Below are 144179 nucleotides of genomic sequence, written 5' to 3' on the forward strand. Positions count from 1 at the left end.
CAGAATACGGATGGCGACAGAATAAGGAAGTAGACGTGTTGCGCGGGAATCGTGCGGCGGGGCGCGCGGGGTGCCCCCCTGTCTATTCTATCGCTGCGTCTGCTTCACCCCCTTGAAAACGTAAAACTCCAGTATAAGAGCGCCTTAATATTTAGAATGTTTGGTTTTAATAGATTCTGGTTCCGGTTACGTTTTCGGTTCCGTTTCCGTTTTCCGTTCAGTTTCCGTTTTCGGTTCCGTTAAACTAAATTGTAAACATTTGTTTCCGTTTTCGGTTCCGATAAAACCACATCCGTTACATCCCTGGTCTAGACTATTTATTTTAATATACAACTAACTTGACGATTAAGTGACCGATATCAGAACAGCTGGCTAAATGTTAGGGCGGTTACCCTGCCCGAATTCCTTAATTTCATCTCACTCTGTTCGTACGACATGTTACGAGACGGCAATATCCTCGTGAGGTTTCTCGGGCAGTTTGTTCTCGATGGTGAGCGACTTGGTGCAGTCCTCGGTCTTGTAGATGCCGACCAGCCGGTTCGACACCTCGAACATGTTGTAGCGGAGGGAGATGATGATGAACTGCGCGTTTTTGGTGCGCTCCTGAGAAACAAACAAATCAGTTTTATAACATAAAAATTGGGGATAGGCTGTATCAGGGACACAGCCACAGACGTGAAACGTGGCGTGAAAAATTATTGCAAAGGCCGCTTATGACCTAGGGACTAGGAGGGTAGGTTTCTTTCTTTTATGATGTTTGTATAAACTTATACTGTGTCATTGCAGCTGTCAAATAAATGATTTATCTATCTATCTATGTAAGAGAGCGCTCTCTAAATGTTGGGCTTCGCCTGATCTTATAGTGTGAAGGGCACCGCAGGCGCCCGCTATGTAAGAGTGCGCATGTCGGGCTTTGCCCGTTCTTATAGCATTTGTCAGAGTGCGCAAACTAAGCTACAGTGTAAAAAGAGCCGCAAGCGCCATTCATTAAAGCACGCTTCGCGCGCTCGGAATGTCTTCGTCCGATCTATAGTGTGTAGGGCGCCCAGGCGTTGAAACAGGACTTGTTTGGAGGACGGCACATGCGGATACTATATCTGTCTGACTCGTAACATATTCGCTTGTCACATAAAACATGCATCGTGCTCGGCAATCTTACTATAGTGCAGCGCGAACACGAGCGCGAGCGAGGAGAGGGTCTTCTCGCCGCCGCGCCGGACAGGTGCGACATGTTGTATACCTGTCTCACTCGTCACTCACAGCACCCACCTTGATGTAGTTGGCCACGATGGAGACGTTCTTGAAGTCGAGCGCGGCGTCGATCTCGTCCATGACGTAGAGCGGCGTGGGCTTGTAGTAGTGCAGCGCGAACACGAGCGCGAGCGAGGAGAGGGTCTCCTCGCCGCCGGACAGGTTCGACATGTTGTATACCTGTCTCACTCGTCACACACAGCACCCACCTTGATGTAGTTGGCCACGATGGAGACGTTCTTGAAGTCGAGCGCGGCGTCGATCTCGTCCATGACGTAGAGCGGCGTGGGCTTGTAGTAGTGCAGCGCGAAAACGAGCGCGAGCGAGGAGAGGGTCTTCTCGCCGCCCGACAGGTTCGAGATGTTCTTCCACGACTTGTTCGGCGGCCGGACGCTGGGGATAATAAATAAATTAGTATAAAGTTTCTTCACTAAACATATTTTATAAAAAAAACTTTAGAGCGACACAATAGGGAATATTACGCCAAACTCTGCGTAGTGGCGTCACAAACTCAATCACATGGCCTACCGTGAAACACGACAATCGAAAGTTCGGTTTCTGCCTCTCTATCACTCTTGCTTATTCGATCGATAGAGAGGCAGGTAACGAAAGTTCGATTTTCGCGTTTCGCGGTAGGCCACCTGTAAACAAACCGCCTTGATGCATCAATGTCATAATGAAAACTGATAGAGATATGTGAAGAGCGACGTTATTAGGAGCGGATATTATAGAAGTTTGCCTTGCCAAAGAAATTAAGACACTTTTGTTACAGATAAACTATCAAAATAAATATATTACTTACCTGAAGGTAATTCCCTCGGTGAAGGGATCCAGGGTGTCCACCAGCTCCAACTCCGCGTCTCCGCCAAGAGTTATCATCTGGTACATTTCCTTCAGCTTCGCCGTTATCGTGTTGAAACCTAAAATAAAAGATTCTTATAAGTAGGTAATTTTTTTTTTCGGGGCAAAAGGACAGTATGGGAATTCCCTACAAAGAGTTTCTCTTGCCCCAGTGTTTCACTTACCCAACATTAAATAACTATGATATTCGTAACGTGCTAGTAAATTTGGTTTCATACCTTCTAGAAATTTCACCCTGTCTGTATAGGAAGTAGGATCTTCGAAATATACTATACCTGCTAGGAAGTCGTTGGTGCGTCTCTTCTTGAGCTGGTCGTATCCGTTGCGCACCTCGTTGCGCTGTGCCGTGATCTGGTCCAACTCGGCCGCGCGCTTTAGGTACAGTTCCTCTTTCGCTTTGTAATCCTGCGAATAAAAAGATTTTTGTAATAAGACAGTAATTATTCTTCAGATTGAGATAAAATATCTCCGATCGAATGTCAGGCAATACGTCTGGAGATTAGGTTTAGGCATCACCCAGCCGGCAACAGCATCTCGTCTGCGAGATAAGAGTAGCCGCCTTTTTCTACCTGTATTAATTAAAGAGGGACGGGTAACCTATTTCACGAGTGAGATACTGTCGCGCCACTCTTTTGCCGGGCTACTGAAGCTCATGTACTACCATATTATCTAGCCTATATCATTGTCAAACGACTCTCACCTGTATAGCCTGAAGATTAGGTTTAGCATCGCCCAGCCGGCCTTGCTGCGCAGTCAATCGTTCCCTAAGTTCGTCTACCGCCATTTGTTCTAATTCTTCAGCAGTATGTGTTGCTAGAGGGTCTGATGGTTCAATGCCGGGCACTCCTGTGATACACAGTTATTTGATGCTTATATGTGTCAAGGAATTCTCACATGTATTGCCTGGAGATTAGGTTTAGAATCTCTCAGCCGAACCTGCTGCGCTGTCAGCCGAAGCTCATCTACCGCCATTTCGTCTAGTTCTTCGACAGTATGTGTTGCTAGAGGTTCTGGTGGTTCGATGCCGGGCACTCCTATGATACACAGTTTATTTGCTGCTTACTATGTGTCAAGGAATTCTCACCTGTATTGCCTGGAGATTAGGTTTAGCGTCGCCCAGCCGGCCTTGCTGAGCAGTCAATCGTTCCCTAAGTTCGTCTACCGCCATTTGTTCTAATTCTTCAGCAGTATGTGTTGCTAGAGGGTCGGGTGGTTCGATGCCGGGCACTCCTATGATACACAGTTTATTTGCTGCTTACTATATATGTGTCAAGGAATTCTCACCTGTATTGCCTGGAGATTAGGTTTAGCGTCTCCCAGGCGCCCTTGCTGAGCCGTCAATCGTTCCCTAAGTTGGTCTACTGCCATTTCTTCTAGTTCTTCAGCAGTATGTGTTGCTAGGGGGTCCGGTGGCTCGATGCCGGGCACTCCTTCGATTCCTGGGTCTTCTAGCTTCAGGTTTCGTAACTGGAAATAAAATTAAAGTCAAAAAATCTCTCATTTCACGGGCAGTCCCGTACAGACGCATTTTATTTCCTGTATTGCGACTTTTTTTTCGGCATTTAAAGCAGGCGACTATTTTTCTGTGCATATTTTTGACCATTCACATAGAAAAGGAAACTCGTATACCTGCAAATATTCTGACAATTCGCGTTCGTACATTAATTAATTAAATGAAAAAACAATGACAATAGACATTCAAAATAACTATTAAAGTTATAAAGAGGCGTCTCCTGATTCGAAGGAGAGTAATCTACACTGGTAAACAATATCCTGAAATGCTCCAAAATAATAATGATCAATTACATATTTCAATTATTTTGGATTGACATCAAAGGATTAAATAATCAAATAAGTCAGCAGCAAAAGTAGCTACGCGGGCAAGACGCTTAAAATTATCTGGTCTCGTTATTCTTGGCCTTGATCTGCACTAGGTATGTATAGTCTGAATTTTCTCAAATGATTTTTACGAATAGCATTTGAAAAAATTCATACTATATCTTCTTCCGCGTTCCTTCGCCGATCAGTTTATAGATAGCACTTACGTCTCGCTCTAACTGCGGCATCTTCGCCCTGAAGTCAACGATGCTCTTCTCCATCTTGGTGACGTTGTTCTTAGCTTCTATCTGCTCGCTCTTGTACTTGTTCAGCTTGGCTTGTAGTCCTGCTATCTCTTTCTTCAGCTCTGAGAATGCATCCGTGCCGTCGGAGATTTGCTCGTCGAGCTAGAAAGAGATCGAAGATTTAATAAATTAAACAATACACAATCATCAACAAGTATGGACAAATGATGAATTAAAAACTACAATAAATGGTCTACAAATAAATGCCATGAATTAATGACTTTTCACCTCAGCAGCTCGAACAAGGGTACTTTGCTTCTTAAAAACAGTGAGCAAAATACGATTTTGCTCACTGAGTCATTTTGTCTCACTCAGTGAGCAAAATGCGAAATGTCATTCAAGTGACCTTTATAGTCAAATGTCATTTCAACATGCAGGGTCTAATACAAGTTCGATATACTTGGGTTCTATTATCTCTGTCCCTCTAGGTATGTTCTCACTGCTTAGGGTGAAAGATTTTGTGTACTACACGAGATCAAAGTTATTTACATCTCGTGCGCTTTTGAATCCCTTACTACGCTCAAGATTCTATCGCTCAAAATCTTTCGCTTGCACGGGACTCAAAAAAAGCACTCGAAGAAATATCAAACTTTGATCTCTTGTTATACAAATAACTAACTATTCTACACGAATACTAAACTTATACAGCCCATGTGTTCATACATTCTACGAGTCTCTTTCCGCAGTTCCGCACAGACTCTAGTCGTGAGTAATCGAGGAATACGCTTACTTTACGCTTATTGAGGAGCCATGGTGTAAGTTTCCAATCTAACAGGCATTCTTTTAAAGGTTTTAGGCCATATATAGTAAGCGAGTGATTTTTAGGGTTCCGTGCCCAAAGGGTAAAACGGGACCCTATTACTAAGGCTCTGCTGTCCGTCCGTCCGTCTGTCGCCAGGCTGTATCTCACGAACCGTGATAGCTAGACAGTTGAAATTTTCATAGATGATGTATTTCTGTTGCCGCTATATCAACGAATACTAAAAACAGAATAAAATAAAGATTTAAGTCGGGCTCCCATACAACAAACGTGATTTTTGACCGAAGTTAAGCAACGTCGGGCGGGGTCAGTACTTGGATGGGTGACCGTTTTTTTTTGCCTTTTTTTGCATTATGGTACGGAACCCTTTGTGCGCGAGTCCGACTCGCACTTGCTCGGTTTTTTGTATAAGACGAATGGCGTAAATGTGGGTTTGTAATTTTCATGTAAACACGTACCTCCTCAATAAACTTCTGCAGCTCTGCGCTGTCGAGAGTGAGCTGTTTCTTCTCGCTGTTCCACGTCTCCAGCTTGCGCTCGTTCTCTGTGAGGTCTGCTTCCATTTGCGCTATCTTGTCTTTGGACTTTTTGGCGTTTCTGAAAAATTCATTTCGTCGGGTGACGAGCAAAACTCACTAACACCATTGAAATTATTGGACAATAAACCGTGTTACAAGTGTAAGAAGAACCGTGTTACAAGTGCACTGTTACTTAAATTTTTTGATAGTACTTTTGCTTGTCACCCGACGATTTATTGATTGATTATGTTGGCGGGTTACTATTTCAATACTTTACTTTAATCGTCTCTTTCGTGGACACATGCTTATTTATTAATGTAGATTTTAATGACATGATATAAAGATGATATGGGAATATATTTTTGCTATTTTTAAGAAAATGTGTTGATGAAACCGCTTTCATAACCGCTTCTGACTGAACTAAAATAATGGCTGTTGTTTTGACAGTTCGAAAGACTACACTGGTGACTTGTCAGGCAACATCCCTGTGTTCATTTGAGATGTCACTATAAAGGAACTAACAACAAATGTTAAAGGAAAACCGACCTTTTGCTAGTGTTAATAGCGACCCTCAGCTTGGTGATCTCGCTGGACACCTTATCTATCTTTTTGGACAGGTCATCAACGCTCTTCTGCAACTCTTTGACTTTGCGACCAACCACGGCCGAGATACTTTCCTAGGTTATTGAATGCATTACAAGGAATTGTTAAAGGAAAACCGACCTTTTGCTAGTGTTAATAGCGACCCTCAGCTTGGTGATCTCGCTGGACACCTTATCTATCTTCTTGGAGAGGTCGTCGACGCTCTTCTGCAGTTCTTTCACCTTGCCGCCGGCCACGGCTGCGATTTGGGCGTCCACACCGTGAACTTCTTTCTCCACCTAGAATAGGGCTGGGGTTAGTGTACAGCCGAACAAACTGATTTCTGACCCACGATAGAAAGTTCTTACAGTTAATTAGTTGTTGTTGTTAAAATGTTGATCTGGGCGTGTTGTGCGATTCCCATAACATGATGAAATCCCTTGAAAACCCAAAAACCGGGCAAGTGCGAGTCGGACTCGCGCACGAAGGGTTCCGCACCATTACGCAAAAAACGGCAAAAAAAATCACGTTTGTTGTATGGGCGCCCCACTTAAATATTTATTATATTCTGTTTTTAGTATTTGTTGTTATAGCGGCAACAGAAATACATCATCTGTGCAAATTTCAACTGTCTAATTACCACGGTTCATGAGATACAGCCTGGTGAGAGACAAACGGACGGACAGACGGACAGCGGAGTTTCAGTAATAGGATCCCGCTTTTACCCTTTGCGTACGGAACCCTAAAAACTACTCCCATGTTGATTACTACAAGTGCAAAGCTGCTTTTTGGAGAATAGACAACTACACTCGGCGTCAAAAAAATCGCACCTCGCCAAAAATTCATTTCAAGCAAATATAGCTCTTATCTAATGCATTGTACCTTATCAATATTGGTATCATTTGAAAGCGCAATTAATGAACTTTAAGAAGATAAATCGTCATTGTCCGTAAAAACAACCATCGCCGAACATAAGCGTTTTGGTTAAAAAAGGGCCGAGATCCAATTTTAATCGGTCCGTTGTTGTGCAATCCGGGACCGGTATAAAATGGAGGGTAAAGGTTAGTTATGGTTTATTCGCTCTCCAGAGATCACTGAGGTTACTAATGAACCGTTACAGCAAGAAAAAACCCTTGGACATGGATACCAGGCCAGAAGGAGCAGCTCAAGAGGCGGCACTGCTGCAAACAAGACTATGGCAGTAAGAAGTTGCTGAAAGATTTAACATAAGCGGTTTCCGAGTGCGTAGAGTGTTGCTGGGGTTCCAGGTGACTGGTGGTTACATCAGGAGGCCTGGATCTGGAAGACAACGCTGCTCTTCCGCTAAAGACAACCGGTACATTGTATCGAACTCTTTGCAGAACCGTTTCTCCGAGGCTGTTGAGCTGCAGCAGCAGCTTCAAGCAGCTCCAAAAACAGCGATAAGCATCTCAACGATCGGAAGAAAGCCGGAAGAGAAGAGAATGTTGCCCCGTAGAGCTGCTACAGGTCCCCAATTAAAGCAATAGCATCGAATAGCCAGGAGGCAATTTTGCCGACTGCACGAAGATTGGACGTTTGAACAATAGAGGAATGTCCTCTTTTCCGATGAGACGAGGGTGTGCCTTTACACCAACGATAGGTGCAGGGGGGAGTATAGGAGGCAGGGAGATCAATTTAAGCAAGCCTGCACTGAAGAAACCGTCTGCTTAGGGGACGGATCTCGCATGTTCTGGGGCGGCATTTCGATCGACGAGTAAACTGATCTCCTGTGCATTTCCCGCACTGAAGGTGGTCACAGCCAGGGATCCCTGACTGCTCGGCGTTCCATAGCGGTGTTCTTGGAGGAGCATGTGATCCCATATGATGGTTTTGTTGGACCCAACTTCCAGTTTATGCATGACAACGCCCGCTGTCACACTGCGTTGGTTGTGTGAGACTAACTGTGGGAGGTTGGGATCACCGTAATTGAGTGGCCAGCAAGGAGCCCTGACCTGAACCCAATCAAACATCACTAGGATCAGCTAAACCGGCGGGTTCGGTCGTCTGATCCTGCTCCTGCCACTCTCGACAGGCTTCAAAACGCCATTATTGAGGAGTGGAACAACTTTCCTCAAAAACGCATCGTGGCACTCATGACAGTCATGACTGATCACATGAAAGCTATACTCGGATGGCAAGAGGAGGTAGCACTTGGTTTTGAGTTTAGTTTTAAGTTTGTTTTTTCTGAATCTGTTGATTTTGTACTGTTTTTATTCTTTGCAATTTTAACCTGAATACACGTCGATTCGTTTTTCCTGAAAATTTTCTTTTTGTATGGAGTAGATCGTCCATTTTACGACATTTTCCCATAGAGGGTTTCATAACCTTTCAAATAAGGCCCCATAGTCTTATCTTGCCTAATATAATATAAGGTTTAAAACCGCTTGAAAGAAAAATGTTAAGATGTGCGATTTTTTTGACGCTGAGTGTACTAAGTATACTGCATTTTCGAAACATTCAATTTACTTCCACAATGGCTAGCATAAAAGTGACTTTTCCTTTAATCGAAAAGTGACAGTGACAGTTTTTAGGGTCCCGTACGCAAAGGGTAAAAACGGGATCCTATTACTAAGAGTTCACTGTCCGTCTGTCTTTCTGATATTACGAAATGGTATACGGAACCCCTCGTGCGCAAGTCTGACTCGCACTTGCTCGGTTTTTTATGCTATGGTTGTGTCGTGACTATACTCTAAATTATTAATTAGATTCATATAAAGGTCTTACCTCGCCAGCGTCCCGTTTGGCCTTATCGAGTTTCTCCTTGGCCTCTTCGACGGCGGCCTCGAGCCGCGCCTTCTGGGCCTCGTCGACACGGGACGAGGCCGCTTTAGTCTCTTGTTGTCGTACTTGGTTCTGTTAAAATGTTACATGGTTACATTATAACAAAGACAAATAATCTTGCAAAACCACTAGAGCTTGCATGATTAAGGTGGTTCGCTTTCCATACAAAAAACAATTGCGTTATATTAAGTAATTTCACACTATTACTACATAAATATTTGCGTGCTACATAAGTATTTGGTATTGCATTGATAAAAAATAAAACGTATTTTGCGTGATTTTCGTATAAAACAAAGTTTTACTATCAATTTAGCGCAAATAAACATTCGGAAGTAGATAGATGCGCACATATTTATGTAGCAATCCTGTGTAGTTACTTAACATAACGCAATTGTTTTTTGTATGGAAAGCGAACCACCTTAAGAAACAAAATTTAACCCTACATTAATATTTGCCATCTGTACAGACTAGTAATTGGCTACTCTTAACAATAAGCTTCAATTGACTTGTTTCTTTCTGATTAATTATATTGAAACTGAGACCGGACTTGGCAGGCAAACTGAACAATTGATTTTTCACCTCAGCAGCTCGAACAAGGGTACTTTGCTTCTTAAAAACAGTGAGCAAAATGCGATTTTGCTCACTGAGTCATTTTGTCTCACTCAGTGAGCAAAATCGCATTTTGCTCACTTAGTGAGACAGTATGAGTGAGCAAAATCGCATTTTGCTCACTGAGTGAGACAAAATGTCATTCAAGTGACTTTTATAGTGAAATGTCATTTCAACATGCGGGGTCTAATGTCTAATACAAGTTCGATATACTTGGGTTCTATTATATCTGTCCCTCTAGGTATGTTCTCACTGCTTAGGGTGAAAAATTTTGTGTACTATAGGTGAACCAGGATCTATTGAGGGTGCGCCATGTTACGGAAATTTGTTGGCACTAATTTCTAGCAATGGCAACAATTTTAAGGCAACAATTTTAATAATAGACAACATCTACCCTCTATGATAGTTGTCAATATTGACAATGTAAACATTGCTTTGTCTAGTTTCGTGTGAATTATTATTAGACTGCAATAATCATGCCGAAAGTTTTAGATTTTACAGAGAAAAAAGTTGTAAATAGTGTATATAGTTATTTATTCAAAAAAAAACGTGCGGGAGAGAAATTTCTTCCATTAGAAAACATAACGAAATTAGCATCTGAATTGACGGGTAAGTTTCAAACTTATGGACAAATGTCACTATAGTCACGTCGTCACGATTTGGTTGATGTCTTGTAATAATTTGATTTGTGTATTAGGTGTATCGCATGCATCGGTATCACGGATTGCTAGCGAAGGGCGTAAGGGCGGAATTAAACGACCAAACCTAAAAAAAATAAAACAAAAAAGGAAAATAGATTTGGATGATATTGATTTACGTGTCATACGTCGTAAAATTCACGAATTTTATAGCGTAAAAAAAGATATACCAACAATAAAAAAATTGTGGACTGTTTTAAAAGAAGACATAAATTTCCCACGGGGTAGAGAATCATTAAGACTGTTATTGCACAAGATGGGGTACAAATTCAAAAAATGCCGAAGCCAGAGATATATTTTAATAGAAAGATTTGATATTGTTGCTTGGCGTGAAAAATACTTAACTGAAATTGCCAGCATTAGACGAAAAAACCGACCTATAGTATATTTAGATGAATCATTTATATATATACGTCTATAAATTATTGGGTCTGATTCTAGCAGCGAGTCTAGTCAGTCAGAGTCAGAATACGATTCAGATTTCTTAATGGCTGAAGAATATTTAGATCCCGATTTTGAGTATAATGTTGAGAACGAGTCAAATTCCTTGATGATTGAAGAATATTTAGATCCCGATTTCAACTATGCTGAATAGAACATATTTGGTACGTTAAATAATTTTATTTATAAAATTATCTATATAAATTCTTACTTATAACTCTTGCGTTACTTATTGACTTTACGCTATTCATTTTATCTAAATCGAGCCAGCCATTTAAGCATAAAAACCGAAGAAATATCCAAACATCAAACTTCGCACTTATTAAAATTGTCGGAATAAAACAAAAATCATCTGCCAATTTCCATTGTCCCCACTATACAAATTGTTGCTATATAAAATTCAAAACGAGCGCCCTCTTGACAATACTCCCAAAGTTCTGGTTTACCTATACACGAGATCAAAGTTATTTACATCTCGTGCGCTTTTGAATCCCTTACTACGCTCAAGATTCTAAATTAGATTCACTCGCTACGCTCGTGAATCTATTATAGAATCTTTCGCTTGCTCGGGACTCAAAACAAGCACTTGAAGAAATATCAAACTTTGATCTCTTGTTGTACAAATAACTATTGAAGCACTTGTAACATTTATTACTTTTTTGTTGTAATACCAGTCTAATAAAACATGGTCTTCTCTTCCCAGAGTGACACAAGCCTACGTCACAATAACATTGCCACTTTATATAGCGCTATCGCATATTATCATATAGCGCTGTCGCGTGATGACGTAGGCTTGTGTCAGTCACGTGACCACGAAAAGACGGGAAGAGAGTACAGTCGCCATCAGATATATCGGAGCGGTCAAGGCGCTCACAAATATCTGAACACGCCTCTATTGTCAGGGCGTTAGAGTGCGTGTTCAGATATTGTGAACACCTTGGCCGCTCCGATATATCTGATAGCGACTGTACCAGGCGGAGTATATCTGTGGCCCTAGTGAATAAGGGTACAAGTCTCGGACAGCGCAGTTGTAAAAGGACGTAGGTTCCAAGTAACACTTATGCCCTTTTACACCTAAGCTGCGCGAGACTTGTACCCCTTTTCACTAGGGCCACAGAATTATTATTATACCATGTTGTAATACATAATATCCAAAACGATTTATAAAAGGTATGAAAAGCGATACCTGTAAGAGGGGCACTTGCTCGGCAAGACTCTTCAGTTCGAAGTTAAGCTTGTTCAGTGTGGACTTCCCTTCGCGAGTGCCTCGCTGCAGCGATACCACGTTCTCCTCTATCACACTGTGCTCGCCTCGCAAAGCTGTTAGTCTGAAAATAACGAATATATTCAGGAACAGTTATTACAATTGTGTTGCTTAACATCAAACTCGGGTAAAGCCATTCGACCCTCTCAGCAAATATCTACCCTATTACCTTTTCTTAATACCAAAATCGCATAATCTGACAGATGGATTTACCCGAGTTTGAAGTTAACTGTAGCTTCCCAATACATATATGATAGTATTATTTATGTTGTTAAGAATCTAGACTCCTTCACTAAGAATTCTGATGTCCATAACTATAATACTAGAAATAAAAACAAGCTTGCTATCAGAAAGTTTCGTGTTCGTAAAGTACAGAAGTCATTCGTTGGGCAATGCATTCATTTTTATAACAAGTTACCTGAGGATGCTTTAAGATTACCCTTTCCAGCTCTTAAGAATTACTTAAAAAAGTCATTGATGTTGAAGGCTTATTACAGAGTCGAGGACTACTTGACAGACAAACATGCATGGTCCAAACCAGAAACTGTAATAACGACAAGTAGCAATTAAAAGCATTGTATTATGTGTGGAGTTAAAGGTGACTCAGCTCAGGTAAGAAAGCACATCAAATTGTATGAAAGCATCTCATAACAATCAGTCAGATTCATATAATATGTATTCTCATTTCTTTTATTGATTTTATTTTCTTTTCCTTTTGTAAGAATTTGATATGTTTTCTGAAAGAGCTACGTATTTGTATAAAGTTATGTACTCACTGAGTATAATTGCATGAATTCTATAGTAATTTAAATTGTATTTTTCTTAATTACTCGTAATGCATGTTAATTATAAGATGTAATAATGTTTTGAAAAGATGTGTCCCGCCGAGTTTGTTGCCGGTCCCATATTGGGATACCCTCCTCCAATTGAGGGGGGATTTAAATCTTCTCGGGGCAGAGGTGTACGGTTGGAGCCGGTAAAGGTTTATTTGACGTTCATAAGCGCATTGTAATATGCCTACTTGAATAAACTATTTTTTATCTTTATCTTTATCTAACAGTAAAATAAAAGCTGGTTTGCCGCGCGATATGGAAACGGGGCTTTAGCTGTGTCTCAGTCGGCGTTGGCAAACATGTAGAAAGACATTTATTTCCACCCTTTTGTGAATTTTTCCTATTACATCTTCCTTAACAAATATACAAGGCTATCGCCCAGAAGTTAATATCATTAATTCAATTTAAGAGCTGGGCTCTTGTCGGTGCAGCGTGATGAAGTTGTCTCCACTAGCGAAGGGCGAGTCGAGTTATCTGATTCGAATAATCCGAATCAACCTACAGATGAGTTGATTCGAATCAAGACTGTTGGCAATTCGAATCAACTCGGCCAACTAAACTAACTGGTAACTTGGTATCCGATCCGCTAATTCGGCAATTGAATCGCCAACTCTCCGAGCCGAGTCAACGCAATCACACTGCTACTAAGGCCATTAAAAATAAACCTTAATTCCGTACCCCGAAGGTTCTTTTTACAACTGCCGCTTGATTTGCCATCCCGAGTCGAGTTCACCGCTAGTATGGCCATTCAAAAATAAACCTTAATTCGGTGCCCTGAAAATTTTGTTTACAACAACTGCCGCTTGACTCGCCGTCTCAACTCAAGTTGGCGGCGCGCGGCCCGTGACCTTGTCGCGAACCACGCAAACCGTCGAGTCGAGTCAACTCGAATTTCAACTCGGATCAGTGGCCGAATCAATTCGAATGATTCGAATTGAAAAAAAGTGGACTCGTCACATCACTAGTCTCCACCTTGGTCGGTCCGAAGCCAGCCCTTTAGTGGTACGACACGGCCCCTACATGCCACATGCTACATGGAGAGAGAGGGCAGACCAAAGAAAAGTTATATGAGCCAAGTAAAGGAGAAGGAAGTATGTCTAATGAAATTTGGTTTCACTCCCATCTCTCCCGCCTCATGTATAGCGGCGGTCATGTCGGGCGGGGACAAATCATGGTATATAATATGTATAATTGTGTAGTACACCATATGTGTTTTTTTAACGTTAGCTAGGTATCTAAAGTATGTATGTATGTAAAAATGCGAAGCTATTTTTCTTTCTTTCAATTTGGTTTTCCATAACGCCCGATTATTTGCATGTTCCAGCCAGTTGTTGTAGAAAGTATCAAGCTATACAGTCGAAGAACATATAAAAGTAAAATTTTAACGACCAGTCTGGCCTAGTGACCCTGCCTGTGAAGCCGATGGTCCTGGGTTCGAATCCCAAGTAAGGGCATTTATTTGTGAGATGACACAGATATTTGTTCCTGACTCATGGTTGTTTTCTATGTATTTAAGTAGATATTTATATTATATATATATCGTTGTCTGAGTACCCACAACACAAGCCTTCTTGAGCTTACTATGGGACTTAGTCAATCTGTGTAAGAATGTCCTATATTATGTATGTATGTATGTAATATGTAAAATGCTTACCTCTCTTCAAGCGCAGCCAGCCGTTCCTCATTAGCCTTCAGAACCCTGGGGTCCTGTTCGTTTGTGTCCTGCTGGACCGAGCTGCCCATGCGACCTCGAGACATGGTTCGACCGCCTCCCGACATGGTACCTGTGTGGAGATCATTTTGAATATAAATGCCGGGCGGACTAAGGACCATCTACAATATCCAATGACAATACCTATCATAGTCGCTAGCAGGCTTTTGATATTTTATGGGTATAGGAACCGTGCGCGTCTGCCAACTTATGGCCTACATCGATAACATAAACTTAACATTTACATTTCGCGGCAATAAACAGGGATTTCCTTATTTCCCTTTTTATCGCACAAATATGGAAGAGCGATAGTGAAGAAGATAATAAAATTTCGTTTTTCGCTGTAGGCCCTCTAAGCTTGTGTTCTGTGCAGTGCTTTTACACGAAATTTCGTTTTTCGCTTAGAGGGCCAAGCTTGTGTTCTGTGCAGTGTTTTTACACGGTCCCTATAGGTTAGACCACTCACCGGATATCTCGATAACCTCGCCAGCCAGAGTGACGACACGGTGTCTTTGTCGGCCGTACGCGATGCGCCGCGCCTGGTCGAGACTGTCCGCTACGAGTGTGTCACGGAGCGCGAAGTAGAATGCTGGTAGCATGCGTTCGTCGCGTACTGTGATCAGGTCGAAGAGACGAGGTACGTTTTCTGGGCTGAAATAATAACACGGAAAAATTTAATTTATAAAGTCTATTTCAATAGAACTTGCTAACTATGTAAACAAACCGCCATATTGAAATTGTCTCTGTATGATCAATTTACTAGTGATGGGCAAGACTCCTACTTACTACTTTACTAATGTCAAACCATATCGAATAATAAAATACCAAAAGTAAAAAACAAGTAGTTACTTATTTTTAATTTGTTTAATCACGACCAGAAGACAAATTAGTACTTAAGAATGATTTATTGATGTATTTTATAACCGTGGCGATAGGTACAGAGCGTGGATTGGGTAGTGTGTAGCGGGTTTATATTACAAACTTTAGTCACAACACTACCCATCATAGACAATTGTAGAATTTAAAAGAAACAAAACCGCCATTCCATCAGGTCCTAATAACCTAACTTATGAAACCATTTTAAACTTTTAATTAAATATCCAAGATACAGTTATATATTTATGTATTTTACGGAACGGACCGTTTCAATAGTGCATATGTGTATGGTTTCAATGGTATTTGATGAGGTGGTGTGAAAATTCAAAGAGAAACAGTGATAAAACAAAGTTACGTTGTTTGTTTACATAGTTAGCAAGTTCTATTGAAATAGACTTTAGGTAAGGGTGGTATTCCACCACATTTCTTTCTTTCCAATTTCTTTGCACAATGAGCATTGCCTCTCACTCTCTCATTAAGCAAAATGTGAGACGCAAATACATATTGGACTAAGATATTGGACAGATGGAATACCATCCTAAGATACCAGTAAGTAAGTATTTGTATTGTTGTATACTTTAATGTATTCAAAGTAAAATCAATCATACAATTAATTATGCTCTATATACGTACATACAGGTTCAACTGAGTTCAATGACTATAATGTTATGGCCTTTTGCTTGTCGATATCATGTCGTCCGTATAAGGCCTTACACACCATATACGGACGCTAATGAAAAAGAAATCGGTGCAGTGTTGCAGCAAGTAAAAGTACTTACAATGTTTTCTTGGTCTGATAGTCGAGATGTTGTATTTTCTCGAGCGTGATGCAGGTGGCGCGGCCGATGTCATGACGGCGCAGGTGGTCAAGTGCAGCTTGAGCAGTCTTCACCGTGTCCACTACGATGTTGTCTAATGGACCGCAGCAAGTGGATATGGCTACGTCGTATTTTGGATCGATGCCTCCTAAGTCGCCCTGGGGAAGAACAATTTGTTACTCAAATGCTCTGGATTATCGCGGTACAGAAGAAAACAAACTGTTAATATTATATCTGAAACTCGAAGCGGCATTTGTAACTGGTTGATTATCCAATTTTTTTTTATTTCAAAGTCACAATTTTAATTGTATTATTTTGGCAGCTACACGCATGAGATTATAAAATCGCAAGCCGGATGCTGTATCTTAGCTTGCTTAGTATCTTGAACAATGAGTACTTCCTTATGGATACAAATTTAGAAGGATTTTACTAGATCAAAGGAACAAATTGTCTACATGCACAATTCTAAATTTAAGTAGGTACTTCTCGATTTAACAAATGTACTTACAAGCCTTCCAAAGATGCCAGGCATTTTGCCCTTTTTCTTCTCGTTCATAAGCGAGTCCAGCACTCTGCCGCGCGAGCGATTCGCGTTCAGCGCCGCTCGAGATTCTTCTAGCTGAGCTCTGAAATAGTTATTTGTTTTACAAGGGGGCAAAGTTGTTGTTTAACCGCTCGTGCTAATCTTGATACCCGAGCAAGCGAAAGATTCCAAAATTGAACCACGAGCGTAGCGAGTGGTTCGAATAATGGAATCTTGAGCGTTGAGAGGGTTTCAAAGCACGAGGGTTAAACAAAATTTGCCCCCAAATGAAACACAAAATTTTTCACCACACCAGCCCGAAGCAAATATTAAATGTGAAATATTAAACAAAATCAAACCAAATCAAATCCAAATGAATGTCATTAAATATTTATTATCCAAAATCATCATTTAAAAGTCAATTCTACCAGCAAACATAAGAAAACAACTCAAAATTTGCATTTGTTTACTTTGCCTCACATGTGAATAAAATGCAACTTTGCTATCAGTTTTTGAGGTGCAATGTAAGCCTTTCCGAGCTGGTGTGGTGAAAAATAATACACAGATGTAGTGCATAATAATTATGTTCCATCGTATTTTCACGGAAAAGTACTAACATGTCTTGCTATTTCAGTCAGTCTCGGTACAAAAAGTACTGACGTTGACTGGAGTAGCATGACAAATAGGAACGTTTCCGAGAAAATACGATGGAAAACAATTATGCACTAAGTACATCTATAGATATGAATAAATCCCCGAGTTAGGTGCATAATGCGTTAGTCATTTACCACCTTATTCATAAAACTTTACAGGCCTGATTTTGTTAAATTTTGTTTTATCCCTTTCTTACAAATACATAAGTCGAATTGACAGATTATTAGCTAATTAAGGTTTGTGGCGTGTTTATGATTAAAGGGGTTAGGGTTCCCCTAGATATGTCGACGCGGAATCGGCAAAATACGATAGGAAAAAGCTTTATGTCCGCGCAATAAGAGCGAAAAAGTCGTCGTTTGGCTCGGCTCGCGACGGCCGACGACGCCGGACGCGTCGACCGGTTTTTCGCTCTTATTGCGCGGACATAAAGCTTTTTCCTATCGGCTTTTGCCGAATGCGCGTCGATATATTTGGGGAGACCCTTAATCTTCAATGTTAACTTATAAAGTTTCTACTTTTTTACTTTAACCTTATCGGGTAGCGAACGTTTCTTTCACCACTAACGGAGCGGCAGCTGACGTTCACGTCGCTCTACGTACTTTACCTCAGAGTCCTTGCTTCTGTGAGCACAGTGGTTTCCTCCTGTTTCATGTTTCGTAGCTGCGACTGGAGGTCCGTGAGTTGCTTCTCATTGGTCGGTACCGTGGACGCGAGCTCTTCTTGCAAACTGCAATATAATTTTTTCTGGTAAGATAATTAGTTGTAGATGACGATTTCCAATTTTAATTTAATTTCTAACAAGTAGAAACGTCTGCGAACGATGAATTTAGGCTTGTTCTTGTTGGCTTCGTCGACGATCCGCTTTTGCTCGATCATCTTCGCTTGCAGCCTGTCTTTTGTTATTATGGTCACTACTTACCTTTTCTTCTCAGTCAAGTCCCTAGCCGCCTTTTCGTAGCTCTCTTTCATTCTCTCCAGCTTCTCCGTCTCTTTCGTCTCCGTGCTGAGGTAGATCTTGAGCTCGGATTCCCTCAGTTTGAAGTCCTTATTCGCTTCGTCTACAATCCGCTTTAGCTCGATCATTTTAGCTTGCAGCTTGTCTTTTGTTTCTTGGAGGCCTTGCGTCTTAGATCTAAATGGGAAATAGAATAAATTATAGAAAATATTTTAAACTACAGAAGTTAATCAGTGACGCTATTAGAGACATTTTTTCAGACTTTTACTTCCAAAAAGGGGTACAAACTCCGTTAATGTATAAACATTGGTTTACTTCAGAAACATCATATCATCGTATAAGACATCCAAGACCAACGCCATATTAAGAATAGTGGGCCAAAACGTTTTTACCAGCTACACTAAGAAGTCGGTTCCCTACTAATAACAATTTCAACTGACCATTGGTGGACCTTATGGCTTCGCAATAAGGTGGTATATCTTACCTGACGCTGGCCATGACCGTCTGCAGTTCCTCTTCGGCTTTCACCTTGTTCTCCCGATGTCTGGCCAGCAGACTCTCGCAATCTTCTATTTCCTTGGCGTTCTTTTCTGGCACCTAATAATCAGTTATTTTTATAGAAGGTGTCAGTAGCCAAAGGACAAACCTAGGCGTATATTTTCATAAGGGAATTTCGGAGTACCTAATGTAGAGTATAAATGTGCTGAATGCTGATAGACATTCACTCAAGTAGAACACCTAGCATTCGGCGTTCTTATGTTCGCGTGAATGCTCATTACAAGTGAACACTCAAGTCTGTCAGCACATTAATAACAATCGAAAGTTCGAAGCAGTATTTAAAAATGAAATGTAAGATTAATTATGATTTATTCGCATCGGGGGAGGGTTAGCCAAGGAGAAGTTTCCTAAATAGATCAAACAAAGAACCTCGCAGATGCACAGTAAGATGATGAAATCTTATATTGGGGAGATAAGACTGGAAGGAATGAACTGACAAGAGATTATCTCTTAAACTTGCTTTGTGGCAATATGTATGTAAGAGAAGCACTTTAGATATAAAGAAATTACAGGGTTCTATGTTTCACTTTTATCGAACTGAAATTTGAACATTGTCATAGCGACATTAAGTCGTATTTCAACTATCTTGAAAATGTAACATAGTACCATGTAATATTGGGTCATCGAAATGTCAACTACATATTATATTTATTCAATTATTTGGTCCAAACTCCAAAATCCATCATTACTCACCAGTTCCAGCTCAATCAGTTTCCCTTTCTCCTGTTCAATGAGTGTCTCGAGGTTTTTCTTCTTTTTGTTCCCTTGCGTGATGTCCGCCTGCGTGGTGACCGTTTTCTTCTTGCACACTGACAGCTTCTGACTGAACTCCTCCTTCTTCTTCGATAAGTCGTCGTATTTCCTGGTTAACACAGTGGAATTGTGATTCATGACGGTAAGCAACGGATTGAGTGTTTCATTATAAAATAACATGGTAGCATGGTAGCCCTACTCCTACTACCTCTTCTAGGTACTGTACCTAGAATAGTACAGCATCAAATAGATCCCACCAAAAACATTCTGTAAAAAACTAGCCAAGTCTCGATGGAGCTGCTTGTTTATCTCTAAAAAGTAATGAAATCTAGACAAAGTCGTGCCAAGTCTAAGGTTCCTTACTGCGATTTCTTTATTATTATAGTTAATGTTGTGTGACTTGGCCGTTGAAGGGTACACAAGGGTACAAAACCAGGTGCTCCATGACACCATTGCACCAATCTGCCATTGCACCAAAAGAAGTGTTTGTTTCAAGCTCGCCCATACATAGTTAAGTATTATTGAAATACGCAGCTTTATCAAGCCTACAATTGACTGGTTATTGAATCAACGTTTTCCAAGTGGCAATTTTCCATCGTCAATGGGTAGCGGTTCTGGCGACAGATTGGTGCAATGGTGTCATGGAGCACCTGGTTTTGTACCCTTGTGTACCCTTCAACGGCCAAGTCACACAACATTAACTATAATAATAAAGAAATCGCAGTAAGGAACCTTAGACTTGGCACGACTTTGTCTAGATTTCATTACTTTTTAGAGATAAACAAGCAGCTCCATCGAGACTTGGCTAGTTTTTTACAGAATGTTTTTGGTGGGATTTCACTTCTTTTTGTAGAAACCCCCTGGCACTGATTAAAATAACCGACTTGGTTTCACATTACATCTCAAAACTTTTTTGTAGTAAAAGCGTTGCGAGACTTGCACCTTTTTACATGTAATGTTTTTGATGGGATCTCATCTCTTTTTGTAGGCAGTCCTTCTTTTCGGGTACTCATACCCATACTATGTATACACATATCATAACTAAACATATCTTCATTCATACTCACATCGTACATCGTAGTGTACCTTTACTTTACTTTACCTACTATTTGTAGGAACTGCAACAGTAACTTTGTAATATCATATATTTATATGGGATTACAAACTTACTTATGCCGTTCTTAGATCTTTAAAACGTGACTGATATTGCAATATTTTTAGGTTTTCCCTTTATGTGGCCATTAAACCCTAACTCTGTACCAAATTTCAGCTCTCTGAGTTTATGGGAAGTACTAGTTCTATTCTGATGATCATGAGTGAGTTTCATAAATGCGAAACTTTGCTTTCGCTTAACTTCGGAACTAAATGACTTACAGACTTGAAATTTTGGATTTTAAGTATGTGATTATAGCTTACTGGATGACCAAAATTTCTGCGTTCTGGTCTTATCCAGAGGTTCTCAAATAGGGGCCTGAAAATGCGGCGAAATGGTTCCAGTAAAGGATGGTACGGCAGTGTTTGCTTCGCGCTCGACTTGGCGGGGGCACTGCCGTGCCCCCCGGTAGTGACGGCCAAAGTGGCCAAATATATCGGGACACGTCCTTATTTCTATGGTATCAAAGGTGTGTTACGATATATCTGATGCGGACTGTACATAAGTACATATTTATCTCTGTTATAGGTAGAATAAATAGAAGAGAAGAATAAAATAAGTGTAGTCTAAGAAAAAGTTACGCCTCGAGCTGGAGTACAGTCGCCATCAGATATATCGGAGCGGCCAAGGTGCTCACAAATATCTGAACACGCCCCTATTGTCAAGGCGTTAGAGCGCGGGTTCAGATATTGTGAACACCTTGGCCGCTCCGATATATCTGATGGCGACTGTACATGTCGCTGTACGGCCCCGTACATTATGAGATAGTTCTGGTTGTCAAAAGTTTAACGTTTGACAATTCGGTCATCGCCTGCCGGTAAAGTGATTTTAGACCCGAGTCTATATAGATAGATAATTAGGTCTAAAAATCACTCCACGAAATATTTATCGACTCCATAATTCTTAGCAGTCTTATTTGTGTACATGTGTGCATATGCCGATAAACAATAACTTACTTAGTCCCATTGCTGAGTACCGCGGTTTTTTCATTGAGATTTTCCTGAGCTGTGTTCACTTTTCCCTCTATCTCTGCCAACGCTGCCAATAACTCGTTCAGCAACTGCGTCTTTCCCTCGATGAGCTTATTCGTCTCGTGACTGTACACAAACAGTAAATTACAATATTTTATCAAGTCAAATGTATACATTTACATTTACAAAGCAATTTAACAATTACAAAGAGCATAATTATGATAGTGTCCTGATGAATCACGAGACCTACTCCGTTTCTTTCGTGTCACAGTGCTATGGTCAATCTAAAGTGGTTCTGGAGCAAAATATTCCAGGAATTCCAAGAGGAATTTGAAAAGATTAGGCTGTTTTAATGCCTCTCTCCTACGACTCACACATCATTTATTTTTACAGCAGTGCGTGTTGTCACGAAAACATTAATGAGTTTCAGTTAGGGCTTAAATATAGTACCCGAAGACTCAATTTGGTACTCGATTTGATTATTAAGAATATGTTAATTACTAAGTATTATTAGTTAGTTAAATGAACAATTGTATTTTGCAGTGCCCTGACAGGGTTTCATAGCTGTCCAATATCCAAATGTGACACCTAACGTACCTATGAAAGCAATAAATTATTACTGATTACTGATTCCTTTGATATAAATGTGTGTCATGTCACCTAGAGCTAAGATTTTTTTGACCTGAACCTGTACTCGGTTGCTCACTGAACTCAATTTTTACGAGCATTTGCTTGATAATTAGTGGATAAATGAAGTACAGCTCACATGTATTTCTGCAGCAGTGTGTTCCGAGTCCTCACAACGACGTTGGTGAGGTTCATCTGTTCCACGGCCTCCCTCATCGGCGCCTCCAACTGGGCCTTCTCTGCTTCGACCAGCCGTACACGGTTCAGTTTCTCTTTACGAAGCTCGCTGAACTCTTCCACTTTTACGAGTAGCTGTTCTAGCGGCACCTAAAGATAAGATGTGGCTGTAGATCTTAACTTCAAATGAAACGACTGGATAAGAATCAAAACAAGATAAGATCTGATCCATACAAATTACGATAACCTCAGGTCCCATATTTAGATAAGATTTGCATCGGATACTTGATGTAAAGGTGCCAAAAGAGCATTTATATAAACATGCCAAGTATGTGACAAACAATATTCAAGATGAAATCATATTATTATCTATTATATCATATTTAATTTATTCAAATAAAACAACTTACCTTATATCTAGAAGTCCCGATGATATCCTCCAAATATTCCAACATCCCTGATTCATGCTCAGTTTGAGCTTTAGGTTTCATCATCGCGATTTGTTCCACCTCTCCCTACAAAGAAAGATAAATACAAAATTTAAATTACATTCAGCTAGCAGCAAAAATTGCATACCTACTCTTATGTCAAAAGAATATTCAGGATCATATGAATCATTATAACTCTTCTGCAAAGCTACGTTCGCTCCTGTTTTACATAAAATATACGGACTCGGCAAGAGAACAAATAGGAGGATTAAATCAAGATCGCAGGGAACCGTCGAATTAGGGCAACGGAGGTCGCAGCAGAGGAATGCCCCTTGGCACTAACATGGTGGACCGACGATCTGGTCGAGATGCCGTAGAATGATGGCAGCGCACAACCAGATCAACCAGTCATTGAGAAGAGCCTAATGTCCAGCACCAGCAGTAATCGTATTGCGGCTTATGATGCGAGAAAAACATGGCCATAATATCAGAGCATTACCTGTAGAATAACGAACCGGTTGTGGTCGAGATCGATGCCGTGCGAGTTGAGCATCTTGCTCACCTCCTTGAACTGCATCTTCCTGCCGTTGAGCGTGTAGTATGACGAGTTGTTGGAGAACGCCGTGCGAGACACCACTATCTCGCTGTGGGTCCAACATGGCTATAATATATATTACCTGTAGAATAAGGTACCGGTTGTGGTCGAGGTCGATGCCGTGCGAGTTGAGCATCTTGCCCACCTCCTTGAACTGCACCTTTCTGCCGTTCAGCGTGTAGTACGACGAGTGGTTGGAGAAGGCCGTGCGAGACACCACTATCTCGCTGTTGGTCCAACATGGCCGTCATATATATTACCTGTAGAATAAGGAACCGGTTGTGGTCGAGGTCGATGCCGTGCGAGTTGAGCATCTTGCCCACCTCCTTGAACTGCACCTTCCTGCCGTTCAGCGTGTAGTACGACGAGTTGTTGGAGAACGCCGTGCGAGAAACCACTATCTCGCTGTTCGGGACCACGGTGAAATCCTCGCCTTCCTGTAGACAAATAGGAACAAATTTTAATGATTGCCAAAAAAAGTTGTGTTACAGTTATACCAGTTTGCCAGTTTAACCCTTAACGCGGTTAAGACACCGTATATTCCATCATACACTTTTGTAGCTCGCTGTAAAGAATTTTATAATTTCTCCACAGAACACTGTACGTGTTTGTGATTCTTACTTCAGATGGTAATTACTTACATTTCGTAAATGATTTGCTTACTTTAGCATATCATTTTATTACAGGAATTAAATTTCGTCACAGTTTAAATTCAGACACCAATATACGAGACATACCATTATTTTGGTATCCGACTCAATATGGACACGAAACATGTGTAGATCTCGAGAACACTCTTAGTTTTGTATGAGAAATCTTCTTGCTTGCGATTATTTTCCAGTCAATGGGGAAAATTCTCCAAAACACTTGCACTCTACTTGGGACACTGTTAATGCCCGATACGGGAAGGTTATGATTTAGCAGTTTAGTTGGGCGAGTTTGGTATCCAAATAAACAAAATAAAACTAATCTCAAGTTTTTCATTTTTATTGGAATCTTGGTAGATCTAACAGATACACGTAACGTTCAATTATTGACGCTGACCAATGCACGGCCCGTCATACAGAATGTACCAGTCCTCCACATTGGGATTCTTGCACCCGTAGTCGCACACACTGGTGTAGGTTTTCATGTCGTTGGCGCAGAAAGTGTGGGTGGGTATGCAGCTGCATAGGATGGGGTAGTCAGGGTCATTGACAACCGGCTCAGGCTCGGCCACCACTACAAACAGGGCCACTGGAAAGAATGATTATATATCATAAAGGAGAAAATGATGAAATACCTAAACCCCTTTAAAAAAATACAAGAGACATTTTGTCAACACCACAAGATGGGGGCGGTAGAAACTTGTAGCGGAAACTATTAAGATCTACTTTACAGTCTACGGAAATAGATTTGTCAAATTTTTTCATGGAGGTCTAATCCTAATTAAAGCATATTATTTGTTTAAATCTATGGTATAATAGTAGACCTTAAACAACGGTCTCTTTAGTAACAAAACCCTTTGATCTATAATAATTTAAAGACCACTGAAGGCCACGTGGTGGTCATCAGTTGCCAAGGTCTTGAAAAGACGGACAACTGAAGACCGACTGGATTTACGTTACAAGGACGGACGGATTCAAATAAAAACTAAAACCCGTGTTTTACCGTTAAAAAGAGAGAAATATTATCTAAGAATATTATACTTACTCAAAAGAAGTGCTAATATAGTGTTCATGTTAAGCTCAAGTACTGCGCAAGGCAATAGCATCTCATCAAATTTTATAGCAACTGGTGATTGATAATCTAAATTACATACGACTCTAACAAGAAATAATTGCACTTATAACATGAGGAAAATAAAAATGAATGAGGTATATTGTACTTACGATAAATTGTCGCTCTGACTCCTAATAAGGTATTGTTCGATTGTTAATTTAATTGATTACACGACGCAACCCGGAGATAATTCGGAGAGTCGGGTCTGAATTTACTGTGACAAAATTCCTAACAGGCATATAATTTAATTACTGTAACAAAATAATATTCTAAAGCAAACAAATTAAAATGCTAATTCAAGCTAAAAAGGGATTTTGCGACACAGTAATAATTGTGTTAGTAATTGCTCAGTAAGCGAAGCGTGCTATTTCACGCATGTGCATCGGGAGCTAAAGTCCATTGTAAGGCCTGTGCACACAGGCTTTGGTGTGCGTGACGTGCACGTGCGCGTGCGCTAAAATGTTGGAGCCACACACGCACACGTCACGCAAGCGATGTGCCGTCTCTCATAAGGATCTGTATACTACAACGCCGCACACGTACGGCCTCGTCACCCACACGCAGCCGGTGTGCACAGACCTTTACTTCCACGAGAGTTATAGATTTTTTTTTAATTATGTCACTAACTCATATGAACCAAGTAGGTTCTAAGTAAAATACTTGTTAAAAGTAAAGGTATCAAATGAGTTTTACTTTTGAAATACTAAAGTTTACTTATACTTTAACTGTTTTGTTAATGTTTAAAAATATTAAATTCCATTAAATTATATTATTTCAATTTTCAATTGTGGCTGAATGCCGGACGGGTCCGTGCCTTCTATGCCTTACCAGTCAAAAAATGACAATATGGCGGACGAATGCCAGAAATGTCACCATATTAAAAAAAATCGCTTAAAATTTAGTTTTTTCTTTGCAAGTGTGATGAAAACCATTGTTTAACTCCGGGGGTAAAAAACATTGCAAACTCTGGTGTATAATTCACTCCAGCCTGCGGCTGTTGTGGATCTATAGACCTCGTTAGCAAAATTTTACTTACCCCCTCGTTGCACATCGTGGTAAGTAACTATTGTCATACTTGGCACAATGTTGTTACTACCACATCGACTATGGGGATAGTAGACTTTACCATTCTATTTAGTTCGGTGGGTTTGAGTACTTAGAAAATAAAACATTGTTAGTTTCTATTGCAATCTTGGTAGATATTATACGAACATATCATAATATGTTACGGTACACATGGTATATTTACGACGATAGAATATTACAAGCTTTACCCAGATTGTAAATTCTAGAAATCGCGCGACGGACAAGGCATTATTTTTCATCAATGAAAACAAAAACAAAGGTAATATGCACAAATATGTAATTTCCATGTACACACTACCAAACAGCGTTGGCTTGGCATTAACCATTAATAGCGTGACACGGCCCGTCGTTCAGAATGTACCAGTCGTGGAAGTTGGGATGATAGCATTCGTACTGGCATATGCTGGTGTAGGTCTTCATGTCGTTGGCACAGAACGTGTAGTCAGGCATGCAGCCGCAGAAACCGTTGGGGTACTCAGCATCAACTGGCTCAGGCTCGGGCTCAGGCTCAGGCTCCGCCGCCACTACGCTTAGCAGGGCCACTGGAAAGGAATGATTATATGGAAAAAAGGAATTCCAATGTTGATATAGCTAAAAATACTAAAAGCTAAAAGCAAAAGACAGGGCACGTCGGTACCAACTCGTATGGGGGGCCAAGAACTATTTCGGGTCGATAAGTGAACGGAGTAAATAAGTGATCTGTGAAAAAGGAAACATTTTTTTATAAAGGTGTATACCTATACTCTGTATCTTTAGGTATTTGAATAAAAGTAAACAAACAATTTGTACATTTTCGGGTAGTTATAGCATTTGTTGGTTAACCAACCAAATACAAAACCGCCTGGATCTGAGACTGAACGACCTGATTTTAACCTACATTATTTTGATCATGATGTAATGTTTTCATTTACCCTCATGCCCTCAACTGGCTTAAGAAGCCATTTGAGGGTAGATTTTGTTTACTTTTATTTAAATACATAAAGATACAGATAAAAGCTGTATTTATTTAAATCTATGGTATAGCTATAGATAGACCTACATGAAAAACGTTTTGTTTAGTAACAAAATGCTTTTTAATCTTAAAAAATTAACTACTGAAGGCCACGTGGTGGCGATTAGCTGCCAAGGTCTTGGAAAGACGGACAAATAAAGCCCGATTAAATTTACCTCTTAAAAGAGAACGGACGGATTAATTAAAGAGATTTAAAAGATTACAAAATGTTCTCTAGTAATATTGTACTTACTCAGAAGAAGTGCTACTACAGTCTTCATGTTAAACTCAAGTACTGGCTAAATAGTGTAATCTGATTTTTATACTAACGGGTGTTGTCAAAATAAATTACCTACAAATCTTACAAGCAATTACTATTCAATACATTGTCGCAACAAATCGAAAAAGCTTTTTTTAATAGATTGCTAATTTAATGGATTAGGTACACGAAGCAACATGGTCGAAATTGTGACGGTGTAATTGAATCCTGTCACATTAGTTCCGACTAAACATCAGTAACATCACCCTCAATATGTACAGTCACGCTCCGTAATTGTTACGCCATTTAGGATTCTAGCTAGACATTCCATAGCGTAAGCATGGATCAACCAATTATTATCGGTATTAGTAAGTCCAAAGTTCAACAAGTTCTCAAAATTCTGGGCATCGTCTTAAAGCTATCAGCGGTTTAACACAGTGCACGGTGGAACCATTGGCGGATTTTCCCTAAGGCACAGTAGGCCCGGGCCTAGGGCGGCAAGATATTTAGGGGCGGCAAATTGTGACAAAAAATTCGCTGATGGTAACAAGAAATAACTCAAAATGTAGTCAATAATGGGTGCCTTGAAAGGGGCGGCTACAGGGCCTGGGGCCTAGGGCGGCAAAGACTGCAAATCCGCCACTGGGTGGAACATATTTATTGCACAAATCACAGGCTTTTTGTACATGGAGCACAGTAGCAATCTTCTGTTTTGCAACGTGAATAAACGTGGTTAATGGTTACACATTGTCTCTCCCTTTTTTAGGCTATGCTCCAAAGCGTGCGTTTTTTCACAAGCCATAACTCCCGCGGAAACAATATATGCCTTTACCCTTCAGTACACCTGCGTGAAATAAGATCTTTTTCCAGCAAGTGTATTTTACAGTCTTCACAAAAGTTCGGTGCATCAGTTGTTCGCTAAGCTCATGTACTGACGCAATTAAGAAGTTTCGTGTAGACATTTATTAACAAGAACACTTAGCATTTTAGCTTTCATAAACCCAAATACACATATGGAAACTCTGGACCGGAGTACTCCTAAATATTTTTTGGTATGTTTATAACCTTACACCTTACAGAATAAAATAAAATATACTAGAATCTGTTAAGTTTATATTATGCAATTTTATGCGATTATAATGCAATTTTAAACGGGTCATATACTACTATAGAAAACTTGATATGTCCAAATTATCAAAAGAGTAAAAAATAAACAACACTTTTGCCCAATCAGTAATCATTTAATGTATCATTTTTTCTATGTCCTCAGGAATTCCTGGTGGTTAGCCACGTGGTGTCAGCCTGCACGGCCCATCGTACATTATATACCAGTCATGGAAGTTGGGATTTTTGCATTTGTACTCGCAGACGCTGGTGTAGGTCCTGAAGTCGTTGGCGCAGAACGTGTGGTCCGGTATGCAGCCGCAAAGGGGGTCGAAGTGGTGGGGCAGCACAGGAGTCGCCCCCACTAGCCCTAGCAGAGCCACTGGAAAATAAGTCTTATGTTATGAGTAGTACGGATCATAAACATTAACAGTATATCCAGGCCACAACACGAATATAAAATTCAAATTTTGCAGAGGAAACGGAGATACTCGTAGAATTAAAATATTACGTTTGTGATAAATTGTGATGTTTAAAACCCTGCCATTGTAGCTTAAAGCAATGCGTAAAAAACCGTAATTATATGGAAAACAACTGTTTGCTTACTCAATAGAAGGGCTAGTATACACTTCATGGCTATTAGATGAAATACTGATACACAAACGACGCGCAAAAATATTATCCGTCTTTTATAACAATTTGCGTAACTAATCTGAATTACACACAATTTATTTCAATGTACAACATTACACATGCCCATAAAATATAAAGGCAAATCGTTCTTCAAACTCACGTAACCATGTTGACTATGTTTTTAATTTATTAATAGATTGTGCATGGAGCCATTTAGGATACAGTAATGGGAAACTGTCATATTAGTTCCGGTTATATTGATAGATTTCGTCCACTAGGATCACCATGTGGTTTGGCTTCTTTGCTTCTTTTTAGGGAAGTTTCTTTCGGCTTCACATCTCGCTTATAGTAAGGCTACCAGCCCAAACGACTTAATAAGTATGGTCTCATAGGACGGTTCTCGGCGTTCAGCACCCCACTCTGGTTGGTCTTCGGCCTCCTAGCCATTACTTAGAAAGTTTAATTTAAACACCGCCATTTTTTAAATAACGATTTCGTTTTTGAGCCACATGAGGAACACATGCAGGCAGTCAAATGTTATCGCGCAAGGACTATTATAAAATTTTCTACGAAAAGTAAATAAAGTTTGTACGACATAAAAACTAGATAAACTTTTTTATTCATGTTTTACGAAAATCTTAATACGGAATACTCCCGAGTATACCGAATGTTTAACATTTTTATTTCTGTCTTAACGACCTTCTATCAAGATCCGGCGCCGACTGATGGCACGGCAAGGGATCCTTTGGCATATTGCCGAGAAGTCCTCAGCCATACCGAGGTGTGCTTGGGAATGTCGAGCGAGGCATTCTACCTACAGGCGATCTTACGCTACGTCTTACGTAGGCGAACAACGCGCGAACGCGGCGCGGCGCGGCGCGGCGAAAGCGGCCGCCGCCGCGCCGCCTGACATTCGCGTGCAAATCGCGCCGCACCGCGTTCGCAACGAGATCGCTTACGTAGGACACTTCTATGGGCATCAAAGGATTGATTTCGCCGCGCCGCGTTCGCGCGTTGTTCGCCTACGTAAGACGTAGCGTTAGACATACTAAGAAAAATCCAGAAATGCTAAGAAAGCTCCGGCATGTCTTAGACACCTTGGTAAGCCTGAGAAGCCATAGAGGTGCCTCGGCTTTCCCAAGCCCACCTCGGCATGCTTGAGGCCGCCGGGCCTTAGGCCTTATGTGCGTCCAGGGTGTTCTGCCTTTTCGCAGAACTATTTTTGGCGGAATTTCATTTGCCAACCAACATTTCGCCGACGTTTCACTTTGACAACTAACGATTAGCAAATTTTTGTGTGACAACGTTTCAATTGGTAGAATTATTATAAAGCAGATTATTATAACGCCTCTAAACATTTGGGAGACTTATCATTTCTCAAATCTTTCACTTGGTCGAACAACTCTTGGACGAGTAACGTTTCGTTGAAGCTACAGTTCGCTTTTCATACATTAGGCAAGTTACAAATAGGAAAAAGATACATACCAAAAAATCAAAAATGGCCGAGTTGTTCGACTTTTTATAATGTATATTTTAATATTTGAAGCCAGTGGCAGCGAGCGAGCGAAGCGAGCGAGCAAGACCTTCCTGGGCAGAACCGACTTGGATATGGTTAGGTTAGAAGACTAAGGCGGGAGCTTTGCTCCCGCCTTAGTCTTCGAGGTTATTTTTTTTTTCAACAACCTAAAAAACGTAATTACATCACAGCAACTTTCGGGTCAAATATCCCAACTTTCGTGTCAAATATCTCGGCCATTTTTGATTTTAGAGTAAAGTTATTCCTACAAAAGGCCCCCCTTTGGCACAGTCTGACCAAATGAAACAAATGGTAGACAATAAACAACTAAGTGTATATTATGCCAACTAAAACATTCTACGACATGAAAGTTGGCATTTTGAAAATAGGCATTATAAAACACAGACCAAACGTTTAGTTGGTAACTGTGCGGTTGGCAAATAAAAAAAAACCATTTGATAAGTTGGGAAATGAAAATTCGGCGAAATGAAATTCCGCCAAACGTGAGTTGGGAAGTTATAATCGGCCATACCATTTTCGGCGATAAATAAGAGAACCGCGTCCAGATCTACCCAGCTGTCCAGAGCGAGCGTTCAGTGGTATGAGCCCCAGCGCGAGCGACCTATTGTACGCGGCGTATTGTATTGTTGTTGTTGTTGTTGTTGTATTGTATTGTATTGTGTATTGTTGTATCTGGACGCGCCTTAACACGTTCGCGGACGCTCAGTCACACCATTTGGACACACGAATGCTATATAGCATGTGCGTCACAGAAAGGGGGGCCCAATTGGAGACGTCACAGGATAATTTTTAACTTCGATAAAACTATGTAAAATGACAGTATGCAAACTTTGAATCTGGTGACTGGTAGAGGAAAAGTTGGTGAATAATATTATACTGTGGTAAAGCGGATTGATAAGTATTTCAATGCAGAAATTTAAAACGAATAACGGATGCTATAGCATGCGCGTCACCTGGCGGCGTAACACGGTCGCGTTTTTATCCCTTGTTACCATGCCTGTCACGTTCTAACAAGTATGTGAGTGCGAAAGGGACGCGCATAGTAATAGTAGATAAAAATGGAACCGTGCTGCGCCCGCAGGAGTAGTGCAAAAACGGATGCTATGCAATCCGCGTCCGCGAACGTGTTAAAGTTACATTCTGATTGCGAATGCATGAATTAATTGCAACGCAAAACACGAGGTATCACCGTCGTTTCCTTTATAAATTGGATTGCTGTCGTATCCACATTACTGTGGCTATTAAGACGTTCCATTTCGTCACTTATTTTATCGACGAAATTATCACTTATCAGCCACATCTCTCGTTTTCTGCAGCTACCTACATAATCCAGTAACTTGGTCGAATTTTGTAACCTGGCTCTTTTGCGTCAAATCCGGTAGTTCTGATTTTTTGCAGACTTGTTTATGATGTTGGCCCAATGAATAATCCAGTTTGTGACTTCGAGCGCCGAACGCAACTTTGTCAAAAATCGAATAAACCGCAAGTTTTTTTAGATTTGGGCGATTATAACCCTAAAGTACTAGTTTTTGGTGGTAACTTCCTAATAGGGCGTTTTTAAAGTAGACTAAATTTGCTACAATAAGACACTAGAATTGTCTCTGTACATCTAATATTTTCCGAGATAAAGCCTTTCAAAATTTTATAATTTTACATCAGTTCTTAGGAATAATATAAGGGTTAGGTAGGTAATTTATATGGAATTCATCACCGCCACGTTCTACAAAATATTTATTTTCCATAACAAAAATATTTTTTTCAAAATAGGCATTCATATATTGTTTTATGGAAAATAAATATTCGGCGCTCGAGGTCACAAACTTGGATTATTCATTGGGCCAACATCATAAACAAGTCTGCAAAAAATCAGAACTACCGGATTTGACGCAAACGCAAAATGTATAATTTTACTGTATTAACAGTAAATAGGATCAGAGTCGCGTTGTGTTAAATCGAATCGATTAAACAAAACCTGAACATATTACAGGCAATTATTAAAACAATAAATTGTGCTTAATAACTTTGTGTTATCTAATCTGCATAAATATCCCTACCTATAGGTAAATTTGACATGACATGGATCACGTGTATTGTCATAAGTTATAAGACGGCAGAACATTTTTTGTGTGCCACTTTGATAGTAGTCGAGCTGATCATGAAGATTGTAGTGGTGCTGTTAGGAATGTTGGGTAAGTTTATAAGAGAAAAGGGGACGATTGCTTCTCCATACAAACGGAGTACCCATTTTTGTATCTGGATATTAACATTTCACAGAGTATGACTAAGCAATTTGATGTATAAACATAAACATAATTTATTCAAAAAACACGTATTTCATGGTTACATTCATATAAAACAAAACTTAAAAATAGTGATAGTTTATATACATGTGCCTGAACTAGGATTCCCTGTGTTTCAGGCGTGAAATATGGCAAACATTGTTCAAGCAAATTCATTTTCACTTACAAAAAACACATTACATTATTGACCATAGCTTTAGCTATGCCTCTTCGTTTGACTTTTTCGTTTCTTTTTAAATGATTATTGTGAATTTTTCTTAACTAAATAATTCTTATAATATACTCAGACCGACTTTTCTACTAACAAAGCGGTTTTAGTAGAAGAAGGCGGCAAATTTAAAAATGCCTTCTCGAATAGTCGTCGAGTTGCGGAAAACGGAAAACATGGCCTGTGCTACAATACAATACATATTCACACTGATATTCTTGTTCCAGTGACCCTTCTAGGACTGGCGGTGGCCTTAGTCTATCCTCCTCCTGATCCTCTCTCTCTTTATCCCTCAGGGCACATGCTAGGACTGGCGCCACCGATCAGTCCTCCCCCAGGGCACCTTCTACAATCTAAACTATGCGGATGTCCACCAACAAAGGAATTTTGCTCCAGCTACGACCATAAGACTTATCACAGCATGTGCGAGTTTGAATGCGTACACGGACCTGGATTAACGGGCTGGACAGTTCTCAACTACGGGCCGTGCAAGTCACGCTAAAGGGGTTGAAAATGGGAAAGAACTAAAGGTGGCCACTGACGAACCTTCCAACAGTCCAAATAGCGTGGCTGCAATCCAACAGCTTCTTTTGGTAGCAGAAAGGCAAAATTTTAAATAAAATTCTTACAACAAGATGTCTTAATATTACTTATGCTCATTTGGAAGTTAAAAAAAAAGAAAACTCCTTAATCTTTTCGCACGATTGGAGTCGCAAATATGTGGTGAAAAAAGTTTTGTCTATAGGCAAAATGTTTTTTACTGTTCCTACATACTATTTGTGTTACCGTTACTAAGTAGCTACTAAAAGAGTTTAATACAATTAAAAAGTTAATATACTTATTTATTTTCTTTTATTGACACCATTTACCTGTATTTCAATAAAATTAACAATGGATATAGACTTCTCTGTCACTCTCCATTGTCTCCCTATGGAAGGCCACTTTTTATCGATGAATGACCCTATGACCCTAAAGAGATCTTCCCTGATTTCTCGATTAAAACTACAAAGAATTTTCCAAATAGCTCCAATTTTGAAAAGTTGCTTATATTAGTAACACTATATTAGTAACAATGTATTCCGTGGTTGGTTCGATTGTTATCAAATTGATGGGATTCTCAATAAATGGAGGAATCACAAATTAATTCATTTGGTATGCCTTTGATTATTGGGTTCTTGTAGTTCTCATATTTGATACATTGGATTCGATCTTTAACTCGGGGGGTGGACTTCTATGGAAAATAAAGTAGCCTATGTCCATTCGTACGGAACACGCTCCCTCCCTACATGTTGTTTTATAAGTAAAATCTACCTAAAACAATCAGTCAAACAAAAATACTGATACTTAGTCAAAATGTCTGTATTTATTTAGGTTAGGTTTAGGTCGCCAACCTCCGGGATGGAGAAGGCACTTAAAGAAGAAGGTTTAGGTTGCCAGTTCTGCAGATGCAGTTGCACACTTTAAGTACCTAGCCAATGTCGCTATTAGATATAATTAACTATGCAGTCAAAGTACTCATATATATCAGAACACGCCTCTGTCCAAAATGTTCAGATATTTTTAAGTATTTTGCCGGTACGTTCGACGAACTGTAGGTGCGTTAAATTAGCAAACCTACCTAAACACCCCTATCACAAAAAAACTGGATAAACTATTTAGTTTTTAAGAATGCACTTCAAAAGACATCAAGAAAATCTTAAAGTATTCCGAATGTTTTTCATTTTTACTATTGTCTTAACGACCTTCCATTAAGGTCCGGCGCCGACTATGGGCATCGCACGGCAAGGGGGTACTTCGGCATATTGCGGAGGCGTCCTCAAGCATGCCAATTTACAGAGGTGCCCAGAAAAACTTATAACGCCCGCCCCAGCATGTGTAAGACACCTTGGCAAGCCTGAGAACGCCTGAGGGATGCTTCGGCATTCCCAAACACGCCTGATGCCCGAGGACACCGGTCCTTATGGCCTCGATATTTCGGATTCTCTCACTATCACGGAGCGAAATAGATCTGCGTTCCCGCGATCGCAGGTATTATCTTATTAATTTTCATTTTATTAAGTTAAAATTTAAAAAACCGGCCAAGTACGAGTCGGACTCGCGCACGAAGGCTTCCGACGTAAAAAACGTTAATAAAATCACGTTGGTTGTATGGGAGCCCCTCTTAAATATTATATTCTGTTTTTAGTCCTATTTAGACCTAAATTCGTAACTGTTTTTATCGAGCGAAAGTCAAAAAATCAGGATTTCAATCGATAACATCCGTAGAGAGATGCCTCGCGATTGCTAATTAGTAATTACATTTTTGGAAATCGTATCGTGATCTAAAAAATTGCTACGTTTTTTCAAAAACTCCGCTCTCTGAACCTTAAAGGTGCATCCAGACTCCAGATCTACCGCTCTCCGCTGTCCAAAGCAATCATGCAATGGTATGACTCTGGTATGAGCCCCAGATCTGAACGGCCTTTATAGTTCGTTTTTTTTAGCATTAGAAAGAACTTGAAAGAAGGTAAGCGATCTTGACATGTCTTTTAATTGAAAAAATCAGTAACTATTACTTATGAAAGCAGAAGAATATAAATGATCGGATTAGATTCATAATTGTTACCTATTTGCCGTAACTTATTTCTAGAATGTGTTTTTTTGCGGGCCAAGCAAATCTAGTCACTAGAAAAAGGCGGCACATTTAAAAAATGTAGGCGCGAAGAGTTATCGTCCAAATAAAATTTGAATTTCGCGCCTTTTTCTCCTGACAATATTTGCTTGACCAGCTTTATATCACTTTGATTTTCCTTAATAAATTGCATTGCTGTAGTTACATTACTGTTGCTAAGAAAACGTTCCACTGTCACTTATTTTATAGAAATTATCAGCGACATCCCCCCGTTTCCTGCTGCTACGGTTCCTATGTACGATAAGTAGTTAGGGACAAGAGTTGTGTTAAATCGAATCGATTTAACGAAACCTGAACATATTATTGTAGGCAATTATTAAAACAATAAATTGTATTAATAATTTTATGTTATTTTTTTAATCTGCATAAATGTCCTTGTATGTGAATTATACTGGTCACGCGCATTGCTATAAAAAGGCAGAATATTTTTTGTGAGCCACTCTTGAGAGTTCTAGAGCTGATCATGAAAACCATAGTGCTGCTGTTAGGAGTGTTTGGTAAGTTTTTAAATAAAGTAACATTTTTTTATGCTTCCGTCTGATTTTATGGATTACACAGTATTTTTGTCGAAATTCTTCACTTAACGAAAGTTTGAAGTTTATTCCTTTCATTGAACTTTCTCGTGAGACATAATTTTTCAAGCGAGTGAAACCGTTGTCGTATAAACAGTTGCTATAATTGTCTGCATTTCTTATTGTTGATTGCTTAAAAAATTAAAATCATTCATATAGGTTGTACATGTACATACCAAAGCAAGTTCTAACTTTACAAAGAAGGTTTTGAAACACCTGTGTATTAGACTATGGGGATAGTACCTATTACCTGAACCACTACTAGAGTAGCTAGCCAAAATTTGTTGACAGATATTTCGTTGTTGTATCACCAATTGTCTATGATTAAAAAAAAAGCCAAAAGTCAGTTGTCAATTTATGTCATTCATTCAAATTGTTTGAGGTTTATAAGGGGTTTATTTTAAATAATATTAATAATTTCTATACTGAGTGAGGTTCAGGTTTAACTTATTTCCTTAGGTACCTTACTTGTGCACAGAATATTAAAAATATTGTCTAGTATCAAAACTATAATTCCTACTACACAAAGTGTGACCAGCCCAAGATTTTTCGAATTTCCCGCCAAAAATTGTGGTAATTTTTTAGTAGCCAGACTCTACCACCAGTTTTGACATTGACAGATATGCTCGCGTCTAAGTAACTTACATTCTATGCATCTCGCTCGTACTCGCATATTAGTGCAAGCGAGATGTATAGAGTGTATATTTTACGTAGACGCGAGCGTATTTTGTCAATGTCAAAACTGGTGATAGCCGTACTAATTGAAATTTTGCGAGTGTACCGAAACATTCTATGCCATTTTCACACGTCTAATACACAAAATCCAAACTCTTCTTCCTCGCGTTATCCCGGTATTTTGCCACGGCTCATTGGAGCCTAGGGTCCGCTTGACAACTAAACCCAAGAATTGACGTAGGCACTAGTTTTTACGGAAGTGACTGCCATCTGACCTTCCAACCCTTACTAGGCCTTATTGGGATTAGCCCGGTATCCTCTGGAAAAGCAACTGGTAAATATCAACTGATATTTTTCTATTTCGTACATAAGTTCCGAAAAGCTCATTGGTACGAGCCAGGGTTTGAACCTGCGACCTCCGGATTGAAAGTCACACGCTCTTACCGCTAGGTCACCAGCGCTTCACAAAATCCAAACATTTAAAAATAACCGGAAGAAAAAATCTTAGCTTATTCTAAAAGCTTTCCCCTCAATTTTTAGACGCAAAGCCCATCATGCTCGCTACATTGCCGCTCCGAATCACGCTGTACTTTGCAAGAAGTCATTTTCACACTGATATTTTTGTTCCAGTGGCCTTTTTGGGGATGGCGGCGGCCGGCGAGATTCCGCCAGTAGGGCATCACCTTCGAACATCTAAACTATGCGGATGTCAACCACAAAAGGAATTTTGCGCCGGCTTCGACCATAAGACTTATCACAGTATTTGCGAGTTCGAGTGCGTGAACCCTGGTGTTACAGGTTGGTCAGTACTCTATTACGGGCCGTGTAAGCCGTCATCCTTGCGTGGTTGAAATTGGCAAAGCACTAACTTAACGCAAGGGGTTTGGTAGTAAGAAGGCAAAATTATAAATAAAATTACAAATAATACTATTAACAACTTTTAACTACACTAAAGTACTACAGATAAGATTAATTAATAATAAGATGCCCTTGCGTACCAGAAGCAATTGTCAGAAATGTTTTGTCCAAATTTAGGTAAACTACGATAAGGAAAGATGTTAACTAATATTCCTATATAGTATGTGTTACCTTTACTACCAAGCTACCAAACGATTTTAATGCGATTAAAAAGTAAAAAAAAAATCTTTATATTTATTCCTTTCATTCTCACATTTCCTTTGCAATACATTTTATTTGCAATACATGCAACACTGGTTCGTTCGACGCAATGTAAGTACGTTGATCCGTCCCTAATAGTCGTATTTAAAAAACTGTCCTACCTAATCCGGGTAGGTTTCCATAATGTATGGAAAGCTGCAGATTTAGACATACATACAGGAATAAATTACATAATAAAGAACACAGATAATTTTTAAATAAAAACAAACCAAGCGTGGAATAGTTTATTTAATAATGTTTCGCTGAACCTTTTTACCGCCCTGTATAAATGTTGTAATTTGTGATTTTTGAGATAAGTACAGCAAGTTATCTCCTCGGATGAAGGACGGCTTAATCCTATGCTTATAAAAAGCCCATTTATTCCATAAACGAAAATTAAATTAACATATCAAGTTATAAAATGCTAATTGTACCTATGTTAAAGCTTCTTGCTAATTGTATGTTATTTTTAATATGTCTTTTTGTATAATAAAGAGTTTACGAGTACTACTACTACTAAAATGTAGTAGTCTGAGTTTAGAGTTTAATTTTGTACACTTAAACTAGTATTTATAACTAAGTATAAGTATATAATTAATTTGGTTAGGAGTACGAGTAAATGCCTCCTCAAGCTCTTGATGCCATCTTTTTCTCTCTTGTGCAGTATTGGGCCAGTCCTTATTAATTGAGTCATTCTATGTAATCAATGTATGGGAAAATGAAACAAATTAATATAGTTTTCAAACCTGTGTGACGTGATACATCTAGGTGTACTGTTTAAAATTCACCACTCTCCCCCCCCCTCCACCTGACGCTCGACCCCCCCCCCCACCTTGAAATGTGTCCCCGTTGGTAGTTTTTTGGCATTCTCACGAAAACTATAATAGATATCAAAAAAGTGTCAAGGACAGAATTAATCCTCATTAAATTTAGAACAAAAATGGTCTTATGTGTTTTATTATAAGTTGGACGGTATTCAAGCTATAAGTACTTGTATAACCTTAAAATAACAAAATAACCATACTAGTATGACGAAATGCAGAATATCTTCAAAACGGCTAGACCGATTTTAATAAAATATACCTAAAAAATCACCGCAGTGAAGCCAGCTATCAAACAAAAGAAACTACATCAAAATCGGTTCATCCGTTTCGGCGTTACGAAGTCACAGGTAAACACAGAAATACAAATTTTTTTCAACTGCACCCAATAATTTTATAAACCGATTAATTTTGATCAATTATTTTTATGGGATCATGTCCCTTGAAGTTTTAGCTTTACGAAAAGTTAAAAAACATGGAAAACGGCCCAGTATTTTTCAAATTATCGGCATTTTCCCGATTTGTGAGTGGTTTCGTGTTATCACGCGCACGAGTTGCCCTTGACCCCTATAAAACGGGGGGTAGGGGAGGGGTTGTTATCAGTCACTTATCAGAAGTTGACCGGTACACATATCCGCATATTTTCCCGTAAAGAAGACCTGTGAAAAATGGAAACCACTGAAGCTGAAGTCCGCCAAGTCGTCCAGCTCAGCTCCTGCAAGAGGGGCGTAGCCAACGTTCAGTAGCTGCCACGCTGAATTTAAGTCAATCTACAGTTTGCAGAGTTTACCAGAGGTTCCAACGGACTGGATCCTTTACTTCAAGACCAAGAAGCGGCCGCAAAAAGTGTACATCAGAGAGGGACGACCGCTTCATTGTCACAACATCTCTCCGAGATCGACACCTGACAAGCGTTGCCATCCAGCAGCGTCTGCGTGAGATACGAGGAGTGGCTGCCAGTGAGTGGACAATAAGAAGAAGACTTAAGAAAGCGAACTTGACACCCAGGAGGGTCGCGCCACGGCCCCCGCCAGGCACGAAAACCAGCTCTGTTCGCGCGTCGTAGGAAACGTCGTCCCAGAACATCACGGATCCACCGCCATAGGCGACCCTTTCGGAGAAGCAACATTGGGCGAACCGTTCTTCTGGCCTTCTGTAGACTCTTCCTCTTCGGTCACATCCATTCAAGCATATTCTGCACACGTCCGAGAAGAGAACTGGGGTCCATTGCTCAATGGTGCAGTCCATATGATTTTCTGCAAACTCTCTTCGGGCTGTACGGTGTCGCGCCAGCAATCTGGGCCCCGTTGCAGGCCTCCTGGGTGTCAAGTTCGCTTTCTTAAGTCTTCTTCTTATTGTCCACTCACTGGCAGCCACTCCTCGTATCTCACGCAGACGCTGCTGGATGGCAACGCTTGTCAGGTGTCGATCTCGGAGAGATGTTGTGACAATGAAGCGGTCGTCCCTCTCTGATGTACACTTTTTGCGGCCGCTTCTTGGTCTTGAAGTAAAGGATCCAGTCCGTTGGAACCTCTGGTAAACTCTGCAAACTGTAGATTGACTTAAATTCAGCGTGGCAGCTACTGAACGTTGGCTACGCCCCTCTTGCAGGAGCTGAGCTGGACGACTTGGCGGACTTCAGCTTCAGTGGTTTCCATTTTTCACAGGTCTTCTTTACGGGAAAATATGCGGATATGTGTACCGGTCAACTTCTGATAAGTGACTGATAACAACCCCTCCCCTACCCCCCGTTTTATAGGGGTCAAGGGCAACTCGTGCGCGTGATAACACGAAACCACTCACAAATCGGGAAAATGCCGATAATTTGAAAAATACTGGGCCGTTTTCCATGTTTTTTAACTTTTCGTAAAGCTAAAACTTCAAGGGACATGATCCCATAAAAATAATTGATCAAAATTAATCGGTTTACAAAATTATTGGGTGCAGTTGAAAAAAATTTGTATTTCTGTGTTTACCTGTGACTTCGTAACGCCGAAACGGATGAACCGATTTTGATGTAGTTTCTTTTGTTTGATAGCTGGCTTCACTGCGGTGATTTTTTAGGTATATTTTATTAAAATCGGTCTAGCCGTTTTGAAGATATTCTGCATTTCGTCATACTAGTATGGTTATTTTGTTATTTTAAGGTTATATAAGTACTTATAGCTTGAATACCGTCCAACTTATAATAAAACACATAAGACCATTTTTGTTCTAAATTTAATGAGGATTAATTCTGTCCTTGACACTTTTTTGATATCTATTATAGTTTTCGTGAGAATGCCAAAAAACTACCAACGGGGACACATTTCAAGGTGGGGGGGGGTCGAGCGTCAGGTGGAGGGGGGGGGAGAGTGGTGCATTTTAAACAGTACACCTAGACGTATCACGTCACACAGGTTTGAAAACTATATTAATTTGTTTGTCTGAAAACATATAATGACTGTATTATATCTATGAAGTATACTGAGTTAACCATTTACATTATTTGCATTGGTTTGAGAGTCGACATTCTCAGTTGTAGTCTCTACCTTCGAGCCGCAAGGCCCGTTGTACCTAACATACCCCTTATTGAAAGGGGTGGAGGGATTTTTGCACTTGTATTCGCAGATGCTGTGGTAAGTTCTGAAGTCGTTGTAACAAAACACGTAGTCCGATTTGCAGCCGCACGGTCCGATCTCCGGAGTCTCTGCAACACAATAATATAGCACGCCGTAACATATGACGAAACAGTTTTTTTTAACAGATGACGGCAGCGAACGCCCAATAATGGGTAATGAGTTGATGTATATTAACCATTTATGTGCCCCTTTGTTTGATAATTTAGATTTTATGACATTAGAGAATACACGATTAAGAGTTAGTGGAGAAAAACAAATTCCTAGTTATGATACTTCTTGAAAAATCGAAATGACAAACAATTTATGGTCATATTTATAGTCAATTTACACTAAATTCTATGAAAATATTTTCTATGATATCCAGGGAAGGAAATAGGAACTACGTTCCCTATCTCGCTACGTTCGCTATCCTCATAACATCATGTAAGTGTCGTATGTCGATAAAATAACATCAATTAAACACCCCAGCCGGGCTTCTCACTTGTTGTTGTTGTTCTTGTTGTAGTCGTTCTTGTTGTAGTCGTTGGCTCATAATAGCAAGGTCCGCGGTACAGTATAAACCAGTCCTGGTACTGGATGGTGGGATTTAGGCACTTGTACTCGCATATGCTGTGGTACGTGGTGTAGTCGTTGGCGCAAAATTCGAAGGTAGGTCTGCAGCCGCACGGGCGTGGGCTCGCTACCACTAGCCCAATCACAAACAGAAACACTGGAACACAATATTTATATTATACTACGTGTATAAGCAATGCAATAAGCGGTTAGTTAATAATTATCATAAGCATTTATTGACTCTCTCTCGGTCTCACTTTCGTATGTCCGGATGTTTTCCTCTGCAGCTCGCATTTCTCAACCAATCTTAGGGAAATTTAGTGTGCAGATTCGGTAGTTAGAACTTTTCTGTCGTTTCTATTTCCAGAAATATCATCATTGCATCGAGGTATTTTTATTTCTTAAGCTTATGAATACTTATCACGCGATCTATAGCTTACAGAGTCACTAATTTAATAAAGAAGTATAGATACAACGAACGTTTTACTTACTTAAACAAAGCACCGCTATAGTCTTCATGTTCATCTTGATGTGGCAAATTAAGATAATTTGTTCGTACACACAAGAAACAATAAAACAAAAAGGAAAATATATAAAGCTCTAATATTAGCAAAGTCTGTTACTTTAAGTTTTTGGCTCAAAATGTTAACATATTAAAATGGCTTTTAGTTAAACAATCTAAATTTGTATGTATATGGATAATTGAAAGTTTGTTCCTGAATTATACCAAAACGACTACACATTTGACATAAATACTGATTCTAACAACTGACAACTTCGTTTGCGTGATGTCAGCTTTTTAGTTAGTGGTTTCTTGCCACGTTGTTGGTTGAACTAGTGGCATTACTTTCCGCAAACGAAAGTAATGCCATTTAAATAAATAACGAGTTACCAAGTCTGTGCTAAATGATTTTTGATTACCTACTAATTATTTCGAATTTTATTTCGCAAATCGAATGAAATTAAAAACCAATCAATTGCATAGTGTATTAATTACCACCGACTTCACGAAAGTTCCGCCGATCAGCGAAAAGCGGTGGCTATTTCATGACGTGCTTGCTTCTTATTGGGTACAAAATGCATTACAAAATCATTCATAACAATAAATAGCTCGTTCGCCAGATCACTTTTTTTTAATACTGTCTTGTCTATTTACAGACATTATAATATTTGCTGGGGCCTCTCTTTAGGCTTACAGGGTCTGTGTTGAAACGTTCCCCTCTTTCACTTTACTCGCACACTAAAAATCTACGTAATACAGGGCGACTGGTAATTCGAAATACTCCTTCAAATGGGTTATTCTAGAGCTTTATTTGCAATTATTGAAGGCCATTAGGCCATTCAACTGGCTAAATTGATTCCTATTCAAAGGTAAACTTAAGTTTTTTTTTCGAAATAAATCCAACTTTCAGTCTAAAACTGCAAATTATGGATAAAGTAGGTACTAATTATCTTATCAGCTCGGGGCAGGAGTAACTACAAGTTGCTTTCGGCAAAATTCGGACATGTTAAGCGGTTTTAAAATGGACCAATCCTGGATCAGTGCGTTGAAGTGTTTGTGTGCGTCTACCTATAGATTGAGATAGATAAAAATTTTGACATAGATTTCAATTATGCTAATTCATAAAACATAATAAGTGTTCCGTAAACAAAGTTTTGTACGGAACACTAAAAATAATGTATAAATTTATTTATTATTTTTATGTCTTGTGCAATAAAGTATAAATAAATAAAAATATTTATATCAACCGTTAAATACCTACTTTATTTCACTTTCTTGAGAGTGTCCTAACCTAAATGCGGGGATTCTATAAAAAATCCACTGTTAAAACCATATGGGTATGTATATTGGTTTATATCAACCTCAGTTGTTGTCCTAAGAATCGTACGTGTTGTAGTCGACGATTCAGTTGTAGCCCTCGATTCAGTTGTAGTCCTCCGGTGAGTTGTAGTCTCCGACGTAGAAATGCAAGGCCGTTGTATCGGGGGGCACGGCAGTGCCCCCGCCAAGTCGAGCGCGAAGCAAGCACTGCCGTACCATCCTTTACTGGAACCATTTCGCCGCATTTTCAGGCCCCTATTTGAGAACCTCTGGATAAGACGCAGAAATTTTGGTCATCCAGTAAGCTATAATCACATACTTAAAATCCAAAATTTCAAGTCTGTAGGTCATTTAGTTCCGAAGTTAAGCGAAAGCAAAGTTTCGCATTTATGAAACTCACTCATGATCATCAGAATAGAACTAGTACTTCCCATAAACTCAGAGAGCTGAAATTTGGTACAGAGTTAGGGTTTAATGGCCACATAAAGGGAAAACCTAAAAATATTGCAATATCAGTCACGTTTTAAAGATCTAAGAACTGCATAAGTAAGTTTGTAATCCCATATAAATATATGATATTACAAAGTTACTGTTGCAGTTCTTACAAATAGTAGGTAAAGTAAAGGTACACTACGATGTACGATGTGAGTATGAATGAAGATATGTTTAGTTATGATATGTGTATACATAGTATGGGTATGAGTACCCGAAAAGAAGGACTGCCTACAAAAAGAGATGAGATCCCATCAAAAACATTACATGTAAAAAGGTGCAAGTCTCGCAACGCTTTCACTACAAAAAGAAGTGAAATCCCACCAAAAACATTCTGTAAAAAACTAGCCAAGTCTCGATGGAGCTGCTTGTTTATCTCTAAAAAGTAATGAAATCTAGACAAAGTCGTGCCAAGTCTAAGGTTCCTTATAGTAGAAGAGCCGGCCGCAAATTTTCTAACCGACTTGATACCACGATGAAATGCACAATGGTTTCCCATAAAAGTGATGCTAAGTCCGAATTCGATAGTCTGCCACGGCGGAACTTGCCGAAAGTACGAAAAAGAAGGCCACTTCCGGTGCGAAAAAAGGGGGCTGATTTAACCCATCTGATACCGAAATAATAGTTATGGCAGCAGTTAGAAATTTACATGTAGACACATAAAAGCGAAGTCTGCCAGTATTTTTTTTGCCGGAAGTGCTTGGCAGACGCTCTCAAAGGTGGCCAGCGGGACCCCTAATTTAACCCATCTGATACCACCATGAAACCAATTCCAGTCGGTAGGTATGAACCCTCGTCAGGAATATATAAGTCTGCCAAGGCTTTTCCTGCCGAAACACCTTGGCAGACGAGATTATGTAAGCAAGGTCGGCATCGGTTACCCTACACTAACCCATCTGATACCACCATGAAACCAATTCCAGTCGGTAGGTACGAACCCCCATTTTAGGAATATATAAGTCTGCCAAGGTTTTTCCTGCCGAAACACCTTGGCAGACGAGATTATAAACAAGATGACCATCGGTTACCGTACACTAACCCATCTGATACCGCCATGAAACCAATTCCAGTCGGTAGGTATGAACCCTCATTTCAGGAATATATAAGTCTGCCAAGGCTTTTCCTGCCGTAACACCATGGCAGACGAGATTATGTAAGCAAGGTCGGCATAGGTTACCCTACACTAACCCATCTGATACCACCATGAAACCAATTCCAGTTGGTAGGTATGAACCCCCATTTTAGAAATATATAAGTCTGCCAAGGTTTTTCCTGCCGAAACACCTTGGCAGACGAGATTATAAGCAAGATGACCATCGGTTACCGTACAGTAACCCATCTGATACCACCATGAAACCAATTCTAGTCGGTAGGTATGAACCCTCATTTCAGGAATTTATAAGTCTGCCAAGGCCTTTCCTGCCGAAACACCTTGACAGACGAGATTATGTAAGCAGCATCCACATACGAGGGATCCGTATTTTGGGATTATACAGATTACGGACATTATTAATAGCTGTAGGCTTATTTATTACTTTATGCTTATACATATTTGTATATTATTATGTTATTAATAAAATATATTTATAATTTATTAAACCTAAACTTAATACATTGGGAATTCATTACCTGCTTACGGCAGTAGTAGGGATAAGTGGGTCAGTTCTGGCTCACTGAGCCAGGCCAACAGTCCCTCCCCCTTTTTTCCCTTGTTGAGGCCCTGCAACCTTGCCTTGAAGGCTTGAACCCAAACTAATGTCATTGTAGCTCGAATCTAACCTAATTTATTTTTATTGCTTTTAGAATATTTCAATTATCTACTTTTGCAAAGTTAAATGTTGAAATCTCTATTTCGAAAAATGGAATTTTAATGTGACTTTAACACGTTCACTGCGTTACGGGGGCTTTAAGCCCCGTACGATGTCATCATTCAGTGCAAAGTTAAATTTATTTTAGAAGTTAAAGGGGGAGGGGAGGGTGCACACATTTTACCACTTTGGAAGTGTCTTTCGCGCAAACTATTCAGTTTAGAAATAAATGATATTAGAAACCTCAATATCATAAGCGATAAGACCGCCTGTTGTTACCTCTATTGTCTTTTTAGGGTTCCGTACCCAAAGGGTAAAACGGGACCCTATTACTAAGACTTCGCTGTCCGTCCGTCCGTCCGTCCGTCTGTCACCAGGCTGTATCTCACGAACCGAGATAGCTAGAGAGTTGAAATTTTCACAGATGATGTATTTCTGTTGCCGCTATAACAACAAATAGTAAAAACAGAATAAAATAAAGATTTAAATGGGGCTCCCATACAACAAACGTGATTTTTGACCAAAGTTAAGCAACGTCGGGAGGGGTCAGTACTTGGATGGGTGACCGTTTTTTTTTTTGCTTTTTTTTTGTTTTTTTTTTTGCATTATGGTACGGAATCCTTCGTGCGCAAGTCCGACTCGCACTTGCCCGGTTTTTTTATGTTATTGTCCATTTATTGTAAACTAAGTGTATGTGAGGCGTGCAATAAAAAGTATTGTATTGTATTGTATCATTTTTGAAGACCTATCCATAGATACCCCACACGTATGGGTTTAATGAAAAAGACATTTTAAGTTTCAGTTCTAAGTATGGGGGACCCCCAAAATTTATTGTTTTTTTTTTCTATTTTTGTGTTGAAATCTTAATGCGGTTCACAGAATACATCTACTTACCAAGTTTCAACAGTTCTTATAGTTTCGGAAAAAAGTGGCTGTGACATACGGACGGACAGACAGACAGACATGACAAATCTATAAGGGTTCCGTTTTTTGCCATTTGGCTACGGAACCCTAAAAAGGAGGTATTAATTCGGTTTTTTAATGTTTGATATCTCCGTCATTTTGGGATCGATTTTGAAAATTATTTTTTTAGTTGAGTTGTAACTTGTAAGTATATACATACAGATTGGTTCCGTCTTTGTCAAAACCCAGTTCTGATGGTGAGATTTATGAGGAATCGAGGGCACTCTTCAAATCTTGTAAGGGTGGTTCACGTTTGTATGGGAAAAATTCAAACTCTAGCTAGAAGAAGCGGCACCCCCTCATTTTGTTACACTTATTATGTTGACAAAATACGCCAAGCATCTTGCAATCTTAACTACAAGGGGGTGCTCAAACACATTGAAATTTTTCAAATTGTATGAAATCAAAAAAATAAATAAGTTACTATTTTTTTTATTTTTATGTAAGTAGTAGTTTTCACATTATTTGAAAGTGTGATTTAAAAGATATTATTTTGTAAGAAAATGTTTTTCTACTTCAAAACTTATACATCACATGTGCAAATAGTGTGAAACCAGATATTTTAAATAAAATTCTGAATCATAATTACTCTTTTTGTTGGGTTTCAAACAACATACAAAATTTCAACGTGGTTAAGCACCACCTTGTATACTGCCCTCCTAAGCCGAATAGCGGCATCTCAAAAACAAATGACGTTGAAAATTGAATTTTCAGATAAAGAATGTAAGGTATATGTTTGTATTAAATTTTTATTTGAGATGCCGCTACATGGCTTAGCAGGGCAGTATAGTAGTGTTGAGTCGCTCACTCGCGAGGCACCTCATTTGTACCACTCAACTCAAAAATGTCTTACTTCACTCCTCTATTCATTTTACTCATTTACTCGCGCGCATCACAAACACCTCTTGCCACACAAATCATTCACACACTTCAAATTTCAAAAAAACTCTTATCCTTTCAAATTCACTCGCGAACCTCTAAAACTCAACGCTCCTCACAACTTGCAAAAGAGTCCCTGGGTGGCACGAGGCGCTAGGTGCTCGCCTGCTCGCCGACATACAAAACTCAAAATGTCTCAAATGAAGAAAAGTTGCTTCTCTGTTGCACTTGTAAATTCCTACGTAAGTGTGACAGGGAGGCAACATGACGAACATGGATCGCGGTACGCACTCTGTATACCAGACAGGCATTTACGAAGCTTGCTTATAAACAGTAATCCTTTAGTGACTAAAATATTATTGAAATATAATACTGTAGCGTACACAATATATGATCATTTCAATAAGTTTCAAGTTTATTAAATAAAAAGTAAGTATAATTTGCATAGGTAAAATAAACATGTAGATGTAAATTATAACGATTTGAATTTGCAATACTGTCGTAAATAGCTATTAGGGTCATGCATGTGTTAGATTAGTCTTTACGTTTAGGTTGCTATTTTTACTTTTGTATATCATGTTTTACTTTGTGCTCACATATTATGTCAAATGAATTGCGTGGAATGTTTTATATCTAGTTATAAGTCTAGGATTCATGCTCCTTTCATACGTGCTTAATATTGTATCTATTTATAAGTCTAGGATTCGTGCTCCTTTCATACGTGCTTATAATTAACGAGATTGACAGAAATAAATAAACTCACTCTGCATATAATGCCCACTAGTTCAGAGATACAAATCGCCCGGCCATTCCTATATAAACCCGCGCCATTTGTAGCATATTCAGAGAACTCAGAGAGCTTAACTCTATCACTTGCCTGAACACTCTCCAGTAAATAAACTCAGATATATGTGTTTTTATTTCACACAACACATATTCCGGTAAATGGAGGTATAGCGGACTTCGAGACAGCACGACGGCCAGCGCGTTCCAGCGGCGAGTTTCTACGCTTCACCCAACGAACCCCTCATCACGAAAAGTTACAGTCTACACTCCACAGTTTGGTCCTTTTGAAGCCGGATGAAGATAGAAAAACGTACGCGCTGAGTTTCAAGCGACATAGCTTAACTCAGAATCAAGAAAGAAACACGTACGCGCTGAGTTTGAAGCGACATTGCTTAACTCAGACGGCAAGAAAGAAACAAGTACGCGCTGAGTTTTAAGCGACATTGCTTGACTCAGACGGCAAGACTGAATAAAGAACGCGCTGGGCCTAGAGGTTCGCTTCGGCTCAGACCCAACCCCAATACCTTTCCGTACCCATTTACCGGCTTGCCGGTCGGACCGTGCAGCGTGTAGGTCGTCCTCCGCTCACGTGTCCTGGCAACTTTCGTTGCATGTGTCACATGGTTGATACCCACACACTGCTTTCGAACGTTCTAGGCATAGCACTTTGCCATTGCGGGAGATTCAGTGCCACGAGGGATCCACGCTACGCTTAGGGCCTGACGTTACGCTCAGTAACGGTCAGTCATAGATATAGGCAGGTCAAGTTAGGGACCCCCGCGTGTGTTAAGTGAAGTGAAGTGGTTCCAGCCAGAAAGATGTCCGAAAAGGAAGCAAGGAGCCTACGACCACGCACCAAGGGCCCGCCTGCGCCCGCAGCCAACATGGACACCCCTACCCCCTCGTCCGGTAAGACTACGTCCGGCGAGACAAATACGTGGAGCAAGGGCACCAGTGGCAACCCGAATACTACCGGTGGAAACGAGTCGGTACACTCGGAAACGTTAGATGCCACGGTAGTAAATCGTAGTAGATTAGGTACGCTAGTGAATAAAGACATCGATGCGCCGCCATTGCCGTCGCGGGCGCCGTCTAATCGCGATTCGCATAGGAGTCGCAAATCGGTTAGGGAACGCGATAATAAATTGGCCGTGCTAATGGCCGAGCTCGAGGTTCGTAAAGCTCGTCTAGCCGTTGCTAAGACAGAGTCCGACACTGCAAATGTACGGCTGCAGATTGCGCAATTGAAGGCGCAGTCTGTCGGCAGCAGTGACGCGACCGTCGAAGCTACTAAGACAAAGTCCGACACTGCAAATTTACGGCTGCAGGTTGCGCAACTGAAGGCGCAGTCTGTCGGCAGCAGTGACGCGACCGTCGAAGAACGGACTAGAAGTTGGGTAGAACGACAAGCTAGGTTACAGCACGAGATCGCAAAGGAAAACGTTAAAATCCCGCCGCCGAAAGAGACCGCGCAAACGCAACCGCCGCCGCGTGCAGCCGTCGAACGTACTAGCAAACCAACCCCGCGCACTTTAGAGGTACCGCACGGTACCTACGCGCCAATGTACCATAAACCGCCGGAATTACCTGCATTCGGCGGAGATATCTCCGAATGGATATCATTTAGGGCAGAGTTCGAAGATACGTCGCCCATGTTTAGTGCCGTCAATAACGTCAGTCGGATTAGGCGCGCACTTAAGGGCGAAGCTCGGACGGCCGTAAAATCAATAATGTACACGGTTCAGGATCCGTACGAGATAATGGAAGCGTTGGAACGGCAGTTCGGCGACCCTGAGGAGATTGTTCTTACGGAAATTCATAACGTTAAACGCATGCCGCGTTTATCCGAAGACAATTCGAATATAACCTCATTCGCCGCGCATGTAGCGAATGCCGTCGCCACCATTAGATCCTTGCGTCAAGAGAAATACTTGCACGCGCCTGAGCTCGTGAATAAAATCGTGGATAAATTGAATCTGATAGTGCGCTATGAATGGGCCAAATACAGGCAGTCTAACGTAGAATCACCCGGGTTAGTTGCGATTTCAGAGTTTCTTAACGAAATTAGCACTGCGGCCAAGCGCATAAACCGACTTAAGCCGTCCAACCGATCACGGAATGCAGTGAACGCGGTTTCCTCTGCGCGCGAACCCGAAAGATCGAGCCAAGCTCTCTCTAGGTCTCGCGACCCCGCGTTCTACCGTGATACGTATGATAGTTCGCGAAATGAACGAAATGCGGTTTCCTCTGTGCGCGAGCCCAGTCGATCGAGCCGCGCTCTCGCTGGCCCCCGCGCCCCCGCGTCCCTTCGCGACTATAGTTCGGAATCGGAATCAGATTACCACGAGTCATACACACGTGATACGGGAAATAGATCGCGTTCTAATAAATCGACCGTAGCTCAAGTAAAGCACCGCGATGGCAATTTAAAGAAAAAGCCAGCGTCCACCGGAGCTAAGCCCAAGCGACAGATATCGTCTGTCTCTTTCTCGCGCGAAGCGTGCGCCATATGCAACAACGGCAAAGAACACGAAGTTAAGGAGTGTTCGAAATTTCTAGCCGCGACTGTATCTGAGCGCTGGGACTTGGCAAAGGGAGCTAAATTGTGCTTTAGGTGTCTAGGCGCGAATCACCGTAAATTTTTTGGATGTAAATATGTCGCGTGTGGCATGAATCAGTGCGAAGCCGGGCATAATAGGCTATTACACGGTTTAAGCGCGGCCGGGTCCGCGAACGGTAATAGTGCGCCGGCAGCACGCAAAGCAGTACTCAATGTTAAACTGCCGCAGACGTATCTCAAAATCATGCCAGTAGAGGTGTCGGGACCGTTAGGTACCGTCCAAACCCTCGCGCTACTCGATGAGGGCGCGGCAATGACGTTGATGTTACATGAAACTGCGGATAGAATCGCACCTCGTGTGCGCGGTGAAACATTAGAGATAGAAGGCATAGGCGGTGTAGTACGGGACCCAGATTCGTATGCGTTACGAGTCGCAATACGGGGTTTTTGTAGCCGACATATGGAATTGATGGAGACTTACACGGTTTGCGATATAGGTTTAGGAGCGCAGGGCGTACCGCGAGACTTGGTAGATAAATGCGATCATTTATCTAAAATCGCGGACGAATTAAGTTACCCCCCCGCAGTACCTACTATCGTGATAGGCCAAGATAACTGGCATCTCATCATTAGTCGGCAAATTATAGACGGTCCACCTAACCTCCCAGTCGCGAGTTTAACCAGGCTAGGATGGGTTTTGCATGGACCAGACCGTACGCGTCGCGCCGCGGTACAATTTGTTGGGCACGCAAGGCCAAGGTCATTAGGCGTTTCGCAAAAATTACCTCGGGCCGATCCCGACCAACGTGCGCTAGATTTGTTAGAAGCCACCTGCGAAAAGATACCGGGGGAGCAAAGGTATCGCTCGGGCTTACTTTGGCGGTCAGATGACGAGAAACTCCCCGATAACCGAGAGCAAGCATTGAAACGGCTGTACAGTCTAGAACGAAAGCTAGACCGCGATGCGAAACTTAAGGCCGAATATGCAAAGCATATGAACAACTTGCTCGACAAAGGTTACGCGGAGAAAATGGACTCGCGACCGCCCCCCGAGGCACCCCGGACGTGGTATCTAGCCCACTTCCCAACTTTCCACCCGCAACGCGGGAAAATGCGATTAGTTTGGGACGCGGCCGCCACAGCTTACGGACGTTCGCTCAATAGCGCGCTGTTGGCTGGCCCCGACCTGTTAGAATCACTTTTCGGCGTGTTAGTGCGTTTCCGCGAGGGTAAAATCGCGGTAATAGCGGACGTCAAAGAGATGTTTTTACAGATCGAAATAATTGAGCAAGACCGCGATACGTTACGTTTCGTTTGGCGGACAGGGATCGATTGGGACAGGCCTATATCCGTCTCCCTCGCACCCGCGTGGAGATCGTTCATTAATAACGTACGGTTAGTTCGCGCCACCGCTGGTAGTCTGGTTGCCGCCGAGGTTTTCAAAGCCGTATTGCTCGCTAAGAAAGCGTAAAGAAACTGCATGAAGGTGACGTAGTAACGAGGAACGTGGCCCAGAGGCGTAATCGCCCAGCTATATCCTGGCCTGGACGGCCATTGTTCGCACACGCGCAGGTGACGTCCGCCGCCCAGTTTCTAGACTCATCCCCATTTACTCCGCGCATGAAGACGGTGTTAACACACGTGGGGGAGACTGTCGTAAATAGCTATTAGGGTCATGCATGTGTTAGATTAGTCTTTACGTTTAGGTTGCTATTTTTACTTTTGTATATCATGTTTTACTTTGTGCTCACATATTATGTCAAATGAATTGCGTGGAATGTTTTATATCTAGTTATAAGTCTAGGATTCATGCTCCTTTCATACGTGCTTAATATTGTATCTATTTATAAGTCTAGGATTCGTGCTCCTTTCATACGTGCTTATAATTAACGAGATTGACAGAAATAAATAAACTCACTCTGCATATAATGCCCACTAGTTCAGAGATACAAATCGCCCGGCCATTCCTATATAAACCCGCGCCATTTGTAGCATATTCAGAGAACTCAGAGAGCTTAACTCTATCACTTGCCTGAACACTCTCCAGTAAATAAACTCAGATATATGTGTTTTTATTTCACACAACACATATTCCGGTAAATGGAGGTATAGCGGACTTCGAGACAGCACGACGGCCAGCGCGTTCCAGCGGCGAGTTTCTACGCTTCACCCAACGAACCCCTCATCACGAAAAGTTACAGTCTACACTCCACAAATACTTTTTATTAACATTATTTGTAAACGACTTCGGACTGACAAATTATGATTGTGACATATTTTTATTTATTTTGTTCGTTCGTACGTCGTTGTAGCTAATTTTAGTTCTCTAATACCTAATACCTAGTGATAATTCTTATAATTATACCAAAATAACAAAATATGGACATCGTTTTCGCCATTAAATTTACTCGCGGATCTTCCTTGGTGCCTTTTGCATGAAAAAATGAAATGTAAATGTAGCCGGCGGCGTCCGGAGCGAATGGTGCTTTGTTTAATATCATATTGATGATATTACTGTTAAATTATCTGAAGTGGTAAGTTAGTCATTTCTATATAATAATGACTTGTGAAAATATTGAATTTGTTCTCCTTAGTTTGTTAAAAATGTGGTAGTTTTATGGTTATGAAATATATCACTACATATTATGAAACAAAGTCCCCCGCGCGTTTTCACCTATCAATAGAGTGATTCTTCAGGAAGGTTTAGGTGTATGTATAATTTGTTAACCCGTGCGAAGCCGGAGCGGGTAGCTCTCGCTAGTGATTATTATACTTAAAACAAGTAGCAAGGAGGAGGACAAAACAATCTAACAATAAAAAAGAGCTAAATTAGAACAAGTTTCATAAAAGCAGCAAATTAAGTTACTATGTGGGATCTTTCTCCTATAAGTTCTATTCTTACCTTCTACCTCCAGAATTGCACTCCTTAATTATTATTATTTATTAATTTACAAAGGAAGTGATGAATACATAAATATGTATATTTATTAAATATTTTTGCACCGTTGGCCCGTTGGATTAATAGAATAGTCGACGCTAAAAATATGCTAGTACCTCACCTCATTTGAAGTAAGACATTGTAACACCTCATTTTAGAAAATGAGGTACTCATACAAACTCATTTAAAATTGATGTCCTACCCATCACTATTGTATAGTTCGTTTTTTTAGCATTAGAAAGAACTTGCAAGAAGGTAAGCGATCTTAGCATGTCTTTTAATTGAAAAACGCTTTTCAAAATTCAAAAACTATTACTTATGAAAGCAGACGAATATAAATGATCGTACTAGATTAATAATTGTTACATATTTGCCGTAACTTATTTTTAAAATGTGTTTTTCAATTAAAAGACACATCAAGATTGTTTACCTAATTTCTAATGCTAAAAAAAAACGAAGTATAGTTGAGATAAATTAAGAAACTTATACACCAAGTTTCTTAATTTATCTCAACTATAATCTCAATTTATCAACATAATAAGTGTAACAAAATAAGGGGGTGCCCCTTAGGAAAAAAAAATGTTTTTTGAACCACCCTAACATATAGTGATACTGGTGGATTTTAAACAAACCAAGCATTTACATTCAGAATTGTGACATTTGATGAAGTGAAACTGCTGATGATGATCAGAATGGAACTCTTCAACGACGCATAGCTCATGTTTGGGGATTTGTCCTCTTCGTTATGTTTGTTAAGCACGTTAGATTTTTAAGTCATATTTTCGTGAAGCTCAAGTTCTGATGATGGGATCCATAAGGAATCGAGGGAACTCTACAAATCTTAATGGCATTGTATAGTGACTCTTGTATTTTCATCAGGCAAACAAGGATTTACATTAAGAACAGTGGCATTTGATGAAGTGGTATTGCTGATGGTGATCAGAACGGAACTCCTCGACGACTTGTCTTTTTCTAATTGATTGTTAAGCAAGTTACCCCACTGGCAAAACAAGCAAGATTTTGAATTCGACTTCTACCTGAACCTGGACCCGGACGCGGACCCGGACTCGAGATCGCGAATTCGGACACGGACCCGTTTTCTATTTGGTTGGTGTAAATGGAGTTGGTGAATTTTTTGATTAATTCGGGCGAAAACTGGAAGGTTAGGTATCATAAAATGTTCATGAAGAGAAATTGTAAGAGATGGTATCATTACCAACAACTGTGGAAAATACTGTTTAGTTACTCTTTATTTAAAAATAGCAAAATCAAATTGCATGATTTCATTCGTTTTCTCCACTGTACACAGAATAAGTAATGATATTTATACTAGACAAAAAAATTCAAAATCGCTCTCCTTCTTGATGCGACTGGCAAATCATATTACTTTTTGGAAACCGGGTTTTTTAACCTAATTAGACCCCCGCTGAATCCGATCCGGTTGCTCGATCGAAATCTTGACCGGAAGTGAGATATTTGACATTAAAGGTCCGTTTTTTTCGTTTTTCGTAAATAACTCTTAAACGGTGGTGTATAGCAAAAAATGTTCTATTACATAAGTAATATGCATAAAATTGCCTACAAGAAAGATTCAGTACAATTTTTCGCTAGGATCAATATTAAAAGAGATTTTAACGCGGGAAATTTAATTATAATCACTTCTAAGGTCCCGTTTTTTAGGTTTTCGTAAATAACTCATAAACGGTGGCCAATATCAAAAAATGTTGTTAGACGTTAATAATCTACACAAAATTTTGAACAAAAAAGATTCAGTACACTTTTTGCAGGGATCAATATTTAAAAAGATAATAAAGAGGGAAAATTAATTATACTAAATTCTAAGGTTCCTTGTTTTTATTTTTTCGTTAATAATTTGAAAAGTAAAAAATCTTATACATAATAAACGTAAAATTTCCTACAAGAAACATGCAGTACACTTTTCGCTAGGATCAATATTTAAAAAGACAAAGCAGCGGGTAAGTTAATTATACTCAATTTTAAAGTCCCTTTTTAGTTTTTTGTAAATAACTCGTAAACGGTGTCCCATAGCGAAACAGGTTTTGAAAAATAAATTATCTACATAAAATTTCCTCCAAAAAACATCTAGAACACTTTTCTCTACGATCAATATTTCAAGCGATATTAAAGGAAGAAAGTTAATTACAATCAGTTCACAGGTCACTTTTTTTTAGTTTTTCGTAAATAACTCGTAAACGGTGGCCCGATGCAAAACAATATTCTACATAAATATTAAACATAAAATTGTCCACAAAAAAGGTTCTGTACACTTTTTCGCTACGATCAATATTTAAAGAGGTATTAAAGGGGGTAAGTTAATTATAATCAATTTCCAGGTTCCTATTTTTAGGTTTACGTCTATATAGGTAAAGAACTATTTTATTTTAATTTTATTTTCAAAATTTAGACCCAGTAGTTTCGGAGATAAAGGTATTTATGTATAAGATTTTTGTTTTGCTATGAGTCATACTTTTCAAATTATTAACGAAAAAACAAAAACAAGGAACCTTAGAATTTATTATAATTAACTTTCCCTCTTTATTATCTTTTTAAATATTGATCCCTGCGAAAAGTATACTGAATCTTTTTTGTTAAAGATTTTGTGTAGATTATTAACAACATTTTTTGATATTGGCCACCGTTTATGAGTTATTTACGAAAACCTAAAAAACGGGACCTTAGAAGTGATTATAATTAAATTTCCCGCGTTAAAATCTCTTTGAATATAGATCCTAGCGAAAAATTGTACTGAATCTTTCTTGTAGGCAATTTTATGCAGAATACTTATGTAATAGAACATTTTTTGCTATGTGCCACCGTTTAAGAGTTATTTACGAAAAACGAAAAAAAGGGACCTTTAATGTCAAATATCTCACTTCCGGTCAAGATTTCGATTGAGCAACCGGCAAATTCGGATTCAGCGGGGTCTAATTAGGTTAAAAAATCCGGTTGCCAAAAAGTTATATGCTTTGCCAGTCGAAATCGATTTTATGAAAAATATGACCAGTCTAATTACTATATATGTTCAGAATATTATTTGAATAAACTTAGGATAGGATACTTAGGATAGGAAATAAAATGTGTGTTTTTATATCTTTAAACCCAATTACTAAGTAGACTGCACATACATTAAAGTCACATTAAAATTCCATTTTGCGAAATAGAGATTTCAACCTTTAACTTTGCAAAAGTAGATAATTGAAATATTCTAAAAGCAATAAAAATAGTTTAGGTTAGATTCGAGCTACAATGACATTAGTTTGGGTTCAAGGCAAGGTTGCAGGGCCTCAACAAGGGAAAAAAGGGGGAGGGACTGTTGGCCTGGCTCAGTGAGCCAGAACTGACCCACTTATCCCTACTACTGCCGTAAGCAGGTAATGAATTCCCAATGTATTAAGTTTAGGTTTAATAAATTATAAATATATTTTATTAATAACATAATAATATACAAATATGTATAAGCATAAAGTAATAAATAAGCCTACAGCTATTAATAATGTCCGTAATCTGTATAATCCCAAAATACGGATCCCTCGTATGTGGATACTGCTTACATAATCTCGTCTGTCAAGGTGTTTCGGCAGGAAAGGCCTTGGCAGACTTATAAATTCCTGAAATGAGGGTTCATACCTACCGACTAGAATTGGTTTCATGGTGGTATCAGATGGGTTACTGTACGGTAACCTATGGTCATCTTGCTTATAATCTCGTCTGCCAAGGTGTTTCGGCAGGAAAAACCTTGGCAGACTTATATATTTCTAAAATGGGGGTTCATACCTACCAACTGGAATTGGTTTCATGGTGGTATCAGATGGGTTAGTGTAGGGTAACCGATGCCGACCTTGCTTACATAATCTCGTCTGCCAAGGTGTTACGGCAGGAAAAGCCTTGGCAGACTTATATATTCCTGAAATGAGGGTTCATACCTACCGACTGGAATTGGTTTCATGGCGGTATCAGATGGGTTAGTGTACGGTAACCGATGGTCATCTTGTTATAATCTCGTCTGCCAAGGTGTTTCGGCAGGAAAAACCTTGGCAGACTTATATATTCCTAAAATGGGGGTTCGTACCTACCGACTGGAATTGGTTTCATGGTGGTATCAGATGGGTTAGTGTAGGGTAACCGATGCCGACCTTGCTTACATAATCTCGTCTGCCAAGGTGTTTCGGCAGGAAAAGCCTTGGCAGACTTATATATTCCTGACATGAGGGTTCATACCTACCGACTGGAATTTGTTTCATGGTGGTATCAGATGGGTTAAATTAGGGGTCCCGCTGGCCACCTTTGAGAGCGTCTGCCAAGCACTTCCGGCAAAAAAAATACTGGCAGACTTCGCTTTTATGTGTCTACATGTAAATTTCTAACTGCTGCCATAACTATTATTTCGGTATCAGATGGGTTAAATCAGCCCCCTTTTTTCGCACCGGAAGTGGCCTTCTTTTTCGTACTTTCGGCAAGTTCCGCCGTGGCAGACTATCGAATTCGGACTTAGCATCACTTTTATGGGAAACCATTGTGCATTTCATCGTGGTATCAAGTCGGTTAGAAAATTTGCGGCCGGCTCTTCTACTATTACTGCGATTTCTTTATTATTATAGTTAATGTTGTGTGACTTGGCCGTTGAAGGGTACACAAGGGTACAAAACCAGGTGCTCCATGACACCATTGCACCAATCTGCCATTGCACCAAAAAGAAGGGTTTGTTTCAGGCTCGCCCATACATAAGTATTATTGAAATACGCAGCTTTATCAAGCCTACAATTGACTGGTTATTGAATCAACGTCTTCCAAGTGGCAATCTTCCATCGTCAATGGGTAGCGGTTCTGGCGACAGATTGGTGCAATGGTGTCATGGAGCACCTGGTTTTGTACCCTTGTGTACCCTTCAACGGCCAAGTCACACAACATTAACTATAATAATAAAGAAATCGCAGTAAGGAACCTTAGACTTGGCACGACTTTGTCTAGATTTCATTACTTTTTAGAGATAAACAAGCAGCTCCATCGAGACTTGGCTAGTTTTTTACAGAATGTTTTTGGTGGGATAGAATATACCAGTCATAGAACGGGGTGGAGGGATGTTGGCACTTGTACTCGCAGATGCTGTGGTACGTGGTGTAGTCGTTGGCACAATATTCGAACACCGGTTTGCAGCCGCACGGTCCGAGTGGGCTCGTCACCACTAGCCCTAACACAAACACCTAGAAAAACAGAGATTACTGCTGATAAATAGCACATACGGTGAAGGGTATGTACTTAAAGTAACAACGTGTATTAGAAATGGCGGAAGAAATGAAAATCGCGCAGGGCTTTACCTTTTATCTCAATGACCTACTTCGAAAATATACTTTTTTTTAATTGCTCGTCAGCTCCCTCGGCAAAATAACTAGCTTTATGCTAAAATTATACTGCTATGATACGCAGGGTAACGACATACAACTGAAAATGAATGAAATATAGACAGGTTTCAGTGATTTGGTTGCAAAAATAATCTAGTTTCCGAACTTTCCGTCTGACCTTTTTCATGGCATGGCATGGGTAATTGGGTAAACCCATGGTAAACGCTTGATTAACACGTGTAAGAGTTAAATTTTCACATAATTAACATTAGGAGTGCTTAACGCGGATCATTTACGTGCGCGTAAAAGACAAATTGTTTAAACACAATTCAACAATCCGACCTCTATTAAAAAAAGAAGTATGGATACAACAAACATTTTACTTACTGAAACAAAGCATCTCTACAGTCTTCATGTTCATCTCAAGCACTGGCACAGATGATAGAGAAAATATCGACGTTACGTAGCAACTAAGAATCTAACGAAATTAGAACCAAGTCTCCTTTTTTTTTAAATCGGTTAAAACGAAATAAGTACCTAAAATAAACAAAAATGCGGGTTGTTTTCTTTTATCCTACAATATTTTGATCCAAATTTAGTCCGAAAACAGAATTAGTGTGAGTTATGTCGTAAGTTGATATTTGTTATTTGACTTCACATAATATATACTGGGTCAAGCAAATCTTGTCAGTAGCAAACGGCGGCAAATTTGAAAAATCGCGGGTTAGCAACACTTGTGTTCGAATAATTCGAAAATCGCGTGTCATCTGTGTTTTATCTGTGGAATGTGGATCGCGAATGACAGCCATCATCTTTGTTTACATTCTGAATCGATTCTATTTCAAGAGATATTTCTGCTGTGTCACCATTAAATACCAATATATTAAATAAAATTGTGCTTAATCAAAGATAAGGTGCCTACAATGCTTACAGTTCCAACTGATAAATCTAATAAAATATTAAAATCCAATAGGACATCTATCTGCTGAAGCAATGATTTTATTCATTACATTCTTGTTTAACGGCATATTCCACTTCTAATGTTATTTTGAGATCTTCAAATTCACCACACACCGCTTTTAAATTGTCCGTCCATACCATTTAATAACAATTTCAAATATTTTCAATAGAGAATCCACGAGTGACAATTTGAATTGATGTACGTAACAGGGCGCGCTCAGCGGAAAAAAAAGTTTTGTTTCGATGTACATTGTACATTGCTGCTTTTCTTAGCGCAATATTACATTTCTACTGACAAGATTCGCTTGACGCACTATATTTGTATTTTTTTATTTAGGTACCTAAACTACCTAACCCGTAACTCGATCGTTAACGTTATGTTTGCGGTTAACTATGATTGGGTCTTACCCAATACCAATGGTTAGTTGTCACGTTGTTATAAAGAAAATGAAATCCCAAGAAACCTGCGCTAAATTAATACTGATTATAGTAGGCTATTAAATTAGGTATAACGCACTTACCTATGAAACACCTGCGTGCCTATTATGGATGGCTTTATCCACGTGACAAAATATCCGTCACTTTTTAACAGTGCGCGTTTGAAAGTGACGGATACCGTTTTCATCACGCTGTCACGTAGACAAGAAGGACCATCATTTCCTTACTGAGGCACTAGTTAGACCGCGGCGATAAGGTGTATTTGCTCTTGTTGGACAAATCACTCCGCTCGCACCTCGCACACAAAAAATAAAAACAAAACAAACCACTGAATAGTTTATTTAATTTTCTCATAATCATTAGAGTGACCTACGTTACTGTTTCGCAACAAAAATACGGGTAACTATTATCCACCATTCATATTAGCACTCTCAGTCATCTCCTCATACTTATATGGTTCAGTTGTAGTCTTACTCGTGCGTGTCGTTGTAGTAATACTCGCATGAGTTGTAGTCTCCGAGGTAGAAATGCAAGGCCCGTTGTACAGAATATACCAGTCATGGAACGGGGTGGAGGGATGTTTGCACTTGTACTCGCAGATGCTGTGGTACGTGGTGTAGTCGTTGGCGCAATATTCGAAGACCGGTTTGCAGCCGCACGGGCCACTTGGGGTCACTACCACTAACTCAAACAGAATCACTGGAACACAATATTATATTACTATGTCATATGTGTATATGCAATAACCGGTTAGGTTAGCATTTATTGAAGAGAGCAGGTATTGATGCAACGAAAGTTTTACTTACTGAAACAAAGCACCGCTATAGTCTTCATGTTCATCTAGAGTACTGGCATAGAAGATACACACAGCTGTCGCCGTTTTTGTGGCAAGTTGTGTTCGTGTGTATTCGTATACTCTGAAGTGCAATAAAACGCAAAAAAAAAAAACAATAAAACGAAATGGAAAATACGGAACGCTCTAGGCAGTCTCTATTAGGGCCCCCCCACATCTGGCGTCTTTCGAGCGTCGGCGTCTGTCGGCGTCGGTCCAGCGCTATGCAAAATGACGTCGCTGCGCAGTTGCGTCGACGCTGCGTCGACGTTGCGTCGACGTCGGCCATAGAATTGTAGACGCCGACGCTCGAAAGACCACAGATGTGGGGGGGCCCTTACTGTACAATATTTTTGGCTTAACCCTTCGTAACGTATTTCGAAGCACTGATCAGTGCGCATGAATTTAAATGCATTGTTCAATACCACTGATCAGTGCTTAGACATACGAAGGGTTAAAATATGTTGATCACAATTGCTGATATTAAACAAAGTCTATAATACTGAAATGTTTGGCCTTTAATACATACGAGTATATTTGGGTGAGTTTGACATACGGATTCTAACAACTGACAACTTTGTTTACGTGATGTCAACAATTTAGTTAGTGGCCTTACTTTCATGTGCTTTAAAAAAATGGAATTGAAACATCTGCGCTAAGTGATTGTTTATTACTAATTATGTAAGGCGTTTTCATTAAGTATACTTAATGCAAATCGAATGAATTCAAAGACCAATCAATTGCATAGTGTATTAATTAACACCGAATTTAGAAATGTTCTACCGCCCACGATCAGCGAGAAACGTTAGCTATTGCCCAAGAGACAGTCACTAACTCGTACTTGTGTCTCCCTGAGTATAAAAATCATTTTAAAACCAGTTATTGTAATAATAAAAAGATCTTGTTCGCTTAATAATTCCACTCACCAAAAATGCTACGGTATGCAAGATGACTGGCGGTAACTCGACAATTGAAGACCATATTCTAGAAACCCCATTTTCAGTAATTTCAGCCCTGTTAACTTTAATACAAAATAATTATTCCAATAGCCAATAAACGACTGATTACTTTAAACACCTGTTTTAAATTACTTTAGAAACAGGATTTGAAAAGTCTTTGTAATTATTTCAACAAATATTGGAATCAACTACAATACTTTAAAAAAAATCTTAGGTATAATTTGCGTATAAAACACAGAAATCAGTTGCTCAATTTCTAAGCTTTCCAAACAGTATTTGTCTATTATAACTGAATTATTGAAAATAATAATGCTATAAAGCAGACCGTTATTACCAGAATTGCAGGAAACTTTAACCGGTTTGTTTGTGTCACTTTTATGAGTTTTGTTTGTCTTCGATGTCCTGTTTTAGTGCGTTTTGTTTGCCTTATTCGATATCTTATCCTATCTTATAAGCTCGTGATAGGTGTCACGACAGGTTGCTCTCGGCAAAATTCGGAATTTCGGACACGTTGGGCGGTTTTCAAATAGACTAATCATGGTTAAATGAGCTAGTGTCTACAGTAAAAAGTTTCATAGATTGCTAATTTTAATAAAATTGCGCCAACTCCCATAACGCTGACCCATAAAATGTACAGACCTAATTTTACCGCCTATAATAAAATATCTGCTCAAGGAGTCAACTTACATTGCCGGAAGCTGTCCTAACACCCGAGTAGGCCACAAGCAAACGGCTTCCGAGGTAATGCATAGAGAACTAACATGGACATATAAACCGAACAACGAACAACTGTTCTTATAAAATAAAACAAATCAACCACTGAATAGTTTATTTATGTTTCGCAAAACCGCAAAAGAGTGATCCACGTTACTCTTTCGTGACAACTAAATAGGTACGGGTAACTCTAACTATCCATTTATATTATTAATCGCTGTCGCCCCGTGATATCCATTCAAATTATCACCCGCAGTGTTCTCTTCAAATGGCCCAGTTGTAGACGTTGTAGTCCTAAAACGCTTGCGCGTAGTCGTAGTACTCGCACGAGTTGTAGTAATATCCGACGTAGAAATGCAAGGCCCGTTGTACAGAATATACCAGTCATGGAACGGGGTGGAGGGATGTTTGCACTTGTACTCGCAGATGCTGTGGTACGTGGTGTAATCGTTGGCACAATATTCGAACACCGGTTTGCAGCCGCACGGCCCAAGTGGGCTCGCTACCACTAGATCTAACAGAATCACTGGAACACAAAATTATATTATTATGTATATAATTGTATATGCAATGTTACGTTAGGTTAGCAATTATTGAAGAGAGCAGGTATTGATGCAACGAAAGTTTTACCCACTGAAACAAAGCACCGCTATAATCTTCATGTTCATCTAGAGATTCTTGAGTACTGGCACAGAAGATACACACAGCTGTCGCCGTTTTTGTGGCAAGTTGTATTCGTGTGTATTCGTATACTCTGAAGTGCAATAACAAACACGCAATAACAATCAATAAAATGAAATGGAAAATACGAAACGCGCTAGGTAGTCTCTGCTACTGTACAATATTTTTGGCTTAAAATATGTTGCTCACAATTGCTGATATTAAACAAAGTTTATAATACTGAAATATTTTGCCCTTAATACAGCTACATGTAGGACTGTAGGTATTTGAGTGAGTTTGACATACGGATTCTAACAACTGACAACTTTGTTTACGTGATGTCAACAATTTAGTTAGTGGCCTTACTTTCATGTGCCTTAAAAATATGGAATTGAAACATCTGCGCTAAGTGATTGTTTATTACTAATTATGTAAGACGTTTTCATTAAGTATACTTAATGCAAATCGAATGAATTCAAAGACCAATCAATTGCATAGTGTATTAATTAACACCGAATTTAGAAATGTTCTACCGCCCACGATCAGCGAGAAACGTTAGCTATTGCCCAAGAGACAGTCACTAACTCGTACTTGTGTCTCCCTGAGTATAAAAAGCATTTTAAAACCAGTTATTGTAATAATAAAAAGATCTTGTTCGCTTAATAATTCCACTCACCAAAAATGCTACGGTATGCAAGATGACTGGCGGTAACTCGACAATTGAAGACCATATTCTAGAAACCCCATTTTCAGTAATTTCAGCCCTGTTAACTTTAATTAGTCTTCAAGTTATTTGAATTTATTTCCAAATAAATTTACCTCTCGGCTTAAAACTGATAAAATAATTGTGGAAGAAGTATTTATATTTGAATAGTACAAAATAATTATTCCAATAGCCAATAAACGACTGATTACTTTAAACACCTGTCTTAAATTAATACTTTAGAAACAGGATTTGAAAAGTCTTTGTAATTATTTCAACAAATATTGGAATCAACTACAATACTTAAAAAAAAATATTAGGTATAATTTGCGTATAAAACACAGAAATTAGTTGCTCAATTTCTAAGCTTTCCAAACAGTATTTGTCTATTATAACTGAATTATTGGAAATAATAATGCTTTATATAAAGCAGACCGTTATTACCGGAATTGCAGGAAACTTTAACCGGTTTGTTTGTGTCACTTTTTTGTGTTAGTGCGTTTTGTTTGCCTTCGATGTCCTATCCTATCTTATACCTAAGCTCGGGATAGGTGTCACGGCTAGAGATGCACCGGATATCCGGTTACTATCCGGTATCCGGCCTATCCGGCCATTATTTTACTATCCGCCCGTATACCGGATAGTGACCTTCTATCCGGCCGGATACCGGATAGTAACATTGCTTGATTTCGGAGTAAACAAATTGGATTTAAGAAACAGACACGGCCATAATCGTACTTGTTTATTATTTTAAAACAATTTAATCATTCCACTGACTTGCACGCGCACTCATTTCGAACCTAGAAACGAGTCCGCGCGAACGTTTACTAGGAAACAGGTCAAACCTGCAGAATGCACACCTGAAAAACCGAAATGTAGGTATAGTTCCGCCGGCCGAATATCCGGCGGCCGGATACAGCATATTCGGCCTGTGCCTAGGCCGGATATCCGGTATCCGGCCAAACAACTATCCGTTGCATCTCTAGTCACGACACGATAGATTGCTCTCGGCAAAATTCAGACACGTTGGGCGGTTTTGAAATAGTCCACTCATGTATAAATGAGCTTGTGTCTACAATGAAAAGTTTAAGTTTCATTTATTGTTAATTTTAATAAAATTGCGCTTACTCCCATAACGCTAACTCATAAAATCTAATGACGTAATATTATCGCCTATAATAAAATATCTGATTGCCGGAAGCTGTCCTAACCCCCGAGTAGGCCACAAGCAAACGGTTTCCGAGGATTATGCATTAGCATAAAGAACTAACATGGATGTATAAACCGAACAACTGTTCTTATAAAATAAAACAAATCAACCACTGAATAGTTTATTTATGTTTCGCAAAACCGTTAGAGTGATCCATGTTAATCTTTCGTGACAACAAAATACGGGTAACTATAACTATCCATTAATAGTATTACTCGCAGTTGCCCCGTGATATCCATTCAAATTATCACCCGCAGTGTTCTCTTCAAATGGCCCAGTTGTAGACGTTGTAGTCCTAAAACGCTTGCGCGTAGTCGTAGTACTCGCATGGGTTGTAGTCTCCGACGTAGAAATGCAAGGCCCGTTGTACAGAATATACCAGTCATAGAACGGGGTGGAGGGATGTTTGCACTTGTACTCGCAGATGCTGTGGTACGTGGTGTAGTCGTTGGCGCAATATTCGAACACCGGTTTGCAGCCGCACGGCCCACTTTGGCTCGCTACCTCTAGCCCTAACACGACCACTGAAATGCAACAATTACATTATGTATATGTACTAGCTTTTATTTAACCACCGTACCCCCCCCCCCCCCCCCCTCCGACCCGACCCCGTCTCCGTCGTTCGTGTATAGGTACTTCGTTTTTTTTAGCATTAGAAATTAGGTAAACAATCTTCATGTGTCTTTTAAATCAAAAACACATTTTAAAAATAAGTTACGGCAAATATGTAACAATTATGAATCTAATACGTTCATTTATATTCTTCCGCTTTCATCTATCTATATATATAAATGCAAGTGTCCTGACTGACTGATTCATCAACGCAGAGCCGAAACTACAAAAGACAGAAAGTTTAAATTTGCACACCAGATTACATTTACAAAGTGTACAAGAGATAAGAAGCGATTTTGAGAAATTCAACCCCTAAGGGGGTTAAAAAGGAGATGAAAGTTTGTATGGGGTTAAAGTTTTCTTTTAAGCTAGGAATTTGAAACTTCGTAAAAAGATATATTATTAAAATACACGAAAACTAATTTCAGCGTTTTTGAAAATTCATCCCCTAAGGTGGTGAAAAAGGGGTTGAAAGTTTGTATGGATATCAAAATTTTTTTCGAGTGCGGGACTTGAATCTTTGTATTTAGGGATATTATTAAAAGACAGGAAAAGTAATTTCAGCGTTTTGTAAAATTCATCCCCTAACAGGGTTAAAAAGGGGTTGAAAGTTTGAATCCATGACAAATGCTTTGAAACTTCTTAGAAAGGCATAATAGCCGATTACAAAAAAAGTAATTGCAACACTTTTGGAAATTTAACCCCTAAGGGGGTTAAAAAGGGGATGAAAGTTTGTCTTCGGGTGCAAATTTTATTTTAAACTAGGAACTTGAAACTTTGTAAAAAAGTATTAAATTGAAATACAAGAAAACTAATTTCAGCTTTTTAGAAAATTCATCCCCCAAGGTGGTGAAAAAGGGGTTGAAAGTTTGTATGGATATCAAAATTTTTTTCGAGTGCGTGACTTGAATCTTTGTATTTAGGGACCTTATTAGAAGACAGGAAAAGTAATTTCAGCGTTTTGTAAAATTCATCCCCTAACAGGGTTAAAAAGGGGTTGAATGCTTGAATCCATTACAAATGGTTTGAAACTTCTTAGAAAGGCCGATTACAAAAAAAAGTAATTGCAACGTTTTTGGAATTTCAACCCCTAAGGGGGTTAAAAAGGGGATGAAAGTTCTTCTTCGGGTGCAAATTTTATTTTAAGCTAGGAACTTGAAACCTTGTAAAAAGGTATTAAATTAAAATACATGAAAACGTATTTAAGCATTTTTGAAAATTCATCCCCCAAGGTGGTGAGAAAGGGTTGAAAGTTTGTATGGAGATCAGATATTTTGTGAGTGCGGAACTTGAATCTTTGTATAAGGGCATACCTATTATTAGAATATAAGAAAAGTAATTTCAGCAACCAACATCAAAATCCACTTGACTTAAGTAAAACTTCATAGTTACAACTTGCTAAAAAAGAAAAGTAATTTCAACATTGCTTGGATATGAAAATTATAGATACTAAAGATGTAAAATGTTGAAGATAAGATTCCACGCGGACGAAGTCGCGGGCAACAGCTATAAGTAATAGTTTTATATTTTTATAATGTGTTTTTCTGCGATCATATATAACCATGGATACCGCCTTTAGGAACATTACCGTTCAAATTCTCGGGCCAAATTAGCACACATACACAATTACGCCTACATTCAAATAAGACGACGCGTTTACAGAGCCTGTAATCAAAGCTGGTAAACGAAATAATAGTCATCTTTATTACACTAATGGTACATAGCTAAGTGTAGATGAAATGCATATAATGTCAATAACTACCAATCAGCGACATTAATCCGCTAATAACCTTCTTGCTGTACGTACTGGCCGCTGAGATTTTGCGGTTCATATTTGATTAGAATATGACTTGGACAGGGATAGGTTTATGCCATACATTGAAGAACCAGTCAAATAATTCACGTATAATAATTTAATGCAGATTAAAAGATAACTAGTTAAAATGTTGTTATGAAATGACAGACTAACTCAACATAAGTAAATATATCATTGTTGTATAAATGTATTCCGCTATAATAAGTATTTTGTATATTTTATTATCAATTTGTATGGCAGTGCGAAGTCACGTTCAGGTATAGTCTGTCCGTTTTTCTAAGATCAAGTACGCTATTGTAAATGTATGGTAAACTTGATCTTAGAATTCGGACTGGCTATACAGCCTGCAAAATTTGCATGGGTACACGAATCGGGTCAAAAATATTTGAATAGGCGGAGTCACAATAAATCCCCACTTTCAGTTCCATCAAGCAAGTTTGTCAGTAGAAAAAGGTGCAAAATTAAAATTTTGTATGGGACCTCACCTTACATTTTCTAAATTTGCCGCTCTTTTCTACTGACGGAAATGGCTTGAGAGAGAACCTACATATATGTGACGGTAGAGGGTGGATTCGAATGATCAACATTTTCAGATAATGTGTGTATTTGTTAAATTAATTCAGTGGAAGTGTATCTACATATAGGAGACCGGGTATGATTATCTCACGAGTTATATCTCATGAATAGAACATATATTCTAGATATCTTTTCAGGCATCCTTTTAATTTCATGTCTCTCTAATTGGACAGCTTTTTTCCATAGTTCTCTGCGAATAGCATCTTGTGGGAATCTGAATGGAAAGTAATGTAAAATGATAGTATCAAATTTGATTATTAATTTGAAATAATTAGGTAGTTTTTTTACAGCTCCATCTCATGAAATAAAAAAGGAAAATACAAATCTGTAAGAAAGAATTCATTACTACATTTATAATTATATAGAAAATACCTAAACCAAGCACAAGTTAATAAAATAGTCTACTTCATTTGGCATAACACCATCCCTATTATCGTCGCAATTTAAAAAGTCGTATGTTGTTATGAAAGTCGTATGCAGTTGTTACGTTTTAGCTTAGCACGGTAGTATTGAAAACAAATCGTCATGTTTATTCCAAATTTTACTGAAGTTATCTGTTTACTACAAGTGAAAAGTGATTCCACTATCCTTGGTATGAACTAAAATAACTTCTGCACCACTTCACGACACATGAAGACATTTTTAATTACAAAAAAACGTTGTTTTTATAAATCAATTTAGCCATCCGTCACTGACTGTCATCTCGGACGAACTGAAGTTGCGAATCGAATAGTTTGTAAGCACCGCCTACAATCAAATAGTTTACGTTGGGTCATAACTGAGCGGACAGAATACTTCCATGTATATCAGTTCGCTGGTGTTTTTCAATTAAAAGACATGTCAAGATCGCTTACCTTCTTGCAAGTTCTTTCTAATGCTAAAAACAAGACCGAAGTGATCCCATAAGTGTTCCGTAAACAAAGTTTTGTACGGAACACTAAAAACGAACTATAGTTCCATATTCTAAGAAATAAACATTTGCATTTGTAACCTGCAATTATATACATATGTTTGGGTCAAATCTTGCAAGCAAAAGTAGACCTACTTCCCATTTATTATTCGATTCAGCTGAAACTTTACATACATAATATACATACTCATGGATAAATTTAGAGGAAAGCAAAAAAAGTTTTAATTACTGGATTACAGCACCTAAAGTAATTTCAAAATCAGTACCTACTTGAACTTTTTTTTGCGTTCTTCTAGATTTGTCCGAAGCTGATGATGGGCACAGTAACTTTGTGATAAAACAACGCAATCTAATAGTAGTAGTAGTAATCACTTTAACGTCACAGGTTTACAAAAATAAATTACAGTAATGGAAGTACAAAGGCGAAATTATTCCTATAAGGGATAATTGTGATTGGATTTGTTAGAATTGTCTCGTTGAGCATTAGTTGTAAGCTGAAAGAAAAGTAAAGTCGGCGACAAAATCTTGCATAATTTTTTGACAAAATATGTAACTTATAATTAATTAATTAATTATACAATTTATTAGATTTATACTTTGTTTTTATTGTTCATTCGTAATTATTAATATATTGAAATTGTTAACTCAAGTCAAAAAACATTGAGCATCGGGTTAGAAATTGACTCTCGTCAGTAATTTTGTGTCATTAATCTGTACACAATGTAATATAAGAATAAAGTACTAGTTCAATGTTTTACTCACTTGAACACAATGCTATTATAACCTTCATGTTCACTTCGAATGCTGACACAAAATTAAGAAAAGTATTGCTGTTTTAATTGCCATTTATGTGACTAATGTGTACATACACTCAAGCACAATATTATTTATCACATATGAAAAGTACAGTCACCAGCAATAATATCTTGCACTACGAAATATCAATAAAAATAAATATCAGACACTGGTCTTATTTGTAGCGAAATAAGTGTGTGCCACATATTATTGAGCGTTTCGTTTACAATATATTATTATTGCTGATGACAGTGATGACAGTACAAAAAGGAGAACAAAATACATTTCAATTCAATTAAGTCCAAAAATAAAAAAGTCGACTAAAATATAACCATATCAATCTAAAAATGACCCTGCGACATAGTATCGAGAATATTGGTAGCATTTCCTAGATTGTTATTCAAATCCATTGAACCGCTTTTGCTATATCAAACGTAAAACATTTATTAAGCAAAAAGGACACCTGTACAGTCACCTGCAATAATATGTTACACAGCGAAGGCCGCAAAAATATCTGACACGAACTTATTTATAGAGCCGTAAGAGCGTGTCACATATTTTTGCGGCCGTCGAAGAGTAACATATTACTGCAGGTGACTGTACACATCAAAATGTTTAACAATAGTAGTTTATGTGACTGCTACATAATGAAAGGCATTAAAATACGAGTGTGGGTTTAAGAAACGAACGAAGTGAGTTTCTTAAAAGGATCACACGAGTGTTTTAATGCCTAATTATGTACAGTTACATACACTACTTTATCTACACACATATTATTACCTTCTATTATATATTCACTAACCTCATATTTCAACCGACATCCATCGTTGCTGTCTGACTTAACTCGCAGATTTGAGAGGTGGCGGCTCCTAAATATCTTTTTATCACTCGTTTTACACGATACTTTTGCTTAAAGTTTGTTTAAAAACAACTATCAAATCAATTTTATAACCTAAAACTAATTAAAAGATGAAACTGTAAGTCAAACGGCGGTAAATGAAAACTTTTTTTCACAAATGTCACGCATCCGTAGTTTTTTTTAATTCATAGACAAAAGAATGAAGTCCCTATTCTCATGCCACTCGAGATCAAATGTCGTACGGTTTATATTAAAAAAGTATACCGAATTGACGTTTCGTATCGATAATTGTTTTAATATCTATGGATACTAGAATAGACACCCACTTGAGTTTTGACAGCTGTTCCAAATTTAAAACTCATAACCTTACAAAAATCTGTAAAGTTATAACTTTAAAAGGCTTGCTACACGGTCGCCGACAAGCCTACTAACCGTCTGACCCTGGTCTGTCCTTGGTATGTGGGTCCGTCTGAGTTGGCTGGCTAGACGGTGGCAGACCACAGTGTGTTCAGAACTCGCGGACGGACAACACGTATTGCAAGCGCACAAAATGGCCCCTAACCTTGCGGATTGCATTTTGTTTTTCTTCCTTGACTTCTGGGGCGGCAAAACTTATTGGCGGGGCGCCAAATTTCATAATCTACTCATACTAGTGCAATGACAAAAAAATAAGTTTTTGGCAAAAATGTCATTTTTGGTACAAGCTTTTATCGCTGAATGTACTTTTCTTTCCACAGGCAACTAATTAAATACTCGTCGAGACAATTCTAAAAACCCCAAACACAATTAGGTCGCGTTGTTCTATCACAGGGTTCCTATGGCCACCTCCTGTCTCCATCATCAGATCAGCTATATGGTACCATAATAATGCATTGTCACCCGATTTATATATGTATGCAAATGTTCAGCTCCATCGGAAACTAGAAAGTAGGTCTAATTTAACTTGCAAGATTTGACCCGTACAAACATATTTACATACTTACATTAGGTATATTGCAAGTTAATAAAAAGCTTGTAAAAAAAGAAAAGGGTATATGAATGAAACGCTGGCTCAAAAAACGACATTTGTTGAGTCATTTCAACTTGATGAATTTGCTGGACTACGCTACGGGGCCATACATAACTTTCTGAGAATGAAGAGAAAAGTATTTGATGAATTTTTAGAAATGCTACTGAGTACCCATGGCATGGCTATAACCACACGAGCGCACACGGCGCGTCCTCCAAGCGAAATGGCCTAGTGCGGTCGGCGACGGGCGGCTACACGGTTCCGGACCCACCGCTCAGACCGCGGTCGCTGGCGCGCGCTCGCATGCCAAGGGCGTCCGGAGGTCAAACGAAATTTTGTTGGTAACAACTGTCTACACGGTCCGGGACAGACCAAGGCCACGCGGTTTGGGGGCTTGTCGGCGACCGTGTAGCAGGCCTTTAAAGTACAAATTTTACCTACTACCACAGATAAGAAAGTTCTCATAGTAAAATTGGTTGTGATAATGCTGGTCATTTCCTACGGTTTCTGAATGCATTTTAGAGCAGTAATGATATGTGCGTAGATAAACAATAATAATAATTCACCAAAAATTATAATTCATCAATTTTTATAGCATATTAAGGGTGTAAAAGACTATGAAGTGCTATTGATTGATTTTTAATTAAATTCGAAACGCGTTAAAAACAATGCGTATCGTCATTATGATACTAGTTAATTAATGCCATAATTTTGATGCCTTATTCCTATGTAAGAAACTGAGAAAGTAGTATAAAATGCCTTGACAATGTTACATTCCTACATTTTTCCATTAGCTCAATTCCCTAACCATTGGTACTCAAATCAGGTTGAATCGTTCAACTGATTTCGCTGGAGCGCATACTGAGTACCATGTACGATCATTCTCCTTCTTCAACCTAGCGTTTTACCGGCCTATATTGCGGCCTAAAGTTGATAATCTGATAGTAATCGTTTGTCCCTTTCCGACGTACTGGTATGATGGAAAGGGACAAACGATTATTTATCGGCTTGTCAACTTTAGTAAACGTTTATGGATAATGGGGACAGAGTATAAGTCAAAACAATTTGTTTGACGCTGTTATTGCGCCAGAAATAAGATCAGTGTCAGACATTTTAGCTGCTTTCGTATTATATTATTGCTAGTGACTGTACTTTTCATATGTGATAATGTGCTCGAGTGTACGTTAAGTACACATTAGTCACATAAATAGTAATTAAAACCGCGATAGTTTTCTTAATCTTGTGGAAACACTCGAAAGTGAACATGGAGACTATAATAGGACTTTGTTTCAGTAAGTTATAAGTTCGTTATATCAAATATCGGCGGCCGATCGTAAAATCCGCAAGATCACGAATTTCCTAGGCTTGGTTGTCTGGAAGAGATCGATTTTCAGCGATAGGACCGCCTGTTATATATCAGTAAATAAGAAGAAAAAACTATACCTAACTCATCCCTTTTTTGGGTGCTAGTTACTATATAGCGATAGCGTAAGAAAGACAAAAACGGTATGATTCTCTCTATTTTTGAAAGAGACAGTATCGGTAGGTACCCGTACCAGGAGTCACTGACAGTGTCAAAACTGACATATACGCTAACGTCTACGTAATTTACATTCTTTACACTAATATGCACTAATATTCGAGTACGAGCGAGATGTATAGATAGTAAGTTACGTTCTTGATAGCGTTTATGTCAGTTCAGTCTCGTGGTAGCGACACAGGTCTAACTATATGATTGTTATATTTCATTGATAATATGATTGTTATATTTCAGTGGTTCTGTTAGGGCTAGCGGCCGCGAACCGGGGGCCGTGCGGCTGCTTAAAGACCTTCGAATTTTGCGCAAACGACTACCAAACGTACCACAGCATCTGCGAGTTCCAATGCAAACATCCCTCCACCCAGTTCCAAGACTGGTTTATACTGTACAACGGCCCATGCATCCGAGAAACCGGAGAAAGCAAACGGCCATACACGGGTGAACACCGGGAGATACTGGAGACTGCTACAACTGTGCCGACTGATTATGATGATGATGATGGTGGTGATGGTGATGATACTGCTTGTTGTGAAGCCCATTTTGAGTCATAACGCTGGTAACAGCCTTCCGCCATCATGCTTACTTGTTGTGTCACATCTGTCATGAGTCCATAATAAAATTCATTACATATCTAATATCTGTTTGTATTAATTAATTACATTAAGATCAATGCCAGTGTGTCTACGGGATAGCCTTCACAGTAGGGCCTGTTCACATATTGATTAGTATGTAATTCTCCAATAATCAAAGTTCAATTCATTACACATATTTTTATATGTACCTATATGTCATAAAAAATAAAACAATTTCAAATGTAATAATTGTAATAAAAAGCTTTATTTCACTCCCTTTCATATACTAGCTAAGAAGAGTTTTTAAACCACAGAAACTAAAATGACAGATCCTAAAATGACAGATCAGTGAGACTTTTGAGTAAAACTGTCATTTAAATATTTGGGATATAAAAACTAATTTCAATTTTTTTTTACACTTCCGAAAGAGCCGTAAACCTGTCTCACAAGGATGACTGTATTGTACAGATAGCTTAGAGCATTTAATAACTGAAGTCGCCTTAAAAGAGCTTACCCCTCTGCCGAAAAACTTGCACAATTGTGCAAACTTTTGTATGGACTGACATAGCTATTTGTACGTCTCCAGATCATGTAGAAATAGCAATACATTTGACGTCCCTACCCCGCAAAAATCGGCAGACTGTTTCGTACAGAAAATTACAGCTATGACGACTCCACTTATTAAATGCTATATATAAGACAAATATCGTCGGGTGACAAGCAAAAGTCACTAAGTACTATCAAAAAATTAAAGTAACAATGCACGTTATTACACTTGTAACACGGTTTATTGTCCAATAATTTCAATGGTGTTAGTTAGTGACTTTTACTTGTCACCCGACGATATATTAAAATGGTCGCATTGTTGTTTTGGCCGTCCCGTTCTAGCACGGCCCGTCGTGCACTTTAATGGCGGTAGAATTGGCACAATGGAGCGCGCACTCGCTGAAGTACGTCACGGAGTCGCTCCCGCAGATCGGCCCGTTGAGGTCAGGGGGACAGTCGCACGGCTGCGGGGCGCAGCTCCCGTCGTGCACTTTAAAGGTAGTAGAATTGGCACAATGAAGTGCGCACTCGCTGAAATACGTCACGGAGTCGCTCCCGCAGATCGGCCCGTTGGGGTCAGGGGGACAGTCGCACGGCTGCGGGGCGCAGCTCCCGTCGTGCACTTTAAAGGTAGTAGAATTGGCACAATGAAGTGCGCACTCGCTGAAATACGTCACGGAGTCGCTCCCGCAGATCGGCCCGTTGGGGTCAGGGGGACAGTCGCACGGCTGCGGGGCGCAGCTCCCGTCGTGCACTTTAAAGGTGGTAGAATTGGCACAATGAAGTGCGCACTCGCTGAAATACGTCACGAAGTCGCTCCCGCAGATCGGCCCGTTGGGGTCAGGGGGACAGTCGCACGGCTGCGGGGCGCAGCTCCCGTCGTGCACTTTAAAGGTGGTAGGATTGGCACAATGAAGTGCGCACTCGCTGAAATACGTCACGGAGTCGCTCCCGCAGATCGGCCCGTTGGGGTCAGGGGGACAGTCGCACGGCTGCGGGGTGCAGCTCCCGTCGTGCACTTTAAAGGTAGTAGAATTGGCACAATGAAGTGCGCACTCGCTGAAATACGTCACGGAGTCGCTCCCGCAGATCGGCCCGTTGGGGTCAGGGGGACAGTCGCACGGCTGCGGGGCGCAGCTCCCGTCGTGCACTTTAAAGGTAGTAGAATTGGCACAATGAAGTGCGCACTTGCTGAAATACGTCACGAAGTCGCTCCCGCAGATCGGCCCGTTGGGGTCAGGGGGACAGTCGCACGGCTGCGGGGTGCAGCTCCCGTCGTGGACCTTGTACAGCGGCCTTTTTGGGGCATCAGGGGCCTCTAATCAGAGAGAAATTACATATTAAATAAAACGTGAACCTAACATTACCTAGCTGTATGTGTCAATTTAATAAACAAAAATGATCTGCGGCACGGTAGGCCCTCTGAGGGCCTACCGTGAACCACGTTTGACGTGTTGCCTCCCTGTCACACTTACGTACAAATTTACAAGTGTGACAGAGAGACAACATGTCGAAAGCGGTTCGCGGTAGGTCGTGACAGGGGTACAGTCAACAACAGAGCTATGAATGGAACAGGCAAAGTGCCAAAAATATGTATACACGACCTTAATGTACAGGCAATAAAGTACTGTATACATATTTTTGACACTTTGCCTGTATTCATAGCTCTGTTGTTGACTGTACAATCGCACGACGGGACGCAATCCCCGTCGTGGACATTGTACATCGGCACTTTCGAGTTGCCTCTAACCCTAAGGAAATAATAACCACCCTTTTCGCAATCGGCTAAATACGCCCGGCCAGAGGGACTACCGCGATCCACGTTCGACGTGTTGCCTCCCTGTCACACTTGCGTATTAATTCGCAAGTGCCACCGAAGCAACACGTCGAACGTGGTTCGCGGTAGGCCCTCTGATGATTGAAAGTGTTAGGGCGCGTGCGCGACCACGTGCTCATTTTTCCTTAGGATTGGCAAGTATTATACTCTACTACCTCCATAAAACGTAGTGAACCTAACTTAACATAACCTAGCTGTATGTGACATTAAACAAACAAGTAGAATGGTCAGGGCACAGTTGCACGGCTACGGGACGCAATCCCAGTCTACGATTATACATCGGCACTTTCAGATTAACTGTCTGCCTATCTCTAACCAAGGAGATAGGAATACGAGTAATCAGTAAATTTTTAGCAAATTGTTTCGTAACTTATGAGAAACTGGCTACATTTCGGGAATTCTATGATTTTGCGCAAGTAAGTAAAATTGTAAAAGCCTGTATTATATCTGGGTAGCAAAACTTAATCTTGGGTTTCGCATTTATATGCCCACCTTTAAACATATCCGTGTAGTAATCGACGCACTCCAACTCGCACAGGCACCTATACGTCTTATAATTGCTGCCGCAAACATGGTCCTTGCAGGTGGCGGGGTCGCAGCAGCCCTGCTCTATGAGCAACACGTCAGAAACGACGAAGGTCACTGGAAAACAGTGTTTTTATACTATAGAACGACCGCTCAAATGAGTCCTCACCTGCGCGGTACGGGGGCGACGGGGATGGACGGGGCGGCGGGGAAGGTGCGAGTGCCGTACGCCTGCCGCCCGCAAGTTCCCCGCCACCCTTAGTCGTCCCACCCCGTCGCCCTCGTACCGCGCAGGCGAGGACTCATTTAAGCGGTCGGTCTATACTAGATGCGGCCCGCCTAATAAAAGTCGCCGGAGTAAAATACCGTTGCGTATAAAATGAACACACAAGTACGACACCATGTTCATCATCACAGACCTTTGCGTCTATTGCAGGCGATTTATGCATTGCTGTTTAGACAACGGGTTTGGTGACTGTGGAGGCCGATGCGTGAGCGGCACGACCTCGCACGTTTTTGGCAGAGAAAGCTAATGCCACCTGAGGTTCAAGTCCCGGTTTGCTTTCTGCGACACCTTCTGCTATCTAAAGTATTAAACCAGGCTTGGTCGCATAGCCTTCTACCGTCCACAACACGCTTACACCACCATGACACCATGATACCATATATTATTATGAATATTGTATGGTGACACCATGTTACGCGTCAGATATATATGGTCGAAGTACGAGTTGCGCCCCATAAATAGTTGGTTACTTAGTTATAACTTTTCTTTGAATTAAAAATAGGTAAGTATCTAAAGAATCTAAACCACTAATAGGGGTATAGTACAGTCATTATAGATTTTGACCCGTGAATAATTAGTTCTTGGATTTTTTTTTCGTAGGTCCCTCGGGGGGGTCACTGGGAGTGTAAATTCAAAAAGTAGGCTGAATCAGGCTCCTGCGTATATTCGAAAAATGGTTTTTTTCCAAAAAAAACGGTTTTTCTTCAATAACTCGGCCATTTTTGATTTTACAGTAAAACCGTAAGGACAAAAATTGTAGGAAATTTGATTCTCTACAAGTTAGTCCAGTCATTATATCCAAAAAACCGACCCTTCCCGTGAATAATCAGTTCTTGGATTTTTTTTTTGTACGTCCGTCGGGGGAATCACTGGGAGTGTAAATTCAAAAAGTAGACTGAATCAGGGTCCTGTGTATATTCGAAAAACGGTTTTTCTTGAATAACCCGGTCATTTTTGATTTTACAGTAAAACCGTGAGGACAAATATTGTTCAGAATTTGATTCTCTACAACTTTGTTTCCCTTCATTTATGCCGTAAAGCGTGGATAATGATAATATTTTGAATTTGTCGCGTTTTTCAGGTTTAATTTCTAAAATATCGATTTTGGGGAAAAAAAGGTGGGAACCAAAATTGTTCGGAATTTGATTCTCTACAAGTTTAGTCCTCTTCATTTATGTCGTAAAGTTCAAAATAAACGAGATGTTGAAAATATTTTGAATTTGTCGCTTTATTCAAATTTTATTTCCAAACTATCGATCCTAGAAGAAAAATTGTGAGGACCAAACTTGTAGAGAATCAAATTTTCTAAAATTTTTGTTCTCACGGTTTTACTGTAAAATCAAAAATGACCGAGTTATTCAAGAAAAACCGTTTTTCGAATATACACAGGACCCTGATTCAGTCTACTTTTTGAATTTACACTCCCAGTGATTCCCCCGAGGGACGTACGAAAAAAAATCCAAGAACTGATTATTCACGGGAAGGGTCGGTTTTTTGGATATAATGACTAGACTTACTTGTAGAGAATCAAATTTCCTACAATTTTTGTCCTTACGGTTTTACTGTAAAATCAAAAATGGCCGAGTTATTGAAGAAAAACCGTTTTTTTGGAAAAAAAAACCATTTTTCGAATATACGCAGGAGCCTGATTCAGCGTACTTTTTGAATTTACACTCCCAGTACACCCCCCCGTAGACCTACGAAAAAAAAATCCAAGAACTAATTATTCACGGGTAGGGTCGGTTTTTTGGATATAATGACCGTACTAGTAGATGAATACTATGATAATAAAATAACGATATCGGATTAAGAAATAGGTACTAATAAAAGCCTCAAATTATAGTTCGCACATAACTCTGTAGGAGCGGGAAATTCATTAACATATTGTATTTTCGTACCTAATCAAGAAAAAGGTAGGTGTAAACAGATTATCAGCATAAATAAAATACTAAGGAAATAAAAGTTAATTTTCTTTTTATTTTGGATTATTATTTAATCGACGCACGGCCCCGGATACAATGCTACCAAATGTGGATTGTTGCAAGTGAGGACACATTCGCTCTCATACGTCTTCATATCGCTCGCACAGAGGGGGCCTTTAGGATCGGGTGCACATCCACAATTAGGGGTACACGGCCCGTCGTGCACCTTGCGCACGTGCGCGGCCGGATCGACAAAATAATTGTGGCAGTCCAGCTCACACATGCATTTGTATGTGTTTAAATCGCTGCCGCAAATCGGCGCGGTGCATTCGAGGGGGTTGCATTTACACACGCCTTTCTGGTCCACGCATCCGACAGCGAGGATTGTCACTGGAAAATCATTGGGCCGATATAGAACTCAGAGGAAAACCCATGTGGAAATGAAGTAAAAAGCGGGTATGGAAATTGGAAATTAACGTATAAACGTGAAAAAGTAGGGTAGAGCTATAACGACTAACTTAAGAGATAAAAAGTCAAATCAAGAAAGTGTTTCACAAATAAAATAGATTACAAATTAAATATACATACACACAAAAAACGCTAATATCATCTTGAGAGCTGGTGTAAGTGTGATATACAAGAGAAAATCAATTAGCAAGAGGTATTTTCAGTAATTATGTTAACAAGACGATAAAGGTGTATGCAAATGGTAGGTAAGTTTCAGTACTGTGAAGCAGGGATGTTGCGGATGCCGATTTATTGACATCCGCGGACGCGGATGCGGATGCGGATATTTAAAGCCTCACATCCGCGGATGCGGATGTCAAGACTTGGTACTTAAAAAACGTCAAATATTATATTTTTTAGCATTTTTTATTTAAAAAAACGAAACGTTTAGTATTTGAGCAAGAATAGGTGCGTTTTATTTAATAAACAGTAACTTGGCCGACTTTTCGGGACCTAGACGATTTCGTTATATATATGTAATGACGAAATTACCTAGCACTTACGCCGCTGGCGCCGCCGCTAATACGTTGCTGCTGTTACCGACTTGGTCGACATCCGCATCATGCGGATGCTCCGCATCGATTTTATGCGGATGCGGATGCAGATGCGGATGTTGAAAATAATGCGGATGTTCCGCGGATGCGGATGCGAATATTCGCAACATCCCTGCAGTGTGAAGGTCACAAATATTTCATAGGGTTATTGCCTAATTATGGCTTAAATATGCGGCTAACTATCACTTATCCACTTAAGAATAAGTATAAAATATCACTTAAATATACGACATAGGTGCACGTAAAATCTGTTCATGTATAACTTGTATAAGCCGATGACCTCATGTATATTGTATATTTTTATTATATTAAATGTTTTTTCGCACGAGTTACAACATAAAATTCGTTTGACCAAAACCGTGACATGCAACCAACTCACATCATCGAAATTATATGGCAGTTATGACGCTTATGACATCTACATACATATTTTGACATGACAGGACAACGCTATGATATTATGCTAAAGTAAGTACGCTAAGCAGGAAAAATTTCGTACATTGACATTGACCTGCCATTTCCGATCTCTATCGTATGCGTATTACGTGTCCCGCTCGCACAATGCCATTGACAGCCCGTATCTTAGGCGGCGAAGGGATAGGAATAGGCGGGTTAGTGTCCGATATTATTCGTGCTTAGCATCCTTATTTTAAGATAAAACTAAATCTAGCAAGAACCCAACCTATATTTTCATATCATATAACGGAACGAACTGTGTTCTAAACTTGACCTTGGCAACCGTCTTTTATTTATTTTTGAACAATTATATTAAATAACTACATATTTCATAATCTCCATGCCACATAAGAGAACAACACAATTAACACAAATGAAGTTGGCTTATATTAAATAGAACGTTGACAGGAACCAATCGCATTGGACTCGAGTATTCGGTAATAGATTGAATTCCTATGAATGTTAATTCTTATGAACTGTTAGTTTATAATTTATATAAGTATAAATAATGTTCCTACGATTGAGTATCAGACAGATCCATAAAAATAAATCCAATAAACAATTTCATATTTACATACAGAATTTAAAACTAAGTAGAAGACTTAGTTGACGTGTTTGTGTGTCAAGCATTAAAAAAAGATAAGTTTTCGTAAATAAAATATGTTGAAATACTTACTTACCCGACTTTTTAACTTGATAAAATGATAAATTAGGAACAAAGTCACGGGATACAGTTAGTCGGGTAGTATTTTTTGACATGTTATATTTTAACATAAACTAAATTAAGGCACCCATGGCATTCATTAGAAACGGTGATAAAACATATGACGACGGCGCCGACATATATAAATGATTGAAAACTGCTATTTCGTTTAATATGTAATACGCTTCCAAGATGAAGGCATTTGTATTTACATGTAAGTACCTGTTCTACTATATACGAGTATTCGTCCCTTACCCCCTAACCTGGATGTTATCCCCTTACCTCCAAACCCGGACGTTCGTCTCTTGTATACAATATATCTTACTCGTACAGTAATGGATAATAAAATAAAATTGTCGGCGAATTCAAGTTCACTAGCTTTAATTCAATTAAATACATTTTCATAGTCATTTTAGAGTTGTTCCTGGGATTCACTATCAACTTAATTCCAAGATAATATGAATTGTGCAAATACGAGTAACCTAGTGCTAGACTGCATAATAATATTGTAACCATTAAGAACACATGAAAATCTATGGTCAATACGAAACTCGTAGACGCTATAGATATTTGAGGGTCGTTCCCTTGATTGCCTGACCTATGCTCTATCGTATGTTTAATGTATGGGTCCAGAAGTCAACGCCTACCTCGCAAAATGGCTATGAATGTATTTTGGTGTTTTTTCATCCACCGTCGCTACTCACAACTCGTTCTATTTTCACAAGATCGCTAAATGAACCCAGATTTCAACAATATATAATGGTTTTTTTTATCGTGTTCTAGTACCCACAACACAAGCCTTATTGAGCTTACTGTGGGACTAGATCGATCTGTGTAAAATTGTCCTATATATTTTTCTTTTAATAAAATTTGTCAGTCTCACGTTAATATTTCATGGCTTCATTAAATCTGTTTCAGTATCGCTGCTCTTGCTGGCGTCCGTGGTATACCCACGGGCGACGCCATCACTCTACCGGCTACAGCCGGACGTGAGCCCGTTGCCACCGCAACCGGACGTTCGTCCGTTGCCGCCTTCGCCTGACGTGTACCCACTGCCCCCAAATCCCGATGTAAAACCACTGCCTCCTAATCCTGACGTGTATCCGTTGCCTCCTAATCCAGATGTATACCCATTGCCCCCTAACCCAGACGTTTTCCCTTTACCTCCAAATCCATACGTTATCCCCTTACCACCAAACCCGGACGTTCGTCCCTTGCCCCCTAACCCAGACGTTTTCCCCTTACCTCCAAACCCATACGTCATCCCCTTACCTCCAAACCCAGACGTTATCCCCTTACCACCAAACCCAGATGTCCGTCCCTTGCCCCCTAACCCAGACGTTTTCCCTTTACCTCCAAACCCATACGTCATACCCTTACCTCCAAACCCATACGTAATCCCCTTACCTCCAAACCCAGATGTACGTCCCTTGCCCCCTAACCCAGACGTTTTCCCCTTACCTCCAAACCCATACGTCATCCCCTTACCTCCAAACCCGGACGTACGTCCCTTGCCTCCAAACCCATACGTTATCCCCTTACCTCCAAACCCGGACGTTCGTCCCTTGCCTCCAAACCCATACGTCATCCCCTTACCTCCAAACCCGGACGTTCGTCCCTTGCCTCCAAACCCATACGTCATCCCCTTACCTCCAAACCCGGACGTTCGTCCCTTGCCTCCAAACCCATACGTTATCCCCTTACCTCCAAACCCGGACGTTCGTCCCTTGCCTCCAAACCCATACGTCATCCCCTTACCTCCAAACCCGGACGTTCGTCCCTTGCCTCCAAACCCATACGTCATCCCCTTACCTCCAAACCCGGACGTTCGTCCCTTGCCTCCAAACCCATACGTCATCCCCTTACCTCCAAACCCGGACGTTCGTCCCTTGCCTCCAAACCCATACGTCATCCCGTTACCTCCAAACCCGGACGTTCGTCCCTTGCCTCCAAACCCATACGTCATCCCCTTACCTCCAAACCCATACGTCATCCCCTTACCTCCTAACCCTGACGTTAAACCCTTACCTCCAAACCCATACGTCATCCCCTTACCTCCTAACCCTGACGTTAAACCCTTACCACCAAACCCAGACGTCTACCCACTGCCTCCAGTCCCTTATGTTCGCCCATTGCCTCCAAAACCTAATCCAACTCCAATTGTATACTAATTACATACCTACTGCCAAATTTAGACAATCACAGTATGGCGGTACCATTCCCAACTATTAGCATCAGATAGCATACCCTTATAGAGTAATATCTGCGCCCAGATACGCAGATTTTACATGAGTATACCATTGACTACAAATAGTTGTATTGTTACAATAGAATGTTTAGGTACTAAATACAAAGATCAATAAATTATTTTTCCTACTCGTCGACTATAATTCTTGAATTAAGATTTCTTATACCAAACTTCAATTGGGTATTTTTAATGTATGGGCTCCCAACTCAACTATAATATTCATTACGATACAGTTTAGTAAACTATAATGAAACTGACCAATCACAGCTCGCCGCGATCAAGAGGACGAAACAAAACCATAGCTTAAATTAATTATTTATTTTAGGTTGTATAGTAGAAACAATTGGTTCATAAGTCAGAAACGCGCATGTGACACCCTTAATATAGCAACATCCATAGACTACGAAAACCACTTAGTGTTGCATGTTAGTCTCCATAGGCTACGGTGGCCAAAATCGAGAAAACAACTGTCTAAAAATTAAATTTAGCGCGGAGCAAGTACCAGGGCCTCATGAGTTACGAGAAGGTGTCGTTAACCAACGCGCCGGGCGCGGTGGCCGGGGCGCGTAGGTAGTATGAATAAGGTATCCCGGCTGCTCGCGTACCATCTTAGCTGCATAGTGCATACTTTTGGTTTGCTTTGTTTGTATGATTCTACTAGTTTAAAGTATTATTTTTGTTGACTCGTAGAAAAAGTATTGTATACAATAGTGATATAATCAAGCTTTTCAATCTCGTACCTGACTTAGGCAACTCAGCAAGCTTCGTTGCCTAAACACGGTACTCGACTGAAAAGCTCTCTATTATATCACGATTGTATAAAATACTATATTAATACTGACTGACTGTTGTTTTAAATACCTATTATATAAGAGCAGGGACTAGTAAATATTCTAGAACCACTTCTATCCTCTGTATCTATTCGAAGAGGGGAAACAAATAACGCAACCATCGCTTTCGGTTGGAAACCGCCGGACGGAAGCCGTGGCCTCGGGCGCCCTGTACACTTGGCAGCGGTCCGTCACAAATAGCGGTCGGGTTGAGCTGGAGCGAGGCCAGAGCGGTCGCTGAAGATAGGAAGGCGGGGCGCGAGCTTGTGAAGGCCCTTTGTACCTCTGGGGTGTCATAGGACAACAACAACAACTTCTATCCTAAAAGTTAAGCTAAAATCTGTCACATACAATGTCAATGTCACATCTGTATTTTGACATGTGTTTTTGACATTAAAGATATTGAAATTGAAATACACTTTTATGATTTCTAACGTAAAATTAGACTTTCCAAGCTGCTGTCATACATATATGTATATGCAGTGCATAATCTTTTACCATAGTCTCGGAAACGTTAGTATTTATCATGCTTCTTCAGTCAATCTCGGTACTTTTGTACTGAGACTGACTGAGATCGCATGACACGTTCGTACGTGCAAAGTCCGTGAAAGTACGGTAGTAAAAGATAATGCACTACTTAAAGCATTTTAAGGGATACTTTTAATGGCTTCATCTAGCCTTAAGTTGTTAAACTTAAGGGCTCGAAATGCTTTATTTTTGCTTTTAATCTACTTAATTGTGAATATAACTGTAGTCACTCAAGTGAGAGTGGTAGTTTTCATACACGAATAAATATATATATTCTGCTAAAATAAAAGAGCAATATTTAATGCCATCTACAACATTAACGATTCTCGCAGCACTGTATAGGGGCTGTACCACAGAACAAATAATAGTACTAGGTACAGAAGACTCACTCTCTAACAAAACGCGTCTGTTACAATCAGGACCGATATGGCCGCTAGTTGGCGACAGCGCCACGCGCGGCTTATGGCTAGCCACCAAAATTGGTGTGGAACGGATGTACTTTTAGCTACCTGTAGCAAAGCGACGAAATCGCGGAGTGAGCCACGCCTGGCTGTACTTTGGAGAGTACTTTGCCCTGTAGCAATGGTTCTGAACAGTGGGCTCTATAGTTCGTTTTTTTAGCATTAGAAATGAGGTAAACAATCTTGATGTGGGTTTTTTTTTGAAAAACACGTTTCAAATATAAGTCACGGCAAGTATGTAACAATTATGAATCTAATACGATCATCTATATTCTTCAGCTTTCATAATAGTTACTGATTTTTAAAAGGCGTTTTTCAATTAAAAGATATGTCATGATCGCTTACCTTCTTTCTAATGCTAAGAAAAACGAACTATAGGTCTGCACTCCTAAAACACTCTAAGAGTAGGACAGACAAAACCATGCATGTAGAGAGTGAAAATGTTCGCAAAATAGTAAACTAGCTGCTTTTTTAGTAAAAATTTATGTACTTACTTAATTATTAATAATTAGAAATGTTAAGATTACTCCCATTTTTTATGACAGTACACTAACTCCACACCTTTAAGTTTTGTGTAATGACCAATGTTACTTCCTCTTTCGCTTAGATTAACCAAATGGGTAATAAGTTGATTTAATCTCATTAATGAGATTGTTTTTTTTTTCATTTCATTTCATTTAATCATTGCTTTGTGTGTACAAAAAGATCTTATGATTATTGTATATGTTTCAACACAACCCTGTAAGGGCACGGCAATAAAATTACAAACTAATCAACTACTTAACCTATTAACACTATTAAATATACAGTAGGTAATGACCGGCCGTAGATAAGGGTGGCAGAGAGGTCGACACGAATAAATATTAAACATTACCTCCGGAGTCTAGATATTCACTTACAGAGTAGAATGCTTTGTCTACGAGGAATGCCTTTAAACTTTTCAGGAATTTATTATCATTTAGTTCATTTTTTATGTAATTAGGTAGTTTATTATAAATTTTAATTGACATTGGGTAGGGACCGTTTTTATGAATGGCTAATTTAGACGTGGTTTGGATCAAATTATTTTTGAAACGGGATTCGAATCGTCGGGGTATATCTCCGAATTTAGAATAGAAATCAGGGTGCTCTTTTACAAATTTACACAATTCGAAAATATATATGCAAGGTACCGTCAGAATGCCAAGATTTCTAAAATGTGGCTTACTACTATCAGGTAGTGTAATATTTGCTAAAATGCGAATGCATTTCTTTTGCAATATTAGTACGTCGTCTGCGTTTGTACTGTTTCCCCATAAAATGATGGCATAGCGAAACCATGCCTGGGCAAAAGCATAGTAAGCTGTTAGGGCCGTTTGCAAGTCTGTGGTCATTTTTAATTGTCGCAAGGCGTAAATAAATTGGCTAAGTTTGGATTTAATTTTTTTCTATGTGGTCTTTCCAATTCAAGTGAGAGTCTATCGTTATACCGAGAAGTGGGAAGGAGGGCACGCATTCTATTTTGTTATGTTGGAATTCAAAATGGATGTCTAACTCTTGTTTTTGGTGGGGCCTGAATTGCATAATTTTTGTTTTTGAAAAATTAATTTCTAGATTGATCTTATTTGTAGATTGTAAAGATATGATGACATTTATTTTTAATAAAAAAAATATATATAAATCACAGGCACATGTGTATACAGCCTTATGGTTTTCACGCATTTTGTGCCATTAAGAAAATAATTGCACTCAGTTACCTTTAATAATGTGCTTATGGGCATTATACATGCCTGCAAAATGCAAATAATAGCGTTGTATTCTCAATATTAATTAACATATCAGTGAAAAAATAAGGATCATAGTCAAATGGCGTTCTAAAAGTGTTATTCATTTGTGTCGAAAGATGGCAGTAAATGCACTGAGTACATAATTTACTTAGACACTATTCCTCTAGTTTAAATTCTCTTTGGCCTCATCATGAGTCACTGACAGTGTCATAACTGACATATTCTCTAACATCTATACATCTCGCTCGCACTAATACACGAGTATGAGTGAGATGCATAGAAAGTAAGTTACACACATGCTAGTGAATATGGACATAATTTACGTACATTTTAAATCAGATCATTCGCTAAAATCTTATAAGCATCCATAATATTATGTTTTCTACCTTTGAGTTATGGAAATCAGGATCAAATATTCATGATAAACACACAAATAAATGACCTTAACCAAGATTTGAACTCATATAGTCATATATTTCCTACCAAAAAGATGTAACCATATCAATAGATTTTCTTCTTATTATTAGATACCAGTCCCTGTAAATTACTTGTTTCGTAATATTGACAAAGGACAATGTCTGATAAAATCATAAAACTTATAAATACATTGTGCGGCCCGCCTCAACTTCGTTAACTACTATAAATATGGCCCTGGTAGAGGTTGTGGTCGGCAACATTTTAGCAGCCAAAAGGTTGCTGACCGCTATGTTAATGTAATGATTACTTGTTTTCTGAGAAAGTCATGATGTCCTCCACTAAGCGGTGCCACTTTAGCATAAAAAAACATTAAGTTCTTCAAGCATCTCTTCATACTTAAAACTGAACTTGGTTGTCTGTGATGTCCATAACTATTATTTATTTTAAGTCTCTAGATTATAATTTTTGAAGTAAAAATATTCAAGATGCTGATAGTATTACAAATATATAGAACTTTTCTCCTTTTTTCGGGACCTACCGGCATAAATGCCAAATTAGCAAGGTCACGCCTAAAATCTCTAGAGAAAAATAACATAGCATCTGTACAGTCACCTGCAATAATATGTTACACAACAAAACAAGGCCACAAAAATATCTGACGTGATCTTATTTGTAGAGCCATAATAGTGTGTCACATATTTTAGTGGCCTTCAAATAGTAATATTATTGCAGGTGTCTGTACACTAATTCTAAACTCACCCCGTCAATGATCTGGCAGAAATGAACAGCAACGCTGGCGCTGGTGATGTTCGGATGTTTGCTGGACTTGTGGAGCAACACGGAGATCTTCTTGGACCGGATCTTGGTGGCTCGGTAGCCGAACACAAACAACATAGAGTCTATCACATTGCTTTTGCCACTGCCGTTGGGGCCTATGATTGCAGTGAAGCTCTGAAATAAAAAATTATAAATATAAATATATATTTAACTAAAATACAAATATTCATAGTCATAGCTTAAAAAAGTTAACCTAGTCAGCTTTGTTTGCAAAGCTGATGAACATGAGTTCAATTCCAGTAAGAATATTTTATTTCTGATTAAAACTAATTTTTGTTCTCATTTATATCATTTACAAAATGCTTACAACGCAAACCTTACCAAACTTACTATCAGAATTAGTTAATTTGTGTAAAAATAATATCGGCTAATCTTTACTTTATGGACCGTCGATTTGGAGGGTGTGTTGGGTATGGGGGGGTAGAGGGTGCAAAGGGCTACCCCCCAGTCCAACCCCCATGGCGCGGAACCCCATGGTTATGGAGATATCCAAGGTTAAAGTTTGTATGAAATTACTATGAAATAAAGGAGAAATGTCATAGCAGATGTCGATAGGTGCCGTTTTGTGTTAATTTATATTACTTTTTATACCACACCACCATCCTCAAGGTCACCAAAATCTCAAGGTCACGAAATTTTATGGTCTCCAAAATCTCAAGGTCACCAAAATCTTTGGTCACCAGAATCTCAAGGTCACCAAAATCTTTGGTCACCAGAATCTCAAGGTACCCAAAATGTCAAGGTCGCTTAAAACCGAATCAGAGCACCCCACTATCCACGTGGTCTTGTCTGTCCTACCCCTAGAGAGCAATTCCAAAAACGGAGGCGCGGAGGGAGGGCAGCCCTCGCCGAGTGTAGTGAGCGTGCTTTGTCACGCGAGGGCGGAAGGGCTGCTCTTCCGCAGCGCCGGAGCTAACCCAGATCCAACAGCTTCACCACCGTCCACAAGCGAGCTATGGTCTCGTCAGCTCGCGACCTCAGGGGCGACGAAGCGGGCCTTCGGGCGAAGCGCGCCCCCCCTCACCCCTCACCCCCTCCCCCTTCAAATTTTGCTGTAATCCCTTATTTCATAGCAATTCCATACAAACTTTAACCATGGATATCTCCATAACCATGGGGTTCCGCGCCATGGGGGTTGGACTATGGGGTAGCCCTCTCCCCCCCCTAACCCCTCCCCCCCCTCCCCACCCTAAAAATCGACGGTCCATAAAGTAAAGATTTACCCAAATTCCACAGTCAATTTTGAACTGTTATTGTTTAACTAAAGGTTCCAAATTCGATAACAAAACAACTGCTTCCGGGTCTGAGCAGGTTAAGCAATTGTCTTAGTAATAGTTACATACCTTATGAAAGGGTCCAAGGGTCTGCACACCAGCATAGCTCTTAAAGTTCTCATTAACAATATGCGTTATTATAAGTCTAGGTCCTGTGGCGTCAAATGTGCACGCCGGTTTGGGTGCTGGAGGTATATACACTCCACCCATGCGGATCCCGCCTTCTTCATCTTCAGAAACACGGTCTAAATCACCGTCTATAAGGAACTCTTGATCGGACGGATCAGTCCCACCGTTTGTAACCACATTCGTGTTTTCATCCACTTCATCAACTTCCATAGGCTCCGCGTTACCCTTTTTCTTTCGATTTGTCGTCATTGTGAGACAATTTTAGAAACACTGCTTAATCGAACCGGTTAAACGCGACGCGATACAATATTTTCAAACGTAATTGAAAATATTTTGAACCACGGCCGTTTACATTTACAATATCCAAGCGCGAATTTGGATTGGAAGTCACGTTTGACAGTAGATTGTCAAACTCAAAACTGAAAATAAATTCCGTTTCACCTGTTGTGTGATCTTTGTCAAAAGGATTGATGTAAAAGAAAAAATACTCCATACTCAACTTATAGTTTATTTTAATTGCCATTCAATTAAATATGATGTTTTAAACCAAAGTTAAAATACTAGTGACTAATTAACAATGGATATAAAATAGGGATGTACCGACTAGTCGCCGACTAGTCGGGAAAGCCGACTATCCGGCCACATTTGTAGTCGGCGATTAGTCGGCGACTAGTCGGCAAAAATGGCCGATTAGTCGGCACTTTATTAGTGAAAGAAAAACAGAAAAAAAGGAACCAACAGTCAATATTTACCATTTGTTTTATTTTACCAAAATACCTATTCAGGTGTGAAAACTTTTGTTCATATAATTGACCGTTTGATCGTTATCGTATGGTGGTGGGCTGGTGTTTTCCTCTATAGGTCGATCTCAACTAATTCTCGTGTAATTTCATGGCCAAGTTCCATACTTAAAGGATTATATTATAATTCAGTTTTTGTTTTTTTTTTATGGCGGAGCCATGGGGAACTATTAATGTTATTGCAAAATTTAGAGACTTATAAACAGGGCACGTTGCTCGTAAAGACGCTGACCACTGGCGACTACGTACGAGAAATAGAGCCTTGGAATACCTCCTACAAGTTGTACCTACTGACGGTCTGCTCAGGATCGCAAAATAAAAGAAACACAGAAATTGAACGAGGATTCTTGTGATAGGTCTTTGAACCTGTAGAGAACACCTTTTAGCCAAGCTAAAATATGAATAGCGCAACCAAAAGAGCAAAACTATTGTTTTTCATCTGAACTTAAGTATACGAAACTAATGATCTGGCCGACTAGCCGACTAGTCGGCCGACTAATCGGCCACTCGAGCGCCGATTAGTCGGCTAGTCGGCTAGTCGGCCAAATCAATAGTCGGTACATCACTAATATAAAATATTGGCAGCAAAATTCGGAGCTTCCAAGTCACACACTCTCGACATTCTAAAAGTTACTTGAAATATCTATGACATGTTAAAACTGTTATAAACGATGTTTTTTTAGTAAATTAAATAAATCGAATATTAAACAACTGTACCGCTATTCGGAACCTAATAATAATATTGAGAGTGGCAACACTGTTGTCGGTCGTATTGTCCTTTTCTAGCATACACGTCCCTCTCTCTCCCACACTCCCACCACACAGCAGTTTGCTTTTTGGCGGTTGTTGCAAAAACAAATTTCCAACTCATTGGCTTGCTGTTTTTCCATCTGGAAGGTCGTGAAGCTAAACTGCTGGTGAGTTTTTGAATTTGTACCCCAGTTTAGCTGACTATATTGAAAAACAGTTTCTAACGGCTTTTGCCGTTCGAAATAAATATTTAAATTTAGTGTCCGTTAAACTAGCGCGCATCCGTGGCTATGCTAATGAAAATACTAAAACACATAATGTTAGAAAACACATCGAGCTGGTAAAGCGTGCACTTGTCACCATTAGAATTGAATTAATATTATACCTACATTAAGTCTCTTCTGAGTCTATTACTTATTACTTTAAATCTTTGTGTGTCTATAATAACGGTTGAAATTAGGTATAACACTTAAATGGTGATGTGTGGAGGCATACCCTTCAGTTTTTCAAGTGATTTGTGTTTTCGAATACGAAAGGATCGGATAGTTAATACGTGTTACGTAGAACCTACGTCTTAAGGTAGAAGCTTATAGACGTGTAGGGTTTATCTGTCCAAGTATCTATCAGCAACTTGTCGGTTTATCCCGTTCCGGGTTAAATATAATATTGCAAAATGAATTTTTTGGTAATAAACTTGCTGATAAATAACGTGTACCCGCTTAGGAGTCGACGAAGCCCCGCTTCGCGGGGCTTCTATTTCCGCTCTGAGGGACACAAGGTAACGAACAAACCTACATCGCAAGCATTGCATTTATTTTTGTGGAAAGTGAGTACTTCGGTAGTACGTAAACTTAAGTCTGACTAGATAAAGAGAGAGATTAGCATGGCTCTGCGCAAGAATGACATGGAAATCCTTAAGTATTTCACTCCTTATCTACCAATTTATATCTCTCCAACTAGATCTTTGATTAAAAATAAAAATGGTTAAAATGTAGGTAGATAGGTATCTCTTTAAATAAATAACAGGTACTAACAGCTTAAAAGAACTATTGCATGTAGTTGCTATATGTGCTTGTATTATTTTGGATTTGAATAACTTGATTATTCATTCTATATGTAACTATAGGTACATACAAGACGGTCAATCTTTAAGCCTACCTACCTACCTACATAAATAGTACCTACACTTGTAAACGTTTTAAATAAAACCGAAGCCTGTGACTTGAAAGGGCATTAACGATATGGGAATGTTTAGATTGATTCATTGACGAAGACGCATGGTTTGCTTCATAATTTCAAATTATATTCGCTAACTGTAGAGTTAAAGTTTAGTTATGGCAAATCTCGTCACCGTGAATGACACTTTCTAAAAGTGCCTATTAAAGTAAATCCTTTCCCCTTGTCGAGCGAAGAACTCGCAACTAAGGGAATATTACCCATAAACTTCATTTGAATGATATTCTTAAGCTATGACTGTTACGGTTCCACCTGCGTAAGGTGTGCCTAAGAGAATCTTTTATTCAGTCACAAACTAACGTCAAGTTATTTGTGATGAAACCAATATGTTGTGTACCTATTTAAGCCTGCGCAAGGCTGCCATGTTTCCACCTGCGTAAGAGAATCTTTGATTCATTCACAAACTGATGTCAAGTTATTGATGATGATATTACAACCTATATAAGCCTGCGCAAGGCATGTCAGAAATTAAATGATATGGTCATAACACAGGCGAGCGAGTAGGCCACAATCATAAAAATATAACAAAGATGAATATGTAAATACCTCCTTTTGGACAAAGGACAAGTGAAAAGGGTTCTAACAAAATAATGTTCTGGGTAAAAATCAGTCGAAATAGGCTTCGTTATTCGAGGTTTCACTTTTGTTTACCAATCTATTTTAAGGGTCCCGGACACCCTATTGGCTAAACCCACAATTGGACTAATTAACATTTCTAAAATTATAATATAATAGGTATAAAATAATCTAAGATTCCAGGCCTATCTCGACTCATTTTTATTTTAAAGATGAAAAAATCTTTGCACCCTAATATAAAATTGTGGTCTGGAGACGCTAAGCCTCATAACGTGGGTGGCATGGATAATACTAAGAGATTTAGTCACCTAAATTCGACCATAAGCCCAGGCAGAATATTGATATTTAGAATAAGGTGTGGTCAATCCTCCAAGGTCCAGATAATCTGTGGACTCTAATTAAATCAGGTTCACTTAAGCTCACGACACAACATAGCTTACGGTTCAATTCTGAAATAAGCTATGTTTAATATCACTCATGGTGTGAAAATAAAATTACAGGAGCACAAACAGCCTGCTCAAGGTGTACAAAGGGTTCCGTTTAGCGGCCCTATGAATATCTAAAAACCTTTGAAGTCTATGCCTGCTATGACAGACTAGAAATTAATATAAATTATATTTGCCTCGAGAGCACTAGTCTTTCAGTTAACATTTTTACGAGTACCTACCTATGTAGGTACACGACATATGGCCCAGTTAAATTAAGGGTTTCACCTCGGAATGAGAGATAATAAGCTAGAAACTCGTATACACCTTCGTTATGATGTGTTAAAGGTCCTCTTAAAAGTCGACGCATAGATCGTGTGCGCGTCAGAAGTTATTCAAGGTCAAATGTCACAAAAATCGGTTTTTCGCGGATATCAAAATTTCTATGGCTCCAATGTTTTTTACATGTAGGTTAGAATTGTAGAGCATATAATTTGCGACAAATTAGGTATCAAACATTTTTTCATGCGATTAGCCGCTTTCAAGATATACGGCATAGAAGGCGCAGCGGCCCGCCAAACGCACTATGACGCAAGGTTAGCTGGTAAACTCTGTGAATAATAAATTTAAAGTTTCATAATCGTTAAAATAACACTTGTTGGTCATAAATAGATTTTGAAACAAAAGTTGCCCCTCCTGTGGACATTAGTTAACAGCTTGTGTGCATATTGTAATGATTTTATTACATAGTTTAATATAAAAAGGGTACCCCTTTCATCATCATCATCATCTCAGCCTATATACGTCCCACTGCTGGGCACAGGCCTCCTCTCGAGCGTGAGAGGGCTTGGGCTTTACACAGGTTTAATCAGAAAATTATGCTTTATAGCCTTTAGGTATTTCTACAGGAAAGAGGTAGATTTTAAGTAATGCGTGTGTCATACACGAAAGTGGTTCCACAAGCTTTTATTTAACTCCCGATGTTCGTATGTACCTAACTATGAAACTTGGCTACAAAATTCAACTCAAATCGATTAAGCTGATCTATTGATGTTGACCTTAGATGACCATAGGAACTCTGTGATAAAATGACTCTATCCCATTGAGTTTATTTGTTACAATCGTCTAGAAGAGTAGTCGAGCACCGTGAAACAAAGATCAAAATCCCTACCGTTTGAGGTTCAATTATTTTCATTTTCAACGTCATCTTTATCAATTTATCATCTATTGTCAAATCTGGGTCAAATGCACTTTCTTCATCGGGATCGCTTTGCAATGAAGCCGCATTAATACACAAGCCTGTTTGCCATTGCACTGGCCACAAGCTAAAGATCATTTCAACCTCGATTTTCTGCACCAACAGTGTGGACCACAGTCCTTTTTACAATTGCAAAATATGGTCACCCACCTGGAAGGTAAGGCTGCGCTGGCATCCAAAAAACTCGGTGTGCTCAATAAAGCGAGGCGATACTTTACTCCGGGGCAAAGACTGCTGCTTTATAAATCGCAAGTCAGTCCCCATATGGAGTACTGCTGTCACCTTTGGGCAGGAGCACCTGGATGCCAGCTTGGACCCTTCGACTCAGTCCAAAGGCGCGCTGTGCGAATCGTCGATGATCCCAAACTCACAAGCGGTATTGAACCTTTAAGTCTAAGGAGAGACTTTGCCTCCTTGTGTGTGTTCTACCGCTTGTACAATGGGTTGTGCTCTGAGGAACTATTTGACATGATGCCAACGGCCGCTTTCTATCACCGCACCGCTCGCCGTCGGCAGGGTGTCCATCCTCACACCCTAGAACCTAAATGGTCGCGTACTGTGCGATTTAAGAGGAATTTCCTCCCGCGGACGCTCCGGCTGTGGAATGAGCTCCCTCCCGAGGTTTTCCCGAGGGGGTTCTACAGTATGGGTTCTTCAAAAAAGGAGTGTACAGGTTTTTAAAAGGTCGGCAACGCGCATGTAACACCTCTGGAGTTGCAGGCGTTCATAGGCTACGGTGACTGCTTACCATCAGGCGGGCCGTATGCTTGTTTGCCACCGATGTGGTATAAAAAAAATGGTATTTAGTAGCTCATCTGGAGCTGGTGCTAATTTTGTTGTTATTGGCTCCATGAATTCGTTTTGAAGCATCCAATCCCATTCTTGGGGTTCTAAGTCATTCCCTAACCATGTTTGTACATGGTAATATGTACGGTTTATACGCTGATGGGCTGCTATAGTTATCGGTGGAAGATTTAACAGCTCTACAGGTTTATTAAGCTTTGAATATAAATGTTTGGTCGAAAAAAATATTTATTATATTTTATTCGAAAAATTTGGATCCGGAGCGTATGGGAATAATGTTGGATTTTCTCTGGAACTAAAAGGCAAACCAATATCTTCGCAGGTACTTACTACTTACAATAACAATTTGTCCTAATTTTATATTTTCTACAGGACAGACAACTTTTAAAATCTGGATATGATCAATAAAGGATAATTAAATAACTTTGTAGAAGGTATTATTCACCGATATTCACGATTGACCTCATCATAGTGAGTTTGGCCTGCCGCTGCTCCTTCTATGCCGTATATCTTGAAAGCGGCTAATCGCATGAAAAAATGTTTGATACCTAATTTGTCGCAAATTATATGCTCTACAATTCTTACCTACATGTAAAAAACATCGGAGCCATAGAAATTTTGATATCCGCGAAAAACCGATTTTTGTGACATTTGACCTTGAATAACTTCTGACGCGCACACGATCTATGCGTCGACTTTTAAGAGGACCTTTAACACGTCATAACGAAGGTGTATACGAGTTTCCAGCTTATTATCTCTCATTCCGAGGTTGACCCCCTTTTTAGGCTTAAGATGACTGGCCCAATAACCAAGGTTACCAAAGGTTACCTATTTAATTATTATATCCCTAACTGGCATGGTATAGGAAAATTGTCATGTGCTGCACAAGCATGTTGGAAATAAAAATAGACAAAACTGACCTAACGGGGCGTTTATGAAAGCTTTATTTTACACCCTTATGTCTGCCTTGTGAACCTTGAGGATTCGAATCACCTTGATCGTAAGTGCTCCTATGCACAGATTAAGTTTATTTTAAACTACCCATGCACTAATCTCAAGGGCACGTGCTTCTATGCACGGACCAAATATTGTTATCATTTAATTCACTTATAATTATTCGTCATAGTTTGATACTATACGTTTAACAAATGTACCCACCGGGAATGTAATGTACCCAGTCATAAGGTTTTTAATAAACAGTGACTTAATGGTTTGCACGAACGATTCTAGTATAACTTCTGGGCGGTCACGTCTAGGGCATGACCCTCTAGTTCTCAATTTATACAAAATTATAGCATTGCGATACTGTTTGTTTTGCACAATGTGAAACAGCAGCAAGCCTTGCGAAAAGGCGAAGCTATTTTGAAAGGCGAGTACTTTTCAAAAATACATTGTAATATATATAAATATGTTTTTGTCGTGGAACAAGTACACCCAAACAAATGCAGTCATTTATTATAATATGTTGGCAAAACTCTGCAAAAGAGTTATATAGTCTGTCTGTACAGTGTAACTTGAAGGCATCAATGCACATGAATCTCTTGAAACATGGTGGATCAATTAATTTACACCCCGTCTGTGTCTTGCTCCTATTACCAAATTCACAAGTTAAGGACCTCAACCTATATATAGGTACCCTTCTTGCTCGAGACCTGTAAAAAATGTACACAATAATTTCATGCAGTCAAGTGTCGGAAAACTAGGTCCACACACTTAGCGATATCGTGAATATATATCCAAGAACTCTGTATATTGCCTCCCAGGAGGCGGGATGTTATTAGACTAACCTATAGTAGGTAGTAGGCCAGAGATATAGTATACAAAAGTACACTGGCCCAAATTAAATAATATTATATTTCAGAATTATTTGGCGTCGAGACACTTGGTTCGTGGGGCAGAGGCGCACATATGCTCCTTAAGGAGCTTGGGAAAAGGTTGAGGGAGGCAACGGGTGACCCTCGCGCGGGCAGCTTTCTCGCACAGCGAATTGCCATCGCAATCCAGCGCGGGAACGCTGCCTGCGTGTTGGGCACCCTCCCGAGGGCACCAAATTTTGATAGATATTTTTAATTTTTAGTTTTAATTATTTTAATTGTAGTTAGTTTTAGTTTTATATTCCTATTTATATTTTATAATAAATTTGTAAGAAAGGGAAAAAAAAAAAAAAAAATCTTGCTATTATATTGAAATATAAACAAGTAACAATTATCCTTAGTTCATAAGGAGGATAAGTATACCTAAATATCTAATAGATTCGACAAAGTGTTGATTCTAGCATTGGATAAAATAGCTCCCTCTTAAAGGGCCTCTGCGCTGTTGGCTTTGGGGCCACAGGCGCCCGGCAAATGGTAGGGAACCCCCTATGGTTTCCCACAGCAAATAATGTAAAATCACGAAATAAGCACATAAATTTGTATTTCGGTTAAAAGCACCTATGCGATGAGCTAGGGTTTCGAATTAAGTATCTGAGAATAGAGAAAACTGAATATTCAGAATTAAGCAATGTCTATGAATAGTTTACAGAAATTAAGCCACTTTAGCGGTCAGAACCAATAAAGTTGTAAGGCTTATGTCTACCAGTAGGCACCAGATAAAGTAAACCACTAAGAAACTACTCTTACTACATATATACAAATTATTGAGTAAAATTAAGGTTATGATAGCTAAACATGAATTTAATTAGAATGACTGCAAATATTATTGATAAAGTTCTGTACCAATTCTACACAAGAACACCACAAAGCGTCATAACTAGTGCCACAGCGCAGTGAACACATGAGTGTTGTGGCTTAAGCTCTCATAGTAACCTTCACACTTTTAAGCAAGGTTTATTTATGTACACTGACTTGCGTTCTCGTTAGTAAAGCGTTTAAAAAGGTTAAATGCATTTTATAGCTATAACTATAACCTATAACCAAGTATATGGCTTACAGTCATTAAATAAATTTAGTGATTCCCTATGACATTTCAATAAGTACCTAATTTTATTAACTCTGTTTGTGGTGATTGTGATATAACGAATAATTAAAATATTCGTCTACTTAATCCCGAGGGATTCTGGAAATAAGAAAGGTCCTGTCCTTGTTATATTCCTGCAACTGCTTACTTTACTATTATAGATAATTATTATCAAATTTGATAATAATTGCGACTTATAAATAAAAACTACTCTAGTACTTTATTATTTTTATCTTTTCATACTTGAATTACATTACTCCTTATAACAGATGTGTATGCTCCTTGAAGAGTAGACTGACTTATCACATCTTCGTTTACCTAGTTTTCACATACATTTAAGTAATTAAGTATAGCACCCTTGTGGTGACTCACTTATTCTTTTTGAACATTTATAAGTACATTAAGTACGTATATAAAATGTTAAGTTAGTATCATAATATAATGGAATATCAAATTGTATGCTTTACTAAATACCTCTCTCCTCACAGGTGTTAAAATAAAGGGTGTACTGCATTATTAATTAAACACTCATAATATAATAATATTACATATACATAATAAGTACATGTATAATCACATTGGCTTGGCGTCTTCCCACCACCAGGCGATAACAAACACGTCTCAATATTATTATTAGGTTCCGAATAGCGGTACAGTTGTTTAATGACAGCGTTTTACACAAAAATAAAACGCTAATTAAATAACTTACCCTATTCGCAACCTAAAGTTTTAATCCTGCCTGGTGTAAATATGTATAATTTTGAGACAATGAGTTGGAAATTTGTTTTTGCAACAACCGCCAAAAAGCAAACTGCTGTGTGGTGGGAGTGTGGGAGAGAGAGGGACGTGTATGCTAGAAAAGGACAATACGACCGACAACAGTGTTGCCACTCTCAATATTATTATTAGGTTCCGAATAGGGTAAGTTATTTAATTAGCGTTTTATTTTTGTGTAAAACGCTGTCATTTTAAATCAGTATCAAAGAATATAATACTCACTCATCAGTATAATCAGATTGCTATACTTGGTCAAGCAGATCTTGTCAGTAGAAAAAGGCGGCAAATTTGAAAAATGTAGGCGCGAAGGGTTATCTTCTCATAGAAAATTTGAATTTCGCGCCTTTTTCTACTGACAAGATTTGCTTGACCGTCTATATTTCTTCTCTGACTGATTGACTGTTACAGATTCTTTGGATGATCTTTCCCGTTGGGAGAACAATCAATCGTGTAGACCAAGGGCTCAACGTTTTCTGTTCTCTTTCACGACGCAGCAACTAGTATCATTTCTCTCTCCTCGCTCTTTTAAAATGCCGTTTGTCAAAAAAGGACAACCATACTGTTGACAAGGTGGACTTCAAATCAAGTGTTGCCTTTCTTGATGCGCCCAGGCTGTGTATGTGTGCGTAAAAGCGTATATGTGTGCTCTTTTAGGGATGTGAAAAGTCGATTTTAATCATGTTATATATCGATAAACGCTACACAGCGGAACGAAATAGCGATTAATTGAAGCTTCAATATCTTCGTTAAACATAATTGAAATGCTAATGGATAATGAATATGTTATAATATAATAATATAATTCAATTATTGCGGAACACCTATTTTAGGAGGTATTTATGAATTTTAATTAAATATCTGAACTTTCCCTTGGTTCCCTGCTGGGGCGTGACTATAAAATTGTGATCTGATAACCACAATAAAGAATAAAAGCGTTTTTGGTCATTTTAGGTATCGTTAAGCCTTTGAAGTAAAATTAAAATTGCAAGAAATGTCGATAGTTTATCGATATGACTTTATCGACATGGCTACAGCAACGTGGGCCTCATTGTTAATCGTACACTAAACAAAAGTGGCAACAGTGACAGCTCGCTGAGACACCGTCTTTATAGATTATAAATCTATGGTGTAGACCATAGTGTAGACTCCTCTTAACCTAGCCTAGCTGTCAAAAATAGTAGAAATGGCGAACCGGACGGTAAAGGACGCGAAATCAATTCGCGGCACAAATCCACAATATTTAATAGAAAAAATCATCAGAGCACGTATATACGATTCCAAATATTGGAAAGAAGAATGTTTCGCTCTTACAGCAGAGTTGTTGGTGGACAAAGCGATGGAATTACGCTACGTCGGCGGCGTGCACGGGGGTTTTATTTACCCGACTCCTTTTCTATGTTTAGTGCTCAAAATGCTGCAAATTCAACCTGAGAAAGATATCGTGGTCGAGTTCATTAAGAACGAAGAGTTTAAATATGTGCGTGCATTGGGCGCTTTTTACATGCGCCTCACAGGAACGTCCGTGGACTGTTACAAGTATTTGGAGCCCTTATTCAACGATAACCGCAAATTGAGGCGTCAGAATCGCCAGGGACAGTTCGAAATAGTGCACGTAGACGAATTCATAGACGAGCTGCTTCGTGAAGAGCGTTTATGCGACGTGATACTGCCTAGGATACAGAAAAGGCATGTACTGGAGGAAAACAACGAGCTGGAGCCTAAAGTATCAGCCCTGGATGATGATTTGGACGAAGATATGCCCTCCGATGACGATAATGACCCAGAATCCAAAGAAAACAGAAGAGACAAGGACAGAAGGGACAGGGATAAGAGGAGAGAAAGGTTAGAATATATTTTTATTAATGTAACACTCATACCCTCTAGCCCAGTGTTTTACAAACTATTTCATTACGCGACCCCCTTAGTAGGAACGATATGTTTCGCTTTTGTATTGATTGAAGGCTGGAAGAGGCGACACGCAGTTAGAAAAACACCACTACTGCTCAGAGGTGTATTAATTCCATTATATTATTATTTATATCCAGTCATATTGAAATTCCATTTGTCTCAACAGGTTTTGTTTTGTGGGCAATTTTTTTTGAAAGAGTACTTTCTTGCCAATTTTATGCCATTACAAAAGTATTGTGATGATATGAAAATATTCATGTTCAAAAAATTCTACTAACCCATTCCTTTGAATGAAAATATTTGTTTTACAATGTAATGAAACATATCAGGCCATGTCTGGCCCGTAAGCCTGTCAATATGGGCTACATAAACTGCCAAATTAATACAATACATTTCGTACAAAGCGGCCTGCATAAAGGAAGCAGAGGACATGGACCATGGGTCACAAAATTTGGATATCTCTAGAATGAATCGATTACTTTCTTATTAAATAATCCTATGTCCCTTGTAATTAGGGTTGCCATACGTCTGGACATGTCCGGATTTTTGACCCGTTGTCGGGATTGGGGCCAGACTTGGCATGTGTTCGGATTTTTAGGAATGACCTTATAAAAATAAAATGCGCGCCCAGGGCGCTACGGGATCGGGCGAAGGGAAAGGGAAAAGTAGATCCGCGATACAGTACACCACAGAGAGCAGCGCGCCGCCGGGTGACGTTCAAGTTACGCCAAATCTCTGCTACAAGAAATGTCCGGATTTTTAGGGTGATGTCCGGATTTTTATCAGGACATTTAATTCTTCCATAAGGCAACCTTGTACTTGTAATACAAGGGTAGACTGAATGCACCTTGTGGAGTTACATGTGGCTCATAGGAGGTTTGATATACCTAACCCCCATTCGCACGACAGCTTTATCAACGCGCGTTAAAAAAGCTCTTGAATTTGGCCACACTCTAAATTCGATTTAATGACCAAGGCTTAAAGTCGAAAATCCAACAACGCTTAATAAAAAGCGCCACCGCTGTCATGTGAATACATAATACATGACTATCCATTTGTGTCATTCAAACGCTTTTTTAACGCGCGTAGAAAAAGCTGCCGTGCGAATGGGGGCTAAAGGCTCTGTCACACAGGCGCGTTTTGCTAGCGGCGCGTGAGCGGGGTGCGCCGCTTTTACATATAAAACGCTCACGCCCCTCCCGGAAAACGCGCCTGTGTGACGGAACCTTAAAACTAGTGAGTTTTCAATCAACCCCACAAAAACTTTGTAGTTTGACCCCAGTCCGAATAGGTACTTAGTTATTTATTTCATGAAAACTTTGGTTAGAATTGCCATGAATAACAATAATCATTATCATTACAGATCACGAGACCGTGATCGCCGTCCGAAAGACCGCAAACGGGAGCGCTCGCGCAGCAGAGAACGCGAACGGCGGCGAGAACGAGACCGCGAGAGGGAGAAGGAACGCGAGCGCGAGCGAGACCGCGACAGAGAACGCAGAGAGCGCGAACGTGAAAAAGAGAGGGACAGGGAGAAGGAAAGAGACAGGGAGAGGAGGGAGAGGCGTGAGGTTGAGAGAAGGGACAGAGACAGGGGCGGGAGGTATTAGTGTAAGAATAAAACTGTGTTAAGAACCATTCAGTAGTTTTTTTATTTCTATGAACCAATAATATTATCATTATCAATATACTATTTGTCTTTCCCATCCATCTCGGAACAATGGTGTTCATATTTATCTTATCATTATAATTACTAATATCGAAACTACTCAACTGTTACAAACCAGCAGCTTTAGCTCATAGCTGACTGTTTCTCTCTTCTTTCTAATTTGACAGGAAAAAGGAGTATTATTTTAAAGGTACTTAGATATCTAAATCTTTCTTTGACTGCATTGCATTTCAAGTTGAATGGAAATTTCTCTTTGCACAATAGTGTTCAACTTTACTGAAATATTTAAAACTATTTTCAGTCGAGTTTAGGCCAGAAGCTTGCTGAGTGACCTAAATAAGGTACGAGATTGATCAGCTCTCCACTTTTCTTATTTTTGACACTTCTTAACTACTGAATCTACTAGACATCATCTTTTAAAGCGACAGTTTCTTCCATGATTATCAGTATGGCTGGTTGGCATCCTGTTGGGATTTGTCAAATCCTGGCTTTTCCACAAGTCCTCGGAGTGATTTATACTTAATGCAGAGTGATCTATTTCTTTAAGCCCTGTAATGACTTTAAATAACTTCTTTGTGTGTCTTACGGGCACACCTGTGGTTTCAAAAAACTGAAAAAGAAGTTTATGGTTAATATTTTGTTTTTAGTATTTTTTAAGTAGGATTACATATGACACTCAACATTATATTCTTTTCTACATTTATGCTTGCTAGCAAACTAAATGTATTTAATACGTAATTGTGTACACAGCTGCAAAAGTGCATACCCACTATATGTAAGTAAGTAAAAGTTCTTTATTTGCATAGAATTAATTGTTCCATATTTTATGTGAATAAAGAACTTTTATCCACTACACGAATGGAGTTCATTCATAAAGTGGGGGATGCACTTTTGCAGCTTGCTTTACATTACTTTTTTGAGACAAAACTTGAGAATCCCAGGTATAAAATAAAAATAGGTTGCTTACTTCAACTTACCCTAGTAATAAAACAACAGTCTTTCATCAACTTCTTCAAAGCTACAGGATGTTCTGCCTTAACAGAGTGTGACCATCCTATATAATGGACTTCGTTTTTCCAAAACAATATGTTTTTAGACACCAGGTTTCCATGAATTAAATGTAATGTTTTGTACCACATTTCTATATCTTTCACAATAGTGTCGTACATCTGTTGAGACCGCTTCAAAGGTTGGGTAGCAAGAGTTTCGATTGATGGGGCAGTGACCCCATCGGTTCCAACCAGGCTCATAACAATAACATTCCGACTACAATGCTTCATTTCCGGTACTTTGCATTTCGCTTTATTTAGTATAAGTAAGTTTTCTCTTTCTCTCTGAACTTGCTGAAATATTCTCTCATTATTTGACGTATCTTCACTTAGTTTACATACTTTTACCACATTTTGTTCAGACCGCCAATTTCGGTAGCGCTTATTATACTCATTATTGATTGTAGCATACATTTTTGGGGTCCCATGTTGGATAATCCTTTTTTGATATATAGGCATATATAACAACTGATTTTCGCCCTTTATTTATTATATTTCCGAAGTTCCCTCTATAATAATTATTTGATGAAACAATGCTTTTCAGTATTTCAGCTGTAGGTTCATCAAACATGTGAATATTAAATGCTTCTTCCTCTTGTGGACTGCCAGAAGCATTTCGGACAGTAATGTTTTTATAACTAGGTTTTTTCTTATTGGATTTTTTCTTATCATGACTCAGTTTTGCGATTGTTGAATCATATTGATCCACATGATAGTCATATACATATGCATCTTCTATTAAATTTGTCATTAGTGTATCGTGTTTTATCTGCGATCCCTCTATATAGTCAGTAGATACAGCTACTTCAGAGCTTCTTTGTGTATCTGATGATATGCCAGTGTCAAGGCAAATTGGGTCTTGCTGTTCTACCCATACATAATCTTCTGGCTGCAAGCCGTCTGTAGAGGTTCCCGGCAACACGCAAAAATCACTTTCTAAATCCATTGCCTCTGATGACGATTTCTTCAACGACATGATTTTGTACGTAAACTTTGTTTATCTTATTTACAGTTATTTTCACTGTTTTACAAAAGGTTATAAGTGAAATTAATGTAAACCGCTAATAAATATGAATCCATCATTAATTCACTTTGTTTGACAGTTCAAAGCTGTATTTTTCGAAGTATTTTCCCAAGAGAATATAACCCAAGGCCTATTGACTTCCTTGGAATGACGTGACCCTTCATAATTGTACATGTGTGCTCCGTTTCTAGAGCTGTATTGCCAGTAATTACCATAAAAATATTTTACTACAGCAACATTGCTAGAACTGGCTTTGTCTATACGATTTCTAGGAACAAATCCAATTATTTAATCAAATATATTTTGATTTGTATTTTATGAAGTAGTCAAAGTCATATGTAAATTATAATTTATTTTTTGAAATATGTAAATTTATTATACTTGGTCAAGCAGATCTTGTCAGTAGAAAAAGGCGGCAAATTTGAAAAATGTAGGCGCGAAGGGATATCATCTCATAGAAAATTTGAATTTCGCGCCTTTTTCTACTGACAAGATTTGCTTGACCGTCTATATCTATTTCAGTTTGTCTTTGTCTATGTTCATAAAATCTATGAAGGGTAGACGTGCCTCTACCCTCCTTGATAAAATTTAAAAAAAATCTTTGTCAATAGGCCTCTTTGATAGGCCTTGATTTGAGTCTGGCCGGTAAGAACATAGACAAGACAAAAGTCTGGAATGTCAATGCTCTCATTTAAGTCATTTAACGCCAAAATTATTAATTTTCATATAAAACGATTTATTCACTTGAAATATATTTATTTACCTATTAATTTAAAAATAAAAAATATTCATATGTACGAGCAACATATCTAAATGCGTATTCGCACAGAATTAGTTAAATTTAAACCGTTGTCTCTCTTCCTTCCTTGCTGCATTATGTATCCGGCAATGGCGAATTCATCAACAATTCTTATCCGGATTATGAAAAGCCCTAATGTGTGTGTGGAAACCGTTGTAGTAAACCAGAAACAGCGATAATTTCAAGGTAATAAATATATAAATCTTTAAATAAAAATGAGCGTACTAATTACCAAATTCAAATATAATAATTTAATCTTACTATCCCCGTAAGTTCCGCGGACGCTATATCGCGTCCGAAATTATAATCTAAATCCATCATAGATGTAAAACCTCTCATTGTTTACGAGTAAGCTGGTAAATTTAGACCTTAGGAATTAGCGACGTCAGTAATTAGGAAGTTAGATTATATTGTTTAATTTGTGACTATTTTGTTTTAGAAAGTGAATCATGGCTTGAGCGTGAGATAATAATATAATCCTGGCCCGTCATATGATTTATTGGAAAAAGCTCAAAGGGCACGTATCTGCTGCATATACAGACTAGTTTTCCGGTGACCAAGAACGCTGCGTGGAGCTGTGGAGCAGAAATGTCCGATAACCGGATAGATGTAATAACAACTTGTAACCATTTGCCATATCAATGTATGTATTCATATGTATTGCTCCTAACATATATACAGTAAAATCCTAATAGGAATGAAAATATTTATATCTTAATAATACGTAACTTTTTGTAACCTTTTATATTTGACGAATTTTTAAATATAGTACCTAATCATTATCTTATAACGTATTTCTTTATTTATTTGTGATATGCTAATTTAAGAGCCCAACAACGTGCACACTAGCACCACTGCTAAAATAAATAATCGTGATTATTTAAATTTAACGACAGGTATTTAAAAAAGGGGCCGCTACTGACTGTATTGTGTATTTAAGTACCTTTTGAATACATCAAACTAGTTTTTATGTTGCTGGATTCGTCAATCTATGAGCTCAAAACAAAAACGGCCGTTTTAGTTTTGAACGGGTAGGTTGACGAATCCAGTAACATAAAAATTAGTTTAATGTATTCAGCAGTGGCGCTAGTGTGCACGTTGATGGGCTCTTAAAAACCTGACCCCAACAAAAAATAAAATAATACAAAAAGAAATTCCCTCTCCGGGATTCGAACCCAGGACCATTAGCTTCCTGAACTGTATTACTGCCAATACCCGCTAGGCTAAATGGGTTGTCAATTCTAATTACAATGGTATCCTACCGAGCGCTAGTAGTATAAACGAACTTTTGAAGGGGACATTTTTTTGTATGGAGTTATCGTTCTTCTCCTAGTGAGTATTATATTCTTTGATATAACCACTACGTTATTTTCCTAAAGCCTCCTCCTCACTCGTGCGCGAATCGCGGCGCGAAGCCGCGAACGCAAGTGTGGAGTCGATTTCGCTGTCTGCGAAAATCGGCGCCACACTTGCGTTCGCGGCTTCGCGCCGCGATTCGCGCACGAGTGTGGAGGAGGCTTAAGAAGTAGAAAAAAAAGGTAAATAACGTTTCAGACACGACAAAAAAAGCCGCTCTGATGTTTGTTTAAGCTTCTTTACCTTCGATATGATATGTCAAATCCAAAACGTCAAGTAAAATATAAAAATGGCGATCGGTGTTGATACTTCAAAATGGAAACCTAGAAAAATAACAGGAACACCTGCTGCAAAGTTTAGAAATCGTCTTGCTGCCGGCATTTTAGGCTTCGGCATACTATGGGGTGCATTTTTCCAGTGAGTATCAGCAGATAAATCGCTAGATTTGAGATGCAACAGTGATATTTAGGTTATGTTGCATATTGGCATTGTATTTGGTGCTTTCAGATATTCTAGTTTTACTGAGCCTATGAAAAAAGCCGCAGACGTACTTTATGAAGATCCCATTGAGGAACAGGAGAGAAAAATATTGATAGCTAGTGGCCTACCATTAAGATCAGGACGTACTATAAGGCGGATGATGGAAGAAGAGCAACGATTGGACTTGCCTCACAAATAACGTAAAATGAATGTAGATACTTTAAATAGGTATGTAACATATTATAGATTATATTTATGTTAATAAATTGTAGCTGAATTGTTTCTAAAATTTGTTTTATTTGTTGCCAGCAAGTACAAAGTTGTAAGCAAATACTTTGTGGGTAAGACTGTTATGGATGAAAGTCTCTCTGATTTCAAGGAGAAGAAAAGTTTTAAAGTAAAAAATAATAAAGCACCTGCCAAGCCTAAAGCCAAAAAGGTAAAACAAGTCAAAGGCCAGAAGGATATACGGAGTGTGTTGAAAGCCAAAAAGAATGAGTTAATAGCTTACTCTGAAGAGTTTAACTCAGTGTGCAAGAAATCTGGCATTGATGTTGATTCTGAACAGCTCCAGCTAGCTATAGCTCTGTCCAAATCGCTACAAACATCCGATTCTGTTGATAGTTCAAGTTCAAGCTCAAAAGCTTTGACAACACAACAAAGGACAGGAATCATACGCACAACTTTAAAAGAGTATGGATTTAAAGTTCCTGAAAAGCCAACTACGAGTAGGAAAACCAAGAAACGAAGAAAACCTTACAAGTTGCTTTTGACAAGTGAGGAAGAAAAACAGCAAATAATATCCGATAGGTACTCGCAGCTACTTTTTGAGTTGAATAACTTAGAAAGTACAACTAGTGATAAAGATTTAGATTTACCTAATTTATTTATATACAACATGTCTACTAATATAGAATATGAAAATATTAAGGATGATTCTATATTTTATGTTGAGAATATTGTTGAAGAATCACCAAATAGTATGGGATGCTTGTTAAAAAATTGGTCCAGTATACCCGGTAGACTGTCAAGCCCAGATGTGAATAAATCTGAACTATTGTTTTCAGAGGTAGAATGCTCTCAGGAAGAATTAGACATTGTTCTTAGTGGATCTTTAAAAAATAGCAAAGATATTCTTAAAAAGAACATGTTGAAAGACAGAAGAAAGGGTATTGATATTTGCCAAGTTAAAAGAAATATTAGTAAAACAGTAATAGAGCTTAGTCCAGAATTTGTAGAAGATAATACAGGCAATCAATCTCCAGTGTTTATAACTGGAAGTAGTAGTAATGATAATCATCTAAAAGACCCTAATGATAATGAATCTTCAATAAAAGTAGGGAATAGAGAAGAGAAAAATTTACTAGTGGTAACACAGCCAAGTCGAAGCTTATCCCCTGATTTATTTGATGATGAAGATGACACAGTAGTTGAAATACATAATGAAACAGTGACAGAAACTGAAACGGAACCTGCGAATAACTTTACAAAACAAGCCAGTGAAGTTATGGACTTGACTGAATGTATTAATGCCCAAAAAAATATGTGTAACAGTAGCAATATGAAACCACTCTCTCAGATATCACAACAAATAGATGTGACTAAAAGAAAATCTAATGACTTCATGGAGATGACAGAATGTGTAAGTAGTTCTTCCCAACATATAATGGATAAGATTGATGAAGAAATAGATTTAACAGGACCCTGTGAAAACAATGTTACAACAGTAAAGAATAATACAGGTATTGAAAATCCAGTAGTTGTAGAATGTGATGGTGATTCTTCTCTACTTATAGGGAATGAAGGTGATGACCATATCGATTTAACTGCAGAATGCGAAATAGATACTGAAACAGAAAAAAATAGAAATACATCATATACAGAAAATGTACAAATAACAAATTCAAATATTTTTTTAGAAGTCAGGACTGATAACCATATCGATTTAACAGAACATTGTGCTGGTGACATGGAAAAAAATAACAATAGTGTAAATGCTGATAATATTGAACATATGGATTTAACCCAGTCTTCAAACACAAGTGGTGATTCATTGCCCTTTGTTCAAGTTGGTGGCACACAAGCAGTACCAGAAAAATCACTAGATGATACAATAATATTAAATGAAAACGATTATCTAGAAACTAAATCACCAGAAGGTAACAAGGAATTACATGTTAGTGATGAACAACCAAATCAAGATTCAAACACTACCAGCCCAGATCATGCCATTGAAATCACATCTCCAAAACACATAGCAGTAGAAACTGATGAGGCTCAAATAATAAACCTTGATGAAAGTGAAGTACCTGAAGCAAATGATGATAATGTAGATTTAACACAAACATCTGACTCAAATGAGGCTAACAATATTTGTCAAAACAATAGTAATCATATAAACAACAGTAGTCTCGGAAAAAAAGATAACATGTCAGTAGATTATGATGAAGCTTTGGAAAACATGAACTCTTTTCCATATTATGACAATGGAAATTATAATAATGATACAATAGAGACAGAAGATCATTTAGAAAAGACTAATGATAATGAAGTGCTTTCAAAAAGTAAAGTACCCATTAATGATTTAAATTCTCCGTGTAATAACATAGACAATTATTTTGATTTTGGTGGCATTTCAGTAATAGATAACCTACCTAGTTTCAATGATAAATCAAGACTTAAAAATAGCGTACCAAATGGTAGCATACGAGACAGTTTACCCATGGTAGACGTTAAAGGTACTGGAAACCCCAAATCTCCATTAAAACATGTTACTGATCTCACTTCTGATCCTGTAAGTCATAAATGCTTGGAAAAACCAATTGAAGCTGGAACACAAACTCCTAAAAGTAAAGTTAACAAGCATGTTAATGTAGAAACGCCTGAGAAATCGGAATACATAGTAAAGACTGATAATGTAACTCCCATGTTGGATTATGCTTCTATGTCTACACCAGAGAGGAATAGAGAATTGGACAAATATGGGCTGAAGCCATTTAAACGGAAAAGAGGTAACTTTATTTACAATACAAATAGTAATTTATTAAAAAAACTGCAAAACGTAATTCAAGACCAAAAAAAGTAAGAAATGTTGCCACTTTTTTACTATCGCGTCTTGTATTTATGTCTCGGAGTAATTAACAATGGAGCCGCCATTAACAGGCATTCCCCTCTGTCGAAAATAGGCGGCCAATGGTCAACCATATGTATGGACTGACGTTTATCTGACATGACGTACCTATACATTTGATGTGCCCCTCCCCCGCAAAAAACGGCAGACTATTTTGTACCGAAAATTTTAGACATGGCGTCTCCGTTGTTAATTACTCCGAGTATTTATGTACAAATAAGTAAATAAAAGTACTTTTTTAAATAGTAGGAGTAAAATTACTAATGAATAAATTATCTTAACGTGATTATTTATCAAAAGGAATTTATAATTTTACAAACAAATTATTGCAGTGGCAACATTGTCTTACTTTTTTTGGTCTTGAATTACGTTTTGCAGTATAGTTCACTTTATACATTTTTTTTTCAGTATAAATGTCTATGATCTATTTTCAGCTATACAACTTTTGACCCATCTGTACAATCAAACTCACCCATATGTTGAATCGGCCGAGGAATTGCCATCACCATCCAAAAAGCGAAGAACAGAAAACTTAAGCCAGCCTTCATCTTCTAAACCTTCTAGTAGTACATCTATATCACCACGAAAAGCTACTAAATCGCCAAGAAAAGCTACGAAATCGCCAAGAAAAGCTACGAATTCGCCAAGAAAAGCTTCAAGATCACCAAGAACAAGTGAAGGGGGAAATTTGAATGATTCAGATAAAGAAAATGACTTGTTCACGATGACAAGAGAAGTGCCTGTCATTAGAAATGTAGAGTGTGATGCCGATGACTGGGTCTTCCAGAAAAGAGAGAAGGCTAAGGTGAGTGAGATAGGAAATATTTTGCACATCTGCACACCCACTTTATGAATGGAATTCCTTCTTAAAGTGGGTATGTACTTTTGCAGCCAGGTCTACATTGGTTAATTGGTTGTCCCTTATTTTTGAATGACACTACGCTATACGGCTTTGATGCTATCTTATGGGTTTTAAATACTGGATTATGGGAATACCACGAAAAAGTAACACGAGTCACGATCTCATTGCATTGCATGTGACACAAATTTTCGTGTAGCAAGGAATAAAATGATCGCGTTACGCTTGGCCTGGATTAACCCTTATCATGATAATGTTTGTGTGAAGTAATAAAGGATTTGTGTATTTATCAATCTCTAAATCCTGGGTTCCCATTTGTCCCCACCAGGTACAGATAGTACAGATTAGAGATGCAACCCGATATTAGACGGATACCGGATAGTAACCAACATTCCGGTGCATCTCTAGTACAGATGGCAATCTAATAGTGTGCTCATATAAATCATTCCCATTTGTCCTTGGCTCATATATGGCGGCGGTCACGTGGGGAATGTGAATACCCAAATTGTGATGTGTATGTGGTGGCACTAAGATTATTTTGGCCTCTATATTATATTAATTTATATTCCAGCTCCACACCTGCCGCGTGCCTTTACACATAGCTTTCCACAACTACGTGTCGTGTCGCCTGCGATTGCATGAGGCCATCCTCCGCTATGAGCCCGTCAATATTGATGTCATACACAAGGACCTGGCTGCCAGCGGGCACCGGTATGACCCCAAGGTAGGACTTGCCTGTTCTACAACTGTGTTGTTCAGTGTTACAGATCGTAGCTTTGTAATAGAGCCAGGCGGCTAATCCTATTGTCTATTGTTAAGTAAAACCGCACGTGCTACTTACCTGCAAAAAAGAGACATAATTATTCTATTTGGCACCTGAGCACGGGCTAGTTCAACGCTCAAAAAACCAGTGTAGGTGCGCTCTCCGATAACGCGTCTTTGTTACGCATCTCGATGACACATTTTAGACTGGTTCTGTAGTGTTCGACTCGGCACTCAGTAACCGAAGTACTGTACTTTTTATGCAGGTGGTTGTGGCACGTGGCACGAGCGGTTTTACTTAATAATAGACAATAGGATTAGCTCGGGCTCTATTAGAAACCTACGAACTATACATGAAGCTCCTCCGCTATGAGCCCGTCAATATAGACGTCATCACAAGGAACTGGCTGCCAGCGGGCACCGGTATGACCCCAAGGTAGGACTTGCCTGGTCTACAAAATACATTAGTTTGGTATCCAATCAACCGAACGATCCATTTGGTATATTAGCATAGACAAAAATATAGTCACTTAAATGAGGTTAGAAACCCACAGATTATAAATCCAACTAGAAGGAACCCAAAGTCTGTAGTCTGTGGTTTATGTTTCTTTGGATTTGGGATATCTAAATCTAATGACATGCTTTTAACGATTGCAACGCCATCTGCGTTAAGCTTTGCACGTTTATCCTTATTTGAGCAAAAATGACAATTTAACAGTTAAAGTAGATGGCGCCTTAAGACCCCATAGCTCCTAATTCAGTTGTCAAATTAGCTATAACTATATTTTGCAAAGTCGTATAGGTATACGCCATCTCTAGTATAACAAAGTGTTACCCATCTCATCCAAAGCAGTCATAAGCCTATAAGAGGGGATATTATTTCCCACCTGATTTTGAACAAAGTGATAGAGTTCAATTTTGCATAATTCCTGACACCCTTATGCCTTATAACGGGTTAAGGGCCCCACTGATTAAATGTCCGCCGGACGGTATCGGCACAAAACAGATAGATACAGAAGTCAATCACATGTATGTACTTCACTTTTCATACCTACGCTCGGCGGTCGCTCTAGGGTTGTTAACTATAGCTTATGCACAAAAAACTATCGTGGTAGTGGCACTCGTATCAGTTCGTATCTAGTTGTTTGATTTATTGTTGAGGATGGAACGGGAAGAATGGAAATATAAATTAATAATAACTAAAATATTTTTATTTTAATGTTATTGTTAAACCGGTAGTTTAAAAAACGGCAATTCACGGTTTAATGTTGAATTTAAACAACCATCTACTGAACAGTTATAATAACTTTTTTGTTGTTTCTCCATTATTGCACAAAAAAGTTCACAGTTCAGCGTGTCTCAAGCGGATGGCACTCGCACTCGCAGTGGTCCCAACCGGTCCGAGATATCGTGTCCGAGAGCAGTGTCTATGTGTGCGTTGCTCGAGCGCGCTTTGTATGTAGATTGATTTCTGTACCTATCTGTTTTGTGGTATCGGGCTGTCAGTTGTTCAGAACTGTCAAAATTTTGTTCTAACTGACAGGCCGATACCGTCCGGCGGACTGTTAATCAACCCCTTTAGTTTTAATTTTAGATTATCCTACTTCTGTTTATTTTTTCAGGATCTTCTAAAATTCCTGGACAAGAGGTGCATCACAGTGAAAACGGCTGATAATACCAAAAACAATAAGAGGTACTAGTGGTTCCAATAATTTATAGACAATCATGTGTTAATTTTATACCAACTTGGACTTTGCTGTGAGGTAATAAGGTTTATTATTTAACTTTTAGTTTTGTAAATAGATGTAGATTTAGATATTGCGTATTTTTTGAGATTTTTTTTTTTTATTATGAATGGGCTTACTCATGGCCACAGACTAGCCGAGGCGTAGACGTGGCCTACGATGGAGCGAGCTCGCCCAGAAGGTGCCTGTTCACTCTTGATTTGAAGGTTGCCGGGTTATAAGAACACGGAAATATAGACGCCGGCAAGGAATTCCATTCCTTGGCAGTGCGCATAAGGAAAGTAGAAGCAAAGCGCTTCGTGCGAATTGGTGGAATATCTACCAAGTAAGGATGGAAACCGGCCGTGCGTCTAAAAGTCCGATGGTAGAATGGGGACAGATGGTGGACGGTTGGGGATTATGCACTCAACTTTTACTAAAATAACCTAAATTGTATTTTTATGTGCAGAGCACAACAACTGGACATTGAAAAATTGACAATGTGTCCTGTCATTATGATAATGAATACTCGGAGGCGTAAAAGTAGTGCGGAATAATGTGTACGCAGTTTTGACAGCTGAAGTAGATGGCGCTGTACTACCCTATAGATTTTTTAACGTTATTACTTTCAACCTAGTTTTCGAGTTGTCAAAACTGGGTCTACAAAGTGTTGCACTATTTTACGCGTCTTAATATTCGTCTTATTCATATTATATAACTAGAGATGGGCCGAATATTCGGTTAGGCTAAAACTGCCTAAAACGCTGAAGGCAAGTTCATTCAGGTCCGCGGTCTGCACTCATAATGTGTTTTTGACCCTTCTCCCGACCGACCGGGAACTAACTAGCGGACACCCTTAAAAAATTGTTTATTCGGCAAATATTCGGCTGTTCGAACAGAACTCATCATCATCATTATTCTTAAGAGCCTAGCTCTTGTCAGTGGAGTAGTCGCATTCGAACCGAACCATTCGGCCGAATACGAACATTGAAAAATATGCCGAATACCGAATATTCGGCCCATGTCTATACATAAAATAAACAATGTTTCAATTTCCTTTGTTCCGTGATTTTGTGTTGATATGCAATAAACACTGTTCTTTTCATTTAGATTTTTATTAAACAACTGATACACATTAGTTGACATTTCATTATAATACAAGTATTTACAGAAGTTTCTTTAATCGATTTTCGAGCGTAAAATGTATTTGTTTAAACTAATTGATGATTACGATTTTATGATGAATCGTCAGGTAAATTGAAATGTAAATAAAAAAATCATGGGTGTCATTCTGAATCCTTGTTGTTAGCGTTTGTCCTAAAGTCACTTGCCCTAACTGGTTTGTCCTAATGGGCACATGACCTAACGATCAATTGTCATAACGATTATTTTCCATAATGTAAGGTTCTGAAAAATGGTTAGGTTTTAGAACTTGCTGCCACAAAAGTGGGTTAGGTTAGGGTTAGAACTGCGACCCTCGCAAAAAAGGAAATATGCTTAATAAAATTAGGATAGGTTAAGTTAGGTTAGGGAAAACAAAATTAGGGTTTTTAGTGTTAGTACAACTGATCATTATGACAAACAATATTAAGGAATGCAATGATAGGAGAAAAGACTTTAGGGATTTAGATATAGATCCAAAAATCATTGACCTTAAAGTCAGTAGGAACTAGGAACCCCACTATGAATACAAATAATGTAAAATAAAAACAAATAAAACTCTTACAAAGTCGTAAGATAACAAAGGGAAAAGATCTGCATATGAGATCAGCGGCGGTACCACGGTCGCATTTTTATCGCTTCTCACCATGCCTGTCACGTTCTAACAAGTATGTAAGGTTGCCTCCAGAATCTCGCGAACTAAATTGACAGGTCAATGTGCACAAATGATACCACAGTTTGGCCAGTGCTGTTCATATCGATATTTTCAAAAAAGTTTGAATTAGAGAATATCGCGAGGATTCACCGCTAGCGGCGCTACTGTTGCGCGGTCAGTTAAAATGTATCTTTAAGTAATTTAAATTATTTTACAAATGTTACTTGGTATTTCGAAAATTGTGCAATTTAATAATAATAGACACAAGGATATTGGATAAACATATTGTAGGTAATTAAATAAATATTTTATTTTATTTGTCAGGAAAACTTGCAGCTAGAGTAACAAGTTGTGGGTGATAACATAGAAACAGTGATTTTGGCTCAAAATACAAATAAGGCCGACCCAGACGGGGAAATAAGATACTCGTAAGATTTCTCATTTATTTTGTGTGGTGTGGACGTAAAAATTAAATCGTCTCGGTGATCCCTATTGCTTCGATTGTAAAGAAGACCAGTCCCTAAACTGGACATTCAAGTTGATAATTAGGTCAGAATTTAAATACAGTCAGACCAAAAAAAGTCTGCAGCGAATTTAATAGCCCACGCAGTGCAAGTATTATTTTAAACGTCAAAATTCTATGAAATTACGACGTATTAAATAACAGTTGCATTGCGTGGGCTATCAAAATCGCTGCAGACTTTTCTTGGTCTAACTTTAATTATCGATCAATCTCATCTAGCGGTCACATTGTATAAAATTAAAACACCAATTTTAGATTTATGGCGACAACCGCGACTTCTTGATATAAACAACTTGCCCCCAAACCTGCATATTAAGAGACAACAGGAGTGGTCATATCTCCATACAAACGTACTCGACTGTTTCCTCCGTGGGTTTTGATGCTAGAGCAATGATTTTTTCAACACCGATTAATATTGTCAATATATGTGTCGGACCGTTATGCTTTTTTGATATTTTTGTTTTTTTAAGGCGCTAGAGCCTTTCAAAAATGGCCAAAATGGCCTCATTGACTATGCCGCAATGAGACGCGTAGTATTCAAAACTGTTATCAATTAGCCAAAAAAGCAAAACGGTCCGGCACATATATTGATCATTTAATTGGTTAAGTTTTGGAGGAGTAAACACTAAACAGTCGAGTACGAAACGTCGATTTTTGAGATTTTTACGCAGGATTTTTCGCCTTGTCCTTATCGCACTAGTTTTAGGAGCCGCTTCCGTTAGCGAGATGAGTATATTTATTTACCTAAAATATTTAAAACTCAGCTCCGGTTTCGTCTTAACATTGAAATTTGTCAGTTTCACATCCGCACCTCCTGATTTGATTGGTAACGTCACAATGTTACAATCGAATCAAGCACTTTTCTCGTCACATTCATACAAATCGAAATCGTTTGTGACCCCTTTACTCGTATAACTATCACATGGGTAGTAAGTGCATCTTACTTATCGATATCATTTTATCGACATATACCTCTGACTATTTTTTCTTTGCTATTCCTGGTATCATTTTATTTGTCAAACTCATGTCAATTTAGTTCGCGAGTTTCTGGAGGCAACTGTAAGTGCGAAAGTGACGGGCATAGTGATAGGCGATAAAAATGGAACCATGTTGCGCCCGTAGTTTAGGTTTGTAAACTTACATCTTAAGATTACAGGAAGAAAACTATACCGACCAGTCAAATGAGTTACTTTAAAAAATATCAATGTTTTGGCTTAAGGCTACGTTTCCACCAGAGATGTGTAAGGATGCTTAGCGAGAGATGTGTTTTTTAAGAACCAAATAGAATCTCTTCATTTGTTTTCCTCGCTCAGCGATTCTACTAGTTCTTAACAAACACATCCCTCACTACGAATCCTCGCTCATCTCTGGTGGAAACGCACCCTAAGGTGCGTAAAGATTTGGCGAACACATAATATTTGTGTGGATTTCGTAGTATGATTGACGTACCTAATATGATTTACTCCGATATGCTATTCAAGTTCGAGATATATTACTCGTACGTTTTTCGTCGATACTTCGTATATGTATCACGCGAGTGAGTCGCGAACGGCGCGCAAGCACGGCACCCTTCGCAGTACATTCGCTTGTGTTGCTTAGGGTGGTATTCCATCCGCCCAATATCTTCGTCCAATGTGTATTGATTGCGTCTCACATTTTGCTTAATGAGAGAGTGAGACGCGATGACATTGGACAGGTCGTAAAAAATGAACGTAACGCAAGTATAGAACTACACAGAGATTCGGAAAGCCGTGTGCGGTCCGTGGTCCGTGGCTTGCTCAAATCTAGACGCACCTTAACAAATTTGTTATTTATGCTAAATGTCATTTCTTTAGTAAGCCGGCTTGTTCGATGACCTGTCTGGTGGCATTGTTGATGTGTCGAAACCGATCAGGCCCTAGTTGGATGCCGCCATACCTGAAAACATCATTCATAGAAATTAGGCAGAGTCCGAAACACCATGCTGCGCTCTAAGACTCGAATAACTGACGTAGCTAGGAAAGCGGCTAAGTTAAAATGGGACTGGGCTGGTCATCATCATCATCATCATCATCATCATCATCAATAATTCATAGAAATATTCAGATTTTTGTTTGTTGTTGCTTTTTAAACGACTTTGTTGCTTTGCCAACGGGAACCGACCGCTCACACAAAATAAACTTTGAGAAAATTCATACTATGGTAGCCACTCACCATCGGGACACAACAACCAAGGTGTTCTTCTGGTCCAATATCTGCAGCAGCTTCATCATGCGGCCGCCGGCGTGCGTCTCTCCATCGTCATCACAATCTTGTAGTATTGTTGTACCCTTGTCTGTCTTCCGCTCGATCCGGTATGCGAACATGTTGTGAGTTGCGTTCACTATCTTCTTGTTCTGCTTGAGTTTTGTTAGGACAGCGCTGGAATTTGTTAATGGAAAATAATTATGGTAAGTCTGTGTGGTGATATGACCAAAATAGTCTAACGAAATTAAACTTATGTAAAAAAAAATATTTTAGCCTCTACTGCGGAAATAGAAGAGTTATGGAATGTATGGGGCTCAATACATTCCACGACTCTTATCTGTCGGCACAGACAAAATATCCTCCAGACTTGGCATAGTCGCGCTACCCCCTCTGCCACGCATACGGTAGTTTTACTCCATGTTCGAGTAGAAAGTGTCTTTGTGTGACGTCCGTGTCTTTGAATGGACCAATCACGGCACGGGACTTCGCTCACCTCGTCCCGTGCACCCCCGCATTTTTGGCATCATCGGTTTCATGAAATAATTGCTGTCTGTCGGTATCTAAGCTGTCGGTGTCGGTGTCGGTAAGGTGAGTAAGCCCATTCATAATAAAAAAAAAAAATCTGAACAGACTCTAATATCAAATAACTTACTTGACATCCTCCATGCTATGGACCTCAGCTGCGTGACCTTGAAAGGAACTTTTCCTGTCCTTTATCACTTCACCATGAGTAATCTCCGGGCAATTTTCTACCTGAAAGGAATAAATTAATTTGTTAACAATTTGCTAAACTTGTTGGAATACAAAAACAAGTAAATTAGGTTAGATTATTTATGCTCACCACTTACAAATAAATTTTGATATTTGTAAAAAATAATTTCTCACACAAATTGTACTAAAATGACATGTTTCAGATTGAAACATGACATTTTAGTACAGAATTATACTTCATTGCATTTTTGGTGCAAGTATCACAAAATGAAAACAACTGAGCTTTAAATATATTAAGAATAAGATAATGCTGTACCTTTGCACCTTTTTTTAATTTTTTGATATGGGACCATCGGATATATAACCTCACTGAATGTAATACTGGATTCTTAATAGATAATTTGAAAATTATATTATTTGTAAATGCCATATGATATTTTTAGAAGTGATAAAACTAATAAAAGTGGTGAATTAGAGAAACCCTCACAGTTAATAGAGCTTTGTTTACTTTTTAGTGGTTTTTGACATTTTTCAAATGTCAGGATGACAGTGTCATCCTGTTAGAAGCGTTTCGATACCAATTACTTTTACACACAGAACCAATGGTTTGGTTTTGGTCTAGTTTCGGCCAAAACATGACTTATGCCGAAAGCTGAAACTTTGTCTAGACACTATCGAAAATACGAATTGGCAGTTTTTCGGCTACATAATATTCAAAATGGTAGAGAAGTCATTCTGTCCTTTTTACCTGAGACAAATCCATGTTTTCTTCATCTGGTTGTTTTTGTTGTATCTTCTTCTTTACTTCAGGAGGTTTCATTGTCAATAATATTTCTCTTATTTTCTCCACCCATTGGTATACAACCGTTTCACCTATGTTGTCTCTGTAAAATAATTATTTTTGTTGATAAATATTATTCAAGTGTAGTGTCGCAGTATAGCATGGCGAGGTTCTGAATGCCATGGTATAACAATACAGGGTTTATTACTAATCTCTTTAATTTGTAGATGATTTAGCAGAGTAGCACATTTAGGCTAATTTTTCGAACGCCACTACATCCCTGGATCATGTTTATATTAAATAAAAAAGTTTGAGATCATCTTAAGAGATCCAGTGAGCCCCAGAAGGTCAATACCGATGAAATTTAGATATTGGAATGCTTTTGTTGCCCTGCCAAGGTTTTCTAAGACTATTTTGACCATTACTTGTCATTTTACACATGGTACAAAGATAAAAAACATAAAATAAAAGTAAACAACCTACAAATAAACTTCATTCAAGGCTTGATGGAGATCAGCCTTGTCTTTTCTCTCCATCCAAGGCGCAGATAGCTCGAACTTTGGCGGTGACTGACTAGGATACTCCGGGGGCATGGTAACATACAAAATGGCTTCATGCTTGTTCTCTTCAACTCTGATCTTGTAAGATCTTGTCACGTCGCTCTCTGTGGTCCAGTCGTCGCCGTATATTGAACTTAGGGCCTCTATTTCTTCGTCCTAAAAAGAAAATAAACTGAAAATTGTTTGCATCTATTTGTCAAACTGAAAATATCAATGGTCTTAAGTTACCTGTTTTGTCAAATTCTCAGTAAACATCTTGGTGTGTTTTACAGATTTAATTTATTTCACTTGTCACTGTATTTATTGTATTTATTTTTCAGAAATCTTGTGGAACTGCAAATCTGAAAAGTTGAAATTTATCAATAACTGTCAATGTCAAAAGTAAGGTGACAGTGACAGTTCTGCGTATTGTTTTTGCAATATACATATTATGAATCTAAATATCTGCTTGCAGACAAAACGTATCCAACGACTCAATTTTGTAAAAGTGCCAGTAACCCGCGTGATCTGCGTGAGTACGAAATAATACTTTACTTGCACATGTTACTTGCGCAATTAACCCATGACTTAACTCTCTTGCAATACTTACCTACATTATTTGTGACCCTTTTTTGCATCAAAATCATATTATGTAATTGTATTTATCTTTCAACAGGCATACTTACTCAATACACGATTCTTACAAGATCAAACACAATAAGATTTGCGTTATAACATAATCTCCGGTCACCTTTATCAGATCAACTTGAACCATAACATAACACACAAGGAATAAATTCTACACCAAAGCGGTAAGGCGCCGTATAACAATATTGTATGTCACCAAACAATTACGCGACCGCGTCGAATCTAAAGCAAATCGAGGCAAAATGTATGAAATTACAAAGTTTCCGGTCGCATTTCCATAATACATCTATTAGGTTTACGATTTGCATACGACACTGGCGATTAGGTACCCACGCGCTGCAATCAAACCTAATGCTCGATGAATGTGGGTAATTCGGATTTAGTCCAATTTAATCAACTTTCATTTGTCATAAAATTTTGAAGCTACTGAGACTAAAGTTAAGAATAAAAGTTATTTGATTAGTAAAATAATACCCGAAGTATTGACATAGATGTCACTAGCAGTAGCGTTATCGCGCCCGGACGATTTTGTACGGCGACAACCTGTGGCCTATTTTATAAACCTACAAGTTACAATTTACAAGCGGAAGTCTCTTTCTAACCCTATGTGTTAGAACGAGACTTCCTCACCACTGGAATTTCCGGTTTCGTAGCTGATTTTGTGATTTTTATGGAAAACTAGTACTTAAACCGGGAACAAACGCTACTGACAACAACTGTTAATCATAGTCCGTGGCAGAACTATTTTCTGAAAGTAAATACCGTCTGATAACTCGCACTCACCTGGTCATTAAGATACTTATTAGTTTCGCTCGTGTTGAAACCTAAATGCCTACGCAGTGTCTAGTATTAGCTAGGTATTCAGAAATGATAGGTTATGGGACCAGCGGAGATCCGGTGGGGTTATTAAATCGATCCGTGGAATCAGTGGAAATGAGTGGGAGTCAGAACCAGCTGATTATCTGCAGTAGGTAACGTGAATTATAATTGACCGTGAGAGTACCTAACTCATTGCTAGAATAATATAATATGTACATATGTGAAAACAGTGAGCCTGAAGACTGTATGTAGGCTTAAGCCTCACTGTTTGTGAAACGAATCGTCTGTTAACGCAGTTTGGTACTTTGGTAAACATGAAAGAACTTCGATGAAACTGAAATGTGACAAAGTGTTTTTTGGAAACCATTTATTTTGGCAGTTTTTACTATGTGGAGTTGTTAATAGTTTTTTGCAATAAAGGTTGACCATTGTCTGTGTTTTATGTAGGGTTATTGGTAGGTTGTATAATTCTTGATAGTTGGTAGGGTAAATGAAATGCTATAATTTTAAATATTTGGTTTATTGTGCTGTTTTATTTTAAACAACTATTGTGTCCCTAATAAGGAAACTATACAAGAATATACTGTCAAATAAACAATAAGCAATAGATAAATGTGTGAAACACATAAATAAGTATTTTAATAATTATTTCAATGTGGGTTTCTCGCGGAATAACTAAAGTGTTGTCCAGAATGAAGTAGAGTACTTAACCAGACTTTAAAAAACTGCTGTCTTTTTACTGTAAGTATCTAGTTCTTGATACTATACTATACTATACACTCTTGACCATTCGGACATCAAGATTAATAAGTAAATATTGACCGTAGGTACTGAATTAATCTACTAACTACTACTTTACATTACTTGGTCAAAATTTAATAATGGCTTAAAGATAAAATATTTTGAAAATTTCTATTTCCTAAAACTATTTTTTACAATATCACAGAATCATATATTACACGATCATTACACTAAGTTTGTTCTACATCTAATTATAGCAAGTAATTTTACAGCGATGATATAGACAACATATTATAATTTACTTACCTACTTAAAATTAACTTTCATTGAACAACAAACATGGAAAGTTTTGGGGTGAGCTTTCTAAAATAGTTTGTATAAAATTATGTACAATTATGTTGTAGTGAAAAAGTGACAAGTTTTAATTTTCTAATGTAGTAAACTTTTTTTAAGTATAAAAAATAATCTATATACCATAGTAGTGTAAGAACACCAAATCACTAAAGATCAACTTAATTTAAGCATAAATACAGACTTTTTTTAGAATAGCTAATGAATGAGATTATAATAATGAATATTTTGTAACTGTCCAAAATAGTTATTTACAATACAAGTGCGGAAAAGAGGAAATTCGAAACGAGTGGCGATAAATTAAAACACGACCGAAGGGAGTGTTTTAAATCGACACGAGTTGCGAATTACCTATTCGCACGTGTATCGTACAACGTTTTACAGTACATATGGCCCTTTAAACTTTTGTCATACGCAAGAAAAGTGCTATTTTACGCACTAGTGCGGGAAAATAAGACCATATGTACTGTAAAAGATATATCTAGCTAGAATAATGACAAACAATTACAAGGAATAAGTTTTCTAACAATACATAATTATATCATAACATAGTTTTGTTCGCTAAAGGTATTTTGTTACAGCATTGTCACTGGAATTCAAAGTTTATTCTTTCACTGGTTAAAGTCAGTTTTGTATGGCACGAAACTTTTCCCGTGCAAAAATATTCAGCGTCGACCATAAATGCTTTACTTATTACTAGATATATTACCTACATATAACAACACTGAATTACATACAAATAAAATACCTAACCAAATGCAGGAGTAAAATAATCTCTTCCGAAATATGGCAAATTTATTTATAGTAGGTGCATTTTTTTCTAAAACAATAGGTACTTGTTGAAATGATTTCTTACAATGGCCTGTGATAAACAGCTGCTCTCACTTTTTAGTTCCCTGCTTTTATTTCAGGCCTGTCCGATTCTGTGAAGCCATCGTTGGAACTCTGCCCGGAGCAGAAGCTGGCAGGCGAGCTTCTGTTACTAGAGTCCTTCTCCCTCCCATACTCTATCATACTCCCGCTAGGCTGTCGCAGAAAGTTGTGGAACACGACAGGATTCGAATTCACCATTTTGTCTGGCTTCTTCAAAAGCTCTTCGATGGAGTAAGGATTTTTCTTCTTCTCTTTTTCATGTGGCGTTTTTCTCTCTTCTTCCGTCTCTTGTTTATCTCTGCTATCGTCGCTCGCTTCAACAGAAATGTGCTCAGAATTCTCGGATTTGACTTCATCCGGATTGATCCGGGTTAAGAGATCGTTGTGCAGATTAATGGCGTATGGCGAGAAGTTTTTCGAATCTGGATGGTAGGGGATCATGATTCTCTGCCATGGGGATATGGGGTAGGGTTTCAAGAGGCCCTGGGCTTGGACCTGATTGGCTAGGAGCCAGGAGGTGGCGAGCCGCCTATCGTAAAGCGGCTCCGAGGGTTGAGGAGGCGGGATCCTGACGGCGGTGTGCGCGAAGTATGGTGGGTTCTGCTGAGTTGGCATAGACGGCGGTAGGTTCTTCAACGACATGTAATCCATGACGTTTTGAGGTTCCGATGGCGGGTAGGAATCTGAAAAGAAAAATAAATAATTATTTATCGGTTATGCTCCCAAAATTGGACATGATGATGTCACAAATGAAAGTGTACAAATTACAATGTTATTCCTATTTTAGCGCATTCCCTGTTGTATCCTAAAAAAGACAAGAGAAAGCACGGAATGCAACACCGGACTATCAGATTATCGTCTTTGTATATCCCTCTTACATCTCAAAACCAAAACGTTTTCGAAAAAAGATTGACCTACATATGTAAACCTCATCTACAAATATTGTTCTTTTAATGGATTAAAGCAATAGAGTCTGTTAAAACAAAACGGGGCACTAAAATTCTATGAACATCTTAACCTAATTAAAGCCTACTAATTTAGTCGACATTTTATGGTTCCCGACAATCTGTTTTCCTATAATTAAATAGACATAGTTGTGTATGTCGCTGTCGCACCTGGTGCCGAGAATTTACGTCCGTTGTGAAGTTGTTTGACGTTGTTTGCTTTTATTTTGGTGTTGAAATACGATTATAGTTGGTTAATGTGTAGATTCTTGTCGCTTACATTTATAAGTCGATTTGATAAGAAGTTGACTTAATTGAATTAATCATTCTTAAAAATATATTCCGTAGGTAATGGTGTATTCAGGTGGAAGGGACGATTTCACTTTGGTCAGTTAATTATGAAGCGACGTTTCGAAACTCTAAAAATATTAGACAGTCCGTCGCCGACAAACGGCGGTAATGGAAATCAGATCTCGTGTAACTCGCGGTAGCCCTATACAGGCGACATAGTGGATAGGGAAACCTAACTGCATTAAGCGTGGCGAATCGAATCACGCTGTGCTTTATGGCAAGAACTCGAACTACCTATGGCCAGTGGGCTGGAGCCAGCCCAACCGCAAGCCTTTCCAAGGCGCTTAGGTACTGAATCTTCTTCATAACAGTAGGGGTCGCCACTTGCTGAGAAGAAAATAGGACTGTTTAACATTTACTTACCACTCCTCCCTTCGTCCTCGCTCCACACCAGCCCGCTGTTCCTCAGGATCCTGTTCACAAACGACACAGAGGGTATTGAGTGGGGTTCGCACACGCGCGCGCTCAGCAACCGCTCGCGGATCTCCCACGCGAACATACCGGGGTTCTCTTGCTTTAGGCGCAGGATCTTCTTGACCAATGTAGGGGTCACTTGCTGAGAAGAACGGACTGTTTAACATTGACTTACCACTCCTCCCTTCATCCTCGCTCCACGCCAGCCCGCTGTTCCTCAGGATCCTGTTCACAGACAACACAGAGGGTATTGAGTGGGGTTCGCACACGCGCGCGCTCAGCAGCCGCTCGCGGATCTCCCACGCGAACATACCGGGGTTCTCTTGCTTTAGGCGCAGGATCTTCTTGACCAATGTAGGGGTCACTTACTGAGAAGAACGGACTGTTTAACATTTACTTACCACTCCTCCCTTCATCCTCGCTCCACACCAGCCCGCTGTTCCTCAGGATTCTGTTCACAGACGACACAGAGGGTATTGAGTGGGGTTAGCACACGCGCGCGCTCAGCAGCCGCTCGCGGATCTCCCACGCAAACATACCGGGGTATCTCTTGCTTTAGGCGCAGGATCTTCTTGACCAATGTAGGGGTCACTTACTGAGAAGAACGGACTGTTTAACATTTACTTATCACTCCTCCCTTCATCCTCGCTCCACACCAGCCCGCTGTTCCTCAGGATCCTGTTCACAGACGACACAGAGGGTATTGAGTGGGGTTCGCACACGCGCGCGCTCAGCAGCCGCTCGCGGATCTCCCACGCGAACATACCGGGGTTCTCTTGCTTTAGGCGCAGGATCTTCTTGACCAATGTAGGGGTCACTTACTGAGAAGAACGGACTGTTTAACATTTACTTACCACTCCTCCCTTCATCCTCGCTCCACGCCAGCCCGCTGTTCCTCAGGATTCTGTTCACAGACGACATAGCTAGAGGGTATTGAGTGGTGTTCGCACACGCGCACGCTCAGCGGCCGCTCGCGGATCTCCCACGCGAACATACCGGGGTTCTCTTGCTTTAAGCGCAGGATCTTCTTGACCAATGTAGGGTTCACTTGCTGAGAAGGACGGACTGTACAACATTTACTTACCACTCCTCCCTTCATCCTCACTCCACGCCAGCCCGCTGTTCCTCAGGATCCTGTTCACAGACGACACAGACGGTATGGAGTGGGGTTCGCACACGCGCGCGCTCAGCAGCCGCTCACGGATCTCCCACGCGAACATGCCAGGGTTTTCCTGCTTTAGGCGCAAGATCTTCTTGACCACGGTCGGGGTCGCGACTTGCTGGAAAAGAGAGGGAGTTTTAGAATACTTATAGCTTTAAAACTGTAGGGTCTAGTAGGAATCGGTGACTTGCACCATCCGGTTAACGATTAACCCGTTAAACCGTTAACCCACCGTTACTGGTAACCAAGGTTTCCAATCCAGGTTTAAGTTTAACCGGTAACCTCTGGTTAGTAGAATGGTGCTAGTGGCGCTTAGTGTTTAAAACTCGTAAGAAATAGTATAAGTAGTATGCTTAAACGTTGGCGTTTTAGTTTTACTCCATAGTGGTATTATCCTTTAATGACAATGTAATATGTAATCCCATTTGTTCTTAATGCATGTTTGTTGTGCAGCTTTGTTTTTTGTGTGCAGATAATTATTTTATACAGATTGCTTCCTGGTTGCACTTGGTGTAGGTAATTATATTTATAATATAATGTTATCAACTCTGACATCTTGAGTCAGTAAACGGCGTTTAAGTTTAAAGTTAAGGAACTCTGGCTGAAAGTTAGTTCGAAGCTAAACCACTAGTACTAGAACAACATTGATTAAATTTGGCATGTAAAAAGCTGAAGCATAACAGATGAATAATCGGAAATACTTAGAATTCCCTGAATTCTTTCATGTTTTTTTATTGGGATTTACCACACGTGTGTCATTTCCCAAAAACAAATTTATCATCCAGATTACCGGCCAAAAATTACAAAACCCAGTAGCCATATCGATCATAATATACAATAATACGTCCTATACCAACAGCAACAATTATCTGACCACATTTAGACTTTATGCGCTTGTAATAAGGTATAAAATAATCAGTTTTGTGGACAGTACGCTCACCACCGAGTAATGGGTAAAGCCGGCGTACTAAGTCATTACTGAGGCCACCTGTGAGTTCGCACGGACTTTAATACACCAATATTACCTGTGGACATGAAGTGCTGTAAAGATACGGGACTGTAATTAAAATTCCGACACTAAATCTAATTTTGATAAGCATCTTGCAACTTTACTATTTTTGTGTGATGCTATATTTTGAATAGAGGAAATAAAATAAATTGGTCAAACTATCATTAATTCGTTAGTTCGAATTTTATGTAAGTACTTATGAGACACTTTTCCTGAATCTCTGGATGATATAAATTGAAAAAGCGAGCAAGGTTAGGTACTTAAAATTTTAAGGTACATGGTACGAGGACGTGCCTACAAAATTTTATGCGTTATCGCTCTACATGCATTTGAGGGTACAAAAATAAATAGAGCTTTATATGTGCAATGTATTAAGTACCTATGTATAAACATTAAGTAAGTACGTAGGTATAACAAAAATGTACTACACGCATATGTCTGGTAAACCTTTTAAATACTTAATACTAGACTACTATCATGGAAATAATTTATAATTGTTCAACTTCCACACAATAGAAATCTTCAAGTCTTACAAAATATTATGACATGCATTTTGAACGCATCATAAATAATTATAGATTACCCCGTGAACGCGCCCTTCGATTGAAAAAAGAAAAAATATGGCGCTAAAATTGTGCGCTCAATAGGATATCGATTGAGCGTCTAATGGCGTAATTATTAGTTTCCCGCCAAAATTGACGCCTTCGCTCGAAAAGGGATACTTTACCACACCTAATCCCGAAGGCTACTATTTACACATTAACTTTGACAGACTACTTAAGCGTACCGTAATTATGTTTTAAAAGCACGCATGCGTGCGAGGAAGCGTTTTCGCGGCAAAAAATAGGTGTAATTGATTTTTAATCTCGATTCCGTAAATTCAATCAAACAGATGATAGTTGGGATGAAGGAAATGGTTGCAACGGAAAGTTTTTTTTTTTAATAATCCTGACGGTTTTTAATATTTCTCGCGTTTTCTTACGATTACTTCCTGTTTAGTAATAATCCGACCAAATAAAACAAGTACTTAGGTCTAACAATTCCGATAGGGATTAGCCGGATTAGATTAGGTCATTGCGATTTTCAGACGTGTAACCATAACGACAACGACATGTCACTCAACTTGTGAGTGATAAGACCGCGTCTATCTACTTAACTAAAGTGAGGCAGTAATAAATAGGTACCTACCTACCTACTACCTACCTTTAATTCTAACAAGTATTAGCCTTACCACGACTGCCTGTACATTTACCTACAACATTTCCTATTATGTAGATTAGACTTTAGAGTATCACAGTATATTTTCATTTAAAGACGAAACATATAGTTATATGTGCCTATACTTTAGTCAAGTTTTACAACATATGTCGCAAAGCTCCGCGTGTGACTGTGATGTGAAACTGTAGTGTAACTTTCATCTGCGTTAAAGTATAACAGATGACAGCAAAAAACCGCTTCATCTCATGGTCATTTACTCCGCAACATGATCGCAGTCTAAGTAGCTTGACTTGGGATTACGCATTATCGAGAACAGGTAAAATGTTTCTGGCCAACTACTGTCACTACGAAAAGGCGCGAAAAAAAGCAGCAAAACCGGAAGAATGGCACCTTTGGCAAAACTGTAAAAGCTAAGCCGAAATTCTTAATTCGAACTGACATATGAATATTTGGATCGAAAGATTACAAAGATTAACACCACGTCAGTACCAATAACAATATTTTTTTACTTTAGTTTTTGAGTGAGTTAACTTTCTTGATATGTAAGTGCTAACACCTGAATTTCAAAATCATTAAGCACCTTTTTTGTTTTCCTTAATTCCTACTCAGGTAAGCCTATGTTATCAATTTAATATTCAGGTACCTGTATATTTATTTTATCCATGTTATCAACTCTTAATTACGTTACCCGTTAAGTATAAAAAGTTGGCACTATACGGGCCAGCTGAATCCCAAAGTATCCCGTTGACATCACAATAATTCATTCATAATTACGCACCCCGTAAACTAGACTATAGACCATAACACCTGCCACATTAGCAGAGAAACCTCTAGAATTAATATCGAATCAATGTATCATTATAGTCATTATAGTAAAGTCGCACGCCCTGCGAATTATCTCTCACCCCATCAAGGTGGAAAGTCTAATAGAAATCCGTAATAAGAATCACTAATCGTCCACGCGTTTGCGGACAGTTACGCCAGCGCCATCTCGGTGCAAAAAGCGATATTGGATGTGTCAAGGCATGATGGATGTGCGGGGCAAAAACGGTGAACGGCGCCGTGACGTGCGCGGTGAGGGAAGGGAATGCTACTGTATCGCGCGTTGCGGACCGCGGTTGAGAATGTCACGTCAAAATTATATTGAACACGTATTGTTTAGAATTAAAACGGTGTCAAAAATTGCTGGATAAAATTGGTTTTGCATCTGAAAAGGACTCCTCCCACATCAAACACTCTTTCAAAATGTAGGTAGAGTCAGACCAAGAATAGTCTGCAGCGGATTTGAGAGCTCACGCAGTGAAAGTGTTATTTTAAACGTCAAACTTCTATGAAATTATGACGTATAAATGACACTTGCACTGCGTGCGCTATCAAATCCGCTTCAGACTTTTTTGGTCTGACTTTATCTTCTTCCGTAATTTATTTCGACCGGAATTCATGCATTGTGTCAATTCATGTTTTTTCTTAATTACCTAACTATATACTAACTATGATGAAGGAAAATTCACGAAAAATTAAGGAAATTTCCAAGTTTTTCGAAACTTTACGCTCTCTAGTTGCTTGTGAGCAAATATATAAAAAAATTGTCGTTCCACCTCTACTTAAAACGCTATGATTCCTACATCGAGGAATTCTGGAATTATAATAGGGATTGCAAGGTTGACGGAAACCGACTACCAGATGAAACTGTCGGGAAGGCAGTCCTGGGTTATTATTTTATTTTTAGATCACCACGGATATCATGCCATACCAAATAAAAAACATGTTTAAATGTGCCCTTATGTCGATAATAATACGGTTCTGTTTTTGTTTTAAGATTCGATGATTTTTCGAGTTTTAAATACTTTAGGTGCCTTGTGATTAAAGTTAACGGAAGGATTTCGATCATTACGTGTTTTTTTTTCTTGGTTTTATTTGGTGTGAATGATATCCCATGCATATCTTTGCACAGTTTTTGTTCGTTGACATTTCGCGTAGTAAGGCGCATTGGTAAATTGGCTGGGTGGCCAACAAGATACAGTTTTTAGGGTTCCGTACCCAAAGGGTAAAACGGGACCCTATTACTAAGGCTTCGCTGTCCGTCCGTCCGTCCATCTGTCACCAGGCTGTATCTCACGAACCGTGATAGCTAGACAGTTGAAATTTTCACAGATGATGTATTTCTGTTGCCGCTATAACAACAAATACTAAAAACAGAATAAAATAAAGATTTAAATGGGGCTGCCATACAACAAACGTGATTTTTGACCAAAGTTAAGCAACGTCGGGAGGGGTCAGTACTTGGATGGGTGACCGTTTTCTTTTTGCTTTTTTTTGTTTTTTTTTTTGCATTATGGTACGGAACCCTTCGTGCGCGAGTCCGACTCGCACTTGCCCGGTTTTTTAATAAGCTATTTCGGCTGCCTTCATTTTGGTCAAACGCGTGTCATAGTGAGCGCATTCGAAAAAAATGCTTTTCCACGGCGTATTACAACGTTACCTACTAGGATAAAAAATATTTCTGCTAAATACAAAATTACTCAGCGAGCTGTAAATTTAATAAGACAGGAAATTTGCCACCCATCCAGACGGTTTCATATAAGTACTTAGCAAGAAAGCCGCTCTCCTAGGGATATAATCGTAAACGTATAATTTAGATGCGTAGCCATAAGTAAGAAGTTTAGAGTCGGCTTACGCTTATACGACTCTGCTTGAATGACACGTAAAAGCACTTCGCAGTACTTAAATATTTTAATCAGTATATAAACTTCAGATTTAGATTTCGCTGTCTCAGTCACCTGTAGAGGTTGGGGGAGCATCGAACTGTGAGAAGAGCATATAGGGCATCTGGGTGGAAAACGTCCCAGATACCGTTGGAGTGACAAGGCCTCTAACCCAGCCAGCCAGCTTGTGGCTGGGTAAAGCCGCTAACCCAGGGTTTACCTGCCGGTAAACCCAATCTCTAATCTTACCCAATCTAATCTTGTGCCCAATCTGGAGTTACCATGGTTACCAGTACAATTGGTAAAAGGTAAAATTGACACTGGGTAAAAGGTTTGGTTAGTAGATAACCTTGGCTGGCGCAAGTGGCTCTAAACCGCTGCAGAAGCACAGGATTCTCTTGTTCTTTCAGCAAGCTTAATCGAAGTTATCTGGATATATTGAGTATTTGAGTTGATCCCCTTAAGGTTCTTAAAATTCCACTTTTTGTTTTATTCACAATCATAACATGCTTCTTCTGTAACAGTTTATACAAGGTACCTTTGACCTAATCGAACTTGTCAATATACTGCTTATCAAGCTTTGCGACTGCGTCCTAACCGGAGAGATAAACTGGGCATATCTGCTATAATTTCCAATATGTTTTATGAAGCAGCTTTACGGTATTAAAGCGAGTAATAATATTGACAGTGTAATCCGGAGAACTCGTAAACGGTGTATTATCGGTGCAAATCCGAAAATCCGCCGATCGCCTGCCAATCGGCCGGCTTTTGTGGTGGCTAGTCGCAAGGTTTAGGGCTCATTTAGACGGTGCGAGAACTCGCATGCGAGTTTCATTACATTGCGTTATTTGATCGGGCGGCTGAGTTGTTGTAACCTCAATGGTCCGCAATGTAACTAAAAGCGTGAGAGTTCGCGCGCCGTCAAAATGAGGCCTTAGTCTGCCATGATGATATAATTCTGTGATAGGCACATAATATACTGCACACCTAGTCTAGATATTCGGCTTTTATTCGTTACAGCTTGTGAATCCACTTAGGTAGGTATTAGCTTAATGTTGTAGAGCAAATGGATCTTACTTCAGAAGGTATTTGTGAATGAAGCGAATTTGAATTTAACGCGGGCGATGATTTTTTGTTTTTAACTTTTTAACAATTGTAAATGGTATTTTAAATACAGTGCAAGTGTGCACAGATGATGCGTGTGCGTATATGTGCAATCGTGCACTCGCGGGCGTTGTAATCTAGACACGCGGCAGCGTGTCAAGCCAAGTTCAAGCAAAGGAACTGGCTAGCCAGCGCCGAGTGTAATATTACACGAACCACTTGGTGCCACTTTTGACCCTTCTATAACTCAAAACATCTTTGACGTAAACACATAAAACTACGTGTGTTTAATTATATCCATAAGGATATCTAGAAGCCCAAATTTCATGAAGCTAGCTCAAACGGTTATAAAGGTATGAAGGTCAAAAAGTCGTAAATTTTAAGACTGACTTATGACTTATAGTACCTAAACCTAACCTACTTCCAGATGACCTAGAAGGATGAAATTTGGAAACCAGCTTGGTTATTGTATGTAACCGTAGGAAAAAATCTAAAAATAAAATAAAGTTAAAAAATAGGGGGGGTCCCCATACAAAAAAAACACTTTTTATTGGGACTGACATATAAGTACCTAAACCTAACCTACTTCCAGATGACCTAGAAGGATGAAATTTGGAATCCAGCTCGGTTATTGTGTGTAAGCGTAGGGAAAAATCTAAAAATAAAAAAAAGTTAAAAAATAGGGGGGGTCCCCATACAAAAAAATATTTTTTTATTGTAGCGTTGGAACCGTTACAAGCAGATATTTGAAACTACCCCAATATATGTATTATTATATTTGCTATATTAAAATAAAGTTAAGTCAAAAAATAAGTGGTGTCCCCATACAAAAAACTTGTAATACGCTCTAAACAACCGGCCAACGGTGTGTCGTCGACGGCGCGCGGCACCACATAATTATACAAAGAACAGAAGTAAAAACCATACAGCGGAAACACAAGAAAAAACATTAAATCTCAATACCTGCCTAGTTTTCTTTACAAAAAGTATTGATATCCCACCAAAAACATAAATGTAAAAAAGGAGAGCCAAGTTCAATACAAAAATTATGCTTGGCTGTGGGGCTCGCCGCAAAAAGAATGGAGATCTAAATGAGTGCCACTGCCAAGTTCTATGCAAAATCCAAATATGTATTTATAGGAACACAATAACATTATAAACAAGTATTAAACTCTATTTCTTTGCTTTATTGGATACCTATAACAATTGCTGTTATTTAAAAAAATGTGAGATCTTAAAGTAGGTTAGATTTGGCTTGGCCAGGTTTTATCAGAATTACAATATATATAAAATGATTGATATAATGAAAACTGGCCAAGTCAAATCTAACCTACTTTAAGATCTCACATTTTTTTAAATAACAGCAATTGTTATAGGTATCCAATAAAGCAAAGAAATAGAGTTTAATACTTGTTTATAATGTTATTGTGTTCCTATAAATACATATTTGGATTTTGCATAGAACTTGGCAGTGGCACTCATTTAGATCTCCATTCTTTTTGCGGCGAGCCCCACAGCCAAGCATAATTTTTGTATTGAACTTGGCTCTCCTTTTTTACATTTATGTTTTTGGTGGGATATACACATCCTTATGTGAGTCGGCAGGTCGGCAGGGTTGTGTGACGTGTGCGTGCACGGCTCCAACATTTTAGTGCACGCGCCCGTGCACGTCTACGCACACGGCCGGTGTGGCCTTTGGCCTTTAATTAAGGTACAAAGTTGACTCCATTAAGCGCGATCTATAGTTGACTATTAGTTGACACAAACAATGCTCGTTTAATATAAAATAATAAGTAGGTACATAAATAAAATATAACTGGTTGAAGAACAAGTTAGTGACCAGAAATTGAGCCTCTCGCCTCTGCCCGTCTTCGCATTTCGGCAATTGCTCTTGCTAATTTAAAAACCAGACAAGTGCGAGTCGGACTCGCCCACCGAGGGTTCCGTGCTTTTTAGTATTTGTTGTTATAGCAGCAACTGAAATACATCATAAAAAAATAATCTGTGATGATGATGCATCCTGGTGACAGACAGACAGACAGACAGACTAACATCATCATTAAATAAATAAATAGATTATCTGTGAACATTCCAACTTTCACGGTTCATGAGATGCACCCTGCTGAGCTGACAGACAGACTAAGTAATAGGTGCCCGTTTTTACCCTTTGCGTACGGAACCCTAAAAAAGGACGAATTCTCTGATTTCCAGTATTTTCGTAACAGGAATTTATCTCCCAAAAACTATAAAATCGCGGTCTTAATACCCAACATTCTCTGCCAGTAAACCATGATCATTGTCAATAAATGAAGCTATAAATAATTCAGAAGCGAATCTGGTAAAAATGGTCAGTTATTGTCGAACGCTGAAACTCGTCAAAAATGTCCATTGTCCGCGTGCTGGCAAAACCAACATTTCGGACAGTTTTGAGGCTATACAGAATATAATTATGAGAGTAATGTTTTTTGAATGTACGTACAGTCAGCTGCGTCAATTTGACAGCAAGGAAAGGGAAAGTTTGGTCACAGTGGGAGGGTTTTTACCAGGTTATTAGGCGCAGTTGTGCCTGTGGGTGCAACACAGCACAATGAAATAAGGACTTAAATACTATATAGCTTGAATTAAGTATGAGTATTGCAAATTGAGAACACGCATAGGTACCTACTTAGATATAACAAAATTTCAGGATTATCCTGAAAATTGGGAATGAAACGAAAATGTTCCGTGTAAAAAAGTTTATAAGGCACCCTTATGGTGGTGTGACTCTGTCTCAGTCTGTCACATCACTAAATACCTATTTCGGCAAATGAATTGTTTTATATATGTGTGTGTGTTATTAAATTTGCCTCTTCAACAATCGGGAGACTTTTAAGTAGATACCTAAATTCCAGCCAAGCTAGCTCGAAACACGTGAAACTGACTATATTTTTTATCGTTCGAATTCCTCGCATCCCTTCCACACGTGTGGTTATTAAGGCCTCCACAGATAACGCGGCGATAGGTGACGGCGGGTGACAGGTGCTCGCCTTTCCCATGACTCGACTTGACCAATCGCGCCATTACTGTTACAAATTACCCGATCCTACCCGCGATTGTGGAAAACGACCTAATTATTTGAAAATGTCGCGTTCGATTTGACGGGCTGTTTGAAGTTTCAATAAAGTTTTTGTGGGTATTTGTTAGTTGCGACTTGTGATTTAGTCAATACAAGCCGTGAATCTTTTACATATTTTTTATGCGAGTTCCTTATCGTATTGGTTTGAGAATGTAAGTAATACTTTGCCTTACGTTTTATTGTTATACTACTGTCTATTGTTATACATGATAATTTTGGATATGTATAGTTAGTTTCCATAAATCTATCTATCAGATATTATAAAGGGGAGGCCCTATTAAAGTAAATTCAAATACAATGTTTGGTACAGATTAAAAAAAAAGAACTGATATTCTGAATTTTGTCTGAATCAGGCAGAACCATAAACATTAAAAGTTGAATTCTGAATTCAGTTGCTACAACGGTGGTCCTTAAAATAGTTTGAAATTATTCCAATGGCATAGTAGCGTGTCCACCTGTGTGTGACCCCATGTTAATAATTTCATGAAAACAACAATTACAATTCATGCGCTTCAGTGTTGCCATTGCTTATGCAATTAAACATTGCTAGTGTTGCTATTGAATATTTCATATCCACGTCATATTAGTTGACAGAGCTGTTAATGTCTCTTTGGCATGTCATGGCGGACGATGCTTATCAGAAAGTTTTCAATAATATACGAATATTTTTTAACCCTTTTATGTTCATAGCGAATGATATATTTGCCATGCGCTTAACCATAAACAAGCCACCGGTATCATTAATCAAACAACTACTGGAAGCGAATATAAAATCTTATTAAAACTTCTCTAATGTTTAAATAATTGCCAACTTTCCCATATAACCATTCCAGTCGCAGAATCATCAAAGTGGTAACTAAATGTCAGATGTGTCGTAACAGAGTCCACACAATGTGTCTAGAATTGTTTCGAAACAAAGTGTCGTCGCCGTGTGTACACTTTTCCGTAACAAGGTGTCGACACATTTGTGTGCACTTTGCGTGCGGTTTGCGACTAAATCTGACAGCAAATTTGTGACAGCAAATGTCAATATAAAATACCTCTTGAAAACCAAGGTTTGTCAAACTACTATTAGTGTCTCGTGTGCTCGTAAGTAATTCTAGTAAGTCATCATGGGCGATGCAAATGATAATAATCGACCAAAACCATATAAACACCCAACACCCGTCAACCTTTTACAGAAAAGTTTTTAAAGAAATTCAATAAGCTACTTAGGTCAGCCAACGAATGCTCAAAAAAGTTGTAGAGGGAAATGCTCGGAACACAATTTTTGACTCTGTAACTTGGTTTGGACAAGTTAGGAGGTGAACATATCAAAAGTCCCCGGCCGTAGCCTTTGAGCGGGGGGAAGAGAGGGGGCTTTGAATGTCCCATTTTCCGGTTTTTCGATTATATCTCGGAAACTATACATCTTAGCGACATGGCCACTTATACAAAATGAAAGTTAATTTAATTTGTTACAAGTTTATTCAGTCAATTTTTTCGATATGTTGAATAGTTTTTGAGATATCCGCTTCTCTAGTCTTCTAGGGTTCTTTTCAATCTTTTTAGGGTTCCGTACCTCAAAAGCAAAAAACGGAATCCTTATAGGATCAATCGTGCGTCTGCATGTCTGTCTGTCTGAATACACAAAATAGTTCTTTACCTATAGATGACAGGAAAACCTATTAGAAATGTGCAGTCAAGCGCGAGTCGGACTTAATGTACGGAACCCTTAATACGCGAGTCCGACTCGCACTTGGTCGGTCTTTTTTAAACTCCTCTTGACGCTTAACCGCTGAACCGATTTCGTTGAAATTTGGTATAGAAATAGTTTGCGTCCCGGAACAGGACATAGGATAGATCTTATAACCAAAATCATCTTTTGAAGGTGTGAAAAGTGGCGTGGAAATTTGTACGGGAAATCAATAACCGCTGAACCGATTTATATTAAATTTGGGATGGTCTACATCTTTGATTTAGTTAAAAATGATAAAAAAAACATGACTTCAAACTTAAACAGTATTAACTTCAAGAAGTCAATTCTGAATTCCTCCCTACACCTCATTTCACACCTTTGAAGGATGATTTTTGAGATAACTTATTATGTCCTGTCTCGGGACTCAAAATATATGTGTACTAAATTTAAATTAAAACTGTTCAGCAGTTTATGCGTGAAGAGGAGTTTAAAAGAAAGTAATTTTATATGTTTTTACTTTGGAATGGTGTCAATGTGATACCATAACTAAATTTGGTACTGCGAATTTATACGAAAACGATACCAAACATGGCCTCGTAGCTTTACTGTTGTAGAAGTCAAAATAAAATTGAGAGCCCTAAATTCTTATTACTTGACCAAACTTGTGTAGAAGGAAAAGGAAAAATAAAAGTCTTCGGCAGGAATATAAGACACAAATATTTTTTTTTTTTGCGTTACTATTTCAATCATCAAATATAAACATACCTTGATTATATTATTCTAGTGAGATCCTCACAGATAAACAAAACATGTACTTAAAAAATTACAAGGTCGAAATGTCACAGAACTTGTGAGAGTAATACGTGAAAAATAAAAACTTTTATGACAAAAAAATCTGGACACAATTTAAGAAGCATCCTATTGCGTCGAGGAATCATCTGTATTTTTGCTTGTTTCATTACCTCCTCGCTTCTTTTTTTGTCCTTTTTATTCTGTAGCAATTTGTTAGATCTGAAAATAAAGATAACTTGCGTCGTCACGGATGTCGATTTATAGATTTTAGGGAGTGCAGAATTCGAAAACGATGATCATTTTATAATCCAAGATGGCCGCTACGTATTTTGTCATAAAAGTCGTCATGAATATCGTTTTATAGGTTTTAGGAAGTGCGGATTTCGAAAATGATGACCAGTTTGGAATCCAAGATGTGTGCCGTGCACTTTGTCATAAAAGTCGTCATGGATATCGTTTTATAGGTTTTAGGGAGTGCAGAATTCGAAAATGATGACCATTTTGGATTCCAAGATGTCTGCCGTGCACTTTGTCATATAAGCCGTCATAGATGTTGATTTATAGGTGTTAGGAAGAGCAGATTTCGAAAATGATGACCATGACCAACAAAACGACATCCATGTCGACTTTTAACATAGTGCATGATCGCCATCTTGGATTCCAAAATAGTTATTATTTTCGAAATCTGCGCTCCCTAAAACCTATAAAACGACAGCCATGACGACTTTAATGACATACTGCATGGCCGCCATTTTGGATTCCAAAATGGTCATCATTTTCGAAATCAGGGCCCCCTAAAACATATAAAACGACACCCATGACAACTTTTATGACATAGTGCGTGGCCGCCATTTTGGATTCCAAAATGGCCATCATTTTCGAAATCTGCGTCCCCTAAAACCTATAAAACGACATCCATGACGACTTTTATGACATAGTGCATGGCCGCCATCTTGGAATCCAAAATGGTCATCGTTTTCGAAATCTGCGCCCCCTAAAACCTATAAAACGACACCCATGACGACTTTCATGACATAGTGCATGGCCGCCATTCTGGATTCCAAAATGGTCATCATTTTCGAAAGCGGGGCCCCCTAAAACCTATAAAACGACATCCATGACGACTTTTATAACATAGTGCATGGCCGCCATTTTGGAATCCAAAATGGTGATCGTTTTCGAAATCTGCGCCCCCTAAAACCTATAAAACGACACCCATGACGACTTTTATGACATAGTGCATGGCCATCATTTTGGAATCCAAAATGGTCATCATTTTCTAAATCTGCGCCCCCCAAAACCTATAAAACGACATCCATGACGACTTTTATGACATAGTGCATGGCCGCCATTTTGGAATCGAAAATGGTTATCGTTTTCGAAATCTGCGCCCCCCAAAACCTATAAAACGACACCCATGACGACTTTTATGACATAGTGCATGGCCGCCATTCTGGATTCCAAAATGGTCATCATTTTCGAAAGCGGGGCCCCCTAAAACCTATAAAACGACATCCATGACGACTTTTATGACATAGTGCATGGCCGCCATCTTGGAATCCAAATTGGTCATCGTTTTCGAAATCTGCGCCCCTTAAAAGCTATAAAACGACACCCATGACGACTTTTATGACATAGTGCATGGCCACCATTTTGGAATCCAAAATGGTCATCATTTTCTAAATCTGCGCCCCCCAAAACCTATAAAACGACACCCATGACGACTTTTATTACATAGTGCATGGCCGCCATTTTGGATTTCTAAATGGTCATCATTTTCTAAATCGGGGCCCCCTAAAACCTATAAAACGACACCCATGACGACTTTTATGACATAGTGCATGGCCGCCATCTTGGAATCCAAAATGGTCATCATTTTTGAAATCTGCGCCTCCTAAAACCTATAAAACGACACCCCTGACGACTTTTATGGCATAGTGCATGGCCGCCATTTTGGATTCCAACCTATAAGTGTTTGGCTACCATCTGCATGCAAGACATTTCTATTATTTTTACGTACAAAAATGGCCCCCTGTCAACTTCCAACCGAGATTTAATCGATAATATATTCGATTAATGTTCAGATTAATTCAATTTCAATATATGTTAGGTCGACTAAACTAATCGTGATTAAAATTTGAGGATTAACTTTTTTTATTCCATTAATTAGTCGAATAAACAGTTAATCTATTAAGTCCCATCTCTGACCACGTCATTTTTACACTTTGAGAATGTCTGAAAACAAATGAACACAAGGAGCCATTTTGCAAATCCAGTAACTTTGTTATTACTTTTGACAGCGCGTGTCATGTGTCTACACAGAGTCGACACAAAGTCGAAACATTTGCGACTACTTTGTGACTGCAATATTTCTCAGCCTTAAACCATATTTATACATCATAATTAACAAGTTTCGTAGTATGTAAAGCGTTATTTCTGTTATTTAAGTATATTATACGCATCGAAGTACTAAAAATGCATCAAATAATATATTTATGAACACAAGCACTGAGAAGTAAACAATTTCATTTCCGGCTAAACTAAAACAATGTGGTGGCGCGTTGATTATATTACACTTAGTTTATCAAATCACTCGAGCAGTTTAATTCCCCATAATAATTTAAGTCCTATTGTAATATAAATGCAAACAATATATAATTACGTCTTGTAATCCGTTTTAGAGATGGCGTATTAATGTCACTTATTTTTATTTAACTATTTTTCCATCTGACAGTTTCCATTTGACAGGAACAAAATGAACGAATGAACGAATGATTTTGGCATAAAGTAGTCGCAAACCCGAAACAATGTGTGCACACGGCGACCACACTTTATGTCACTTTGTGTCATGTGTCGACCCTTCCCCATTTCTGGTAACTGTGTCGACACGGCGACGACTCTGCGACTGGAATTGTGACCGAAACAGACGGTGTCGACACAAGATGTGTCTACACCGCGTCGTAACGGCGACTGGAAATGGTTGTATGGGTTATAACTAGAAATAATAAATTAATCTTTGACCCTTAAACGTCATAATTATCTATTTAATAACAAATAAGCGATAAATAAAACGAACGTACATTTATTTCCCTTATCCTATCGAATGTCAATCTTTAAAAAAAAACAATAGTAAAAATTTCCGACCTTGTTTTTGGATTCCGAACGCGAGATCTAATAAAGATATCGTAAAAGAGCGTTCTGAAGCCGCGTTCAGGTAGAAGTTCACCCCCGTTGTATTAACATGTTATTAGGATAAATTGTCGCGTTCCGTCCGGAAATTGGGGGCGATTCGGAACGTGTGGGGATGGTATTTAATTGGCGCGGTTCCGTGTACGTTGTGTTTGAATAATCGTCAACCATGTTCTGAGTTGTCGTTTTATAATCGACATGGACTAATTATGGTGGCTATTATGTTTTGTTTCATGCCGGCGTTAATATTTAATATGTATTGTGAACTTTGTATGTACAGTCACCACACGGGATTGTAATGCCATTTAGGGTTCTTGCTAAATTGAAAATTCTATAGCGTAAGTATTGAACAACCAATTTAGCTAGTACCCTAAATGGCGCAATAATCGCGGAGCGTGATGGTAAAGTCGAAAATTTTAATTTTGTTCCCACTGTGTACCTTGTCACAGTGATAATAGTTTGCGGTCTCTAGCGACTTTCATATTGATTGTCACTGTGACAAGGTATCAGGTCATAAATTAATAGGTACCTTCGACCGTACTTACAGTACTTACATTGTTTCGTAGTCATGTATTTTCAAATTGATATGCACATGAGACGTCAGTGTCATAGAGAAAACTTTTATAATATTTCCATCTCTTAGTTTTTGTACGTCAATTATTTTATTTTAAATCTTCTTCACTGCGACATAAAGTACTTTTTTCCATATCCAACATGCGTGCATTGCCCATGTAATGAGATAAGAGTATTCACACACTGGCCAGGGAATTTCTCGAGTGCGCGAAAGCCTTCTAATTGGCTATACCGAAGCGGCCCTTCGGTCACATTCATATTAACTAGTAAAATAAGTGAATACCAACTTCATACATACTTTATGGAGCAGTAAAAATAGCAAATTGGAGAATGCAAGATAAAAAAATATGGAGGTACAATTTTTTAGTAAATATTTTTTCCCGTACCTATACCTAGGTTAAAACAGATATTCCTGAAAAAAAGTCTATTTTCGATGTGTAATAATGTTTTGTTTCGTCTTAATT

General features: G+C 38.9%; 10 protein-coding genes and 2 long non-coding RNA genes across 35 annotated transcripts in view; 4 read left to right on the forward strand and 8 right to left on the reverse strand.

Moving 5' to 3' along the window:
• Window positions 1-288: 288 nt before the first annotated feature.
• LOC134679280 (structural maintenance of chromosomes protein 4) lies at window positions 289-91444 on the reverse strand. The gene is made up of 24 exons (XM_063538181.1): window positions 91030-91444; window positions 89609-89800; window positions 23802-23978; window positions 22929-23033; window positions 22481-22668; window positions 21700-21840; window positions 19531-19699; window positions 18764-18876; window positions 18244-18456; window positions 17929-18051; window positions 16656-16773; window positions 16109-16305; window positions 14920-15104; window positions 14397-14526; window positions 11832-11973; window positions 8841-8969; window positions 6237-6394; window positions 5454-5592; window positions 4158-4337; window positions 3397-3579; window positions 2388-2517; window positions 2054-2171; window positions 1461-1644; window positions 289-603 (listed from the first exon to the last, which is right to left on the reverse strand). The coding sequence occupies exons 1-24, from the start codon at window positions 91336-91338 to the stop codon at window positions 439-441; spliced, it is 3888 nt and encodes a 1295-aa protein (XP_063394251.1). The 5' UTR covers window positions 91339-91444; the 3' UTR covers window positions 289-438.
• On the forward strand, window positions 36457-38141 carry LOC134679703 (uncharacterized). Its single transcript, XR_010100385.1, has 2 exons — window positions 36457-36588; window positions 37969-38141. It is a non-coding gene; the product is annotated as an uncharacterized LOC134679703 (long non-coding RNA).
• LOC134679706 (uncharacterized) lies at window positions 61826-62398 on the reverse strand. The gene is made up of 2 exons (XM_063538647.1): window positions 62303-62398; window positions 61826-62195 (listed from the first exon to the last, which is right to left on the reverse strand). Exons 1-2 carry the CDS (start codon window positions 62334-62336, stop codon window positions 61903-61905), a joined length of 327 nt encoding a protein of 108 aa, XP_063394717.1. The 5' UTR covers window positions 62337-62398; the 3' UTR covers window positions 61826-61902.
• LOC134672092 (uncharacterized) lies at window positions 66770-71355 on the reverse strand. Its single transcript, XM_063530004.1, has 2 exons — window positions 71251-71355; window positions 66770-67098 (listed from the first exon to the last, which is right to left on the reverse strand). Exons 1-2 carry the CDS (start codon window positions 71276-71278, stop codon window positions 66770-66772), a joined length of 357 nt encoding a protein of 118 aa, XP_063386074.1. The 5' UTR covers window positions 71279-71355.
• On the reverse strand, window positions 80425-81103 carry LOC134679243 (serine protease inhibitor dipetalogastin-like). The gene is made up of 2 exons (XM_063538133.1): window positions 80968-81103; window positions 80425-80769 (listed from the first exon to the last, which is right to left on the reverse strand). Exons 1-2 carry the CDS (start codon window positions 80987-80989, stop codon window positions 80450-80452), a joined length of 342 nt encoding a protein of 113 aa, XP_063394203.1. The 5' UTR covers window positions 80990-81103; the 3' UTR covers window positions 80425-80449.
• On the reverse strand, window positions 82842-84824 carry LOC134679115 (keratin-associated protein 19-2-like). Of its 24 annotated transcripts, none has more exons than XR_010100306.1 (5): window positions 84628-84742; window positions 84142-84465; window positions 83980-84060; window positions 83730-83871; window positions 82842-82901 (listed from the first exon to the last, which is right to left on the reverse strand). XR_010100306.1 is itself a non-coding variant. In XM_063538007.1 (5 exons), the coding sequence occupies exons 1-5, from the start codon at window positions 84644-84646 to the stop codon at window positions 83570-83572; spliced, it is 645 nt and encodes a 214-aa protein (XP_063394077.1). In that variant the 5' UTR covers window positions 84647-84742; the 3' UTR covers window positions 83512-83569. The 24 variants fall into 24 exon arrangements, 12 of the variants coding, with proteins under 12 accessions (XP_063394077.1, XP_063394072.1, XP_063394030.1 ...); XR_010100297.1 differs by having other exon boundaries at window positions 82843-82881; window positions 83791-83871; window positions 83953-84060; window positions 84142-84303; window positions 84682-84824; XR_010100305.1 differs by having other exon boundaries at window positions 82843-82901; window positions 83730-83763; window positions 83845-84060.
• Window positions 91445-101840: 10396 nt separating the features above from the next.
• On the forward strand, window positions 101841-104219 carry LOC134678928 (pre-mRNA-splicing factor 38). The gene is made up of 2 exons (XM_063537686.1): window positions 101841-102515; window positions 103945-104219. Exons 1-2 carry the CDS (start codon window positions 101857-101859, stop codon window positions 104189-104191), a joined length of 906 nt encoding a protein of 301 aa, XP_063393756.1. The 5' UTR covers window positions 101841-101856; the 3' UTR covers window positions 104192-104219.
• LOC134678938 (uncharacterized) lies at window positions 104215-106560 on the reverse strand. The gene is made up of 2 exons (XR_010100266.1): window positions 105228-106560; window positions 104215-104860 (listed from the first exon to the last, which is right to left on the reverse strand). It is a non-coding gene; the product is annotated as an uncharacterized LOC134678938 (long non-coding RNA).
• Window positions 106561-108735: 2175 nt separating this feature from the next.
• Window positions 108736-109247, forward strand: LOC134678962 (uncharacterized). Its single transcript, XM_063537722.1, has 2 exons — window positions 108736-108895; window positions 108986-109247. The coding sequence occupies exons 1-2, from the start codon at window positions 108768-108770 to the stop codon at window positions 109155-109157; spliced, it is 300 nt and encodes a 99-aa protein (XP_063393792.1). The 5' UTR covers window positions 108736-108767; the 3' UTR covers window positions 109158-109247.
• Window positions 109046-116538, forward strand: LOC134678945 (structure-specific endonuclease subunit SLX4). Its single transcript, XM_063537703.1, has 5 exons — window positions 109046-109186; window positions 109268-111969; window positions 112523-112893; window positions 113519-113671; window positions 115332-116538. Exons 1-5 carry the CDS (start codon window positions 109164-109166, stop codon window positions 115407-115409), a joined length of 3327 nt encoding a protein of 1108 aa, XP_063393773.1. The 5' UTR covers window positions 109046-109163; the 3' UTR covers window positions 115410-116538.
• A 2107-nt stretch (window positions 116539-118645) lies between these two features.
• LOC134678956 (protein IMPACT-like) lies at window positions 118646-122410 on the reverse strand. The gene is made up of 6 exons (XM_063537711.1): window positions 122279-122410; window positions 121974-122206; window positions 121458-121593; window positions 120651-120751; window positions 119966-120172; window positions 118646-119689 (listed from the first exon to the last, which is right to left on the reverse strand). The coding sequence occupies exons 1-6, from the start codon at window positions 122303-122305 to the stop codon at window positions 119596-119598; spliced, it is 798 nt and encodes a 265-aa protein (XP_063393781.1). The 5' UTR covers window positions 122306-122410; the 3' UTR covers window positions 118646-119595.
• A 2730-nt stretch (window positions 122411-125140) lies between these two features.
• LOC134673113 (paired box protein Pax-3-like) overlaps window positions 125141-144179 on the reverse strand; it is a gene marked incomplete at its 5' end in the record, with an annotated part of 24134 nt that continues 5095 nt past the window's right edge. Inside the window, 5 exons of the mRNA XM_063531052.1 lie at window positions 125141-126144; window positions 127346-127534; window positions 127572-127621; window positions 127795-127987; window positions 128255-128450. Of these exons, the coding sequence (XP_063387122.1) occupies window positions 125477-126144; window positions 127346-127534; window positions 127572-127621; window positions 127795-127987; window positions 128255-128450 (1296 nt within the window). The remainder of the gene's footprint in view (window positions 126145-127345; window positions 127535-127571; window positions 127622-127794; window positions 127988-128254; window positions 128451-144179) is intronic.

The sequence above is a fragment of the Cydia fagiglandana genome, chromosome 2, assembly GCF_963556715.1.
Source record: "Cydia fagiglandana chromosome 2, ilCydFagi1.1, whole genome shotgun sequence".
Taxonomy (NCBI): domain Eukaryota; kingdom Metazoa; phylum Arthropoda; class Insecta; order Lepidoptera; family Tortricidae; genus Cydia; species Cydia fagiglandana.

Bases quoted from the DNA above. Each gene is read 5' to 3' on its own strand.
- LOC134679706 (XM_063538647.1), bottom strand. From the start codon at position 62,336: ATGAACATGAAGACTATAGCGGTGCTTTGTTTCA. The intron at 62,196-62,302 runs GTAAGTAAAACT...ATTGTGTTCCAG, and splicing joins TATAGCGGTGCTTTGTTTCA to TGATTCTGTTTGAGTTAGTG.
- LOC134672092 (XM_063530004.1), bottom strand. From the start codon at position 71,278: ATGAAGGTTATAATAGCATTGTGTTCAA. The intron at 67,099-71,250 runs GTGAGTAAAACA...GTTGCATTTCAG, and splicing joins TATAATAGCATTGTGTTCAA to TGGTCGTGTTAGGGCTAGAG.
- LOC134679243 (XM_063538133.1), bottom strand. From the start codon at position 80,989: ATGATATTAGCGTTTTTTGTGT. The intron at 80,770-80,967 runs GTATGTATATTT...ATGATTTTCCAG, and splicing joins GATATTAGCGTTTTTTGTGT to TGACAATCCTCGCTGTCGGA.
- LOC134679115 (XM_063537960.1), bottom strand. The intron at 83,953-84,006 runs GTAAGGGGATTA...ATGGGTTTGGAG, and splicing joins ACGTACATCTGGGTTTGGAG to GTAAAGGGAAAACGTCTGGG. The intron at 83,710-83,763 runs GTAAAGGGAAAA...CTGGATTAGGAG, and splicing joins GATAACGTATGGATTTGGAG to GCAACGGATACACGTCAGGA.
- LOC134679280 (XM_063538181.1), bottom strand. From the start codon at position 91,338: ATGACGACAAATCGAAAGAAAAAGGGTAACGCGGAGCCTATGGAAGTT. The intron at 15,105-16,108 runs GTAAGTACTTTT...TTATTATTTCAG, and splicing joins TATCAGACCAAGAAAACATT to CCCAGAAAACGTACCTCGTC. The intron at 14,527-14,919 runs GTGAGTGGTCTA...ATCTCCACACAG, and splicing joins CGAGGTTATCGAGATATCCG to GTACCATGTCGGGAGGCGGT.
- LOC134678928 (XM_063537686.1), top strand. From the start codon at position 101,857: ATGGCGAACCGGACGGTAAAGGACGCGAAATCAATTCGCGGCACAAAT. The intron at 102,516-103,944 runs GTTAGAATATAT...TTATCATTACAG, and splicing joins AGGGATAAGAGGAGAGAAAG to ATCACGAGACCGTGATCGCC.
- LOC134678962 (XM_063537722.1), top strand. From the start codon at position 108,768: ATGGCGATCGGTGTTGATACTTCAAAATGGAAACCTAGAAAAATAACA. The intron at 108,896-108,985 runs GTGAGTATCAGC...TGGTGCTTTCAG, and splicing joins CTATGGGGTGCATTTTTCCA to ATATTCTAGTTTTACTGAGC.
- LOC134678945 (XM_063537703.1), top strand. From the start codon at position 109,164: ATGAATGTAGATACTTTAAATAG. The intron at 109,187-109,267 runs GTATGTAACATA...ATTTGTTGCCAG, and splicing joins AATGTAGATACTTTAAATAG to CAAGTACAAAGTTGTAAGCA. The intron at 113,672-115,331 runs GTAGGACTTGCC...TTATTTTTTCAG, and splicing joins GGCACCGGTATGACCCCAAG to GATCTTCTAAAATTCCTGGA.
- LOC134678956 (XM_063537711.1), bottom strand. From the start codon at position 122,305: ATGTTTACTGAGAATTTGACAAAACAG. The intron at 121,594-121,973 runs GTAGGTTGTTTA...ATTATTTTACAG, and splicing joins GCCTTGAATGAAGTTTATTT to AGACAACATAGGTGAAACGG. The intron at 120,752-121,457 runs GTAAAAAGGACA...TATTCCTTTCAG, and splicing joins AAAACATGGATTTGTCTCAG to GTAGAAAATTGCCCGGAGAT.